General features: G+C 44.5%; 1 protein-coding gene across 5 annotated transcripts; it reads left to right on the forward strand.

Moving 5' to 3' along the window:
* Window positions 1-1346: 1346 nt before the first annotated feature.
* ACYP2 (acylphosphatase 2) lies at window positions 1347-97076 on the forward strand. 5 transcript variants are annotated; one of them, XR_012902986.2, is made up of 5 exons: window positions 1347-1592; window positions 4982-5010; window positions 7405-7514; window positions 90656-90794; window positions 96433-97076. XR_012902986.2 is itself a non-coding variant. In XM_075925479.2 (4 exons), the coding sequence occupies exons 1-4, from the start codon at window positions 1523-1525 to the stop codon at window positions 96545-96547; spliced, it is 324 nt and encodes a 107-aa protein (XP_075781594.1). In that variant the 5' UTR covers window positions 1347-1522; the 3' UTR covers window positions 96548-97076. The 5 variants fall into 5 exon arrangements, 3 of the variants coding, with proteins under 3 accessions (XP_075781594.1, XP_006122175.2, XP_089633641.1); XR_001368205.4 differs by having other exon boundaries at window positions 4982-4998; XM_075925479.2 differs by lacking the exon at window positions 90656-90794.
* The last annotated feature ends 35491 nt before the right edge of the window (window positions 97077-132567 follow it).

The following is a 132567-nucleotide window of genomic DNA, read 5'->3' on the forward strand; positions in this document are numbered from 1 at the left end:
AATATATCTGTAGAATGTTTTCTCATTACCCTTTGGCTACGTCTACATTGGCCCCTTCTCCGGAAGAGGCATGTTAATTTCCAACTTCAGAATAGGGAAATCCACGGGGGATTTAAATATCCCCCGCGGGATTTAAATAAACATGGCCGCCGCTTTTTTTCCAGCTTGGGGAAAAGCCAGAAAAAAGCGTCTAGACTGGCGCGATCCTCCGGAAAGTAGGAATAAGAGATCCTCCGGAAAAGGGCTTTATTCCGGAGGATCATGCCAGTCTAGACGCTTTTTTCCAGCTTTTCCCCAAGCCGGAAAAACAGCGGCAGCCATGTTTATTTAAATCCCCCACGGATTTCCCTATTCTGAAGTTGGAAATTAACATGCCTCTTCCGGAGAAGGGGCCAATGTAGATGTAGCCTTTATGTCTCTAGCTAGATTGAGCTAATTTTGTGTCTTTGCCTTTCTAATCTTGTCCCTACATCAGAGGTAGGGAACCTTTATTTCTGAAAAATAAGTAAGGGGCTCCAGACAAGTGAGAAACAAAATCCCACACCCCACCTCTTATCAGCATGGGTTCCCCAATGGTGGGGGGGAGCCCCGAGCCTTAGGGGCCAGATCCAAGCAAACTGGGGGCTGCATCCAGCCCCAGGGCCTTAAGTCCCCCCCTCCCCCGATAAACATACTTGCATTGCTTATATTCAATTCATCCTTTGTAATTTGACCTAATGATGCCTGTTTATTACTCTGATGTTGATAATTTTGTTCTACAATGAAATACCTTTCTAAAGTTACTTTCAATTTTAGCAACGGTCACAGAGTTGTTCCCTGATAACAAATGGAAAAGAAGCTGTCCTGCCTGTTTAGGGAGGAAAGGTCTGTGATCCATGAGATTCTATGAAGGCATCTCCACCCAGTGAAAAACAATTGCAGAGCCTGCCCCAACTCTGTTATTCATGGAGTAGTTTGAAGGAGTTTTTGCACCCCTCCCCCGCGCCCAACCCCACCCTTGCTTCCTGGGAGGCCAAGGGAGAGATTCCCTCCTAGGAGCCCGTTCCCAAATCCCCACACGCCGCCTGCCCCGACACTAGGCTTCGCAGGTGGGGAGAGTTCAGAGGAGGCGAGGGACTAATACTAAGCTCTGTCGGGACGCTCAGTGTAGGACGGTGCGTCCCTCTCCCGCGGGTCCCTGTGGGCGTTTCTCCTCGTTAGGGGCCCCTCGGACTGGTTGGGGGGGAGGGGCTCCGCATACCCGGGGAGCTCTGCCCTGCCTGAGGGTCTCAGGCGCCTCTGCCGCCCTGTCAGCTCCGCTCTCGGGGTCTCTCTCAAGGCGCGCGCGGGGGGGCGGGGGGGGGGGGGGAGAGAGACACGTTCCCGCGGCTCTCAGCGGCCTCAGCAGGGACAGGCTCAGCCTGGCAGGCGGCCGCTTTTGCAAGAAGCTTGAGCCCCGCGCGCTGCCGTCCGAGCCCCTCTCGCGGAGCCCTGGGGGAGGGTCGCGCAGCGCGCCCGCAGCAGAACCGAGCAGTCCCGCGCCATGTCCGGCCTCGTTAAGGTTTCCGGTGGCCTTAAGTCAGTGGACTACGAAGTGTTCGGCCGCGTGCAGGGTAAGGGCGCGGCGCCAGGGCCCTCAGGCTGGGTTAAACGCGGCGCGATTGAGCGCGCATGCGCGAAACTCCGAGTTGGCTTCTGGCGCGAGGCTGAGGCGAGCGAGCGGCCCGGCCCCGCCCTTTCCCTACGACTTACAGGAGTGGCCTCCTCTGGGCAGAGCGTGCTGCTAAAGCCTCCGCGCGCCTAAGTGGCTTGTACAGCCAGGGGCTGGTGAAGCCCCTGCTGGTGCCCGTCGGGCGGGCGGGTTGGATTCATTTCTCGGCTGCGACCCGGCCCCTCCCAGCCAGCTAGTTATTCCAGCCGTTTTTCTCCCCGTAGCTTTGCAGTGCGAGCGCTTGAGCGTCGCATTGGTGGCTGCAGAAGGAGTCGTCTCTGGGTGTGTCTAGACTACAGGGGTTTTCTGAAAAACGTGGCCTTTTTTCAAAGAAACTTCCCTTGTGTCTAGACTGCTGCTGTGTTCTTTCGAAAGTAAATCGAAAGAGCACGGCAGGTTTTTTGATCGCGGAAAACCACATTTTATGAGGCATAACACCTATTTTTACAAGTGCTCTTCTGAAAAAAGGCATTATTGGACATGAACTGCTTTTTTTTTTGAAAGAGCATCCAGACTGCCTGGGTGCTTTCTTTTGAAAAAGCGTCTCGTTTTTTCAAAAGTACTGGCTGTGGTCTAGATATACCCCTAGCACCAGCATCCAGGAGCCCAGGGTCGGCAACTGGGACCCTCAGGCATGGACTGGCATACAATGTACCATTAAAAACAGATTTACCAACACTTTCAGTGGTAAAGTTGGCCTTACACTGCATACTTGAGTGGATGGTGCAAAAGAACATTAAATGAGAATAAAAACATAAACTGAATGACAGAGACCCATAGTTCATAGTATATCTAGCTCAATAAGAGCCTGATGTTGGCAGGGGGCCATTAAACATTGCAGCAATTCAAATAAATAATTAAGTTATTTGCTAGTTTAATGACATGGTATCCAACACTAGCTATGTGTGTCTATTTGGCCAGTTGAGTGTGAATAGTTGGCTTGAAGAATGTGGCTGTTGGGCCAGTCAAGTGTGGCTTGTTCATGCTTCAGAACTGGTTGGGCACCACTGGTTTAATGCATGCTATAAGTCTTATGTATCTTTCATAATTTAGGGCTTAGTGTTACACCAAACTATCTCAGTTCAGACAGTGTTCTGTAGTTTTCAGCAATAAATGCATAGGTGGTTATATAGATATAGATATAGATAAAATATAATAAATTTAGCAACCTTAATTTTTGGTGGGATAGCTAAAAGCTTGACAATATGTTTATATAACATAGCATTTATTTTGTACTTGGAGACTGTTGACATTCTGTAAAGATACTATTTATGCAGGATTTTGGCTGAAGGTCTTATCTCCTTAGCAGATGATGTAGGAACTTCCCTAGTTTGTGAGTCTTGAGGGCAACAGTGGTGGCTTAGAGTGCAAGTCATGTCCCCTACTTGTTATTTTGAGCTTTCTGAACATTCCAATCTATTTCTTCAGTTAAATGGTAGGCAGAGTTCCCTGAAAGAAAATGCTAATTCAAGATGTCCATCATAAGATGGCTAATAAAAAAATAAAAGGGTGAAGGGCTTCTGGGATGCCTAGAGAAAAAATAAGTACATGATGCAAGAATCAAGGGGACTTGGCTTCTCTCTTACCTTCCTACGGTTGTCTTCAAGGATTAAAACTTGAAGCTGTAGAAGTGTTCTTTTACTGTATTGCTAAGAAGTTAAGGTTAGGGATAGAGAATCCTTGAAAAGAATATCTTCAGTGAAGCAGAATTACGGGTAAGACATTTTCTCTTTCATTATTTGTCCTAAGGAAGACCATCATAAGTAGCCATGAAAAACAAATTCATAGCCATGAAAAACAGATCACAAAGCATAAAAACTGGTCTTTTGTGTGCTTTTACCTTGTATGCTACAGATTTCATGGGGAAGACTAGTGTTTCTCAAATTGGGGGTCCTGAACCAAAAGGGAGAGTTGAAAGGTTATTTTAGAGGAGTTACAGTATTGCCGTCCATATTTCTATGCTGCCTTCAGAGCTGGATGGCTGGCGAGCAGTTGCTGTTGGCTAGTCATCCAACTCTGAAGCCATGCTATGCCAGCGGCAGCACAGAAATGAGGGTGGCAATATTAGAAATAAGGGTGGCAATACTAGAAAGCAGCATTTGTTGTCTAGGTGCCCAGCTCTGAAGTAGGGATGTGAGTATATAGTCGTTTAAACAATTAACCAATAAGTCTGGTTTTACTGGTTAATCCAAACACGATATGCCCACGCCCCTGGCTGCTTCTGTATCTGAGGTGGGAGAGGCAGGAGCCAGTGCCTGTGGCAAGCTGTCTTTTAAGCTGGCTCTCCACATGTGCCGGTTCCCACAGAGACACCTTCCCTCCCGAACGCCTGCTGCCTTCCAGCTCCACGGGAGCTAATAAGCACGGGGAGACATCTTAAAAGCCATCTCCTTGCAAGCACCAGATCCCGCTGAGCCACCTGTTTCCCCCCCCCCCCCCACTCTGCTGTCTCTTTATCAGAAGCAGCACTGGGTGGGGGTCAGGTGGGATGAGGGAGCAGCTTCTGTCTGTGGGGTGGTACAGAGGCAGCAGTGCGAGATGGCAGGTGGCTCCCCAGAAGTAGCTGGGAATGCACTAGCTGCCAGCCCTGCCCTCCCTGGGGGGTGGAGGAGGTGGAGAGGGAGCATTTTAGTGACCATGTGAACCCTAAACATGTTTGTGGCTATGTGATTACTAAAATAAACTACATCTAACATCCTTACTCTGAAGGTGGCACTTCAGAAACAGCACAAAAGTAAGGGTGGCTGTACAATACCATTCTATCTGCTGGTAACGGCTCTGCCATCAGAGCTAAGCTTCTAGCCAGCAACTGCTGCTTTTCAGCTACCCACTTCTGAAGGTAGTGCCGCCATCAGCAGCAGTGAAGAAGGGTATCTGTACTGCAACTCCCCCACCCCAATAAGCTTGCAACTCGTACATAACTCTTTTGGGGGTCAGGAACCTTAGAATTACGCACCATGACATTTCAGATTTAAATAGCTTGAATCATGAAATTTAGAATTTTTAAAATCCTATTACAGTGAAATTGATTAAAATGGACCATGAATTTGGTGGAGCTCTAATAATAAAATCAAAACAAATATGTACATATATATGAACCTGACTCCTAAGTAGCTATCCATATTTTAGAATTGTGATAAACATATATGACCATATATCTTAAAGTTTCGCAGAAAATTAGATGCAGCCTCTAATACTCAACTGAGTTTACAGACACACAAATTAGGTGAAGCTGTTAGCAATAGCATTAATTCTGTTAAATTAATCTGTCTTATCTTTTTTTTTTTTTAGGTGTCTGCTTCAGAATGGTAAGGCAGCATGTACGGGGCCAATTTTACATTTCAACAGTGTGGTATTTCCAGTGCTAAAAATATTGTAGGAGGCCTATATACAAAGGCATCCTGTTGGCATTTTCAGTTCTGAGCTGGACAGGGTTAAATATTTTGTGTTTTTTGTTGCTGTTTTTTAAATCATAGGTTCTTTTTATAGTAGATATATGATATAAACTAATCCTACTGTTAAAATAGTTTTTTTACAAAAATATTCATATTGATGTTATTCAGTTTGTTTGTATCACAGTAATACTTAGAGGCCTTGATCGGGATGGTGATTGTGTGTATGCACCCTGAATTTAAACATTTTAAGAGCCTGACAATATGTTGACTTTCAGAAAATGTCAGTTTTGAGCTATTGAAGCAATGGATGTTCCTTTATTTTTTCATGAAAATAAGTGTACCGTTTTAATTGTTCAGAAAATTAAAAAAATTAATCTATCATGGTTATGATTTTTTTCTGACAGATGATGTCTAGTAAACACACTGTGAAAGTTTGGTCTCTGCAGCTCAAAACTCATCAAAGCTTCTCCACCTGTTCTGAATTTGCAGCAGGAGCATTCCAATTAAAAAAAAAAATAAGCAGAAATTCAGAAAACGAGGAAACTTGTTTTACAGAGTGGAAATAGCTAGAATACTATATTTTCTGAAAATATTGACCTATGTTTAATATTAAAGATAAGGCTTTTTCAGTATATGATTATTCTTGTGAAACAGCTGAAAGTTGAAATGACTGAAGGACTTAGGATATATAACATGTTTTTAATTAGTGACATCATTCATTCCACCCACTCTGGTCTATCCAGCTACTTTGGGCTCTTGTGTTGAGTTGCCACTCTATGAGAGATATGGTCCATTGCTTTGTGTTAAGTATTGTTAACTTGGAAGTGTCAATCTGTGTAATTGAAAGTTGTGACATCATCCTGGGCCTGCTTTATATTTATTTAAGTGAAGAGAAGTGAATATTGAGTGTATTGTATGAGAAAACAAACAAGTCTGTGCCTCTCTCATATTTTGATGCCTTATCTACAAACAAATGTGACTGAATAGATAAATTTAAAATTCTCTTTATTACTTTTTAACAGATATGACAAAATATAATAAAACAATGTTGTTTAATTGTTAAGAAATTAGAAATTATTGTTGTTTAGAAATTGTTCTGATAGTGTCTAAGCAGGAACAGTTTTCCAGTGAACTTTTAACAGATAATTACTATTCATTAATAATAGCCTAGATCAGCCCAGTTGAGTGCATATGGAATAAGTCCCCAGAGGCTAATAGTAAAATCTGAGTGTGATATATGCAACTGGATAAAGATGATTGATTTAGAAAAGCAGCCATGTTAAAATACCTGTGACATATATATTTATGCAACTAATATATGAAGAAGTAGAAGACCATTTGTTGGCTAATAATGGTTGACATTTTCTTTCGGTGGAATAATTCTTTGCTGGATTTCTGAACGAGTCTGTACAGTTTTTGGGTTTAAAATATATCTTTATAACAAGGTATATGTTACCTAGATACGAGAGAGAGAAAATACAGCATGGCAAAACTTTAAAAAAGGAGATAAATTCAAGTGGCCGAAGCCAGCATAGGAAGTGAATAGATGACAAGCAATCACAATAATAATAATTTATTGTAAACAGAGCCATATTAACACCTCAAACAATTTACTAAACTTCAATCTTTATTGCTACTACAATTCCCTCTTCTTCTAGTGTTTTGCTCTCCTTCATTTACTTCTCAAGGAAACTTGCTAATTATTTTGACAGTTTGCTTGAAGATGAGGTGTCATGGCTCTTTTAAGGAAGTGTAGTAAATTCAAAAGTGCTTTAACAAAAGATGAAGTTTTTACAGCCCTTTGTTTTTGCTGCCAGTGTTATTTTTTGAAGTTGCAGCTATAAGGGTGATGTGAAAGACCCTTAACCTCTGCACAAGAAGATAACATATGTTGACAATTCTTACATGGAGATTGTAGATTTTATCCCTCCTCCTGCCAGGGAACCATCAATAGGTTCTGATATATCATGGGAAAACAAAACCAAAGAAGCTATATTGCTACTTCCTTTATTGCCAGTAGTGTAACTTGTAAGTAGAGCCAAGAGGTGATGTTATGATAAAACTGATAAGTACAGTGGAAAAATCTCACTGTCTTGTAGAAAAAATAGCTGCTTCTGCTGCAAGACCAGAACTGGCAGGAAAATCACGGTGTCTGAGTAGATGCATTAATATCTACAGATACTTTTTAGGAGTGTAGGTTTTAAGAAAGCTGTGGAAATGGAACTGGGGCTCTAAGACTGTTCATGCACAATATGTGTGCGTCATAACTGCTGGTACTGAATATACTGTGTGTATATTTTGTTTTATTTTCCAAATCAGTACACAGAAGATGAAGCTAGGAAAATGGGAATAGTTGGCTGGGTTAAAAATACCAGACAAGGGACTGTTACTGGCCAAATTCAGGGCCCAGAAGATAAAGTAAATGCAATGTAAGTATTTGTGTGTCAATGTGTGTTAGCTTCACTAACCTGTCAAATTTGTTAAAATGATTCTGAATAGAATGAAAAATTAGATTTAGAGATCAGTGTCTTACTGTAACAATCATAAATCAGGTTTGATAGAAACATACCGTCTTGACTCCTGAGCAATTGTTAGCCTTCTGTTGTGTGGGAGAACTGGGAAGAGGAACAAAAAGCAATATTGGAAAGGAGAACAAAAAAGAGACCGACATGGAAAAACACAAAATTAGCAGGAGGAAAATAACAAAATAAAAAATTAATTGGTTTAGAAAGAAGGAAATGGATAATGTAAAGAAAAGAACTCTAATTGTGCTGGGACATAGGATGAGGGAATATGATGGTGGTGATGGGGAAGAATATGTCAGCCCATCTGTTCATTGAAAGTAGGGGCTTCCCTTTCAAAAGTAAAAATGGCTCGGAATGCCTGCTGCAATGGAATAGTATTTTCCATTGGTCTTCTTTGAGTTAGTACCCTAAATGATATCATTTTTACCAAGATGTCTGCTTCCAGCACTACGCTCTGAGATTTTTTTAATTTAAAACTTTTAAAAAATTAAAACTATTCTTGGTGACAAGTGTTAAACCTGTCAGCTTTCATACTGCTTGGCTAAGTAAAATAGACTAATTTTTCCTCAGATTCTTAAATCATAGATTATCATGAACAGATTAGTAGATATCCTTACATGGAGGTTGCCTAATGCTTCTGAGTATAAAAGCTTCTCTGGTCTGCTTTTCAAGGGCTCTAGTGTCTTGATAAGTTATAGCATAATTTACAAATTTTGCAAAAAGGATAGACCTCATGTCAGAGAGGCACCTTTTGTTGTCCATTTGGAAATCCATTCAGAGCTGTTTGAATTATAAAATGTCAGAATTGTCATTTGCAATCTGTATTATATTCAGCGGAGATTGCAAGAGGCTTTCTTTTCTGCTAATATTTTTCAAGATACTGCATGTACTGGGCATGCTCTTGAATGTCTCTTTTTAGTATGGCACATATAACTGTAACTCAAGATGGGAATCAGACTAAATAGATCCTCCTTCCTGTCCTAATTGCCCTATCAAAATAAACATTGGGCTTGGGGCATTTGCACTTACGTGACCTTACACTTATATTTTCTAACTTGTTGGTAATTCAGTTCCTTCCCTTCATAATACTTGTTATCGAGCAAGGCCTCATACTAAACTGAGAAGCAATATGGCAGACAAATCTGATTTCACTATCCATACTGCCTCTTATTAAGAACCTCTCAAATGTATGTGCCTGATTATGCTGTAGGTAAAATGAGGCTACTCGTACATATATAACCATTGTTTCAGCATGTTGTGCATTCTCAAATGATTACAGCCTACTCTTGCTGCCAGTTATTGAAGTTACTTCTTTCACTGAAGTGACTGCTGATTATTCTGCAGTGCTGAAGGTCCAGAGATCAAACTCTGATGATACGTTGTGGGTGGATGAGTTACAGTTGCGTATAATAGAATTTGCTTACCTCACACAGTTCAGTGACACTCACATTTTAGTATTACAGCAGTGCTCACCACCTCCTACTGTGATTGGGTACCTATTGTGATAGGCAAAAACATAGCTTTCCTATCCAAAAGTGTTTACAATCAAAGAAAGACAGACAGACAGATGAAGTAGCTTGTATAGCAGATCAGAGACAAAATCCAGATCTTCTGAGTACTGCACCCAGTTCTCTTAAGTCACACTAATATCACTACTGTTCTGTGGAGATTTGGAGTGTTTTTACTTTTATAAACTTATCAAATGTGTGAGATGTGACAGAGGATACTGGTGTTGATTTAGAGACGGAGGACAAACCAAACCAAGTGAGGTATGTGTAGGAGATGACAGTTGCTTGATATAAAGGAAGTTGTGCTAGGCAAGGAGGATGATTTAACAAAAGGTACTGTCATGAATGGGAGAAAAAAAGACTGAAGGTGGTGTTCAGGAACTTGCACATTGTTGATGTTCCAAATTTTCTCAGCATGTTCTGGCATTTTAAACTGAAGAACAGTGATTGCTGCAGCCCAACGAAAAGATAGTTTCTGTGGCACAAACAACAAAAATCATCACTTCTGTCACATGTTCCCTTTGTTAAAGTTAAACATTAAAACATTTATTAAACAGAACAGCATTGCAATAACATTAATAGTACACTTGATATTATTAAGACACGACACTTACAGCACACCTTTCCATGCCTTGTACCTTATGCTCAGATTAACTCCAATTGGACTTGAAGTCCACATTGCAGACAATCAAATATGGGCCTGTAATAAGTTGTGCTCACCACTCTGGCACCTCCTGTTTGTTGTCTTGGGAATTATCTGAGTCCAGCCAGTTTTTACTCCCTCTTCAGGTGGTGTTTCACCCACCTTCACCTCCACTCTGGGACCTGTGTTCTCTCCAGGATCACAGAATCCTCTTCAGGACACATGCCTCACTCCAGTCTCCCTCTGTCCAGGAGCATAGCAGTTCACTCTCCAATCACTTGCCTTAGTGGCCAACTGCAGTCCTGTTTCTAGCCATATCCCTCAATGGTAAACTGTAACCCATGGCTACTCCCCCTCAGTGGTAAGTTGGGGCTTGGGGAAAGCCAGGCCTACATGCTAATCCAGGTCCCAGCCCACCCAGAGACCCTATAGCTGACAGCCATGTATTGCTCCTCTTTCAGCTGTGCCACCTCAATCCCTGGGCCACTTCCTGACAGCCCTACCACTTCATTTGTCCTTGTGTCAGGGCCTCAGTCTGGAAGCCATCTATCTGGAGCTTCCTCTCGCTCCTGCTAATCCTGCCCAGCATTGCTCTGTCCAGGGTGCTGGTAGTTCCTTTAGGGACCCAGTACTTCTTCCCTGGGCTCCCAAAAGAAAACTGACTCCTCTGTCTTGCAGCTCTCTTTATATATGGGCCTGCTATGCCCTGATTGGCTGCTTTTCTCAGTCATTCTCTGGTTGGTTGTCTACTGTGCAGCCTCTGTAAAGCTGCTTTTAATCTCTTTTTCTGCCAATGTGGGGCAGATACCCCATCACAGGGCCACTACATCTTAACAATAAAAAAGATTTCTTCCACTTTATAATCTGTGCAGGAACAGGATCAGCAGCCACAAACAAGAACCAGGACTGGACCTCTTCACTCAGGATCCACAAATCAGGAACAGTAACACGGACATTGACAGGAGCTAGAGAGCTGAACCAGGCAGTTTGTCTCCTCTTGATCCGAAGCAAAAGAGCAATACAAACACTAGCTGCCTCTAAAATGGATAGCACAGAGCAATGTGTGCTGAGTCCTTGTACACTTTTTCTTGTTACTACACAGACTATATGCTTGGTCCTGTAGAGTTTCCCATTCTTTCCAGATTACTAGGCAGATTTCTAACGATCACTGATATAAAGCTGACCAATCAATACACATCAAAAGGCGCTGAAACAGAGTATATACTAAGGACAAACAGAAGGCAAGAAGAAAGTGGCCCAATATGGAGGACAGATGAACTGCAGCCATACAACATGGCTAAGCCTGAAAACAAATGGCAAGAAGAGGCTACAGGAAGAAAAAAGGGACTAATTTAAATCCATTATGACCAAAGTTCATCTTGAAGCTAGAAACACTCTACAGGTGTCTTTAGATGTGGTAAACCTGGTGGCACAACCCACAGCTACTGCTGTGGTCATACTAAGCATACTGGTTCCAATCTTCTTGCTTGCCCCGAGAAATACAGTCCATGGTGGAGGTGCTTCCTTTTGATGGCTGGAAGCTTATTTGCCTTGAAGACAAATGAATTCTCCACATTTTGAAGAACTTCTAAGTAACTATCTCTACATTGGGACATACACACCTGCAACCACCAAGAAAACAAAAAACATATCCCTGTCAGCACTCCAGGTTCGCCCAATATGTCCAGCAACAGTATGAGACAAAGACCCCAGAGACATTGGCCACCTCCATCTCAATCATCTTATGCAAAACATCTTATGCAAAACTTGGTCAAGGGTCTGTGAGACACCCCCCCCCCATCTACCCGTGCTGACAACATTTGACTCCCTTCTATGTGGCGTGGGCTTCCATCACCACAGACAAATGGGCCCTATAAATAATACACACAGGCTACTTGGTGCCATTTACCTCCATCCCCCAACCTAACCTCCCTATCCTCCCTCTTATGAGCACAATCCTTCTTATGAGCATGTTCTGAGGCATGAAGTAAACCGCCTGCTGTATCTCAAAAACTCTGCTCTTGGATGTGTACCAAGGCTCCGACTGAAAGGACAGATCCAATGAGGATTCTAAGGAGATGCCAATATCTCTGAATCATTGTGTTTCTGAAGAACACATGCTGGTTGCTTAGGAAATTTATTTTTATACATTTGAATTCACCCACTGAAATATCAGGAATTTTTCTATGGCATAGTTTGCTGTTTGTTTGATGCAGATATGCAAAGTCCATTAAAGTTAGTTATGAAACAGTATCCACCCTACCAGTGAAAAGGAATTTTTCTTTACTTTTTTCCTTATCTCTCTCGCTATATATAAAAAAATTCATGTGGGACGTCAGCCCAACCCCCAAGTCCAGGCCATGATCTCCGACCCCCTCCTGGGGCTCAGATGCTCTGGGCCCCGCTGGCCCTACGTGGGCAGCAGCTTTAGCTATGGCAAGGCTCCCCTCCCCAGAAGCATGCCTGGGATTGTCCAGGGGCCAACAAAACAGGCCTGGGGCTCAGCCTTCCCTGACTCATGGGGAGCAAAGGATTAGGGTTAGGCCTCAGCGAGGGTGGAAGGGCTGGGACTGGGCTGAGGATGAGGGGAACTGGAGCTGGCATGGCCTGGGCTGGGGCTGGTGTGGCCAGGTGATTGGGGTGGGGGAAGAGTCGGGGCTGGTGGAGCATCAGCCTGGCCCACCCAGTGGCCGAGCAGAGAGCTGGGAATGAATACCCCCAGAGAGAGAGAGACTGGCGAGCATAGTGAGCAGGGGGTGAAGTTCCCCAGTTTTTTTTTATTACATTTTAAAACGATGACATACAAAACAGTAAAGTTCATGTAAAGAAACAATGTTGAGGCCTAGATGGCTAATGGTTGCTCCTGCATTATGGCTCTTCTCATGAATGTAACTGCTTGCAGGGTCAGGCCACTTAATAGAACTAAGTGAAAATAATTAACTGTTTTTGCTTAAAGTTTAATATCTGTGTAAAATCTTAGCAGGATTAGGGCTTTAGAACTCATTTCCTCTCTGTATTACACCCTGTGGGTGAAATCCTGGCCTTATTGAAATCAATGGTGAAATTCCCAGGATTTTGCCCTGCATATCTTCACTTAAATCTGTGGAAATTGCAGGATGTGAATGAGGGTAGAATTTTGCCTCCAAGTGTTGTTGTAGTTTGATAATCAGTGTTTGATTTCTGATAATTAACTTTTTTGTAAATTCTCAGAAGAAAAGGATTACATAATTTCTATATTGCAGGGTAGTCTTTAAAAATGTATGAATTTTAAACATTTATTTTAATTTAATTGGAAAATCTTGTGAACCATTTCCAGAGGGCAATATAGCAAAAAGTTTTATCATTGGATTAAATATTTTTGGAAATTATCCTAGAAAAAAATTGTATTTATTTGTATTGTTAGATAACAGTATTTTGAATGCTATAAAAGGCATCTCTGTTTAAGACTAGCATTTACTGTAGTTCTATGTACATTAGCAAGCCTTGTACATAAGACCCTACTAATGATACTTGGTGCTTTTATTTAATAACATCTATTTTTAAACTATAGGTGGAGCTCTTTGGTTTGTAGATGTGTATTTTTCAACTGTTCATGCCTTATTTGAAATAAGGCTATTTGTAGACTATTCTGTAGAATCCCTTCTTTGAGTTAGAGGCTTTTTTCCCCTACTGTATTTTATAGTCCTGCTCCCCTTGTTGTTACATGTCCATGTGCACAGCATATAATTAATCTTAGTACAAAAAACTTCATTTCAGTTTTCACCTGTCATTGAGCCTGTGAATCAAGAATAGTAGGGTCACTCTCAAAACCAAGTTACACCTATTGATGTTCATTACTGAGACACATTGTTATGGAGTTTAAAGATAGATTGAAGGGTTTCCTACCAATCCAAAATATATTATTTTAAACAATGCAATAAAATAACTATCATTCCATTTGCATAAAAGAGAACCATATAAACACAATATTTTTCTTTACAGTATCTTGTGATAGTATTCATATAATGAAGTTAAAGTCCTTAAAGACATTGTAGTTGTTGTCATAGCAACTTTCAGTGACAAAATAGGCATTCTTTTTTTAGTGAATTTTCAAGCTTAAACTATCTATAAACATTAGTCATTTGCAATTATTAACTTACAAAAAGGGTAAAGATTAGTATATGTGGATGGCTAAATTTAGAATTTATTAAAATTGTGATGCCTTGGTATAGCAGATTAAAGGAACTGACATGCACCTAAGAAACAATACCCGATGGAAATTTTTAAATAGCAATTATCATTGGTAACAGCAATGGTATTTAAATATTTTTCCTTCATTTTAGAGGAGAACATGTTGTGTTAAGTATAATATTCTCTGTCCTGGAAGTGGTGGATTTATTTTAATAGATAAAAATGTTGTAAACTGAATTCACAATTATTTTTAATAATTGAAGTTTTCAGTAAAAATACCAATAACTATTAAGTCTCAAAGGGTAGCCACGTTAGTCTGTAACTGAAAAAGCTTAAACAACGAATGGTCCTGCAGCACTTTAGAGACTAAGATACAACCGGATTTGTGCTAGTCCCACAGACAGAGACAAACACCTATGGGATCTATATCAGGCATTCTTAAAACTTAAATACCCACCCAGGGAAGTGAAAAAACAGATTGACAGAGCCGGACGAGTACCCAGGCATCAGCTTCTTCAATATAAGCCCAATAAACAAAATAACAGAACACCACTGGTCATCACCTACAGCCCCCAAATTACACCCCTCCAGTGCATCATTTACAATCCACAATTGCTCCTGGAAAATTAGCCTTTTCTCTCACAAGCCTTGGTGGAGAGGCCAATTCTTCCCTATAGACAGTCCCCTAACCTGAAACAAATTATTTCCAGAAACCATGCAACACACCTCCATCATACTCACACATGAACCGACTCCTGCAATCAGCTCCGGTGCCAACTCTGTCCACACACCTATTCAAGTGACATCATCACAGGATCTAAGCACATAAGCCACCACATCAGAGGCTCATACAACCACACATCCACTAATGTGATCTATGCCATCAAGTGCGAGCAATGTCCCTCTGCCATGTATATTGGCCAAACTAAACAGTCTCTACAGCAAAGAATTAATATACACAAATCAGACATTTGAAATGGTAACACACAAGAAACTTATTTGGAAACATTTTAACTTGCCTGGGCACTCATTAATGGATCTAAAGGTGACGATACTATTACAAAGCAATTTCAAAAACCAGCTGGAGAGAGAAGCTGCAGAACTTGCCTTCATTTACAAATTTGACACCTTCAGTCAAGGTCTGAGCAAAGACATGAAGTGAATAGGCTGCTACATTCAACACCCTCACGACATCAAAAGCTAAGTGCCGGGCACTTACAGCCCACTTTGTTAGCTTCATTTAGCAGGGACACTCTAATTGACAAGATTTTTTTTCCTTTTCTTTCCTCCCCATTCCCATTTTTCTGCTATTTATTTGTACCTCTGAACCCCTTTCTCCATTCTTCTGAAGAAGTGGGTTGTGCCCACAAAAGCTCATGATACCATCTACATTTTTGTTAGTTTTTAAGATGCTACAGGACCATTTGTTGTTTAAGTTTTTTCAGTGATTATTAAGAAGAGAGAGTAACAGATAAATACACGTATAAACAAGAAAAGAGCTACTTAAGTCAAATTTCAGTATGTGCTTTTACCAAGAGAGTTGACATTTTTTCCTTATAGCACCAAATATGAGAGAGAAGGAATCAGGAGAAGATAAGTATGTTAGTTTCCATTCTGTCTGTCTTTAGCTAAATATGAGTTAATCAACTTAGATGTCTGGTGTTTGGAGTTCAGGGAAGTATTGGAATGTTGACTGTATTCCATAGATGCAGTGCACAGATACCAGGTAACAAAGTGGAATTTATCTTTTTGTCATATAGAGTAAAAAACAGATTTTTTTTTATACCAACTTTGAAAAGTAGGTATGTTTTTAATGTATTAACATTTTGAATACATTTACAAATAATAGCCAGAGTAGTCTGAAATGGATTTGAGTGTTGATCGAAAGTCATTGGTTATGGTTGTTACAAAAGCACCATGCTTAAGCCATGAATGAGTTCCATTACCATGTGCAAAATATTGGGTAAATAGTTGAAATCTAATTTCCATATTTACATAATAAATTTCCTAAATAAGGCAATATCTCCCATATAAATTCAGAGTTGTATTTCTCATTTGTTTTAGTTGGAGTTGTAACATAAAGTGAATGGAAATTCCAATCTATGTGTTGAAATTTAGACATTTTTCTTAGTTTTTAGAAGGGCTATTTTTATCTTGAGCTCAATCTAAGAACAGATAGACAGATTATGGAAACACATCAGTTAAGTTTGCTATGGGACTTTAAAAGGAATTTGCGAGGGCAGGAAAGAGATTAATTTGTGTGAACAGGGAGGAATTATGAAGTAAGTATAACGTTGTATCTTACATATGAGGGCACATGGAAGAGGGCTCAGATGTGATTATTGAGAAGCTGACAAATGAGTGAATAAGGGTGGGAACGTAGCTAGAATAGAGCGGTGGTGGGCAACCTGCATCCCGACGGCCACATGGCCCATCAGGGTTCTGTGTGTGGCCTGCAATACATTTTATTTACTGTTGCATGCACACAGGGTTGCCAGATTCCACTGGTTTCCGTGTGTGTTTGATTTTTCCTAACGATGTTACTAAAGTGACATGCACGTAAAGCAAGGGCACGTGAAGTGAAGCGCATGCTGATTGGACACAAAATTGAATGTAAGAGTCTGCTCCTCCCTCTGCATCCAATCAAAGTGCTGCCATGGTTCAATTGGCACACACCGCACATTCTAAGTTCGCAGCCCACTCACTAGCCCATTGCTGGAATAAAGGGAGAATGGGAGGGAGGAATTTTGAGCTTGAGCAGGGAGGATAAATAGGATAATGTGATAGTGTCTGAGAAACTACTGGATTCAAAGAGGGAAGTGAGTGACACAATCAAAACAACAGGCAAGGAAGAGAATTTTAGTGGCTATATTTTGCGGAGACTGAAGAGGAGCAAATATGTGAGTCTAGGAAGTCAGAAAGGAAGGTTGTCACGAGTCTGCATCCATGTATCTGTTCCACATAGCTGCTTTATTTGCATAGGCCACCCGTGCCGCTTCTCAGTGCTCGCGCCACCCTTTGCACATGCGCTGTAGAGACCAAAAGGTGCAGCAAATTTGCCTTTGCCTGCAGTCCCTATATCGCCTGCTGGCGGCAGGGAGGGGGTTCCGGGCCCACCCACACTCCCGGACCCCGACCCAGGGCCCTAACAGGGAACCGTGCTCCCCATGGTAGCAGGCGGCAGCTTACCCCTAAACTCGCCTACTCGCGGGCTTTGCGACCACGCCCTGGGTCAGCATTCAACCCCGCCGCCGGAGACCCTCTCCGCAACCCCTCGGGTGAGTTTCCCCGCATCATCATCTCCTTCTGCCCTATTACCTGCTACCTCTGCCTTTTCTCCCCCCTTTCCCGGGTCCTTCCCCAAGCTTTTATCCTCCCCCTCTCTCTTCCGTCCAGCGGGTGACGTCATCCTCGCCGATTGCTCCGCCGACCTTTCCGCCCCTCCCTCCCCATCGTGCCGGTGACGTCACCCGTTGCGACTGGCAGGGCGCCTGGCCCCCACACTCTCCCTGCCTCTGCCCGCCGAGCTCCTGCGCTGCGCGTGCTGGCCCCCTCCCCATGATTGTTCGCCGGCGCTTGCGTTGCCGCTTCCGTAGTGGCGCAAGCGCATGCACCTCCGGCATCCCGACCCCCCCGTTGGTTGTAGTGACGGGGTTGCCTCACCCTATCACAAAGGTATTTTAGTAATAGCAAGGAACAGAATGATAGATTTGGTTCTGAGTATGGGAAGAAAAGGGTGGATTTTGAAGATGTCGAGGAAGAGAATCAGGATCTGGAAATAGCTGGATGTGTGGGCAAAGAAGAGGGAAGGAGTAAAAATAATTTTGCAACTGTGAGCTTGAATGACAAGGAAGACAGCAGTGGTATCAGCAGAATGGAATGAAGGAAATTATATTTTTGAAGGAAAAGGAAGGTGGAGGTTATATGCATGGTCTTTAAGCTTTCTTCTTTCTGGCCTACACACTTGTTTTATGCAGAAAATGTGGGTACAGAAATACCAGAACCTGGGTAAAAATGGGGAGGCACTATCATTAGAGCTGTAGCCCAGCTCCTTCTCTTCCTCTTGGGGCCCTGCCCCCTGGTGAGGCCAGAAGCCAGAGCCAGGCAGTGGTAAGAGCTACCCAGGGAGACCGGGCTGCTGTGGGGAGCTCCAGACCTTTCACCTGCCCTGAGCAGCGATCAGCGTGTCTGAGAGCAGCTCCCAGCTCATGTCCCCCACTCTTTGGGGCATGCCACTGTCAGTGGGATCCAGGGACAGAGGCTTTGGTTTGGCCTCCTGTGCTTTCCCTGGGGTGTGCAGGCAAGTTCTATAGGGAGTGCAAGCCTTGCTCCAACCTGAGAGAAATTGAGAAGCTCCGGGAAGGCCACAGACAACCAGGAGCCAGGCAGGAAGGGGTCTACTAGCACAGCTGTGGCTGTTACTAGCCCAACCTCAATGGCTGCTGCACATCACCCAGGTGCCTCAGTGCATATAGTTTTGAACCAGACAGTCCGGCATTTGAGCTTTCTGTCCAGGAAACAAATTGAGAAAATACCGGACATATAAATGTCTGGTATTTTCTAATTAAGTAAGTTTTATTATTATCATGAGTATCAGTACGTAATTGCGTACTGCCTGGCTGGTAGCCACGCTCACACAGTAGAGAGGACAGGGGTGGGGGGCAGGGCAGGATGGAATCCCCAGTTCCAGACTCGCCTGTGTGCCCCGCTGGGACCATGCGCGGGACAGGCAGCGGCCTGGCATCTGCATGCGCCCGGGCTAGCCCTGCTCCCCACTGGCCGGTTTCCCTCCCCCCCCCCCCGCTACCTCCAACCCCCTCCCGGCCAGCCCTGCTTCCTGCCATCCAGTTTCACCCCCGTCCCTGATCTCCCCGAGCCAGCCCCGAACCTCCTGAATCCCTCCTGGCCAGCCCGACTCCCTGCTGGATGGTTCACCCCGGCCAGCCCCGCTCCCCCGCATTTCTCTCCCGGCCAGCCCTGCTTCCCGCCAGTTGTTCTCCCTCCCCCCGCCCCCCGCCATATCCCCTGGCCAGCCCTGTTCCCCTCCCGGCTGCCCTCACACCCTCTGAGATCAAGTGTGTCCGGTATTTTTTTGAAATCATCTGGTAACCCTAAGTGAATATGCCCAGCTCCCACTACCAGGTTTCCCTGCTGCCAGGCTGCCCCATGGCAGGTCCCAGCTTTTTCTGGTTGCAGGCTGCCTCCACTGCTGGTCTTTGTGCCCAAGGCAGAAGCCATGTGTGGCACTGCTCTTCTGCCGCTTTTGGCTTGTGGCATTGCCCTCTGCCAAAAAAACTACGCCCGTGTTGCTTCTGCTCTGTGTCTGCCCAAGGCTACTTTGCCAATTTTGAAAAGTGCACAGGCATGATTCTCTGTAGTGCCCCCCAACCAGTTCTAATCCTTATCCTCTGGAGGGTCCAAATGTTCATTGTGCCTATGACAGCCAAGAATATTAATCCACCTCTGTTTTTACGCTGCATGGAAGGCCCAGCATTTTTCAGTTGAGGATCACAAAGCACCTTTACAGCAAACAGTCTATATCCGAGTTTTGTTCCAAGCTCTACAAGACTTTAGTGCAGTGGTCTTGGGCAAGTCATTGAGCCTTTGTGCCTCACTTTCCCCAGTTAAAATGGAGATAATGCTTATCTTACAGGGATGTTGCAAGATTTAATTCATTAATTTTGTAAAGTGATCTTCGCCTGAAAAATGCTGTAGAATTGTAAATTTTTTAATAGTAGTCACAAGCTGAACAAATAACATTTAGACCACCACATTTATATTTCAGAGCTAAAAACAACTTGTACTGGTAGGCTGAATCAGACTGTACTGTAAACAGTAGATAGTGCAGCTGTTCTTCTGAAAACTAGATTTAGAATATTTCTCAGCTAATTAGAAGGGGTGTAAATATTTTTTTCTTTAACCCAAATGGAACATTTTAAGATATTAATTTCGACTGTTGAGAACTCCCTTAAATTTTGTGAATGATGTATTTATATGAAGCTTTTGCTGAGTTAGTATCTTTGAGTGGCAGATCCTAACTCTTACTGAAAGCCATTTATGCCTTTGAAATGTCTTCTTCAGAGTTCATACCTTGCTGGGACCCAAAGTAATGCTCCATGATCATGTTTTCAAAACATTCTGTAACCAGGTTAAAGATGTTTTGTTAAGGATGTAGACCAGTTCAAGGCCCTTACTGCTGTTGCACCGTTTTCAGGACAAAGATTTTCTCTGAATATTTAGTGCAGCATATACACCCTTTGCATGAGTAGTAGTGAGCAACAATTCAGTTTAAAATGTGTTGTATAAAGGAGTGATTCTTAACTAAATTCCTAATATAATAGTTGGATGCTGACAGTAACTAGGTTTCTATCATTGGAAAAAGAATAAGTAGTCCTGTGACACCTTAGAGACTAACAAAAATATAGTATCGTGAGTTTCCATGGGCAAAATCCACTTCTTCAATGAGCTTGAGTGTGTTTTGCCCATAAAAGCTCATGATACTATATATATTTATGTTAGTCTCTCAAGTGCCACGGGACTACTCATTGTTTTTAAAGGTACAGAATAACATGGCTAGCCCTCTGAGAAAGTGGAAAAGGAGTAGACCTCAGAAGTGTATGTCGTCTCCCTGGGACACACTATATATCCTATTTTTTACCAAGCTGCAGAGGCATCAGAAGTACAAAGTACTACATAAAATGAGTAGCTTTTATTAATGTGAACATTCTAAATATATTTGTCTATTCAAATGCTCATTACTTGGTTATCTACATTACTGAGTTTCTTGATGAGAAACCTATTATACTGTGCAAGACATAGATATGAATTAGGAAAAGCACTCACTATATATCAGAACAAAAGATATGAAAATCCGGTCCACTGCCTGCATGTATCAATTTGCAAAGTTTTAAAAACATAACAATAAAAGTGATTAAGTTGTGCTGCTGTTACATATGCCTTCTTTCCTTGTTGCTTTTATGGTGTAAGCTTAGTGTTTTCTTTCTGAAGTCTGTAGGGTTTCTTTCCAAAGATGAAGATTTAGGGATTCTTTTATTTTAACATAACTGCTTGAAATTAGTCTAGAGCTGGAAACATAGGAAGATTGTGGTGGCAATGCTCAGTCATTATTTGGCGGTCAGCCTGGAAGACATGTCGGAATGAGAGTTTGGGGTCTCTGACTCATTGACAATGATACATGATATAGAAGAGAAAGGAAACAATGATTCTCACATTGAGGTTGGAGTTTCTAGCAGATCCTTGTCTCTGAAGGGCATAAGCAGGGATAGGCAATAATTTTTGACTCCAAGAATTTGTAAGTGGTCAAAGGCTGCACTCTTGGGTGGAGATTGGATGCAGAAGGGAGCTCAGGATAGAGGATTGGGGTGCAGGAGGGGATGTAGGGTCTGGGGGGAGTTTGGGTGAAGGAAGGGGTTGTGACCTGGAGCAGAGGACTGGGGTGGAGGAGGAGGTGCAGGGTGCAGAAGGGGGTATGAGTATGGGTGAAGGAGAGGATTCTGACCTGGAGAAGGAGTGTAGGGGGCAAGGGTAGGACGAGATATGGGTGCAAGGTTTGTGTTACATGGGGTAGTTGCTGGAGGGGAACAGAGGATTAGGGGGAAGGAGGGCTTGGGGGCCAAAGGTAGGCTCCGGCCAGGAGGTGCTTACTTAGGTGGCTCCCAGCCAGCAGCCAAGGAGGCCCCTTAGGCAGTCTCCCTGCCTGCTGTGTCCTGCATGCTGTTCAAAGTGGCCAGCTGCTTCACTGAGTACAGTGAGCCCCAGGAGTGGATATTTCATGCACTCCCTGCCCTGCAAACATGGCCCAGGCAGCTCCCATTGGCCAATTTCTGGACAATAGGAGCTGTGAAATTGTGCTGGGAATGAGACGAGCACACAAAGCCTCTCTTTCTTCCTCCTCCCTCCCCAGCTTGTGGCAGTGCTCAGAGAAGCACATGGTCAGAACAGCCAGCTACCAGGGCTGGTGGGCGGGGACTTCTTGCCCAAGACTCCTGCTGGGCTGCAGACCAGATCCAGTGGCTTGAGGAGCAGGATTCGGCCCATGCGCTGAATTTTGCCCACCTTAGCATAAAGTGTGAGAATTAGAATCATAGAATACTAGGACTGGAAGGGACCTCAAGAGGTCATCGAGTCCAGTCCCCTTCCTTCATGGCAGGACCAAATACTGTCTAGACCATCCCTGATAGACATTTATCTAACCTACTCTTAAATATCTCCACAGGTGGCGATTCCACAACCTCCCTGGGCAATTTATTCCAGTGTTTGACTACCCTGACAGTTAGGAACTTTTTCCTAATGTCCAACCTAAACGTCCCTTGTTGCAGTTTAAGCCCATTGCTTCTTGTTCTATCCCTAGAGGCCAAGATGAACAAGTTTTCTCCCTTCTCCTTATGACACCCTTTTAGATATCTGAAAACTGCTATCATGTCCCCCCCTCAGTCTTCCCTTTTCTAAACTAAACAAACCTAATTCCTTCAGCCTTCCCTCATAGGTCATGTTCTCTAGACCTTTAATCATTCTCGTTGCTCTTCTCTGAACCCTCTCCAATTTCTCCACATCTTTCTTGAAATGCAGTGCCGAGAACTGAACACAATTCTCCAATTGAGGCCTAACCAGCGCAGAGTAGAGCGGAAGGATGACTTCTCGTGTCTTGCTCATAACACACCTGTTAATGCATCCCAGAATCATCTTTGCTTTCTTTGCAACAGCATCACACTGCTGACTCATATTCAACTTGTGGTCCACTATAACCCCTAGATCCCTTTCTGCCGTACTCCTTCCCAGACAGTCGCTTCCCATTCTGTATGTATGAAACTGATTGCTCCTTCCTAAGTGGAGCACTTTGCATTTGTCTTTATTAAACTTCATCCTATTTACCTCAGACCATTTCTCCAATTTGTCCAGGTCATTTTGAATTATGTCCCTATCCTCCAGATTAGTCGCAACCCCTCCCAGCTTGGTATCATCTGCAAACTTAATAAGCGTGCTTTCTATACCAATATCTAAATCGTTGATACTCCAATATACAATGGGCTTAAACTGCAGCAAGGGAGGTTTAGGCTGGACATTAGGAAAAAGTTCCTAACTGCAAGGGGGGTCAAACTCTAGAGATATTTAAGAATAGGGGTATGTCTACACTACAAAGTTAATTCGAACTAACGAACGTTAGTTCGAATTAACTTTGATAGGCGCTACACTAGCACTCCACTAGTTCGAACTTAATTCGAACTAGCGGAGCGCTTAGTTTGAACTAGGTAAACCTCATTGCACGAGGACTAAGCCTAGTTCGAATTTACTAGTTCGCATTAAGGGGTGTGTAGCCCCTTAATTCGAACTAGTGGGAGGCTAGCCCTCCCCAGCTTTCCCTGGTGGCCACTCTGGCTAACACCAGGGAAACTCTATTGCCCCCCTCCCGGCCCTGGAGCCCTTAAAGGGGCACGGGCTGACTACGGTGCCCGTGCCAGGTGCAAGCCTGCCAGCACCCAGCCAGCAGACCCTGCACCTGGCACAGCTCGAGCCAGCCACCCGATGCCCCCCAGCCCTCCCCCTCTTCCCGGGACCAGGCTGGCGGCTCCCAGGAGCTTGCCCAGGACCGCAAGAGGCGGGCACCCGCCTGGTCTAGTGCAGACATCGTGGACCTCGTCCACAACCTCCGCACTAGGCACAGGAAAGCGGCCGTCTAGGGCAGGAGAGCTGCCAGCCTGGCCACCCAGGAGCAGGTTTGCATGAAAATCAAGGTGGTCCACTGAGACCCCTGACGCTGAGCCCTGAGCTTAGAATGGCCGTACTGGGTCAGACCAAAGGTCCATCTAGCCCAGTAGCCTCTCTGTCGACAGCGGCCAACACTAGGGACCCTGGAGGGGATGGACCAATACAATGACCAAGCCATTTGTCTCGTGCCATCCATCTCCAGCCTTCCACAAACAGAGGCCAGGGACACCATTTCTACCCCCTGGCTAATAGCACTCCATGGACCCAGCCTCCATGAATTTATCTAACTTCCCTTTAAACTCTGTTCTAGTTCTAGCCTTCACAGCCTCCTGCAGCAAGGAGTTCCACAGGTTGACTCTTTGCTTTGTGAAGAAGAACTTTCTGTTATTAGTTTGAAGCCTGCTACCCATTCCTTTCCTTTGGTGTCCTCTAGTCCTTCTATTATGGGAACTAATGAAGAACTTTTCTGTATCCACCCTCTCCACCCCACTCATGCTTTTATAGACCTCTATCATATCCCCCCTCCATCTCCTCTTTTCTAGGCTGAAAAGTCCCAGTCTCTTTAGCCTCTCTTCATATGGGACCTGTTCCAAACTCCTCATCATTGTAGTTGCCCTCCCCTCTCCCAGCCTCTCTCTTCCCCTCTCCCACCTCCTTTTCCCAGTCTCCCCCAGTTTTGTTCAATAAAGAGAGATTCTATTTTTTAACACAATTGTCCTTTATTTTGTACATCAGGAAGGGGGACTAGGGAGAGGTAAGTGGAAGGAGGTGAGGGAGGAATGGGGTACGAGCCCCCGATGGGGAGGACTGGGCTGGCTCTGCGGTCTTCTGGGGGTGGAACCTCTCCTGCAACCCCCCAATTGCTCCCTCTCCCCAGATGGCCTGCGGCAAGTGCAGCCGGTCTGATGGCCGAGTGCTGTGATGTGCCCAGTGTGGGCACTCCGGGTAATCCAAGCCAGGACTGCTTTGCAAGCGGGACACCCCTGAGAACTGTCTGTCCGGGGTGGGGGTCGGGTCTCTTTAAGCACAGCCCTCGGCTAGCCTGAGACAGCAGCTCCACGCTCTAAGTCCTCATCTGATGCCCTGCCGGCACTGCTTCTGGCCATCTTTAACCCCGGTTCAGGGTCCACTCTGTGTGGACATGCTAGTTTGAATTAGCAAAACGCTAATTCAAACTAGTTTTTTAGTCTGGATCCGTTAGTTCGAATTAGCTTAGTTCGAATTAACTAATTCGAACTAAGTTAGTTCGAATTAGCGCTGTAGTGTAGACATACCCTAGGTTAGATAAATGTCTATCAGGGATGGTCTAGACAGTACTGCGTCCTGCCATAAGGGCAGAGGACTGGACTCGATGATCTCTCAAGGTCCCTTCTAGTCCTATTCTATGATTCTGTGCTAGAGAGAGAATCAGTGTCAGTTTCCTGAGGCAACTATGTTTAGATGAGAATTTGATGGTAAAACGTCTTTAGCTGTATGCTTTAGAAGCTTTAGGCTTGGGGCTTTAGATGTAGGTGTGCCTAAGTAGTAGTGCTAACTGCAAGTTTTTACGTTGTAGACCCGCTGTGGGCAATAATTTTTGAAATGGGGCCACTTTGCGAATTACTGAAGTGGTTGGGGGCTGCCATGGAAGGGACAGGGCCTCGGACAGAAGAGGTTGGGCTAGGAGACTTTGAATGCTTCCCCACTTACAGACCCTGATTGATCTGGGGATGGGGAAGCATGTGAAGTCTTTGTCCCCTGCTCTGCCAGGGGCACCCTGCGCCCAGTGAGAACTGCCAGCTGTTTTGAACAGCTGGCGGTTCCCTCTAGGTGCTATGCACTCTTGGCGTTGTGAGGAGACTTCCCGTGCTCCCTCTTCCCCCAGAGCAATCGGGGTGCAACCCCTCTTCCCCCCCACCAAGAAAGGAAGAAAGAAAGGCAGAACACAGCAGCATCACGAATGGGGCTGAAGGGAGGCTTTCCTCATAGTTTGGGAGGCGTGTCGCCTCACTTCCTCTTGCCACCTCACTTCCTTATGCCACGCTTCCCAGCTGCTGGGAAGGTCCTGGGGGTGGGGGAGTAAACATAGTCTCTTTTTCCCCCTGGTGCTATGCATCCCTGGTAGGGGGTGGAAACTTCATGTGCTTCCCCCATCCCCTGGGCCAGTCAGGGCCTGAGGAAAGGGAATGCGCAAAGTCTCTCGCTCCTCTCCCCACCCTGCCAGGGACGCGCAGTTCCCTCCTGGCAAGGTGGGATGGGTAGTGAGAGACTTCGTACACTCCCCACACCCCAGGCTAATCAGGGCCTGGGGCAAGCAAGCGCACAAAGTCTCCTCTGCCCACTAGGGCACACGGTTCCCTCTGGTGCCATGTTCCCTGGTGAAAGGGAGAGGGAAGACTTTGCACACTTCCCCATCCCCAGATCTTGATTGGCCTGGGGACTGGGGAGCTGCAGGGCATTCGTGGGGCAGATCAACCCACTTGGTGGGTCAGATCTAGCCCACAGAGGGCTCTTTGCCCACCCGTGTTGTAGGCTCTTGTGTATGATATGTTCTTGTTTGACAGTGATATGCTCTTTTTTATAATCCATTGATGTTTCTTGCACATAAATGATAAACCTGATATTTTTATGTTCATAGCCCCTTTCTTGATATCTGTGGTTTTACATTTCATAGGACCAGTAATTAAGTAGAGATGGAACAAGCCTCTGATGACCACCTCTGAATTTTAAACAATTAAAGGAGATAGTCCCTAGAAGCTTTGTTCACCGCCCCCACCCCCACACACACCACTTTTTGACGAAACTGCATATTTGTCCATCTTGCTCTTGCCAACTAATCGAGTTAGCAAGAACAAATGGGACAAATGCCTCTTTTTGGAGCAAAAGTCGGAATGACTAGGACAAGAATTTAAAAACGGAGTGTCCCAAACAAATTGGAACATACGGTCACCCTATTGTAGACAGACTGGGTTGTTTTATATCTCCCCAATAACTCCACTCAGATCGAGAATTCTCATTGGTAGTTGCGGAGTTCAGAGATCCTGAAATATTAGGGAGGGAAATACCAATGCTTAGTACACACAATCCAATGTGTGTGTGTGTGTGGAGGGGGGGGGGAAAGGGTTATTTCATTATTTCAGCAGAGATCTGTAGTTGTCTAACAGCTGCAAGATGTAACATATTTCCTCTGCTCTTAAGAATGTTTGCTGGGTTGCTGGTTGGCATTCTGCACTCCTGAAAAGGAATATACGGTACAATGATTCTTACTGTTTGTAGATATTGTTTCCTGAATGAAAATAATTGTTCTTCTTAATTTGAGAGAATTTGCCTCCAAAAACTAACTTTGTTTTTAAAATTATATCAATGGCATCTTTTCTAGGATCTTAGAGCTGTTTTTGGTTATATATTTTATAGAACTTATTGGATGTTGCCAAATCATTGGATGTTTTTAAAACAACATGGCTTTAAAATGATGCAGTATGTTTCCATACTAAAGAGTTACAATAGGTTAAAATACCTAAATAGTCAGTATTTAGTTTAATTTAAAAAGCAAAAGGCAAGATGACTGCATAGATGCATTGGTCTATCTAGCAGGATGAAAATCATTGTTGGCCTTGTACAACTTTATGGATTTTTACTCTTCTGGAAATACGTTTCCATATATATAATGGAAATGTCACTGTCCCGAAATCTCTTAAAAACAAGCAAGCAAACAAAACCACAATACACTCAAAGAAATCTCGTTTGACAGCAGGAGTTTAATGAAGTTGGGGACCAGGATCTGCAATTCCTCTCTGCTAAGGAGCTATCTTTAAATAAAGCACTCCAAGTCTAATCCAATGCTCACTGAAGTCACTGGAAAGACATATAAGCTATGTCTACACTGCAGGCTTCTCGTGCAAGAACTGTTTTGCGCAAGATTTCTTGTGCAAGAGCGCGTGCACGCTGCCATGTGCTTTTGCACAAGAGTGTCCATGGCAGTGTGGATGCTGTCTTGCGCAAGAACACTCTGATGGCCATTTTAGCCATAGCCCCGTCCACACTGCCTTCTTGCACAAGAGCGCTTATTCCACATGGAGAGTGGAATAACTCTTGCGCAAGAAACCCTTTCTTCTGATGCTTTACTGTAAACTTGTGCAAGAACATGCGTGCAGTGTAGACGCTCTGCAAGTTCTTGCGCAAGAAAGGCCATTCTTGTGCAAGAAGCCTGCAGTGTAGATGTAGCCATAGGGTGGAACAAAGGGAGAAGAATAGGCCAATGACTCTGAATCCTTTACCTTGTTTCACCAACGAACAGTTACTTTAACACTGTCAGGCTGGAAATCATATATATTGTTTAAAATATATGTTCTTATTTATGCTACAAATATCACCTTAAGAATATTAAACCTGAAGGATTGTAAAAATCTTACTTGCTGTCCAATCTTTATCGTGTTTGTTTGCTTTTTTTCTTTAATTCAACTGCAATAATAGAAACAGATCAACTAGTTTCATTTATTTTCTTGGTTTCACTTTCTGCCTTTTTTCATGCATTAGCACCGTGCAGCAGGTGGAATTTGAATCATGACACCGAAACCAAACACAGGACTGTTTAGAGAGCAAATGAATAAACAGGGATATGATAGAGGTATATAAAATAATGAATGGTACAGGGAAAATAAACCAGGTGTTCTCAATTTACCTCAAATTACACTTTCTCATAATACAAAAATGTGGGAATAGTCAATTGGATTGAAAGACAATAGATTAGTTGATATTAAAAAATACTTTTTCACACATTTAATTAATCTGTGGCAATAACTGCCACTGGGTATTTTTGAAACCAAGTGTTTAACAAGATTAAAAACAATAATTAGACATTTATATGCATAAGAATATCATAGTTACTTAAGACAGGCTAACAATGTAGAAGAATTTTAACTATTTATGCTTGAAGTCATTGGCAAACCGCTATCTGCCTGATGGTAGGAAGAAATGTCTGTGGGGTGATTTTCTTTAGTATCTAGTCTTGGCCAAAGTCGTAGTGTACTGAATTAGAGGAACCTCTATTCTTAGGTAACAATGGCAATTTCTGTGTTAATAAATCTAAACAATTATTTTCACTGAAAGAAAGAGCATTTTCATATAATGTTTAGTTTTGTTCAGCTTTCAAAAATACAAAAGTTACATTTTGTGTGACAGCTTGTCCTGCTCTCCTTAACATACTTTTCAGTTTTTTCCATTTGGGCCCAGTCCTCAAAGTACTGAGCTGAGCCATTGTAGCTAAGGGTCCTTCACAGAGGTGACCCCTTCATATTGAATTGTGAGACATATTTCTAGGATTAATTTGTGATTACCATTTACCACCCAGTTAGCATTGCACAAATGGAAGTGCTTTCTCTGGCCTGCTGATGGGAGGACAAAGGAAGCAGTTGCTTCAGGGCCTGGTGATTCAAAAGGGCCTGGGACTCATAGTTACTGCTGCTGCGGCAACCAGCACCCTGGGACCTTTAAATTGCCACCCTGATGACTGGGGGGGCACATGCCATGCTCCAAGCAGCACGGAGTGCTCGTCGTTCTGGCTCTACCCCTTCCACCCCAGGGCCCTGCAACTTGCAGGAGCATGGAGCTGACCCTCACCCCTGCCCATTGGCCTGTCACCAGCAGGCCACCCATTGATGGTGCAGCTGCCATCTATGGTAACTCTGCAGTGTAGCTGTCTCCTGTGCTTGCTGCCCTCCGGGATGACTGTGAGTATAGCATCTCTCTGCTGAGACTCCTCCCTTTCCATGTTATGTAAAACAATTGAATTCCAGGCACATCATGTTTTCCTGGCACAAACAAACCCTGACCCTTGCTTTAAGTTAGGAGAAGAGGAAGCTGCAAACCAAATTGCTGCAAGACTCGCCCTTAAGGAGACACTAGTGAAAGGAATGTGATGGATGGTAACATTTTTCTGAACTTGGGGTAAATTGGCAGCAGGTTGGAATGTGAAGATGGTCAGTCAAATTAACTTCCTCTATGGGAATGAAACTCTTTATGCTGTTTTATCAACTGCCATGCATCCTCGCTTCCATCCTTACCCTACTGATATGGGAATAGAGATATTTTTTAATCACATCACTGAGGGAATCTCCACCAACCATGCCACTCCTTAATCAGACACAGTGATTGATCCTGAACGATGCTATTAAATTTCAGAAAGAACAAAACACAAGCCCACTGTTTCTTGTTGTTTGTCCCAGACAGGCATTCATGTGTTAAGTCTTATCATAAAACCTATTGTCTTAAGCTAGGATATGCTCAGCTTTTGAAAGAGCTCGATGCAAATAAGGTCCCAGAGAGTCTGTGCAACAAACTTGGCTGCTTTTCCAGATCTCTCTCTTTTAGTATGCCTTGTCATATTATCATATTATCCCAGAAAACCTCAGTAGTAATCTTCACATGTTGTGTGAGACCTACTAGCGGCAGCAAAGCTGATCAAATGCAGCTGTCCTAGTGATGAACTCTGCTAATTGAGTCATTACTCCAGTAATTGTTTCCAATAGCTTTAATAAACTGTTTCTCCCTGGCACCTAGGAAAAATGCTGCATATTGGCATGAGTGAAATGAGGAAAGATACTGCTCAATATTAAGAGCAAAGTAGTTAGCATGCTAAGCATGCCAGGAGTGCAAGATCATAAATCAAGAATCTCGGAAGTACTTTTACATTAGCCTACCTACTACTTCAGCACATTTTCCTTATTTAAAGTGTCTTTGTGATAATTAGCAGAATGTCACAGTGGAAGACTGGAACCTGCCTTTTAAGGATTGAAAAACGTATATTTTAAAAGAATAATACATAATCCTACTAAGTAATAAACACAGATTTCCTTGGCTGCTTATAAAGACAGAGGTTCAAATGAACTAAGGAATATAAAAAAGACTCAAATTCTACCTTGTCAGTAGCCTCTTGAAATATTTTTTTTTAAAATTCACTTGCCGTCTATATGTTTCTCCGAACGAGTTGATAGCAGGAAACATGAAGGAAACACATTGGAGAACAGTTATAAGTTTGTTATACTTCTAGCTTGATTAAGCTGCCTGAGGTAACTGCTGTAATTGAGGGAAGACCAGAATGCAGTCTCATTATTACAAAATGGGCTCTAGCAAATTAATAATTAAATTAGTTGGCTGTGTATCCTGCTCTTTAGGACACATAATTAATAAATGCTTTAGAGGAAAAAGGAAGGGAATTTAAAAGGGAAAAATGGTAATACAGAGAATATAAGAGAGAGATGCCTTTCTAAATTAGCTGAATGATAAAATCGTTTATTTAAAATTCCTTTAGAGGAATTTGATCCCTAGTATAAGTGGCCCTTGCAACTGTATCAAGAGAGTGACCCTAAAAGGATAGCTCCTCTGGCATAAGCTGATTGCTGGTTTAAACTGTTACTGACTGGAATCTGATCTTGCAAACCCGTTTTCTCTGGTTGTGGTTTTGCAGGAAAGGGCTGCTTTCCAATAATTTCCAAATTCCAATAGTGTATCCAAACATTCCTTAAATAAACTAGAAGTATTAGTGGAAAATCATTAATAATAAAATAATAAATTATATTCTATGACACAGGTTTTGCAAGTTGATCCATGCATGTGATCTCTTACCCAAGCACTACAACCCTAGTACGGCTTCAACACGCTCTGGGGCTACCTGCAAAGATCAATGTCTGGATACACATTTTTAAACACAGATGGTGAGTCTAGACTACATCCCTCTTTCAAAAGAGGGATGTAAGTTAGACACTTCAAAATTGCAAATTAAGATGGGATTTGAATTTCCCGTGCTTCATTTGCATAATTGTGTCATGGCGCTCTTTTGAAAAAGCGCTATTTCAAAAGTGAAACCGCAGTCTAGACGCAGTTCTTTCGAAAATAGAAGCCTTTTTCAAAAGATCCTGTAAACCTCAAAAAATGAGTGTTTTTCTCTCCATTTATGTACTCTACTTATTAAAACGCAAATGTAAATAAAGTTTGGAATTTTATTTAAAAGTATAATGGTGCTCACTTTGATTCTTAGAGACACAGAAGTCTTTTGTGTATTTCTATTTTCTCTGAAACAGGTTGCTAAGGAATATTTTGTGTAAATATCTGACTTTTAAATCCCTATTACAAATATTAACACTTGTGACAACAGTGTGATGTAGCTAAATATGTGTTATTTCCATTTCGTACATGTAGAAACTGAGACACAGACAGGTTCATTATTTAAACTGCTAATATCACACAGCATATCTGTGGCAGAGTTGGGACTGAAACAAGCAATGCCTGACTTCCAACCTCATGCTCTAATTACTAAACCACAACTCCTTCCATAGTTACTTTGTAGGGTTGTGACGATTAGTTAGACAGTGTTGGTAAAACACTCTGAAGATTAATTTCTTTAAAAGTCCTAAATATTATTACTAATATTCAAATATATTGATTAAGTTACCAGATGTGACAACATGTTTATTCATCCAAAGCTTTCAGTAATATATTTGTCCATCTAATAGGGTATGTCTACACTACCCCGCTAGTTCGAACTAGCGGGGTAATGTAGGCATACCACACTTGCAAATGAAGCCCGGGATTTGAATTTCCCGGGCTTCATTTGCATAAGCCGGGCGCCGCCATTTTTAAATCCCGGCTAGTTCGAACCCCGTGCCGCGCGGCTACACGCGGCACGGAGTAGCTAGTTCGGATTAGGCTTCCTAATCCGAACTAGCTGTACTCCTCATTCCACGAGGAGTACAGCTAGTTCGGATTAGAAGCCTAATCCGAACTAGCTACTCCATGCCGCATGTAGCCGCGCGGCACGGGGTTCGAACTAGCCCGGCTTATGCAAATGAAGCCCGGGAAATTCAAATCCCAGGCTTCATTTGCAAGTGCGGTATGCCTACATTACCCTCCTAGTTCGAATTAGGAGGGTAGTATAGACATACCCATAGTGATGTGGACTGTATAGGAATAAATTCTGAACTACAGCAATTTAGAATGAGACAAATAAGCAGTTAATAATTTCAGTGAGTTCTTGCAAACAGGGTTCACTCCGCAGGCATTTAGATCTCTTATGAAATGTGATACCAGATTTATTATCCTTTTTAAAGGGTCTTTGTGTAGAACCCAAACAGCAGACCGGATTTAGCTCTGTTATGCTGTTGTCTGTACATCAGATTTCTCACCATTGGAAACCCCTATATAAGTTACCAACATTTTAAAGAACAAAACTTTGATCTTTTCCTGGCGTTTTGAATGATGCCTCACACTCTCTCAGTTATCCTTTTGTCTGAATTTAGGTGCAGCTTTTCACCATGTTTATGTTAATGTAATAATTGTTAAAATAATATTCAGGTGCCTTTTCAGATGGAGTTTAGCTATTGGTTCCAGTCAAGTAAACACCAGAGGAGAATCTGGCCCTAAACAATGAATCTCACAGGTTTTGAAAAACTGAAAGTAAGTCACAGGCTTTGCTTCTTCCTCTGGTGATATGCAGTGGTGTATGTAAGTAAAGTTACACATTATCTACCACTTAAACATTTTCCAGCTATCAGGGATAAATACCATGTCTGCTGGACCCAGCTTGACATTATGAAGCAGGGCATACTCCTCCTATGGTAATCATGCTGCTATTGTCTTTCTCTGCCTCTCCCTGCCTGTAAATCACCATTCCATATGGGGTAGAAGGTATGGAAGAGTTAGCAATTTTAGAGTAAAGTCCTTCATAGAGTCCTTCATACTTTCTGTTCAAACCTAGTGTTTATTGGAATGGTGAGACATGCCATGTGGGATATTGTATGTAGGACAAACTTTCCCGTTCTTTATATTCATTCAGTGTGATGGACCATCTGTCCCAATTTTAAAAATCTCAGAAGACAAGAAATACCAACTTGCTGTGATTAATATGATCCAGTGTTTCACAGGCTGTGAGCAGTTGCACAGTCTATATTTGTTGCATCAGCAGTTTCCCTTGATAGACAGCCAGTTGGGAGTTATTACTGGCCAGAGGAACAGACTCAAAGGACAGAGTCAGGAAGGACAGAGAATTTATAGTGCTTTCAGTAATGCACTGCTGTCAATAAAATAGTTTAGCCATATTTGATAGGAAGCAAGTACTAATTTTAAACAGCTGCCTTTAGGTGGTAATAAGTTCTTTCATCTGCAGCTGGTAAGATACAATCCAGAATAGTCATATTCAGCAGGTCACAAGATTAGTTTGAGCAAATCCTTAAGTGAAATTTAGGAGCACTGAAATAAACATGAATAGAGGTGACAAAACCTAGCCTGGGGGTGGAACACACAGTCCTTTCCAAGTTCAGGTTAACGCTGGTCATTTGAAGCATAGTGGTTGGTATTCCCTACCCCCTGTCTCAGCCACTCTCTGCCTCTCAAAGTGAATCAACAGTGTAATATATCAGTGGCTTTTTGAACCAGTCTCAAGGTCACATCTAATGCATGAGTTCAAAATGGTAGAGCTATCCATTATCCATCTCCAGCCATAGTGAGGAGGCATTGGATACCCTGGTTCAGGTTTATGGAATAATATTTTAACACCCTCAGTTATAGGACAATAACAAGGTGTTGCTTTAACCGCATACTAAATGATCCTCTGAAGCTTTATTTCAGCTGCATTGACTTTTAAACTCTGCAACCAGTTGTAATCTTTGTTAAACCTTGCAACTTTGTAAGTTTTTCTAACTTTCATCCACTTTGTTTGTAACTTGCTCTAAACTGCATTCTCCCCTGAGATATGAATATGTGTGTGTGTGCGTGGAAACTATTGTGTGTTTGGGATTAGAAACTGCAAGGCTGAGCAGCTGGAGCCAAGTGATGAGTCATCAGACCAATCAAGGAGACATTGCTGCTCTTGAGACCTGGATCAGCTGCCAAGAAGAACGCCTTTGCAAATGCTCGCAGGACAGTCCAGAACAAACTGCGCAAAATGCAGGATGCTTGGTTAAGTGATCAGGCAGCTGAAATTCAGGGGCATGCTGACAGGAATGACCTGAAATGGTTCTATGCAGCCCTCAATACTCTCTATGGACCTCAGTCTCTCGGGAGCTCCCCCCTTATTAGTACAGATGGCACCACTCTGATTACAGAGAAGGCTCAGATCCTGCAGAGATGGGCTGAACATTTTGAAGATGTCCTCAACCGACCATCAGTTATCAACGACAAGGCAATTGAGAGGATTCCCCAGGTTGACATCAACGGCACCATGGATGATCCACCGGTAGTAGCCGAAGTTTCACAAGCTGTTAGCCAGCTATCTAGCAGCAAAGCTCCAGGGGCAGACGCTATACCTGCAGAGGTCTATAAAGCCGGCGGTCATGTACTCATAGAGAAGCTCACCGAGTTGTTCCAGTCTTTTTGGGAGCAAGGATCCATTCCTCAGGAACTCAAGGATGCATCCATTGTACATCTTTATAAGAGGAAGGGCAATCGACAGGTATGTGACAATCATCAGGGAATTTTGCTGCTTTCCATCGCAGGTAAAATTCTTGCAAGAGTGATGTTAAATCGTCTGGTCACTCATCTGGAGTGTGGCCTCCTGCCTGAGTCACAATGTGGTTTTCGTAAGGGCCGCGGGACTATTGACATGATCTTTGCCGCGCGCCAACTTCAGGAGAAGTGTCAGGAGCAGAATCGTGATCTCTACACAACCTTTGTTGACCTCACGAAAGCCTTCGACACTGTCAGCCGACAAGGTCTGTGGAGGATCATGTCAAAGTTTGGCTGCCCCCCCAAATTCATTCAGATGGTACGCCAGTTTCATGATGGCATGATGGCCAGAGTGCTAGACGGTGGAGAATCTTCTAAGGCATTCCCAGTCACCAATGGCGTCAAACAGGGCTGTGTACTTGCACCTACACTGTTCAGCATCATGTTTACTGCTATGCTGAATGATGCCTTCCAGGACAGTGTTGCCGGAATCAGCCTTAAGTACAGAGTGGACGGGAATCTTTTCAACCTGAGGAGACTTCAGACTATCACTAAAGTGAAAGAGACTGTTCTGAGAGACTTCTTGTTTGCCGATGATTGCGCCTTGTATGCTGGCTCTGAAGCAGAGATGCAAATTAGCGTGGACAAGTTCTGCACAGCTTGTGACAACTTTGGACTCATCATTAACAGCAGAAAGACCGAAGTCATGTATCAGCCTGTCCCTTATGCACCGTACACAGAACCCATAATCACAGTCACAGGGCGGATGCTACAGGCAGTGGACCAGTTTACCTACCTTGGCAGCACTCTTTCCCATGCAGCTAACATTGACATAGAAGTCACATGCAGAATAGCGAAGGCAAGTTGTGCTTTTGGTAGACTGCGTCCCACTGTATGGGAATGTCGAGGAATCAGCCAAGCAACAAAACTGAAGGTCTACAGAGCAGTGGTACTCACCACCCTCCTGTATGCCTGTGAAACATGGACTGTGTATTGGAGGCACGCAAGACATCTTAATCACTTCCACATGACTTGTCTTCACAGAATATTACGCATCAGATGGCAAGACAAAATACCAGACACTGAGGTTCTCTCTTGAGCAAGTTTACCGTCAGTCTACACTCTGCTGATGAGTGCTCAGACTAGATGGGCAGGTCATGTCATTCGTATGCCGGACGAACGTATACCTAAGCAGCTCCTCTTTGGGGAACTCTCTACTGATAAACGCCCGCGTGGTGGACAGAGGAAACGTTACAAAGACACACTCAAGGCCTCCCTGAAGTCGTTCAGAATTGATACAACCACCTGGGAATTGCTGGCACACAACCGCCCTGTCTGGCGCAGTCTCATCCACAAGGGATGCCAAGCTCTCGAAACAAGGCGCATCTCTGAAGCACAACACAAGCGCGTGCTGCGCAAGTCCAAGCTACCAGCGCAACGATTGCAATGCCTACGCATGTCTGCCTGACATGTTCCAGGACATTTGGTGCCCGAATTGGCCTGATAAGTCATCTTCGGACACACTGTATCCAATCTCAAAGCACTTAGTGGTGTTGAGGTCTTCATCGACCACGATGGACGAACAACAACGAGACCTGGATCCAGGGAAGTCTGGACATGCTTCCTGGTGATGAATGTGGATGAGTCACAGGAGTTGTACATGGGCAATAAAAGGAGAGAGCATGTGGCAGAAGCTCCTTTTTTCTGCAGCCAAAAGTTCTCTTTCTCTTCTGACCAGCTCCCCAGCCATGATCAGCAGGAAGACTGTCCAGGTGCAACATGACGTGGCTCCTTCTGCAACCCATATGCCTGTGTAAGGGTGTGAGTGACTGAGGGCAGGAATGAATGTGTGTGTGTGTGTGTGTGAGAGAGAGAGAGAGAGAGAGAGAGAGAGAGCTGGTTCCCCTTTAGTTTAAACCTTTAGTGGCAGCTCTAGCCTCTTTAGTTTAACAATCTAGTGCACATAGTGGAGTGTTAATTCTTCAATCAATAAATCTATGCTAGTGTAACCCTGGGTGGTCTCCAGTGGGAATTTTTTGGGTAACAATTTGGAAATAAAGCTCTACGCTGTGTCTACATTGGCACGATCTTGCGCCAAAGCGGCCACTTTTGCACAAAAACATGCTGCCTGTCTACACTGGCGGGGAGTTCTTGCGCAAGAACACTGACGTTCTAATGTGTGAAATCAGTGCTTCTTGTGCAAGAACTATGATGCTCCTGCTCAGGAATAAGCCATCTTGCACAACTATTCTTGCACAAGAGGCCAGTGTAGACAGGCAACATGAATTTCTTGCACAAGAAAGCCTGATGGTTAAAATGGCCATCAGAGCTTTCTTGCACAAGAGAGCGTCTACACTGGCATGGATGCTCTTGCGCAAAAGCACATCTCTTGCACAAAGGCACATGCCAGTGTAGATGCTCTTTTGCGCAAATACTTTAACGCAAGAACTCTTCTGTGAAGCTTGTTCACAGAGTGGTCCATTACACTGCAGAAAAGATCAGCCAAACAAGGCTCTCAAGAAGGTGTAGAACTCAAATGGGTACCATATATTCCGGCGTACAAGACGACCTCTGAAGTTAAAAAACATCCCCCAAAAATCGGGGGTCGTCTTGTACGCCGGATGCCCCGCCGCCGGAGCCCCTCCGCGGCTTTGAAAGCCTCGGGGGAAGCCGGCAGGGGGGCATCCCAGGCGCGCATGGGCTGCCCCCCCTCCGGAGCCCCTCCGCGCCGCCGCGGAGGGGCTCCGGGGGGGGGGCAGCCCATGCGCGCCTGGGATGCCCCGCCGCCGGCTTCCCCCGAGGCTTTCAAAGCCGCGGAGGGGCTCCGGCGGGCGGGCAGCCCATGCGCGCCTGGGATGCCCCCCCGCCGGCTTCCCCCGAGGCTTTCAAAGCCGCGGAGGGGCTCCGGCGGGGGGGGGGGGGGGGAGCCCAGGCGCTCCTGGCGCTCCTGGCGGCTTTGCTCCCGGTGCCTCTGGTCTGCTGGGGACCATCTCCAGCAGACCAGGGACACCGGGAGCAAAGGAGGCGGAGGGGCGCTGGGGTATAAGATGAAACCCTATCTTTTAATTAAAAAGATAGGGGGTCGTCTTATACGCCCAGTCGCCCTATACGCCGGAAAATACGGTAAATAGTCCTTCTTTCAGAAATACAGCATATTTAATTCAAATTGGCATTAGGAAAAAATGCAAAGGTATTAATCTTAAAAATTAAACAATTAAAAAGACATCACATGGATCATAAGCAGGCTGAGAGCTGTAACACGAGTGCACTTCAGTCAGCTTTTAAAAGAAATGCTAAGACTTTGAGAATTATTTCCTCTGAAAATTAATCACATCTAATTTAATTTCATCTCTGTGTGCATGAGTGCTCCCAAATATACAGGATTTCTTTATAAATCATTGTTCCTCAGATAGCAGTTTTAAAAGTTCCAGACTACATATAAAGTGGTAAATGGGAGTAGCAAGTGTTCAGCACCTTTTAAGATTTGGGTTAACTTTGCACTGATAATAAAATTCTTCATCCCAAATCCATGAGAAGAAATTGCAGTTCTGCTGAAAGACCCTGTCCAAATTATAGCTTAATATTTAGTGCAGATAAAACAAAGACAAAACTAACAGAAAATCCACAGTCCTTGAGGACTCTGAAAGTTTTAAGAGTAAAACTTCTGGAAGGTTTTGTCAGTTTTCTGATTATATTTGCTGTTTATTTTGCTAATTACTGGTGACTCATAAATTCAAGGTTTTTTAAATGTGGCAGACATTTGATGGTTTTTTGACAATGTTGATAATAGCCCTATTCATTCTAAGATATATACATCCTGGATACAAAGGTGTAAAATACACTGTTGAATTTCTTTTTAAAAAGACTATTCATAGAATTTTGCTCTTTTTTCCAGATTGTTGCTAAGAAATGGTCAAAGATATGAAGCTATTATAAGATCTGAAATTTAGTTACTTAAGTAGTATGATGCTATCAATAAAAATGGGAAAATAAGTATAATGAAGCTGTCTCTACATTGCTAAAAATAACTCAGAGAGTCATTAACTTATTACCCTTTATATCATTTTCTTTAATCCATAATCAGAAAATAGAGGAAAACAGCCAAATCCTCATTACTAGGCCTTAAATCAAGGTTAGTAATTCTTCAGATCAGAGTAGTCAGCACTAATCACAAATAATCTTTTATGTGCTTTACAGTTTAAGCCAAAAACATTGATCTTTTTCACTTCCCACTTTCTCAGGGGAAAAAAAAGCCACTGCTGCTGTTTTTTAAGCCCAGAGATTTATACCCATAGGCATACTCCTTTTTTTCAAAACCCTCTGATCAGGAATTTCTGATTCCACACTGGGGACAGAAATAAGGAGTTTGGGGCATGGGTGTTGGATCTGGAAGGGGGACCATGGCTAGTGTAGGGGATTGGCATGCAATAGGGGGTGTAGGGCGTGGGCTCCAAGAAGGAGTTTGGGTTTGGAAGGTGGCAGAAGGTTGGGGTATTGGAGGGAGTGATGACTCTGGTGGAGGACTGAGGCTCTGATGTAGGATAAAAGATGAGAGGTTTGATGCGCAGGAGGGAAGCTTTAGGCTGGGGATGAAGAGTTCCGAGTGTGGGAGGGGCAAGGGCTCTGGTTGGGTCTGTGGGTGAGGCTGGTGATGAGGGATTTGGAGTGTAGGTGGGGCTCAGGGTTGCTAAAAATGTTAAGCAACAGGATTATATACAGAACAGTCTCTATGGTGATGTAGAGGCTGGGGTGGAAGTGACGGCTTCTGGGATTTATCCATCACTCCTGGGGCCATTCACAGGCCAATCATACTGGCCCATGAGCCCCACCAGAGCATGAGACCCAGAGCTGTTGCCCACATTCACCATCCCCTAGGGATGCCTCTGATTGTCTGTTTTCATTCTTTGCTCCCAATGTAAGAAACAATTATTGTATTTAAATGTCATGCTCATTGCATCTTTTTATGTTTTTTGTGTTTTCCTTGAATATCAACAACAACCAACTCAGTGCCCATTACCATTGTCATGTTTTAGGAGTATAGAAGCTGGCAAAAGTAAATCTCTAGTTGTGGGAAGCATAGATATGCAGTTGTAATTATTAACAAATTACATTAAAATTTATCAAAATTCAGAAAAGCAGATCTGATATTTTAAATAAATTCTTAGAGAGTTTTCTAGGTGCTAGTAAATTTAGAGATTTCCAGATATGAGCTTTGGCCCCCACTGCAACCAGTTGTAAAGAAAATTCATAAGATTCTTATCATATGCATTGACAAGTGACCAAGTGCTCATGTGGGCTTAATTAAGAAAAATCAAAGTCTGACACACTTGAGTTCTCCCCCATAGTGTTACAAAGAGTACAGGATCTTTTGAAACGGGGCATTTCTGTTGAAAATGCCTCGTCTAAATGGCCAGGTTTTTTTCGAAAAACCCTGTTTTGAAAAAAAGCGGCGGCCACCTTTATGCAAATGAAGCACGGGATATTTAAATCCTGGCTTCATTTGCACTTTCGATAAGTCTAATTTACATCCCTCTGCCGACAGAGGAGTTTAGTTTAGACGTACCCAAAGATACACAACTCCAGCTATGTTAATTATGAGGCTGGAGGCGAAGTATCTTAAATAAAATTTTGGCACTGTGCATGCAACGGGAGGTCGACAGGAGCACACTCTCCCTTTGACTTCTCTTATTCCTTGTGAGGAGCAGGACTACCGGTGCTGACAGAGTGCCCTCTCAGTTCTAATTAGCATGTCTTCATTAGACCCGCTAAATCAAACCCCGGAAGATTGACTGCAGCAGCTTTGCTCTTCTATGTTGTGTAGACAAGCCCTTAGAGAGAGAGTCTGCAAAATATATCAGATTCTTTAAAAAAAAAAAAAAAAAGGAGGGGACACACACACACAAATACAGTTGATCTACAACTGCATAATTATTAAATCTAGTATCTTGAATTTTGTCTTAACAGATGTGAAAGGTTTCTTTTAAACATTTTTATTACATAAAAAGTACTAATTCAGTAAGCATAATAGTGTGGTGGCACATGTGAAGATATGTTGAACAACATAATGATATGTGGCAGAATCAGGCATAACATGGCAGAAATCTAGTAAAAGTTCTGAGAGGACTACTTGATGATAATGTATTAATTAGTTAGGATAGTTATGAATTTGGTGGAATCGTGAGCATGTGAACAGTTCTGTGCAGCTGGAATAAATTTGATTTCTATAGTTTTTATAGTTATGAAATCTCTAATATTTCACTAGCTACTTCCTAAATATCTGTTCCATATCCTGCTTATCAGACTAAATGGTTTGTGTCCAGATGGGATAGCCATTTGCCAGACTTAAGTAACATGTGGCATGTAAGACTCTGAATCAGGGGCAATGAGTAATATGGGCCCATGATGCCTGGGCTCCAGGAATATTCCTGGCCTGGGGGCTCTACTTCATTAAAGTTTGGGGCTTAGGTGCCATTACTGCCACAACTGGCAGTGCAGTAGGGATAGAACAGCTTCCTGCCCATTTGCCCTGTAGCCCTTAGGTTGGGCGTGTGTGTCTCCACTTGCTGTCCACACCCCAAGTGCTAATGCAGCCAATGGGAGCTGTGGTGTCAGTCCCTATGGGTAAAAGCACATGGAGATCCCCTGGCCCCTTCTGCCTAGGTGCTGCTGCCACAGGGGTTACCCCAGGAAAGTGTTGCACTCTCCAGCCCCAATCCTGCACCTCCTCCTCTGCCCTGCCCCAGACCAGAGCCTACACCCAGCATCCAAACTTTCTCGCACAGCCCGCACCCCTCTCCCATCCAAATCCCTCTCAGGGGCAGTGGAGGGACTTGCACCCCTTCTGGGCACCACCAAAATTTCTTCAAACTTACCACTCCTGCTTTGAATCATCTCTGCTGCATGGGGACTTATGTAAGAATTTTCTTGGCCATAATATTTAAGCTTTCTTGTAACCATTTCTAAAAATACATGGAGCTGAAACATGAAGAAATATGCTTCTTTATGTTTTAAAGGGCTATAATTTTAAACTAATGTTGTAATCATCTTGCTTTATTTGCTGTAGAATTTGTAGTTCTCTGTTTTCACACTAGATGTCAATCTACTTGCATATCTAGCAAGTAGTGTGTATATTTTTTTGCATTCTAGATTTTTCTTTCACCCAGTGGACTGTCTGCTATTTTCCCCTAATTTGGAAAGGGATTCAAATCATTATGCAGAGCAAGAGCTGAATCAGAGTTTCAAATACATAACTCTGTTGGCTAATATTGAATATGATATCACTTTTTGACTCAGAACTGCCAAATTTAATTATTTTCAATAAAGTTAGTTGCAGAATTTTGATTGAAAATTAAATTTCAGCACCAATGGAAATTAAATGTTGAAATTTCTAGTGAATTTATTTTTGCATTTTGACATGCTGTAATTTTCAATTTCATGTTGAAATCTATTTCTGATAACTTTTTCTTGCTAAGTGAACATAAAGAATACTATGCTGAGCAAAAAGGACAAATCTCTATGAACAGTTTCCTGTTGGCCTCAGAAAATCTTGAATTTTCAAGAACAAATTCTGGATTCTCATATAACATAGGACTAGCACTGCAGTCCATCTTCCAGTAGTGACCAGTAGAGCCCTGTGCAGATACAAAATTTGTACCCACATTTGCATCCACAAATGAGCCTGAGATACCCACTTTATATCCACGGGTATCCTCATCCACAGGTCTGAGTGTGGATATCTGCGGATTTGTGGGGTGTAGTGACTATTGCCAGTTGCTTCAGAGGAAATGAACAGAGAGGGCAATTATTGAGTGTTTCATCCCCTTATCCAGTCTCAGCTTCTGCAGTCAGAAGTCTAGGGACACCCAGATCACGGGGTTGTGGTCCTTTCCATCTTGGCTAATACCACTGATAGATTTATCATCCATGAAATTATCTAATTTTTCTTTGAACCCACTTATACTTTTGGTTCTTTGCAACATAATCTGGCAGCGAGTTCCACAGCTTGACTGTGCATTGTATAAAAGAAGTACTTTAGACCTGCTGCCTATTAATTTCATTTGTGACTTCTGGTTCTTGTGTTATGTGAAGTGGTAAATAACACTTCCTTATTCACAGCTCCAATTTTTTTTAATCTCTTCTCAGATAGAAGCTCTACCATAATCCTGACAATTCTTGTTACCCTTCTCTGTACTTTTTTCCAGTTCCTTTTTATCTTTTTTGAAATGTTGGGTGGTGTTTCAACAGCATGAAAGTCTGGTTAGCTGGTATCTTTATGATTATAGACGTGTTACCTCAGGTCTCTGTTCTGCCCGTCTGCTCCGTCCCTATGAGCAAATGGCCTGCTTACGGCATGGGCACAGCCGGCGATATAGAGAGAGTGAGAGCACAGCCATTACTGCATTAAGCAAACAGGAATGAACATGACAGGATATCTGGGTTGCAAAACATCAGAACAGTTACCATAGTGGGCTGCATATGCAGCCATCCACAAACCTGTACATTCAGGGGCGATGGGTGGGGCAAGAAGGCTCATATGCCTCCCAAACACCAGGATACAGAGAGGAGTCCTGTGGGGGAGTAGTCAAGTGGCCAGTGCCCTCCTTGTCCCCCTCCCCAGCAGTTGCCACTGTGCACATCTACAAAAAAGGGGTTTAGTATTTGTTATAAGACAGCAAAGCAATTCAAATCAATATAGTGCATTGGTCCTCCAACTTTGCAGGGTCATGGCCCCACTTATCCTTGTCCACACCTGCTCCACACCCCTGAACCTGGCACTGGGAGCAGGGCCATGGCTCAAGGGGGCAAATGCTAATGGGTAAGGAGGCCACAGCCGGGAATGGGGCAGGGGATGAGAGCATGACCAAGACTGGGGGAAAGGTGGGTGAGAGGAGCAGCAGCCAGGCTCATAGCCAGATGAAGCTCTGCACTTGGACCTGCCTCCAGCCCTGGGTCTGGAATGGAGCTGCAGCCAGTATCTGAGGCTGGGGGCTGGCATGGAGCTGAATGGAGCTGTGCTGAGGTTGGGGCAGGACCTGGCTCAGGGCTTGGAGCGAGAGACATTGCTGGAGGCGAGACAGGAGCAGCTCTGGAAATGGAGAGGAGCTTGGTGATGCTTTCCCCACCCCTCTGATGGCTAGATCAGGCCTCACCAGGCTCCCTAGATGCACCCCCACTTTGATGACCTCTAATATGGTGCCTTTTATTTCATCACAGGCAAATACCTACCAATAGCATTTTAAATTAGCAAAGTTTTACAGTGTTGTGCCCTAAAGTACACCAACAAAAGAGGTCCAAGATCTAATATATCTCATTGCTGGATGATGGTCAAATATCAAAGATATGCAATTTTATTATTTAAATAATATTTCTTGTGTTTTATTTTATCTGTGGGGTTTAAATTTCTACCTAGGTTATCTCTGTAGAATGTGTTATCTTACCCTAGCTGCCTCTTGGAATATCTTTATGTAATATCTTTACATGACTAGTTCAGGGACCAATAACTGTCAAAATGATGCCTTCTGATTACTTAACAGGTTTAAACTACAAAGCTGAACACTCAAAATACTCCTGAGGTATTGTTATAGTGGTGTTGTAAGTGCCCTGAACGACCTCACAGAGCTATAAAAGAAACCAGATGTAAATATAAAATGTTTGGAAAGAGAACTGAAACTTTCATCTTGATAGTTTAAAGCTAAAAAATAGTTGTTGTGGATTTTTAATTTTATTTTTGGTTTAGCAGCAATTCCTGGTACCTACAAATACAATCCAGAATGCCAACAGATTTAAACTCTTGCTCCTTTTCAGAAATGGGCTCCTTTAGGAACTCAGTCACTTATAATGCTAGCTCATCAGTGTTTCTGGAAATACTATCACATTGCCAGAGGTACCTGAACATTTCAGAAATGCTTCTGTTCACCGCCTAGCACAATCCGTCCTGCATACTTACTGCTCACAGTGTGTTGAAGGTTTATGTAATCTTCTGTTATGATAAGGTTTGGCTTTGAGCAGAGATTCCTGTTAAAACAATAAATAAAGAAATTGGGAGAAAAATCCTACCACTGTTGAATTCACTGGCAAAAATATGCATTGACTTCCGTGCGCCCAGAATTTTACCCATCTGATTAGTAAATGTGGGGAGAAGACCATGTAATTAAAAGTAGTTTCCATATCAAACATTTGTCATTTGATCCTTGGTTGTGAGATTCCTAACAAAACTGTATGCATTGCAAGGGATATAATTAAAAAATGAAAAACTTTAGCAATTTTGGGCCCAATGCTGCAAACACTCAGTAACATTTTATTAATATTATTAGACCTGTTGAGCTTCTTGAGTAACTTATATGCATGAGTATGTGGAAGACTAAGCTTATAGGCCCTGATTCATCAAATTAAGCATTTGCATAATTTTCTAAGCATGTTAGTGATCCCATTTGGTACATACTGTATACTAGATATGCACTGAGCTCTTTCTCATTCACTGCTTGCCTTACAAGAGATGCCTGGTAAGGTTTTAAAAAAGAAGTGATGATATTTATTGTATTAGGTGATAAATAATATGAATACTGTATTGTGTGATAAATAATGTGATTTTATACTTAAAAGGCTTGATCCAAATCTTTTGAGAGTCTTTCTGTTGACTTCAGTAGGCTTTGAATCTGGTCTAAAAACTGCATTGTAATACAGATGCAATAGGTGGTAAACTTAAGGTTACATATGCATTGGCATTTTCTAACTTTTGAGTGATTAATGGTACCTTTAATGTTCTCTCAAAATAGAATTCTTCATTTTTTTATAAAGAAATTCCACCTCTGTAACTATTTGACCAGCCACCCATAAAATGACTGGTTCTGTAGAAGAAGCTCCTGTACAGCTCTGTTTCATTCATTATTAAAGTTACTCTCTTTGGCACTCCACATCCCTTGATATTAGCCCTCCAGCTATGGAGTATACAGGCTCACAGGTGTTTCTTTTTGATTGACCAAAGGGAAATGAGTGGTCTTTGGTGATGCCTCTGCTGTTCTGTCACCTCTCTGCCAGAGAGTGATTGTAAAAATCATGTTGGCCACATTCCATAGATGCCTACCACAAAAATCTCTTTTGAACAAATGATTCATCTACTATATATTTGAGAGAGTTGGTCTGTCTATGTCTGTCTGCCTGACTATTTGTTCAAGAACTCCTCCTAAATGGTCAGAGCCAGGACCACCAAATTTGGTATGCAGCTTCCTCTTATCATAACTGTAAGCAAAGTCAGGGTTTGGTTGTGCCAGGAAAATGGAATATACCTGGAATGGGATTGCTTTTCTTAAAACCATACAGAAAAGAGAAAGAATCACAAGGCAGATAAGAGGAGCTTACTGGGAGTATCCCTCCATCCAGGATTGCTCTAGCCCCAAACAAGCACCCTTTAGGGAGGGTAAAAAAGGCTAAACCACATCCCACCCCCCCATCCACATGGGAACATTGCTGGCTGTTTTCTTCATCAGGGAGTGAGGGGAAAGTGCACTGTTTGCTGCATTCCTCATTCTGGCTGGGTAGTGCAGGGGGCAGATGACTCTGTACCTGCCCCATCTAGGGGACATGCTCCCTCCCCAGGCTGGGCCTGCTGGAACTGCAGTGGCCATGAAGAAGCACTTCTCACCTAGCCTCAAGCTGCTGTGATAAGAGATACTAAACCTGTCATTCCCAGGCCCACTCTAGAGCAATGATTTAAATGAACATGTACATTTTCATTGTATTTAAAACAAAATTACTTGAGTTAAGGGCCACTGGGTAAGTCTTCTAGTCTAAAATAAATTTGTCAAAAAAGACTAAATACTAGAAAATCCAAGTAGCAGATGTACATTTTTCCACTTTCAAAAACTAAAATTGTTTTACTCCATAGCAAACAGGCAGCACAGTGCAGTTCCATTATCACTTGAAAACATTGTCAGGAGTTAAGAATTTAATATTTGCAAGCAAACAGGTGCTTTTGAAATTCTCTGAGATGTCTCTTAATAACATGTAATTTCTCTGCACTTGGAATCCTTTAATTTACAAATTGCTTACAATGTTTAATATACCTTTTGAACTCTTTAAACATCAGAGTGCTGCTAGATATTTCTTCATCAAGAATTACATTTGTGGCTCCACACTCTTTAAAGCATATAACTTGGTGCTATGAACTTGGAACCGTCTCGAAATCAGTAGCTTTTGGAGCTACATGAATGCTAGGCTGCATTAACCATTAAGATAATAAGACTATAGCCCTGCTGGTCAGGCGGGGAGCGCAGCTGGAGCCAGGTGTAGGAGGGACCTTGCTCATGTATCTCTGCTGGAGCGCTCCTGACCAGCAGCGGCTGAATCAGGACCTGGGGCAGAGCAGCTGGGGTGCTGCCGGGTTGGTCCAGTAGTGCCCAGAGCGGGTGCTGCAGGACCAATCCGCAGCGCCCCAGCTGCTCTGCTCCAGGGTCCAAAACAAAAGCCTGGTCTGCTGGGGGGGGGGGGGGGGCACACTATCCGCGCCCCCCCCCCCAGCAGACCAGGGACACGGGGAGCAGAGCGGCAGCGGGGTGCCGCGCCTCTGAGGCTTTGCTCTGGCAAAGTCTCAGAGGCGCGGGACCCTTCCCCCCTGTGGCTGCGGCTTCAGTCCCGGTGCCTGTGGTCTGCTGGGAACCGTTCCCAGCAGACCACAGGCACCGGGTCTCAAGCGGCAGCAGCAGCGGTTGGACTGTTCCTTTGAAAAATCCTTAATGGTGCTTTTAAGATGTTTATTTTCAGTGAAGTCTTTTTGTTTAGGGGGAGCGGAGAACACAGCAAGAAACAGATGTTTTATTAACTCCTAGATATTCAAAATCAGAAAGGCTTTAGATTAAGTTTGTTTAATGTTTGTATAGTGATTTTGAGGCGCTAACATTGTACAGAAGTGCTAAATATGGTTGGGCAACCATCTAAAGATCTATGTAACTTCTACCAGTTACCTTTTTTTTCCCAAGAAAGCTTAAAATAAATATATGCAAACCATGGGGGCTGGTGTACCCAGAACACATGCTTAAAAAATCCTCATGTCAGAGCTGCTGATTGCACATTGTAGAATAGATCAAGTGTATTGCCTTAGCTTAGTCCTGCAGCTGCCATGTGTACAGGGGACTGGACGACTTCTGAAGGTCCCTTCCAGTCTTATGATTCTATTCTAATATTATAATTGTGGAAGAATTTGGTGACAGAATGGCTTGGTGTGGGAAATCACTGTAAATTAACTGCGCAAACTGAATATCATCCAACAAGTAATATCTGGGTTCAAAGTGTGAAAACAGTAATTCATTGTCTTCAGCCACTTCAGCACTGGGAGGCAGCTTTCAGAGCAACACAGCCTAAAACATAATGCCAACCAATGTCATTTTTCCACTGTTACTTCCTCTCCCTCAGTGGATTTTACACCTGAATGGTTTTCGTTTACATAATAGAAGCTGCTTGCCTCTGAGACTGCAATCAGAGCAAGACGGGGTATATAGTGTAAAATCCATAGGTTGGGGAAAATGCCTGCAGACTTGGCTTTGTACTGTGCCATGCAGTGAGCTGAGGGTATGTATGACAGGACAGAGATCATGCCTGATTTTTTGGTTTGTGAGGGCACTTCACAAAATTTTGGATGCTGTTCACATAATGAACAATAATAATAATACTAAAGGTGCCAGTTGAAGCTCCGTAGTTGAGTTCCACTTTAAAGTACAGATTAAACCTCTGTTATGTATGAAAAATATAATAATATATTCTTCCTAAATTTACAGCACTTCCTCTTCATGCATAGAATGAATTTTCTGAGCGTTTACAAGCAAATCCATTAATTAGTTGTTAAGTTAAAGTTATTTAAAAGTATATTTTTATGAAATGTAGTACCCATGCTGCTCTCTCATTAATCTAAAATTATTTTAATAACTGATTAAAACAGACTCTTTAAGCTTTCGGTGGCATTTTAATTCTTTTAAACCTTATGCACAGGTTGAAAAATGTAAGTGTGATGGGGTGGGCCAGGAGACCGGAGGCCTTGCCTCACCCCATCTCCGTGAGAGGAGCAGAAGAGAGGTCCTTCAGGCAGGATAAAATGGCTGTCTCCACGGCTCCCGATCAGGGCCCAGCAGACCAGTATAAAAGAAACTGCTGGGCTAGGGCCTGGCAGTTCCTCACAGGAGCTCCACTCAGGCAGTTCTATATACAGTACTGACTGGGAGAACAGTAGCACGACGGACAGCTCTGAGTGTAAGTTGAACTCTTGACCTGGGTGAGGCCCAGGTCCAGTGGCCAAAGACTGGCCACTAGCTGAATACAAGAACTGATAGCACTACGGACAGGGCTAGTGAGATCCTAGCCTCAGAACCTTGTGATGACCAGATATAGCAACACCTGGGGGACGTGACCCAGGGAGCTACAAAGTACCAAACAGCCAGGCAAATAACTTACCTGATGCCCCTCAGCCGCAGAGGGGTGCCCACAAATGGGTGGACCCAGTTACAGTAAGTTATAATCAAGCTAAGTTTTTACCTGATATATCCAAGTTTTACTGTATATAAACTACAGATAGAATCAGACCAGTAGCTCAGGTAATTAGGATCATTGGTCTTAATCTTTGAAATTACAATCACCAGCCTTTTTCTACAGTTTATTTGCATTCATTTATCCCATTCAATGTAATGAGCCAGTGTTATGAGGGAGACTGCATACATTTGTCAGAAGTTCTTACCAGTAGATTATTTGGTTTATGGCACTGTACTTTAAATATTCTGTGACTGCACATTAATTTGGACATCAGTGGCTGGAGGAAATCCAGGGTCACAGTGCCTCGGCATTGCTGTGAACTGAAGCAGCATTGCCCGGGAAGTTGAGGTGGGAGCATAGTTAAGGGGAGCCCTTAAAGTGCAGAGACATAAGCCTTTATATAGTGCCAATTTCTATTACACAACCCATTAAACCAATAAGTGAATTTCAGATTAAGAACCAAATTCACCAGTACATTCTGCATTCTTTAAACTGCTCTTTTGTACCAGCAAGTTAGCTTGTAAAAATCTGTTTACATCATTTAAGATTGATACAACATACCTTAAATCATTAGACATATATGACATTTTAATAACTATGAAAAAGCCAAGGAAATTCTTAAACAAAAAGTTATATTAAGATACAGATAAGGCCGAGGGTAAATATCAGTAATTTAAGAATAAGTATATTATAGGGATGTTGTAATTAAACCCAAGTCAATCATTATAAGCCCAGGAGATTAAGAGTTAATATTACATTTAAAAGAAATTCAAATAAGTTATGGAAAGGCACAAAAAAAATCCCCATTCCAAATCTATTGTGTCTTCAAAAATTAGTTTTATCTATCTTGGAACAACAGCAGTAGAAAGCCTTAATCATCTTATGGTTATAATATGGCCTCACTAGAGAGCAGAATTAAGGTTGTTTGTGTACCTTAAGTGTATATAATCACAGCATAATTGTAAAGTACTGACAATGAAATACAATTCTAAAATTCTGATTGTGAGAACACAGAAATGAGCAAACCTCAAAAGGCTTGAAATGGTCTGGTAGCACTTTATAGACTAACAAAACATGTAGATGGTATCATGAGCTTTCGTGGGCACTGCCCACTTCTTCAGATGACGAGTTATGAGTAGGGGATATGAAAAATTGAAATAAATAGGAGAAGGGAAAGGGGAGGGGGAAGAGAATGATGCTCTTTCTTTTGGTGGTTGTCAGCCGACGGTCAGGGCAGTGTGTGTGTGTATGTTTCCGAGAAAAGGTTTAACGTCCGTGTCTTTACTGCTAGGACCGGGGTCCCATCGCAGAGGGTGGCCAGCAGGCCAACAGACGCCCCGAGTTTATAGGAAGAGCTTATTACGCTTCAGATTTTAGCTGCTAGAATTTCATAATTCCTTCGCAGCGGGCAGCCTCGGGGAGACTGAGAAGCGCCCCAACTGAATTTTGCCACCTGGGTGTGACACAAATCCAAACGCCCAAGCTCTCCCTATATCTGTCCCTTTATGACCGGCTGAAGTTCTTTTAAATTGTGCTTGGTTCTGTTACAGTAACTGAAGGAGTCAGGTTAAAGCTTAAACAGTTACAGGTTTATTGAGGAAGCTTATAAATCATATGGTTACAATGGCTATTGCTCTATTTCTTAACTATTAGCAAAATATAGATCTTAAAAATGGTTACAAAGAAGATAAAGATAGAAAAATAGAAATAATGGTACCAAGTAACAGCTTACTCTTTCTATGTGTACACTTAAGACAGAGGACCACATCCAGGTACCATTTTTACCCCCTTCTGTGCCTCTCGACTCCAGCATGTCAGGCCAGGGCCGGTCCCTCAATTCCTAGGAAAGACGAAAATACGAGGTGGGCGTCCCCATAGAACCTCGGGAGGTCAAACACCTAACCTGACCAGCAGGTAGAGGGTAGAATGACACTCAAAGTGAGTGTGTGCTGGGCCCATCTTTTATAATCATGGGGTCACGTATTTCTCTTTCTTATCTGTCATGCCAATTGATGCTGGTCTGTCTGCTGTGAGACCAGTTCTTACAAGGAAGTTGTGAACTTAATTTACACTTGTAAGAGAGAATTGAGATGATTAAATTTTGAAGTACTGGACATTGTTTTCTCAGTGGGAAATTCCTCTTCCTGGGACTGTGTGTGTTCGAATCAACATAGGTGCCAGCCGCAGCCTCGAGGCCAGCTTATTGACTTAGCTGCTCTCTATCCACATATCTGTGTTTCAGCTTCTCAGGATCAGATGAGCCAGCATAGACTATGCTGATATTATTGCTCCTTTTCTGTCCTGTATGCTTCAGGAAGGCAAATAAGATGGATGATATGGAGGCAGGCTGTCTGGCCACAGTGGTTCAAGTCAGACAGGCATGCACAGATTATTTAAGTTATGTCTGAATCTCCAAACTTGCACAAGAAATCTCTTGGCTTTTTTTAAAAAGATTTTTGTCCATCTGAGATACTCCGGGGACAGCATTTTTTGCAATAGGTGAGCAGGATGGGGAATGTTGTAGTGTTCATCCTCACACAGCTGAGCACTCCAGTACCGAGAAGGAAGGAGGCCTAAGAGAAGGACAGCATTCCTCTTGCTTCTTCTTACTCAGAAGTATCAGTTTGGATACGATCTCTGTGAAATAGAGAGTAAAAAGCAAAGAGATGGTGAGGGAAGATGCTGATGAATGTCAGAGGGCCCCTATAACTTTGTTCCCTCTTTCTACAGTTTTGCTCTTTCTAGGTTTATCAGTCCCGTTTGTCCTTTCTTATTTATTTTCATTTCCCTGGCTACTCTTTGCCACATTTGATTCTGTTTTGAAACACTCCCTCATGTTCCCTTCTTTCTCTCTGCTCAGGATCCTTCTTCTGTCCTCTAGAATTCTGGACAAGCCTGGGGAAAAAGGGGCGGCTGATGCATTTTTATACCATAGTGGTTCCTGACTGCCAAAATTGTGTCCTTGGGTTCATTGGCACTTAATCTAAACTAGATCAGCCTTCATGCAGTTGTAAATTGTGTACTATATAGAATAGGGCCAAGACAGCTCTAAGATTAGTGAAAGGCCGCTTTTGTACACCTAGTTCTGACCTGTGCCAAATGTTTCTTGGATGCAGCTCAGTATGTAGGCCAGCATGTGCATCTGTTTACCCTACCAAGCTCCCATGAGCACAGCCATTATTTTCCACTTTAAATCTAGTGACTTTGTTCATTGTATATGGCTTTTATTAAGGCAAGATAATGATTCACACCTCGCAAATCCCGTGTGCTTATAGCAGAAGTAATTTGTGCTGAGATGGTGCATAGCATCCAGTGGTTGGGTTAGCTAGTTACGTATTTGTATGCATGAGTTCTACTCCCCTTGTCCCCCCAATTACCTTTCTCCACCATGCTTGTTTCTGAATCTGCATGTGAGATTTAAGACAAAATTAAGTTGGCTGTCTTCCACCAACCACCCTGCTGCTGCATGGCTTTGTCTACACATTTCTTATTTGGCAGTGCATGTACTACCACTGCCATCAATAACTCAATTCTTTATCTGGTAGAATTGCAAAACATGCTTTTTCTGATAAAAGTATGTGCTTTTGAATTCTGTGAGAGGAAAGAGAACCTGTGGTTCCCATATTCAATTAACAAGTAACATTGACTTTTTGGTACATGTTGGACATATTTGCTACAATTGGAGTCAAACAGAATCAGCCTTAGCATTTTTTGGGCTGTCTTCCCCTCCACAAACATAGATCTGCTCTGTACAGGTTAAGGATTAGCAACATGATAAACTGATGACTAAATTGGCTGCTTTACAATTTATGTTCAAAAGTTTCAGAGGGGTAGCTGAGTTAATCTGTAACAGGAAAAACTTAAACAACAAATAGACTAGTAGCACCTTAAAGACTAACAAAACATGTAGATGGTATCATGAGCTTTTGTGGACGCAACCCACTTCTTCAGATGACTGGAGTCAGTGTTAGAAGTCCAGATCCAAGAATAAATAAGGGAAGGAGGAGGGAAGAGGGAGAGGAAAAAGAGAAAAAAGGAGAAAGGAAAGAAAAAAGAGACCGTGAGTAGATGGTTCATCATATAGACCCACAGGAAAGAGACTTGAAGAATTTCACAGAGATTTCAATAACTTCTACCCCACCATCAGCCTCAGCCTGGATCAGTCTACACGAGAGATCCATTTCCTTGACACTACAGTACAATTAAATGAGGGACAAATTTCCACCATCCTATACCGGAAACCTGCTGACCGCTACACTTACCTTTATGCCTCTAGCTTCCATCCCAGACATATTTCCCAAGTCAAGCCCTAAGATACAACTAGATTTGCTCCAATCCCACAAACAGAGACAAACAACCACACGATCTATATAGAGCATTCATAAAACTGAAATACCCACCTGGAGAAGTGGGGAAAAAAACAGATCAACAAAGCCGAAAGAGTACCTAGACACGAACTACTTCAAGACAGGCCCGAAAGAGAAAACAACAGAATTCCACTTGTCATCACCTACAGTCCACACCTTAAACCCCTCCAATCTATTTTCAACAATCTACAACCTATCCTGGAAAATGACCCCTCACTTTGAGGCCTTAGGGGAAAGGCCAGTCCTTGCCTACAGACAACCCCCTCAAACATACTCTTTCCAGTAATCATCCAGGAACCCACCCCTGCAATCAGCCCCGGTGCCAACTCTGCCCACACTTCTACACTAGCGATTTCATCATTGGACCCAACCACATCAGCCACCAAACAGAGGCTTATTTAACTGCACATCCACTAATGTGATCTATGCCAGCAATGCCCCCCTGCCATGTATATTGGCCAAACTGGACAGTCTCTGTGAGAAATCCAAAAAGGCAATACACAAAATTATGTTGGAGAACACTTTAATCTGCCTGGACACTCATTAATGGCTCTCCAAGTCACCGTATTGTTTCAGGCCAATTCCACAAGCCAAATACACAAGGAAGGATTGCAACTTAACTTCATTTACAAGTTTAATTCTTATGCAAATGGTATAAATAGGGACATAGGCTAGTATACATGCTACCTTCCACAGCCTAATGACTTAACCAACCAATCAAACAATGGAGGTGCTAATTTTTCTTATCAGCCTCATGTAACTATTTGAACCAGCTACTCACTGTCTGTCTTTTTTTTCTTTCCCCCTCCTTTTTTCTTTTTCCTGTTCAGCCCCTCCCCCCTCCCTTATTTATTCTTGGATCTGGACTTCTAACACTCCAGTCATCTGAAGAAGTGGGTTGTGCCCTCGATACCATCTACATGTTTTGTTAGTCTTTAAGGTGCTACTAGTCTATTTGTTGTTTTTTAAGTTTCACAATCTATGTTAGTGGGGGAATCTTTAGGTTCCCCTCATCTTCCTGCTGCATTTTGGTCATTTAAAAAAATGTTCTACTGCTGCTGAAGCAAAGTAGTAGCTATTAATATTTAATTGAATTAGGCCCTGCCAAATCCCAGCTGTGATCATGTAATTTGCCTTTGTCTGGATTTAAAAGGGTGTTTCCTCCTCGTGTCCTTTTTTGGTTTCTTTGTCTAAGAAGTTAAATGCAAACCTTGCAACTCAAGTATGCCATAGATATTTTGCCAATAACATAGATATTTTAAAAATAGATACTTTTGTAATGAAATAAAGCTTTATAATTATGAAGTCCATAAATTAACACTTGAAAAGGACATTAGTTAAGTGAATTCTAACCCCACATAACTATTTTCTGTATGTGTTCCTTGAACTCCTCATCCTTGAAAGGTTTTACAGATGATACACTGCTAACAGGAGTCACTAGTATGGAAATGGGAACTTTCAGTGCTGGCTGGGGAGGCACAGAGCTGCTGCCCTCGTCCCACCCCTTCCACTAGAGATCCCACCCCTTCCAGGGGGCCTGGAGTCAAGCCTCCACCATTGCCCAGGACAAACTCTTCTCTTCACAGAGAGAAGATGTGTTTGTTAAAAATAAAATAAATTAACAAAAGGACATATGTGAAGTGATACCACATAGAAGGAATAAAGTTTGAAAAGATTACAAACAAAAGTAAAAATATACTTTCTCAAGCCTAAGACCTTACTTCACCAGCAGTCCTTGCTCAAGGTAGTTCCCTTACCAATCTGTCATTCCCAGAGACTTCAGTCCTTAGATAGAAGGATAACATTTCTGTTCTCCTGGGAAGTAGACATCATTTTGCATTCTCTGCTACTTGTTATCTTGATAGCTTTGTTTACCTTATATGTAAATTAACTTTAATTGTTTATTCTGAAGACCCAAGTGGTCAGAAAAAACAAAATACACATTCTTTTGTCTAAGACAAGCTGTGCTTATGCATTGCTTGCCAAGCACACGTTCAGATTATAATTCTAGTATATATTTGCAGGGCAGCCCTAAATTGCATCAGCTGGCTACATATTCATAACACCCCTGTACATACATCATACAAAAATATTAATGATCAATGAGTTTTCAGTTTTCCAATATCATCTTACAGACCACTTTCTGAATACAGATTGACAACATTGTGCTATGCATAATAAGTATGTCAGACCTGATGACACAGACTAGTGAACCACAAATGGGCCTCTGTCATACAGAGGAAAACAAATGTATGGGAGTAAACACCTTCAAGATAAAATGGAAATCTCTAAAAAAACTCATCCCTTCTCTGCTTTGCAAAAAGAAAAACGTAAGAGTTTAAGCAGTAATGGACTCAGGACAGAGTTAGAATATATCTGCATGAAGAGGCAACATTACATAAATAAATGAAGGGCTCTTCTTCCAGTAGGAATACAAAGGGAAATGCTGTAATCAGAGCAGAACACTAGTAAAGCACTTGCATTATAAACTCAATTTTAGAGGTTTATAACTTAATGTACTAGGTTTTAAGACAGAAAAGATTTATTTTTTAAATTAAATAAGATTTCTTTTTTGTAATTTTGGATTGGGGGAATGTTATGATCCCTTAACACAAAAATGGATTGAAATTTTTAAAGTTATAATATTTTTCAGGCAACATATTTGTAGTATGGATTACTCTTTTACTGTAGATGTGTTGCAAAACAAGGGAACAATAGAACTAAATTAAGAATGTCATGGCAACCAGTTTCAAATATCATTGCTTTTATTAGTTTATAATTCAGCTTTATTATTTTAAGATTGTTGTACAGTGCACATGGTTGGTTTTTTACAGTAGTGAAGGATCGTTGTCATCATCATCAACAACCATGGGCTCAACACCTGTTGGTGTCCAATGCCTCCCTTACTACTTTCTTCCATCTTTCCCTGTCCAGTGCGGAGTGGTTTAGTTTCTGTAGACTAGCTCTGCACCAATCTACTATATCATCTACCCTTTCACTGTGGGGTCTACCTCTCCTATTCGGACCCTCCATTATGACGAATACCAGGGTCTTAACTTTTCACTTGTTCATTCAGCAGATATGCCCAAAAACCTGTAACTTCCATTGTATAACCTTCTACAGTTAGTCATATATTTTATTTAATTTTAATGGAAGATGTGTAGCTAAATCCCCTGCTTTATATATCTGTGAATATAGTGCACAGTTGTATGCTGAAAAGTTAATAGCATTATGTAGGTATAGAATTATCCCTATTAACAGAATCTGTATTATTAAAACCTATTACCTAATGAACTGTCAGCACAAGTTCTTGTTGATGGGTCTATTGCCTATCGACTTCTGATTATCAGGCCTTCCAGATTTCCTGCAACATGTGGTATGGCCCACACAGTTCAAATACTTGAGTACACAATACTCTGTCGGTTGGTAAAAAAGGATGGTCATATGATAAGACAATGGACTATGACTCAAGATCTGGTTTCATTTGTTGGTGTCACATAAAAGTCATATGTGGGTCCTGCAGCTTAGCAGGCTGGGGATGGACGTTTCCATCCCTGCTGTACCCAGCTTAACATAGCCTGGGACCCTGCAAGTCCAAACAGCAGCTGGGTTTTATCAGCTTTAACCCATCCCTTGAGCTGGGAAACTACTCAGTGCTAAAAAAGTTTGGCCTCGGTCTCAGCTCAAAAGAGTGATAAGAATGGTGTTGAGCCAGGTACGTGCATATCCAGTAAACAACCGTAGTATAACTAGTGTAGGGAGTCCCATGCCCACTGAGTCTCACCAGGGACCTAGACCTCAAAGGGTGCCCTGGCTCCCCCTAGCTGGAGCCACGTCCACTGCAGCCAGGTGCAAGGTGACCGGAACGGGACTCCCCGCAGACTGAAAGGGGCGTAAGCATTTCCAGGTGCCTATTACTCTTTTATGCATTGCTCTGTCTATGCTTATTGGCGTATTACTTTGCAGTAGCTGTGTAACCATCTGGCAGTATTAAGCCTGTAATAGTAGTGATGTAGTGAGATTAATAAAAGCAGCTATCCCTAATCGACTCTGTCTTGAAGTGAATCCACAACCCTCTTGGGCCCTGCCCCTGTGAGTTGACAGTTGGCTTTGCCACAGACTTTCTGTGTGAGCTTAGCAAGTCACTTAATCACTGTGCCTTGTTTTCCCATCTGTAAATTGAGTTTAGTAGCCCCTGCTTTTTCTCACACTGTATCTGTCTGTCTTGTAAGACTTTCAGAGCAGTTACTGTTTTCTGTTGTCCATATGTATCATCTTACACAGTGGGGCTAATCTCAGTTGGGGTTTCTGTGTGTAGCAGTTTCCCAGCTGGGCTCCTGGGGCTCTTGCTGCAGGCTGGTGTTGGCACCTCTACACATGCAGCCAGGTAAGGAAGGCAGGTGGGAAAGGGTCCAGTGAAAGGGTCCAGCTGGGGGCATGCAGTAGGGGAGGTGGGCATAGAATCAGAATCAGAGAATACTAGAACTGGAAGGGACCTCAAGAGATTGTCAAATCCAGGCCCCTGCTCTCACTTCAGAACCAAGCACCGTCTATATTGTCCCTGACAGGTGTCTGTCTAACCTGCTCTTAAATATCTCCAGTGATGGAGATTCCACAACCTCCCCGCTGGGCTCCTGGTGTGTCTGTGCCTGTCCTGCTGCCCCTCTCTTGCTAGACTCCAGGTTGCACATCAGTGTTCCCTCTAAGCTGCATGGCAGTACAGTTTCACAGGTGATTAATTAGCCTGGCCAGGTCAGTCAGCTCCATGCATGAAGCCCTGAGCCTCTGACTGGGTGGGACTGGTTAATCACCTGTGAAACTGTGTTGTGGGGGGGGGTGTCTCTCACACTATTGCAGATTTCCCTGCAGCAGTGCTCCCACCCACAGCTTCCTTGTGGCAGAACAGCAAAAAGGAGAAGCAAGGCAGGGACCCATCCACCCGCAAGATAAGAATAACCTGTTAACAACTGGGACTTCTCAGTCCTCCCACCCCATGCCAGCCTCCTGCCCTGACTCCTGAACCCCTCACACACTCCAACCCCTTACCTCGACTGCTGCACCCCCTACACACCATCTTCTGCCCTGAGCCTCCCAGACTCCACCCTTATTTACATTTTTATGAGTTTTATCTTATCGCAACTTCCTCACCCCCTGCCCTGAGCTGCCGCCCCTACACACACACACAAAGGGGATGGGTTATAATAGGACAGTGCCTGTAAGAAATTTGTTACCTTCACCTCTGAACATAATATATCATTAGATGACCAGACAGCAAGTGTGAAAAATCAGGACAGGCGGTAGGAGGTAATAGGTGCCTACTTAAGGCAAAGCCCAAAACATCAGGATTGTCTCTCTAAAATCTGGACAGCTGGTCACCCTATAGATCGGTGGTTCTCAAAGGGTGATCCACACACCACTAGTCCGCCGACCAGTGCTGGCTTCTCACTGCAGCTGGGGGGAAATCCCAAGCCTTGCGGGCCAGATCGAGTTCTCAGGCGGAGCAAGCGGCTTCATGTACTGGGGTTCCTTCCCCCGCTCCAGCTAGGGGAACAGCAGTTCAGGGGATGTGCTGCCTGGAGGCTTTCCCTGCTGCTTCCATTGGCCAGAATTGTGACTGGTGGGAGCAGTGAGAGGCAGTAAGTGCATTCCCTCATCCCGCCTCCCCATGCCCAGACTACACACCCCCATGCCCTTCACACATCCTTCCTGCTGAGAGCCCACTCCCTTGCTCCTGCACCCTCTCTCCTGGCTAGACTCCCCACCCTCAGCCTGTTCCTGCATCCAGTGGGGCAGACAGCCACCATGGGCCCCAGGGCAAGGTGGGGGGACCACTCACCTTAGTGCCACCTGGACCATGGTACTGGGGCCCTCCCCAGCCTCAAAGCCAAGCAGAGTGGCTCTCTGGCCTTCCTTTGGCAGTTCGAAGGAGCTCAGGGCCCCTTTGAATGGCAAGCCTCAGGGCAATTGCCCACTTTGCCCCACTTATTGGTGGGTCTGCTTTCACCCTACTTCCTGCCCAGACCCTGCACCCCCCCCCCCCCTCTTCCACCCACTTTGTCATCATGGGTGATTGGCTGGTGGTCTGCATACAGGTTTGCATTGAGCAGGATAGGCCATGGGCCAAAAAGTTTGAGAACCACTGTTATAGAGCATAGCCTTCATGTCTGACCCTTCTGCCATTCAGGAGTGGAGGGTGCAAAGGACGCTTTAAGCCACTTTTGCACATCCTCTGCATTGGGACTGCTAAGATCTCTGGGCAGCTCTAAATTGCACAATCTAGCTACAGCTCTCTAGAGTCTATTACAACAGCCTGGGATTAACTGGCAGCAGCTAACATCTCCTCAGACTCACCCCCTATATCGGAAACTTGGCTTTGAGATGCTTTGCACCTGCTGTTTGGGTGCCAGGATTTAGCTATATGTCTATATGTATACTCCTGTGGATGACACTGATATATATATACACACACAAAATGTATCCATTTTAGTGGAGTCCAGCAGAGAGCTATGGCTAGGCCTAAATTAACAGTACTGAGATGAAAAGGTAAACTAGTATTGAAATGGTGGGGGTGTAGCTGGCATCACAACGAGGTCTAAATTAATTGTATTGGGGGGCAGGTGGGCAACCTGATTAACTGTGGTAGGAGCAGACTCTGAAGGGACTGCCCCTTCCCTCTCAAATCTTTTTATCTTTGCTGTGGCCGGACTGAGGCATGGGTGAGCCGGCTAGCTGCCCGGGGCGCCAACCGATGGGGGGCGCCTGATGGCAGCTGTAAGGGGTGTGTGGTGTCCCTTACAGCTGCCATCAGGCGCCGCACGCCCGGCTCCCGCAGTGCCGGCCCCGCGGCGCCGGCCAGCAGCGCCCTTTCCCCCACGGCCGCGGGGCCCTGCATGGCCCGGCATGAGCGCCAGCAGCACTGACCAGGCCAGGCTGGGCAGCGCATGCACCGTGCGCCCCGGGGGCAGGCCCCAAGTTGCGCGCCAGCTGCTGTGGCCAGTGTGCGCATGCACTGTGCGCCCCGGGGGCAGTGCCGCGCACCCGGGCTCAGGGCGCCAAAAGGGCTCAGGCCGGCCCTGGTCTCATAAGTATCTTAAGCAGGGATACTCTCTTGAAACCTCCAGCCCTGCTGATCCTGGTAGCATATCCTCCCCCGCTTCTTGTACTCAGTCTTAGAACTGGTATATTTTATTCAGACAGGGTGGAAACATCCTTAAAAACAGGTTGTATAATAAAAACACTATGATTATCTGTAAATTAATGCATGTTACCAAACAAGACAAGGATTTCATGCATTGTCACTCTCATTTCAATGACTTTCATTGAAGATTCAGAGGCGAGAGTCCTGAAGCTTCAGAAAAGGCCACAAAGCAGTCTGTAGGGGACAGGACTCTGGCCCATCACTGTGAGTCTCCCAAGTACACAGCCTAGTTATTTAAGGCATACATTGTACCTAGGCTTTGGTATATTTTCTGCAGCATGGCAAACTGGAATTTTGTGGCAGGTAAAGAAGGAAGGCAAATAGTTTACTCAGTAGAATATTTCTTGTTTTATTTATTTTGATATTCAAACTAATTCTTGCAGCCTCCAAACTTTTTGGTGGTAGGCAGTGCAACTAAAAGGTGCCTATACTTAAAGATGCACAGCATTTGTCATTACAGGAGCAAATTTACAGTTGCTTATACCTTTGCCAATCTGTAACTGCTTGAACTGAAATTTTCTGTTCCTCAATGTGATTTTTTTTTTAATTCCAGGGAAATTAGATAAGGTAAAAATATGTTGTGTTGTCTGTGTTAAAAAATCTGACAGCTGTTTCAATGGGAAGCTTTAGTACGTGTGTGTTTTGGATCAAGGACTTGGAATTTAGCAGCGAGGTCAGCCTGGGGTCAGGAAAAAAATCAGTTTGCACATGAGCACACTCCATCCGGTCACAGCTCCTACGTGCCAACTGGATAGTGCATGCACCAGAGATGCTATATTTCATGGCTACAGGCTCTCCTGCAGTTTTTTTTCCTCAGCAGTCAGGAGCTAGTGTGGCTCAGGCCTCAAGAGCAGAGCAGAGTATCTGTCCTTTCTGTGTTCTGAGTGGTCCCTGCGCAGGATCCAGGTTGCGTGTTAGAAGGAAGAAGTAAAGAAGAAGTTATTATACTACCTGTCCAGTGCATACACAACCTCCAATATTCCTTATTTCATCACTCTTATCAAAATTAACTGCACTGGAACACAACCATAAAAGTGTCCAACTGAGTGAAAAAAAATAAAGACATCATAAGCCCTAAAATGTACCATACAAAATGTGTAATAACAAAGGCTATGTCCAGACTACGTCCCTCTGTCAAAAGAGAGATGTAAATGAGCCCAATTGAAAGTGCAAATGAAGCGTGGATTTAAATATTCCATGCTTCATTTGCATATTCGCATCCGATTGCTGTTTCAAAAAAAGGGTATTTTGAAAGGGAAACCGCAGTCTAGACACTGTTCTTTCAAAAAAAAAAAACCCCTATTTCGAGAGAACCCATACTCCTGAAAAAATGAGGAGTATGGGTTCTTTCGAAAAAGGTTTTTTTTTCCTGAAAGAACTGCGTCTAGACTGCGGTTTCCCTTTCAAAATACCCTTTTTTCGAAACAGCGATCGGGTGCGAATATGCAAATGAAGTGCCGGATATTTAAATCCATGCTTCATTTGCATTTTCAATCAGGCTCATTTACATCCCTCTTTCAACAGAGAGATGTAGTCTAAATGTGCCCAAAGAAAGAGAATGAAGCATGGTGAAAACAAACTAAAAACATTCCATAGAGATACCTAAACCTTCAATGGAGAACTGACAGGAAAACTATCAAAAAGGAATAAACCATAAACTGGTTTTATTTTTCTTTTTTTTTAAAAGCATGTTCCCCTTTTGTTCTAAGGTCTCTGCCCATACAAACTTTCATAAAAAATAAGATTATTTTTACTGTATTTTTAAATATTTTTGGTTGGAAAAAGTAAATTGAACAATGAGAATTTACCTACATGTGTTATAAAATTCTCCATATAAAAATATGGCTTTTATAAAAATAATTTTGGCATGGGATGTTAACGTGACAGCACTGTATGAAAGCAAAAGAACAAAGTTCCTATCCTCCATATTATCATGGATAATAATCAGATTCACCATTAAGTGCAGTCCCTCATAGGTAGTAAAGGGCATGTTTTTTTTCTGATTTGGTGATTCTTAATACACAACTTAGAAGCAAGGAGAACTAAAAGAGAATTCATTGGTGGTGTCTTTTGGTTCTTACTTTTATTAAGAATATCTGTGTTAAAATAAAGTATGATTGACTGAAAAACAACAAAAATATTGTTAATACAGGATTTCTATACCTTCCACAGAAAATCATATAAATAAAATCTTTGGGTTATATTTTCCTTTCAGCATATAAATATTTGTGTAATTCCCAAAGGTATCAAGACAAAAATATTACTCTTTCACAATATTTGCTGGGATTTTAGTAAGGTATTTTAGTGTTGCCTTTTGTACAGAACAGTATTATTGACCAACTGACCTCAATCATAAATTTAGCAGCAGTATCCCTTTAGGAGTTTGTTCTCATTATCTGCTTATGACTAGAGGGACACTTATGAAAGGGAAAGCAGCACAGTGAACATTTAAAAGATACATTTTCTACATTTGCCCAGGAGATAGTAGGTTTTATTTTCACTTATTCATCCGTACACAGAGCCTGATGCTGACTGTGGAGCCATTTATTCAAAACAGTGTTTGATCAAATATCTGGAAAGTTGCTTATATACATACACAGTAATTAAGGGCAGTTTAAAACAAGCAATCAAAAATCTGAAATATAGGGAAGACTATAAATCAGAGGGACTTAACCTTGTGCTGTAGTGCGAATTACTCCCACATTTAAAAGTTTCAAAGGGGTAGCCGTGTTAGTCTGTAACTGAAAAAACTTAAAAAACAATGAGTCCTACAGCACTTAGGGTATGTCTACACTATGGCACTATTTCAGGATACTCCTGGTATCCCAAAATAGCTATTCCACATCTTGACAGCATGCCTGTTATTTCAAAATATCTTTCGAAATAACAGGTACGCTATTCCGGCGTCCCTGTAAACTTCGTTCCATGACAATTAAGGGACATTTCAGAATAGCGGTTTATTTTGAAATTTGGCGCTGTGTAGTCAGCACCAAATTATGAAATAAGTTATGTCGATATACACAAAATAAGCTACACAATTTGCGTAGCTCAAATTGCATAGCTTATTTTGAGCTAAGGGTACAGTATAGACATACCCCTGGAGACTAACAAAAAATGTACATGGTAACGTTAGCTTTCGTAGGAAGAAGTGGGTTGTGCCCACTGTGTTTGGTCATTTCGAAATAACATAGTCCACGTCTACACTACAAGCACTTATTTCAACATGTCAAAATAATATCGAACTGGAGGACTTCTTACTCTGACTCCTGTAACCCTCATTTTACAAGGAGTAAGGGAAGTCAGAGGAAGAGTGCTCTTTCTTGGACTTCCTCATGTGTAGACAGTGCCAAAAACCGAATTAAGTTATTTCAACTTAAGCTACACAAATGACATAGTTCAAGTTGCGTAACTTATTTTGGCTTTAGCCATGCTATGTAGATGCACATTTACAGATAAAAATCTAACCCATTTATGCCTAAGCATAAAATCATTAAAAAATATCATAATACATGTAATATGCTACCGCTTGTGGGTGTGTCTAAACTACATGGTTCTGTCGACGGAGCCATATAGATGAGTTTACTAGACATAGCAAAATGAAGCGGCGATTTAAATACATCAAAATGGACACCACACTGTGCCGATCAGCTGATTGTCAGCACAGCGCGGTAATCTAGATGGGGATCAGCTGACCCCAGAACCCTTTGTCGTCAGATCCTTTATGCCTTGTGAAACAATCATATTCAGTGAATCATAGCCTGTTCAATGATACCTTACATGAATTATTTTGCCTCAAGTATATCTCAGTTATGGTGTATTCATATAATAGGCATATTATCATAAAGAATATGGAATATTATGTCACAGCCAAGATTTGTGTAAAATGTGTGGGTATTGGTATTTAATTCAATAATAATTGTACTTTTAAAAAACTAAGGATTTACTACTGATTAGCTGTCTAAAACTAGAAACCTGTACAGTAAGAAAATATAGTTATGCATTGCATTTACTGTAGTTGTATTATCCATCATCACTGTAATACTTAAATTATACTTGGCAAGTTGCCAATGCTTGAGCAATTTTCCTTAAGAAACTAACAGTTTAATTATATCCATGAGCAAAGAGGAAAGCTGATTTCACCTGATTTTTACTGCTCATTTTAAATATTTGTCACTAAATAATATTTTACTGGACCTTCCTGGTCCAGTATCTGCAGGACCTAACTGGTCCCAGATGAAGGATTTTGCTGGACCATGGGAGGTCATTTCTGTCCCCCTGTTGCTGGCCCCCCTACCCTGCCGCTTCACTGGGCTTCCTGGCCCCCCCAACAGCTGAGTTGGGTTTGCGCACCAGGCTTCCCACCCTCCTTCCTCCCTGCCTACTTGGGGTGTGCACTGGGCCCTCTCCCTGCACTGCCGCATTGTGCCAGGTTCTCCCACCACCCTGCAGCACGCTGGGGTTCTCTCAACCTGGAACATCCATGGTCCTGCCAGACCACAGATGTTGCCAGACTAGGGAGTTCCAGTTTACAGAGGTGCAACCTGTAGAAGATTGGAGCATGTAGTGTTAGGACCTTCGTGTTAAACTCTAAAACAAAGTGGAAACCAACCAAACAAAATTATTTAGATTAGCAAAGCTTGGGAGAATTTCAGGTTCTCTTACCCAAAGTTTACACCCACTTTAAATGGGTATGTAATTCAAGCCAAGACACTTTGGAACAACATATTCAAATTCCAGTACAATGAACTGAGTCCTCTGCCCTAGTAACATGGCTTAATTGAATATCGTGCAATTTAATATGTGTGGGGGTTTTCTATTTTTTGAATAAAACCATAAAAACAGAGGCTGCCTGTGGACATTAGAGATTCCACAGTATTTCTGAGTATTTAAGAGTAGGCGTTTTCCAGGAGGGGGCTTAGTGCTGGGGTGGGCAGTTGGGTTATAATTGGAAGTGCAGGGTGTGGGCTCTGGGCTGGAGCAGAGGGCGGAGGTGTTTGTGGAGGGTGCAGTTCTAGTGAGGGAAGGGTGCTCAGGGCAGGGGCAGAGAACTAGGTGCAGATTCTGGCTTGGCAGCGCTTACCTCGGGTGGAACCCGGTCGGTGGTGCAGCAGGGCTATGGCAGGCTCCCTGCTTGCCCTGTCTCCATGCTATTCCTGGAAATGGCTAGCATGTCCCTGCAGCCCCTAGGGGTGGGAGACCAGGTGGCTCCGCACCAGTGCAAGATTAAGGCATAAATTTACTAAATTACATTTTAGGGCCTTGCAATATAAGGAGCCTCTAAAAAAAGAGAAAAACTGACTCCATTTCAAATTTTATCAAAGCCAGTTGATAAATAAAGGAGATCTGGGAAAAAGAAGATTCTCTCTAAAAACAGACATTTTCATTCAAATATGAGAAAAATGTATGCCTCCGTCTACACAAATACCCTTAAGCTCTCCTTAGCCTTCACTAACTGTTCCTCATTGACAGATGGGAGGCTGGGTGGGGGGGAGATAATTGTAAAAAATAAATGTAAAATTAGTGTTTCTACAAGTCAGCTATCAGTCTTCTAAGGCAGCGTTTTCTTGGACAGCTGATACGGGTAAAAGTCTAACTATGCCTACATATCTTATTAAATTAAATTAAACACATAAATAAATTAATAAATTAAATAATCTGACTGCTGAAAAAATCAGGAAAAATGTGAGAGCAACCCTGCCAAGTTCATTTTCACATGGGACATTTACGGCCGCATGGCTGAGGGGCTGGCAAAAAAAGGCCATCACCCCAGAACCTTGGACCGGGTGCAGGCCAAGGTAGAAGAACTAAGGCAGGGCTATGCCAGAGCCCGTGAGCACAGCTCCACCTCTGGGGAAGTGCCTCACCACTGCGCATACTTCCAGGAGCTGGACAGAATCCTGGGTGGTGGGGAGCCCCTCTCTGCACTGGTTCTAGTTCAGTCTGGGTTGCAGACACCGGTCCAGCAATGCCAGGAGGTGGCTGAGGACAACCTGGAGCAGCAGCTGCAGGAGGAAGAGGAGGAGGAGGACCCCAACCAGAGTCTGATCACCCTGACCCTGCAGCCAGTCTCCCAGACCCAGGAGATCTCTCAGTCATCCTCTAACGTTGGTCAGGGAACATCAGGTGAGTGCGGTCAGGGTCACACACACAGAACGGGGGAGGTGGGAGCACAGGGGATGCAGGCAAATCTTCACATGTCATGCTCTTCCTGGACAGTTTGCACCTCTCTGTGCGTGTGCAAGCATGTTCAGTCCCAGGGCACACATGGGCAGCTGCTCACAGCTGGGGGAGGGCCCCATACATGTCCGACCCCTGGGAGGGCTGTCCTCCCCCCACCAAGAACTGCGGGAAGCAGGCTGGTCACAAGGGCGCGCACATGACACCGCACAGGCCACCGCAAGTGTCTCACATAGCACTCGGGCATGTATGCACAAGCGACACAACAATCGCTCCCGCAGATGGTGCTGCGATGGGTAGGTGGTGGGTGGGGGCCCTGGGAGACCCAAGCTGCTCCAGGCCCCTGTCCTACATCTTGTGACCCACTGTGACTGGACACTTCCCTGGGCTGTATGGCCATGGTGAGGGTGTGGGGGCAGGGGCGGGAGGCGGGACGTAGCCCTAGCCAGCTTAGGGCCCATATGAGGACGGGGCTGCTGGCCAGGCCAGACGTGGGCTTGCAGTGAGAACATTGGCATCCCTTGTCCCAAGGACTTACTCACTTATCACAAGCAGGGACAGCGTGTGCATGCATAAAAGTGACCACTTCTCCCTCTTCTCCACAGCTGGACCTGTCGGATCAGACCAGCATGTGACACCCATGCCACCACCCACCTGGTCCCATGGAAGCCGCAGGCACTGGCAGGTCTACAATGACCTCATGCAGAGGCACGTTGAGGCCCTTGAACGGATGGAAGAGACCCTGGCAGAAAAGATGCGGGAAGAGGCTCGGTGGCATGACTGCTTGCTGGAGGAGCTCCTCCAGCAGCGGACAGCAATATGTGGGACTATCCGGGAGGCCATGGGTTTCCCAGGTGCTGCTCCTTTTGCTGCTCAACCTGCTCCAGCCCCCTCTGCCTTCCCTTCCTCCCCCTCACCCCCTGCCTTCCCTTCCTCCCCCACACCCTCTGCCCCCCTCCCCCTGCCTCCCCCTCACCCCTGCCATCGCAGACCCAGCTGCAGCCCCCCGACTGTCCCAGGCCCCACTCTACCCCAAGCATGTTTAGGGCCACGGACCCGAGGTGGCAGACTTTTGTGGGCCAAGCAACACCCTCAGCCCTAAACCTCCCTCCCTCCCTCCCTGTGCCAGATTTACATCCCCCCTCGTCCCCAGTTAAAAAGAGTGCTATTTTAACAAAGTTTATTTTTGAAAACATTTTGCACAGTTTTATTTTGTTACAAAAAGTTATTATTTGCACATTGTTTGATTGTTTTGGTGATAAACATAATGTTTTGGACATAAAACCTGGTGTGTGTGTGTTAACTGTCTGGAGACTGGTGCAGGGATGGGGTGTGGGAGAAAAGGTCTTAGGGGGGTGCCAGGCCACGGCCCCATTGGGGAAACCCTGGGGAGAGTCACTGGGCTCCTGCTGAGAATCTCTCATGCAGGCCTTCCCGTATGCAGACCCCCACCTGATGGGCTTTGCGGATGGCAGCTGTCCGGGGCTTTTCTGTTGATGTATGGGGCTGCTCGATGGGGTGGTACGTGGATTGGGATACGAGTTCGATCGAGCGCTCCTCCACAGTTCAGGAATCCTAGCCCAGCAAAACCGGCCATGAGGGTGTCCAGGTCTCGGAAGCAGACAATCCTGTTCAGCAGCTCTGAGTCGATGGCCCTCACCACTTGCAGAAATAGACACATACAAACACGCAGAATAGGAAGTTAGAGGGGTTGCCCAAGTCCTTGGGATGTGCCTTCTCTTTCTCTCCCCACCAAGACCCTAGGAGCCCCCCGCCAGGCTGCCCCTCCCAACATTAGGGCAGGGTGAGAATAGGAGCCCTCCCCCACTCCCACTTCATTATCCCCCCCCCCGCCCTTTTCCATTACACTTCCTCTACCCCACATGGACTGTCCCCCGAGAGGTTCTTACCTCCATCAACATGGCGTCAACAGTAGATCTCCCCATGCGAAACTGTAGGGCTGTATCTAGACTGGCCACTTTTTCCAAAAAAGCAGCCGCTTTTCTGGAAAAACTTACCAGCTGTCAACACTGGCTGCTTGAATTTCCGCAAAAGCACTGACGATCTCATGTAAGATTGTCAGTGTTCTTGCGGAAATACTATGCTGCTCCCGTTCAGGCAAAAGTCCTTTTGCGCAAAACTTTTGCGCAGAAGGGCCAGTGTAGACAGCCCAGATTTGTTTTCCACAAAAAAAGCCCCGATCGCGAAAATGGCAATTGGGGCTTTTTTGTGGAAAAGCGCGTCTAGATTGGCACGGACGCTTTTCCGCAAAAAGTGCTTTTGCGGAAAAGCATCCGTGCCAATCTAGACGCTCTTTTCCGAAAATGCTTTTAACGGAAAACTTTTCCGTTAAAAGCATTTCCGGAAAATCATGCAGTGTAGACGTAGCCTAGCTGTCGGGGATGCCCAGCTTCCAGAGGGCAATAGCCACCTTCTTCTCCAGGGGGATGGCGGAGCGCAGGTGGGTGTCCTGTCATTGCAAGGCAGGGGCGAGCCAGGTACACATTCCTGGAAGGTGGCCTTACACATTCTAAAGTTTCGGAGCCAAGCCTGGTCATCTCACTGCTCCATGATGAGCTGGTCCCACCAGTCTGAACTTGTCTCCAGCTTCCAAAATCACCTCTCTGGGAAGAAGTTCGGTGCCAAGAACAGTGTTGCTGCAGCCCGAACGAAGGGCTCAAGGCTGGGTTCTGAATCCAGACCTGGCATGAACATCATGAAGGTCTCATGGAATTGCAGCAGAACTTGAAGCATTACAGTGTGGGGCCATCGCCTGCCCAGGGGCAGCTCCGCCTCTATGGCAAAAAAAAAAAGGATTGTAAAGCACAAATACCAATCAAAAACAACACTGCTGTGGTGTCCCAGAAAGCAAGACACTCAAAACAAGCACTGCAGAAGCTTCACTGTTCCTCTAGGAGGTAGGTAAGCCTGCTGCAGGAGCAGAGGAACAGCAGTTCAGGGGGAGTCCCTTTAAGCATGTGTCTCTGCAAAGAGCATGCTGTAGGACCCGGAAATAAAGGCTGCAGAAGTGCTTCCAGGTGCCCTTTTTTCGACAGAGCGTCCAGGCAGTCTGGACGCTCTTTTTCGAAAAAGCGATCCGCTTAGTGCAATCTAGATGCTCTTTTTTGAAAAAGCCTCTTTTGAAAAAGGCATTTAGTCTAGATGTAGCCTTAGTCATATAGTGCTTTTGTTCCCATTTTTCTTTGTTTTCTTAAATATTAGTGTGTTCTTCTTATGATCTGTACATATATACAGTTGCGTATTTTAGTCCACATGCCACTTTCTGCTTCATGCGCTATCCATGTTTCACATAACTGAGTTTGTGACTTGGGTCGAGTGGGTGTTGAGGAAGATAAATCTGTGTTGGCTTCTCTGTCTGTTTTGGGAACCTTCATTGTATGTTTATAGTATGGCAAAAGAAAAATCCCAACAATTCATTGTATTGTAGTAAGAAATAAAAAAAATCTGTTAATATATTTTACAAAATTAATCAAATGCTTTTTATTTTATTCATATGAAAAGAAGGATAATTTTCCTTATTTGTGGCGTAAAAAAAAATCCTCTCATTTTCCTGTAAGAACACAGGCTATGTCTATACTGCATGCTTATTTCAAAATGAGGGGTATGTCTACACTACCCCGCTAGTTCAAACTAGTGGGGTAATGTAGGCATACCGCACTTGCAAATGAAACCCGGGATTTGAATTTCCCGGGTTTCATTTGCATAAGCGGGGAGCCGCCATTTTTAAAACCCCGCTGGTTCGAACCCCGTGAGCGCGGCTACACGGGGCTCGAACTAGGTAGTTCGGACTAGGATTCCTATTCCGAACTACCGGTACTACCTAGTTCGAGCCCCGTGTAGCCGCGCTGCACGGGGTTCGAACCAGCGGGGTTTTAAAAATGGCGGCTCCCCGCTTATGCAAATGAAGCCCGGGAAATTCAAATCCCAGGCTTCATTTGCAAGTGCGGTATGCCTACATTACCCTCCTAGTTCGATCTAGGAGGGTAGTGTAGACATACCCTAAGTTATTCTGAAATAGCTTATTTTGAAATAGCATGTCTACATTGCATGGAAGCCTCAAAATTAGTTTGAGACAGGCTTCTCTAATGTAGGCATGCTATGTTGATTTATTTCTCCCCAGTGCCTCCTGGGGCTCTAACTTAGAATGGCCCTCGTGAGGGGCTGTTTCGAAATAGCAGCAGTGGAGCATCTACACACGCCTTATTTCAAAATAGCTATTTTGCAAAAGGAGTTATTCCTCGTAGAATGAGGTTTACAGATTTCAGAATAAGCCGTCCATTATTTCAAAATTATTTTGAAATAACAGAATGGCTGTGTAGACGCTCACATTGTTATTTCAAAACAACATTAGTTATCTCAAAATAACGGTGCAGGGTAGGAGCACCCATAGACAAAATAGCACTAACTTTCACAGAAATATCCTGGTAAAATAATACTGCTTTAGTACCATTATTTGGTAATTCAGCATAAACTTCTATTAAAAAAAAACCAAATCAGGATATTGGAAAAAACCAATCCACATACAAGTTTCTAATGGTTTGCTTATTACCTGAGTGCTAGTCATATTATACAATTAATAATTTAGCTTTAAGCTTGAGGGTTATCAACATCCTACATACCCTATTGCCTCTTGTATTCTCTATTGCCATTTTGTAGCCCTATGTATTCTATGCATGTGGGCAGGCAGGGGGCTCAACACGTTGTCCCACCCCAAGCATCAGCTCTGCAGCTCCCATTGATTGGGAACCACAGCCAGTGGGTGCTATGGGGGCAGTGCCTGCAGACAGTTCTATGTGCTGCTCTGCCTGGCCACACCTCCACCTAGGAGCCAGAGAGGGGACATGCTGCTGCTTCCGGGAGCTGCTTGAAGTATGTGCTGCCTGGAGCTTGCACCCTGTCCCATTCCTGTGCCCCAATCCCCCTGCCCTAGCCCTGATCCCTCTCCTGCCCTCTGAACCCATCAATCCCAGACTGGAGCACTTTCCTGCACCCTAAACTCCTCATCCTCAGTCCCACCCCAGCACCGACTCTCCCAGCCAGAGCCCTCATCTCGCCCCTCATGCCCAAACCCTCTGCCCCAGCCCTGATTCCCCTCCCACCCTCTGAACCTCTTGGTTCCAGCTCAGAACATCCTCCTACACCCCAAACCTTTCCAGCCCCACTCCAGAGTCTGCCCCCCCAGTCAGAACTTTCAGAGTCCCCTACGTCCCAGCCCCCTGCCCCAGTCCAGAGCCCCTTCCCACACTCCATTCATCAGCCTGGAGCCCCCTGCTGTACCTCAAATTCCTCATCCTTAGCCCCAGTCCAGAGCCTGTATCCCCAGCTAGAGTCCTCTGCTCTCTCTCCCCGCTTTGCTCCCGACATCCCAATCCCCTGCCCTAGTGTGAGGAAGGAAGGTTGGGAGAGCAAATGACAGAGGGAGGAGAATGGAATGGGCAGAATCAGGGCTTCCAAGAAAGGGCAGGGTGGGGCAGGACTGTGGAGGAGGTGTGCGGTAGGGGTGGAGCAAGGGTGTTCAGTTTTGTGTGAGTAGAAATTTGGCAACCCTAACTTGACATAATTTAGGGACTCCAAATGTCATAATCTGGCCTTGCTTTGCATGTTACCTCTGCCACCCCCTCGCCTCCCATTGGCTGCATTTCCTAGCCAACAGGAACTGCAGAATCAGCTCTCTGGGTCGGGGTAGCACATAGAGATCCCCTACCACCCTCACCCATTACTAGGGGCCACAGGGACCTGCTGGCCACTTTCAAGAGCAGTGTGGGGACCAGGACAGGCAGGAAATATATACCTATCCCACATATGTCTGTGTACAGGGCACTCAGGTTTTTCTGGCTTGGCTCTTCTCCAGTTTTGGTTTCTTTTGTATCACAGCTGCAAACTAAGAAGAAAGCATCTTCTGTAGACAAGTGGTTCAGGAGACAGACTCAGTGTAATAATAAAACATTTATGTCACAGCACCCACCTGCTGTTAATGCTCTGTCATTTCATTTTTAAAGACGGAAGGAAACAGGGAATGACTCACAAGTGAGATATATCGGACTTTATTACAACAAAGATAAAAAAACCCTTTAAAAACACACAACAGTTATTAAATCGAAATATGCTGGCCAAAAATATTTGTAAAATACACTGTTATGCTCTGATAACCTCTTTAAACAGCTTGTAGATTTCAACTCATTTTATATTTAATTCTTTTCATAACAATTTTTCACCGGCAACAGTGGTGGACTTTGGCATAGGTAAACTCACAGCAATCTTGCTTCTCACACTAATGGATCATTTTTCCTGTGTGCCTGGTAATAATAATAATAGAAACTAGAGGCAATTCAAGATGATAGAAACCTGATTTCAGTGATGTGGGTCAGTGAGGAAGCTAGGGTATGTCTACACTACAAAGTTAATTCGAACTAACAGATGTTAGTTCGAATTAACTTTGATAGGCACTACACATAAAAACCGCTAGTTCGAACTTAATTCGAACTAGCGGAGCGCTTAATTCGAACTAGGTAAACCTCATTCTACGAGGACTAACGCCTAGTTCAAATTAAGTAGTTCGAATTAAGGGCTGTGTAGCCCCTTAATTCGAACTAGTGGGAGGCTAGCCCTCCCCAGCTTTTCCTGGTGGCCACTCTGGGCACCACCAGGGAAACTCTTTTGCCCCCCTCCCGGCCCCAGAGCCCTTAAAGGGGCACGGTCTGGCTACGGTGCCCGTGCCAGGTGCAAACCTGCCAGCACCCAGCTAGCAGACCCTGCACCTGGCACGGCACGAACCAGCCACCCGCTGCCACCCAGCCCTCCGCCTCTTCCCAGGACCAGGCTGGCGGCTCCCAGGAGCCTGCCCAGGGCCACAAGAGGCGGGCGCCCGCCTGGTCTAGTGCGGACATCGTGGACCTCATCCACAACTTCCGCACTAGGCACAGGAAAGTGGCCGTCTAGGGCAGGATAGCTGCCAGCCTGGCCACCCAGGAGCAGGTTTGCATGAAAATCAAGGTGGTCCAATAAGACCCCCGACCCTGAGCCCTGATCTTAGAACGGCTGTACTGGGTCAGACCAAAGGTCCATCTAGCCAAGTAGCCTGTCTGTTGACAGCGGCCAACACCAGTTACCCCAGAGGGGATGGACCGAAGACAATGACCAAGCCATTTGTCTCGTGCCATCCATCTCCAGCCTTCCAAAACAGAGGCCAGGGACACCATTTCTATCCCCTGGCTAATACCACTCCATGGACCCAGCCTCCATGAATTATCTGACTTCTCTTTAAACTCTGTTCTAGTTCTAGCCTTCACAGCCTCCTGCAGCAAGGAGTTCCACAGGTTAACTATTTGATTTGTGAAGAAGAACTTTCTGTTATTAGTTTGAAGCCTGCTACCCATTCATTTCATTTGGTGTCCTCTAGTCCTTCTATTATGGGAACTAATGAAGAACTTTTCTTTATGCACCCTCTCCACACCACTCATGCTTTTAGAGACCTCTATCATATCCCCCCCTCAGTCTCCTCTTTTCTAAGCTGAAAAGTCCCAGTCTCTTTAGCCTCTCTTCATATGGGACCTGTTCTAAACCCCTGATCATTTTAGTTGCCCTCCCCTATCCCACCCTCTCTCTTCCCCTCTCCCACCTCCTTTTCCCAGTCTCCCCAAGTTTTGTTCAATAAAGAGAGTTTCTATTTTTGAACACACGTGTCCTTTATTTTGTACATCAGGAAGGGGGGCTAGGGAGGGGTAAGTGGAAGGAGGTGAGGGAGGAATGGGGTACGAGCCCCCGATGGGGAGGACTGGGGTGGCTCTGCGGGCTCCTCAGGTGGAAGCTCTCCTGCAGTCCCCTGATTGACCCCCCCCAGATGACAGCCTGCGGCAAGTGCAGCCGGGCTGATGGCCAAGTGCTGTGATGTGCCGAGTGTGGGCATTCAGGGCACTCCAAGCCAGGACTGCTTTGCTGTCCCTCATCGAGTTAGACAAGCGAGCGGAGAACCCCTGAGAACTGTCTGTCCGGGGTGTGGGTCGGGTCCCTTTAAGCACAGCCCTCTGCTAGCCTGAGACAGCAGCTCCACGCTCTAAGTCCTAATCTGATGCCCTGCCGGCACTGCTTCCGGCCATCCTTAACCTCGGTTCAGGGTCCACTCAATGTGGACATGCTAGTTCGAATTAGCAAAACGCCAATTCGAACTAGTTTTTAGGTCTAGATGCACTAATTCAAATTAGCTTAGTTCGAATTAACTAATTCGAATTAAGTTAGTTTGAATTAGTGCTGTAGTGTAGACATACCCCTAGTGAGTAACCTGCATAGTTGGGAACAGAGCTGTAGATTCCATAGGATGGATCAAAGTGGCTACCCAGACCCCATACTTTTGGGGGCCCCTGGCAGCTGCCCTATTCTATGCATGGGAGAGACCTGGGGTAATCAGGGGGTCTGGCACAGGGCGATAGTAGCAGTCACCCTCCTGCACTTATGACACGGGTGGTGGGAGATGGAGTGGCCCACAAATGGCTTCACCCCACCACACTGCCCTCTCCCAGTCTACTGCATTCTGCTTCTCCATAATTCCCCCAGGCTGCGTTGCTCAATGGAGGGGTCAAGGGGGCAGAGTAGCAGTGGGGCTTGTGGAAGAGGTGGAGGAGAGTTGGGGCCTGCAGTGGGGAGTGTTTGTCCTGGGCCCAGCATCTGGGGCACTGCAAGAGGCTGCCTCAGGCCCTTCACCCCCTCCGCCCCGCCCCTTTGGGACAACGTGGTTGGAAGTCAGACCTCTGTGGGTCTTTCATTAGAGCTCTCAGTTGAAATGATTAAGGGTATGTTTAAACTATCAAGTTTCGTCAACAACGCTTATATCAACATCCCAAAGTTGACAAAACAAAAATGGCCAGAAAGGGGACAGATCATGTCCACATGGGGCACCATCACTGACAGCGTGAACAATGCATTGTGGGTATGTAACCCACAGTACAGTGTTGTGGGAAGACAGAGCTGATGCCTGTGAATCTTAGAGATTCCTTCCAAACTCTCCCACAGTCTCCCAGTTGCCAGAAGTGGCATCATGAGTAGCTCTGCGTGCTCATGAATGTCAAAGCAACACAACAGCTTGTCCACCTCACCTTGCAGCAGCAGTCTGCCTGCCACTGTGTTCCTAGTGCAGGGCAAAACAGGAGCACTCCAAATGATTTGCTCTTTGTTCCTCAAATGGAGCATCTCACTCAGCTGTCAGATACTTCCCAGAGCTTTGAAAGGGGAAAAGTGCAAGCCTGCAGGGCAGCAGAGATCAAAACACTGAGCATAGCCATCAGGGCAGGTATAGTGGGGTACTGGTGGAAACTAGTTCTGTTTACAAAACAAACAGCAATGCGTATACTGACTCTTTGTCACAATAAAGGGAGGAGAAAAGAAAAAAGGCTCTCATAGGGTGGAAGTTTTTTGTTGCTGAAACTGGACATTTTTCCCAACAAAAGTCACATTGCAGTGTGTACACTCTGACTGTTGGTGACAAAACCTTATAGTGTACTATAGACAAAGCCTAAGATATCCTCCACCAGAGTAGTTTGCATTCATGATTAGAAAAGTGCCTTTAGATGTGGTGAAGCAAAATGCAGGACAATGTAGCACTTTAAAGACTAACAAGATGGTTTATTAGATGATGAGCTTTCGTGGGCCAGACCCACTTCCTCAGATCAAATAGTGGAAGAAAATAGTCACAACCATATATACCAAAGGATACAATTTAAAAAAATGAACACATATGAAAAGGACAAATCACATTTCAGAACAGGAGGGGGATGCAGGGGGGGGGGAAGGAAGGAAGGTAAGTGTCTGTGAATTGATGATATTAGAGGTGGGGAGAGTGGGATGTTTGTGAGTTAATGGTATTAGAGGTGATAATTGGGGAAGCTATCTTGGTAATGGGTAAGATAGCTTGAGTGTTTGTTCATTCCTTTTTGGAGAGTGTCGAATTTTTACATGAATGACAGTTCAGAGGATTCCCTTTCAAGTGCAGATGTAAAAGGTCTTTGTAGCATAATGCAGGTGGTTGCCATTTTAACCAGAAAGGACACTCTCTCAATGACTTAACCACCTGCATTCTGCTACAAAGACCTTTTACATCTGCACTTGAAAGGGAATCCTCTGAACTGTCATTCATGTTAAAATTCGACACTCTCCAAAAAGGAATGAACAAACACTCAAGCTATCTTACCCATTACCAAGATAGCTTCCCCAATTATCACCTCTAATACCATTAACTCACACACATCCCACTCTCCCCACCTCTAATATCATCAATTCACAGACACTTACCTTCCTTTCCCCCCCCCCCTCCGCATCCCCTTCCTGTTCTGAAATGTGATTTGTCCTTTTCATATGTGTTCATTTTTTTAAATTGTATCCTTTGGTATATATGGTTGTGACTATTTTCTTCCACTATTTGATCTGAGGAAGTGGGTCTGGCCCACGAAAGCTCATCATCTAATAAACCATCTTGTTAGTCTTTAAAGTGCTACATTGTCCTGCATTTTGCTTCAGCTACCCCAGACTAAAACGGCTACATTTCTATCACTATTTTAGATGTGGTGAGATTGTCGTGAATATAATTGTTTGTTAAAGATTCCGCAGGTTTTTTTTCCTGAAAGCACTCTATGTATGTAATGATCAAGAGTGTGGGGTGTCCAGTCAGATGATTTCTGTTTCTTGTGACTGTAGGCGGGGGTGTGATAAATGCAGTCGGTGTCATCATTGTTGTAAAAGAATTCTTTGAGGCTTGAATCTCAATCCTTGATAGAAATCTAAGCAAATCCATACTAGTATGTATAGTAAACACCATGGGCTTAAATGCTCTTTCTTTGTCTAGAGCCACAATCAAAATTTATTTCAGTAGAGGTACTGGTATATGAGAAATGCAGTTTCTTCATTAAAGTCAGAAGAAGATAGGTATACTGTATTCTGCCTCAGTGTTGTAACTATTTAAGAAATATGATATAACTGAATATTAGTTCTGAAAATGCTAAAGCGTTTTTTATTATGCAAAATTCATTTAGGAGTTTGCTGTGGCTTTTTGCCAATGAAATCTACTGTGGTGTTTTTTATGTGTTTTTATGAAGAGCTATATTTTCTAATGGAGTATCAATTATTAAAATGTATTCTCTGCATCAGTTGCTTTAAAAGTGGTAAAGGTTGCAGGCTAAACATATAGATCCTACCAGCCAACATTTAATCAGATTAATTTAAATGGTAAATCATGTAATGCAAGTCAATCAATGGTACATGAAGAAGCCAAATTACAAGACATTAAATGTAAGGCTTATTAATTAGAAATATTTTGAAAGGGCAGTTTCCACAGATTATGTTTTCTTTACCACTTTGTTGTTGATATTCCGTTATAGCAAATTTTATGAGTCTGTTTATCTATATTGTAATCATGGTCATAATACCTAAGCACCACAATGTAGTTATCTTTTTCTTTAAAGACAACATGTAAAAACTCATGTGAATTAATCAGTTTGCCAAGTGATGAGAAAATAAATTAAAAGAATCAAAATATCCAGAGCCAGCATTTCAACATAAAATATCTTTGGCTAACTTTTTCTGCCAGCAAGAATTAGCATACATATGTTTTTTACTACAAAATGCCTCGGCATTTCTTTACATATGCATATCTCTGCATGTGCAAATTAAGTAGCTGGGCTACCTACTCAGTGCTTTCAAATGTGGACATCCACAGATAGTACAAGACAGAATTTGTGAGTACGTTTTTGCATGCACAAAATTGGAGGCTAGTTAGAAGTCAGCTGAAATTTTGGTCAGTGGAATATTCAAAGACAGTGGGATGCTCAGTTAAAGCATATGGAATCATTGCAAGATCTGTGAGTGCTAAAAGATCTTATTCAGTCTTGAATTTAAACTGATTCCTACATTCAAAGGGAAAAATCCAAGCTGCAAGTCCCGGTTTTATTCTTTGTAAGAAATTTACTGCCCTCAGCTGAAAAATAGCCAAGAAAGTAATTGACATGGCTGCAAACTTACCCCTGGGTCTCTACTATTCTTGTGTTTCATCTAGCCACATTTCACTTGTAATGAAAAGGGACTTTCAAAGAAAAAATATTAAGAATTCCTAGTGCTGGTTGTAGTTGCAGTGAGAAATGTTTTTCACTTCTTGTATCACAAAAGAATCTGTACTTTTCTATGGAAGTCAGACTTGTGGGATTGACATTGGGGATGTGCTAAGCATGCTAATGAGGGGGCCCGGTACTCCCCTTGCTGACTAATTCAAAAGGTTCATGCTGCTCGAAGAGTCAATGTCCCTGGCTGAGTCTCTTTCCCTAACAAGGAGGAACACACAGTCTTTGAAGCAGAAAAATTCCTGAAACATAGTGACTGTGAAGGGAAGAGAGTTTCTTTTCTTGATTGGGAAGACTGTCTGCATCAGTGGTGGGGTGGTAGCCGAAACCACTGCTTGTCAGGGACATGAGCCTCCCTGCCAAAGGTCCTCGGTCAGTGTTTGCTGGTCAGAGAGCCCCCATTACAACTTTGTTTAAACAAAAATTGAAAAGGTATCTGTGGTGAGGATCTATTTCCTTCTTTCCTTCCTCCATCTCCAGATGGGGCTTTGCATCAATCTTTAGTCCATTCATAAAATGGTGGTAATTCCCACTGGGCCTCATTGCACTAGCAATTCAGGGAAGAATCAGAAGAGAGAGCTGCAGTGAAGAAGATGGAGACAGCTCATTTACCGGGGTGAGGCACCACAAATGCATATTGTTTAGTTTTTTAATGTGTACTCCTTGGCCTCGTGTAGTTGATCAAATGCTCCTTTAGAAAGATTAGCTCCTTGTGCAGCTAGCAGCCTCCCTGGCCTGGAAGACAGTGACTAATTTCAGCTGGGTAAAGCCAAAAGGGACAAATCTTGCAGGCACACAAGCCTTCCAAATGCAGTATAAATTCCATGCACAAGGACAAACAATGTAACAGGAGAAATCCTCATGCTTGCTGCTGTTTGTATATGATACATAAAATGTTTGGAGAAGCATAAAGAGGGCCATAAAAGCCCTGAATCTGGTTGGGGAGAATTCTCCTTGTGTGGAAACAGCTGCAAAGTGTCCTCCTAAGCCATATGTGTCATGAGTGGTCTCAGCAGCCAGTGCTGAGGAAATTTTGGGCAGCACTGCAGCTCATAGGAGAGCCTCAGTCTTATCTGCATTCAACTTCAGCTTATTTGACTTCATCCAGGCCATCACCACCTCCTGACACCAGTTTAGATCAGTACCATCTTACTATATAGTTTAGAAATGTATGTCTGTCTTTCCATTTGTGAGTCCATTTGTTCAAGAACTCCCCTCAACTGGTAAGAGGTAGGAACACCAAATCTGGTATACAGCTTCCTCTTCTCATCATTTTTAGAGCAAAGTCAGGATTTGGTTATGCCAGGATAATGGGACGTGCTTGGAATTCAGTTGTTTCTCATAAAATGGAAAGGGAGGGGTCTGGTAGGAGGGACAGTAATACTGCAGAATGACCACAGGGGGCAGCAAGTGGTTGGAGGTGGGGACTAAGACAACCATAAGCCCATTGGGCCAGCAGGGGGAAGGGATGGACAAAGACACAGCTATCTACTGTATATTATAGAGAGTTTTTCTGCTTGTGTGTCTGTTTGTCCCGTACCTGGGGATATTCAGCCTTCCCCTGGCTGTTCTCGCTTCAGTTGCCACAGACAGGTGCTTCTTATCTGAACTCAAGGTGCTGTGGTGGGAGAGGGCTGGGATTTTCTTCTCTCCCCGGGGCACCCTGCCTACTAAATCCCTCATCCCCAGCCCCACCCCAATGGGCAATGATTTAAATGAAGAAAAACAACACTTATTTGAGTTAAGGACTCGAATAACACCAGGTAAATCTTCTAGTGATAAATGTTAACACAGGTCCTCATGCAGAGGACACCATTTGGACACCACACAATTAACTTTTTGCGATGCTGAAAATTGACTATTTATTCCTATTGTATGTAGTGTCGTCATAGCTATGTCAGTGCCAGAAAGACAAGATGAATGACATTTTTTATTGGACCAACTTCTGTTGGTGAGAGTTTCACACTTTTGAGGTCACAGAGCTCTTCTTAGGTCACTCTACCTTGAATGGTCCTTTACAATATGTCCTTACAACTTATGTTAAACAACGTGTTCCCACGTGCATTTTGCTGTGATGCTAGGAGACCTTTTCCCAGACCTGCCAAATTGCTCTGTGCGTCTCTAAAGCTTGTCTCATGCAGGAACAGAAGATGGTCAAATAAAAGATATTACCTCATCTACCTCATCTCTCTAATATTCATTCCTATTCCTTTTTTCAGTCTGCTGGCCAGTTCATAATCCAGGGGTAGGGAAACTTTTTTAGATCAGGGGCCACTTACCCACATTAAAATCAGTCGGGGGCCCCACACAAGTGAGAAGTTAAAAATAAAACCCTCACTGATGTGTCCCCCAACTGAGGAGGAGAAAGACACTCCCCACATTCTCCTCCCACTCCTGAGTTTAGGGGGGGGGGGCCTAATGGATTTTGTGGGGTACTACGGGGGCTGGAGTGCCAGTGTAGGCTTTCCAGTGCTGGAAGGGGGGGCCCTGAGCCTCGGGGGCCTGATCCAGGCAATCTGGGTGCTGCATCTGTCCCCTGGGGCTGAGGTTCCCCACCCCTTGTATAATCAATGGCAGAATTTGACCTCTTGCCCCATGACAGTAAGTTTATTAACAGATTTTTGTTGGGGACATTATCCAAGACTTTTGAAAGTCCAAATAAGTTATATCAACTAATTAATTATGATTAATTATTGGTGTTAATGTAGTATTGAGGCCTGTGATCATGGGCCAAGACTCCACTGTGCTAGGTGCAACACAGAACAAAACGAAGGCCCCTGCCTCAGTGAACTTACATCTAAATATGAGACAACAGATAAACCCAGCCAGATGGGATAGAAATAAGGAGACAATAATGCTCCTCCCACAATTTTGCCATAATATTCCTTTACAGAAGCTGTGCTGGCTTGTTCCTTATTGTTTTGCATTTACCTATGAGCTGTAAAATTCTGTTTTTAACTCTCTTTCAACAAGTCTATTGGAGGGGAAAGTAAGGTGTACATATTTGTGGCTGCTGGGACCAAACTTTCCTGTCTAGTTCATTTACTTTCTCAGTGCCATGTGATACTCATTTTAACCAGAATTCTCCATCTGAATCGGTGTCTAGTTGATGGTCCAGGATGGCCCTCCACATGAATGGTTTTGAAAATGGCTAAAATGGGGGATTTGCCTAACTTATTTTTTCTTGACTAAATTAGTCATAGGGATCTTAGTTATGTGATTGTTGGTGATAAATAATTGCACTCTTTGCACAAGCGCTGTAATATGCATAACTATGCACATGACATTTGGTTTAAACACACCTACTTTTTAATATGTTAGACATGTGGTAATCAGCCGGCATCTAGAAGCCAGAGCTTTCATTTCTTTTCCTGTGATTGGGATTAGTACAATAGTTAATGGCATAAGAATTCTTATTTGAATGCTTTACTACCTCTTAGAATTAATATGTTCAATGTGAAAAATAATTTTTAATCAGACTTCATGAAGTAACAATCTAACCTGTGACAAAGTCTGGCTGAGCAGCTGTAACCGAGTAACGGCAGGCCCTTTCCTTGCCCTAAAATGATAAAATCCCTTTTCCCTATAAGGTAAGCAAGGATTACCTCGAGTCAGCTAGAGACACTGAGTCCAATTAATGGTTGCCTGAGAGTTTTCAAAATGTACACTCCGACTTCTCCTCTAGTCGGGAGGTGGATAACCCCCCCACTCTGCCTAAGGCTCTGCTCCCACTCCACGCTTCCCCTTAGCCCCCGCACTGCCTCTTTACTGCTCCCCAAGTCACTCCATCCCCACTCCTCCCCCTCCCCCTCCCATCAGATGTTTAACAGGGGGGTGGGGAGGGAGTTGGTCAGTGGGGCCATTAGTGGGCAAGAGGTGTAGGGGGGTGGTAGGTGGGAATGGGGAGGGGAATTAGGCTGCTGGTGGATGCACAGCACCCACTTTTTCTGGTGGGTGCACAGCCCTAGAGCACTAATGAAGCGGAGCGGAGCAGAGACAAGCTGCTTCAGGGCTAGTGGCAGCAGGAGAAAGGCTGCCCTCAGCTGGATGGCTGCTCTCCCAATGCAGAGAAAGCTACCTAAGCTGACTGCCTGACTAGAGAAAGGACCGGCACTCCAGGACCAATAACTCAGGCTCTCTCTAGACTGCAAAGAAAAGTCGGAAAAAGATACACAAATTGCAAACCACAATCTTTTTTTCGGAAGAGTCTTTTCCCAAATTTGGCCTGTCTACATGGGGCCAAATTTTGGAAAAATCTCCTCTTTCAGAACATCCCTTATTCCTCATACAATGAGGAATACAGGGATGCCGAAAGAACACGTCCGCTTTTTCAGAAACTGTTCTGTAAAAGTGGACACATTCCTTGGATGCGGCAGAGCTTCTCCGGGATACCTCCAGGATCCCCCCCCGTAGAAAAATAAATACCATTCCAGGCTTCCTGCTCCAGAGAAGGAAAGCCAACCCCACCCCATTTTTTTTCTTTGAATCACCAAATGTGGTAGAAGGAGAAGTCACAGGAAACATCTTTCACCCAATAGCCCCAGAAGTGTACCCTTGTAGTAAAAGCGCATGAAATATTTATAGGGCCTGATTCTCGGTTATCTGGTGCCTTGTGTAGTCATTTAGACCAGTGCAACATGGGCGAACTGTAAAACATTACCATCCTCAGTGAACTCTTGTGGTAATGAGTTTCACAGATTAACAATGCAATTGTATAAAAACGTCACTTACATGCTGCCTAATTTTCTGCAAATGTTGCTTGCTTTTTTTAGAGCTCAGCGAGATCTGTGAAACAAGCCACACTTGAAATTTGGTGCTCAAGGTGTTTAAGTGGTGCAAAGCCTCTGACCAGAATGGATGTGGAAAATGCTTTTTTTCTGCTCAAGTATATAAAAAACAGGTCCACAAACTTTACAAAAATTACTTTAAGCCACAGAGCTCTGGAATGGGTATCAGAATAGAGGAAATTTTACTTAGGTTTAAAGTTCCTTCTAGCTTAGAATTTGCTTCTTTTCGGTTATGAATTAACAATCGATAGGGTCTCTCATTATGGGTCATGTGTCTAATGAAGCAGGTTTCCAAGGAATGTGCACGTAGTAGACTACATTTTCTACTTATGTGAATTGATGTGGCTCTGCTAAAACCAATAAAACTATGCTAATGTACACCAGTAGAACATTTGCTCAGTATTAGTAACACATACAGAATGCGGTGAGCATACAGAAGTCATTTTTCTCATAATATTATAAATAGATATGTGACCGCTAAAAAGATATGTATCATTTTGCTGTTTATTCAGTACTTTCAGGCTGTCACTTCTAATTTATACCCTTTCCATATCACAGACTCTGTTCATTTGCCCTTGTTGAAATTACTTTCAAAGTGTACCTCCAAGAAATTCCTCACTTGATAGTCTATACTAGGCCTGGGCAAAATAGGGCTCGCGGACTGGATACAGCCTGTGGATGCTGAGGGGGGCCCCAGGCAGGTTCCCCGCTTGCCTTGCCCCACCCACACACCACTCAGAAATGCAGCTGCAGGGCAGATTTTCTTTAAAAATTAGAGTCTGGAAGGGAGGAGGTAAAGTTTTAGGCGCTGCTCCCGCCCCCAGCACAATCCCATTGGCCAGTTTCTGGCCAATGGGAGCTGTGTGTTTCAATAACAGGCAGCCACGAAATGCGTGGAGCTCCAGAGCAGGGGCGGGGCAGGCTGTGCAGGGGCGGGGCAGGCAGCAGTGTTCTCTCTCAGCTGGGAGGCAGCACAACTTCACAGGTGATTAATCAGCCCGCCCAGTCAGAGGCTCAGGGCTTCCTGCATGCAGCTGACTGACTGTGCTGAGCTGATTAATCATCTGTAAAGCTGTTGCACAGTGGAGAGGGAACACTGGCAAGCAGAGACGCTGATTCAGGAATGGCTGCTGGCTGGCAAGTCTTCCTCCCTTCCCCAACCTTCTGCCCCCCACTACTGCCTCCTACTGCGCATACCCAAATCCTCTGCCCCACTCCTGTACCCATATTCCCTCCCAGATCTGGCACCCCAGTCCTCTGCCTCAGATCACAGTCCCCTCCTGCCCTAGCTCATAACCCACATCCTTGCACCCCCTTCTGTACCCCAATTTCCTGTCCTGGTCACAATCCAACCCTTTGCACCTGAGCCCAGTGCTCCAGGTCACAACTGCCTCCTTCACCCAAACTCCCTCCCTTACACCAGGCTCCCTTCCACACCCAACCTCTGTCCCAGACCCTGTACCTCCTTCATTAAGATCATAGAAGAGTATGGCCCTTGACCACTTTACAAATTCTTGGAGTGCTCCCCATCAAAATGATTGCCCACCTCTGGTCTATAGAGAGGTGCCAGCCACAACTGCAGCAGAATTGACTAAACTCCCAACTCTGTCTCCTGATGTCAGCATACATTTTTTTTATGCCCACCCAGTTCTTGGTCTCTCACCTGGGGCTTACAATTGGTCCTGGTTGTGGTAGTGTTTTTTTTATTTTCCTTTCAGTCACTAAAGTGACCTAGTCCCAGATTTGTGACTCTGCTTTGTAGCAGTGTCTGATGTGGTCTTCCTAATAGCATGTGTCAAAATTGTATTTCACCTCCAGGGAGCAATGCACTTTCTATCTCTCTCTGCTACTTTCCCCTCCCCTTTCCATATATAGACACACTATGAGGTGCAATATTCATGGAGAGACATATACACATACAGACTTGTATAATGACCTTTGGTCATGGCCTACCATTTTCTGTTAACAATTTTGGGGTGTTTTTTTTAACAATACAGCAAGCATGGTAATTTAAAATTACCCTGACCCACTTTCACTGATCGGATGCATCAGTTTCCATGGCAGCAGCAGTAGAGGGAACTTTAGTTTCAAAGGCTTTGCAGACAAATGCATTCTGCTTCAACAGGCTTCAGGTCGACAGTCGTGGAAATCAGTTTGAAGTTACTAGGCTCAGACTGTTTTGGAGATCTTTGAATCCTGTTCTGCATGCTGTCCTCCTCCTCTGAGCAATTCATAATTCTCCCTAAGCTTCTCTTGGGACCCCTCAACCTATCCAGGTTTCTCTAATGCCTTGCATTTCAGCGCCTGCTGCCCATGAGATGTCCTTGACGTCTTCACTCCCGCCTGCTACTTTCTTCACATCAACATTGGATCCTCTCAGCTTTGTCCCCAAACTTCTCTTTTGTTAGCAGACTCAATGCACTATGCCAAGGGAAGCATGAGGCAGAGGAGTGCCGTGAAGCATAGCTTTAGGAGCAATTTATGTGAGGCCTACAACTCATTCTCCCACTTTTAACTAAGGTTGCCAAGTATCTAATCACACAAACCCAAGCACACTTGCCCTTTCCTGCCCCTACCCCAGGACCCCACCTCAGTCACTCTGTCCTCTCCCCATCACTTGCTTTCCTTTACACTCACTCACTGGGGCAAAGGTTGTTGTGTGGGAGCGGATGCAAGCTCTGGGCTGGGGCTGAGAGGTTCAGAATATGGGAGAGGACATGGGGTGGGGGCAAGTTTGGGTGCAGGAAGGGGCTCTAGGCTAGGGCAGAGGGCTGAGGTATAGGAGGGTGTGCAGGTTATGGGAGGGGCTCAGGAGAAGGGCAGGGGGTAGGATGTATGAGGTGGATGTGGGCTCTGGGAGGGAAATTTGTGTGGGAGGGGTCAGGGCTACAGCAGTAGTATGTGCAGTGAGGGAGGGAATGAAGGGCAGGGCTCCAGCTGTGCGGTGCTTATGTCTGGAGGCTCCCAATCAGCAGCAGGCTCCCTCCTTGCCTTAGCCCCACACTGTGCCAGAAGCAGCCAGCGTGTCCCTGCGGCTCCTGCATAGGGGACATGTGGTTCTGTGCACTGCTTCTTCCTGCATACACCATCCTTACAGCTCTCATTGGCCGTAGTTCCCTGTTCCGCAGTCAGGGAGCCTGCCTTAGCCCCATTGTGCCATCGGACTTTTAGCAGCCAGAAATCTCTCAGATTGGCTGCAGTAGCCTCCAGGAGATTGAGCTTAATTCTGGGAGACTCCTGGTGAAACTGGGAGGGCTGGCAACCTCATTAAACCACCACTACTGCTGACCCAGCTGGCATGTGTGATTTGCACATCACCCGCCTCCTCTGCTCTGCTTTATATAAAACCTGAAGAATCTGTGGAGGAGGCAGAGGAAATAATGCATGTCAGCTGGCTCAGCAGCATCTCTGGTGTAGTAACAACTGAGACTCTAGCCATCTTGCTGCATTCAGCATAGATGATGACTAAAATCTGAAGATGTAAAGGCCCACGAAAAGCATAAATATAAATGAATGCCATGAAGGCAAGAATTGAATTTAAAAACCTGATCCTCTCTGATCTGATTTGAACTGTAGTATAGATGGGAGTCAACATCTCTAGCATGTTAACTTTATCAAAAGCTGTTATGCAGATATTTTTGTAATTGTTAACACCAAATTTATGTGAGGGTTTCATGACATCTTTTGGGCCTCGTTTATTGTGTGTGTGCACACGTGCATATAATATTCAGACTGAAAAAAAGGTAACCTTTTATAATGTTGCTGACTGTCCCTGTTTTATCATGAGAGTCCCCAAAATTTCTTTTAAACCCAAGTTCCAGGAGTCTACTGATGACATGAGAATCTTCACTTTTATTTAAGTGTGGAGAAAAGCCTGCAAGCATGAACCAACTGCATCCCGAAGACTCAGAAACCAGAAAGCAAAGAAAAAGAATCCCATATTATTTCATTTGTAAAATCTGATTATTTATAACCAGTCTCATGATTCTGGGGCCTAAGTCATGAATTTTGAAAGCTCGAAGTTGGCAATAGTGTTTTCTATTAAGACAACACAACACTATAGGAATACTTAAAATGTTTGAAAGGTTGGTTTACTATCTGTCACTTACAATATAACCTTCAAAATGCAATCTCATATATTCTATCCTTGCTAACTGAAAATAGAGTAAAGTCTAAATAGTTCTATGTTCCCTTTTTCAGATTGTATTTCTCATTCTATATAAAGTATGTATCCACCTCTTGTTACACTATTGTGTTAGCAAACATCACTTAGTTAACGTGGACAGAGGAAATCACATATTCCTAGGCAGCACTTTCTAAAGCCTAGAGTCCCCAACTCTTTGTGCTTAGGCCACCTTCAAAACATGACTCCATTTCATTTCACAGACTTTTAAATTAGTGCTTCAGTGGCCTAGGATCCTCCCTACAACCTCAGAATTAAAAAGAACTGGGCTGTTTTAAATAGTAAATGATCAAATGCTATCAAAATCAGTCAAGGTATGGAAATGCCTCTGTGCATGTTTTATCATGGGACAAATGCACTATGTATATATTTGGAATTTGACCTGCCCACAACCTCTCCCACACTTGATAGATTCATTTTCTATTTAATTGTAAGTGACCATGGGATTTCTGAAAGATTCTAGACTGCTAGCCTTGGAGAAGCCCTGGATCCCTGGAGGAAATATACCACATGCCTAAGTGCAGCATCTCCCCCCACCTCCCCGCCCCTTCTTTCCAGTCCTCCCCCCGATGGTGTTCATTGATCACTCAATGTTTAAAGTGCTTCCAAAAGCTTTGCTTTATTCTATATCTGGTTCCAATTGGCTATGCTTGACACTAAGAGCTTCACGCAATCCTGCCCAGACTCTGTGTCTGGGATGCTCAGCCCTTGCAGGCACAGTCCCCCATATCACAATTCTTGCCACTCCATCAGCATGCTTCAACCCATTTGTGGAGGGATCATATAAAAGCATCAGAGGGAAGTTCAACCTCCATTCTGTCTTCCTCCGTGTTTGCTAGTCTTGTTCTTTTTTTGTTATGTGGACCCCACCAACTCCTTTCACAAAGGCTACCATCAGTCCCTACTGATCTAGTCTGGACTTGAACTGGAGACCTAGCAATAAAAGGCTACATAACCCGTTACTTGGAGAAATTTCCTTTTGGATCAGCATTCTAGTTCAAACTGAATTCTAAACACACACTAACAACATAGATCAATTCCATTATATCATTGCAAATTATGGCCAGTGTTCCTTGTAATTTTTCCTACCCCCCAAACAGAATGAATATTATGTTCCCCAATATGGAGGTGATGTTGCATATCCCCTTCACATGGGTGCACACATCAAATTTCATGTGTTGGGGGCTATATTCCTTTTAACCTTTTCTATCCCTGTGCAGAATAATTTGTATGTGCACTGAGGCCTGTGCAAATGCACACTAGCAATAGAAACAAAAACCTAGCTGTGGTTCTGCTAATGAGCTAGGCAGCATATAAATCTCTCCAGAGCGGCTGCACAAGTGCCCAGCTTTCAGAGAACACTGGTTGTGGTGGGGTCTCAGGCCTGGGGAAGAGGGTTTGAGAGTAGGAGCATGAACTGAGCATCCCAGACAGAGTCTGGACAGGATTTTAAGAAGCAGTGGGGCAGGCTCTAGGGTGGGGGTGGGGTTGAGGGGCTCAGGGCTGGATCAGAAGGTTGGGATGTAGGGATTTGAGGGCTCTGGGTGGGGGTGTAGGCTCTGGGTGGGGGAAGGGATGATGGGCTCAGGACTGGGACAGGGTGCAGAGGTGTAAGGTGTGATGGGCTCTGGCTAGGGTGCAGGCTTTAGGCTGGAGCTGGATTGAAAAGTTTGGGGTGAAGGAGGGTACTCCAGTGCTACTGTGAGACTCCCCCAGCTCTCTCCCCTTGTGGGAGCACCTGGGCTGGGAGGGAAAGGCAAAACTCCCAGCTGTGGCAGTTCCTGCACTGGGGTTGCAGGATAGGTGCCCCTACCCTGACCCCAACAGGTTCTAGCTGGGGTTTGGCTTGAGCTGGAGAAGGGCCTCCCAGGCCTTAGCAGGGGTGTTTTTGGGCTTGGGTTGCTATGGCCATGAAAGGAGGACTTCAGGGCCAAGCCTCCCAGACTGCAGTTATATTCGGGCCGGGGGAGGGATGCCAGGTTCTGGCCATCTCTCCCCCAGCCACCATAGGCTAGAGGCCAGGCCTGGGCTAGGCTGTGTGTGGGGAGAGGGGGAGCAGCTCATCTCCCCACCTTGGGCAGGTGCCTTGAGCACCTGCGTGGTGCTTACTAGGTAGCTGTGTGGCTGCCTGGCCCTGTAGCTTACGGGGAACTTAGATCCTGTCTTAGTGCATCAACCACATGCCAGGGACAGATGTCTAAAGTTTAACTCTCTTCTCTATCTTGAAAAACTGTGTAGTGTTTGCAAACTTTGCACCTTCATTGTTCATCATAAGAACAGCCATACTGATCCAGAGCAGAGATCCATCTTCTAGCCCAAGATCCTGTCTTCCGACAACAGTCAATGGCAGGTGCCCCAGAGGGAATGAACAGAACAGGTAATCATTAAGTGATCCCTTCTCTGTCACCCATCCCAAGCTTCTGACAGAGGCTAGGGACACCATCCTTTCCCATCCTGGCTAATAGCCATACATAGACCATTCCTTGATGAATCTGTCTAGTTCTTGTTTGAACCCCGTTACAGTCTTGGCCTTCACAACATCCTCTGGCATCTCCAACGCCAGCTTATAATTAGCTCAGAATTAACTTATCCAGATGGATCATTTGAGGAGATGGCAACTGTCAGCTACTAGGACAGCATCATAGAGGAGTGCTGGAGGATGCTTGAAAGATGTGGACACTTGTGTAGCAGCAGTTGTTGCTGACATCTCTGGTGTCCAGTATTCTCTGAATTTTTTTACCGGGCAGGAGGTGAAAATACCGGACTGTCCGGGTGAATACTGGACACCTGGCAACCCTATGCTGAGCTATTTGACCCCCTCACAGTGTGCTGCTGTGAGAAGCTGCAGGCACAACCCTGATCCTACACTTCCACCAGCTTTAACACAGGCAGGGACACACACAGCAGAAGTTATATGCAGGTTCTCATCAGCCACTTAATAGAGTGGCTAAAGCCAAGCTATCCACTAGCTCCCCAGGCATGCGCCTTCCCTTCTCCCCCCCCCCCCCGAATATAAATCCAAAATTATACCATTTTGCGCTACACAGGCACTGTACAGCATGAGCTCATAGAATTCACCCAAGTAGGAATAATGGATCTTCCGGAAAAGGGCTTATTTTCCGCAAGATCCCGTCTAGTCTGGCGCTTTTCTCCGGCAAAACCCCAAGCCGGAAAAAAGCGGCAGCCATGTTCATGCAAATGCCACGGGGGATATTTAAATCCCCCGCAGAATTTGCAATTCCGAAGTGTCTCATTAGCATCCCTTTTACGGAAAAGGGTGCCAGTGTAGACACAGCCTTGGTGTTTCAAAGAGTCTTCCTGGGTGGGGAGTGAAGAGCAACAGATGTTGTCACTCCCTGCTTTATATAGCTTTAACATATTGTGGGAATCCTTTGTCCTAAACTCAGTTTGTGGAGAAACACTGAAAAACAAAATGGAGTCCAGACTCATGTGGCCTGATCACATGATCTTGTCAAGTTATAGCAGTTATTTCTTTTTGGAGCACTCTTAGAAAGGCTCACAACATAAGGAATAAGCTTCTCCTATTGTTTTCCCTTATGGCACATTACCCTGAATAGACCGTCTCAGACTAGTTATTTACACTGAAAGCATCTTGGCTAATGGGTGTTACCCAGGTGACTACATTTGAAATAGATACAAATGTAGTAAGAGCCAGGCTGCCTGGTGACTGGGTTTAGTACAGTTTAACTCTAGAGTCACAGCAGGGGTAGATTCTGGACCGAGTGTGAGCCGGGACCGAGCTGGGCTCCCTGTCCAAGTGGAACAGACTCTGTCCATGGTCAGCGTGAACAGCTGCAGACTGAGGCTGCTTTGCAGCAATAGCCCCTCTCTGCGGGTGTCCCAGCGGACAGGGTCTGCTGCCAGAGCAGCCTCTGTCTATAGCCAGCCCAGGCTACCGCGGACAAGGGCTGCTTTGCAGCGGCCTCCCTGCCTCAGAGGCAACAGCATTGGGGGGCAGTTGGCACCACGGAGACGGTGCTGGGGGGAATCGGCTTTTAAGCAGTCTCCCCCCAGCACTGGCTCTTGTTTCTCCCCTTGCTGCCTCTGATACAGAGGCAGCAAGCAGGCGGGGGGAAGCAAGTAGTCAACTGGATTAACCGATAAGTCTAGGTTTATCAGTTAGTGGACTGGTCGACTACTCACATACATCCTTAATTTGTACAGTGTATTGTAAAAACAGAAAACAGGAAAGGTTTGTTAAGTCATATATGGAACAAAGTAGTAACTAAAGGCCAGATTCTGCCACTCTTATTCACACTGAATAGTACCGTACTCCAGGAGTAGTTCTATTTAATTTCAATGTCATGTGAAGGAAAAACAATGTGTTTATGTAATTAAAGACTCTTCATAATGCACATGCATGCAAGGGCAGAATTAATGTTGCATAGAGAACCTAAATTCTGGCATTTCCTAACTTTTTAGTCCTTGACTTTGCAACTCATTAACATTCTGTTAATGTACTTTGTATGCTGTTTGATTTAAGGGTTCTCTGACACCTTCAAACATTCCAGGGTATAAGCTTTTCCTTGCTACTTTTTTTAAATTGTATATAGTGCCTAGCTGCTTGCAATGAGTACTCTACTTTGTAAACGCATCCCATTATAATGAGTGACATAATTAAAAGAGATTAAAACACAAGTGGTTCTGTAGCACATTAGAAACTAACAAAAATATAGATAGTATCATGAGCTTTTGTGGGCACAACCCACTTCTTCAGATGACAAATATGGAGCAAGAGGCAAAGAGGCTCAAATATAAAGCAAAAAAAGAGGAGAGAGAGGGAGGAGAGAAAAAAAACTTCAATTAAAGTGTCCATGCTAAATGAGGCTAATAGAGTGGGCAGTGAGTGTCTAATACTTAGCGTTTGATGTCCTTTGTGTGTTGAATATATTGGCCTGTCCAAGAGGACAGCAAAGTCCAAGAGATGTCTGTGTACAGTCCTTCGCTGAAATGTGTCAAATTTGCATATGAAGGCCAGTTCTGCAGTTTCTCTCTTTAGTTGCTTCCTGAAATTATTCTGCAAGAGAATGGCCATTTTTAGATCCACTAGTGAGTGTCTCGTCAGGTTAAAATGTTCCCCGACAGGTTTCTGTGTGTTACCATATCAAATATTTGTCAGAGAGACCTCCCGATTTGGCCAATATACATGGCAGAGGCATTGCTGGCAGTTGCTGACATATATCACAGTAGAGGATGTGCAGTTGTATAAACCTCTGATGTGGTGGCTTATGTGGTTAGGTCCTGTGATGATGTCATTTGTATAGATGTGTGCACAGAGGTAGCAATGGGGTTTATTGCAGAGGTAGGTTCCTGGGTGAGTATGTTTGAGGTGTACTGTGTTGTTGCTGGAAAGAATTTGCTTCAGATTAGGGGATTGTGTGTAGTCAAGGACAGGCCTGTCTCCCAAGGCCTGTGAAAGTGAGGGATTGTTTTCCAGGATAAAAAACAACTGTAGATTGTCATTGATGCTCTGGAGAGGTTTACATTGGGGGCTGTCAGTGATGACTAGCGGTGTTCTGTTATTTTCCTTGTTGGGCTTATCTTGAAGAAGCTGATGCCTGAGTACACGTCTGGCCCTGTCAATCTGTTTTTTCACTTCCCCATGTGGGTATTTAAGTTTTAAGAGTGTCTGATAGAGAACCTGTAGGTGTTTGTCTCTGTCTGTGGGATTGGAGCAAATCCTGAAAGCTCATGATACTATTTATATGTTTTTGTTAGTCTCCAAGCAGCTACAAGATCACTCATTTTTTATGCTCTTTTAAAAAAGTTAGGGTATGTCTACACAACAGTGTTATTTCGAAATATCTTATTTCTAAATAGTTATTTTGAAATAGCTTATTTCAAAATAACGCGTCTACACACAAGATGCATTTTGAAATAGCGTTTTGCTATTTCTAAATAGTGCGTCCACACTGAGTGGACTCTGAATTGCATTTAAGGCTGGCCGGAACCAGTTCCAGCAGGGCACCAGGTCAGGACTTACTGTGTGGGGTTGCTGCCTGAAGCTATCTGAGGTCTGTGCTTAAAGGACCCCCCAGACAGCCAGTTCTCAGGTTTCCCTGCTTGCTTGTCTACCTCGATGAGGGACAGCAAAGTATTTTGTTTCTGCGTGCTCTGGTTGCCCTCTCTCGGGACACCACAGCACTCTGCAGCATGGAGCCAGAGCTGCCCCTGGGCACCCTGGTGCTTCTTGGATGCATTGCTATGAGCCTGGCTGCACTTTCTGCAGGCTGCCATCCGGGAGGTCCATCAGGGGGCTGTCACTATTCAGGAAGCCCTGTGGGAGAGCTTCTACCCTGAGGAGCACTAAGAGCCTCCCTTGGGCTTGTGCCTCATTCCTTCCTCACATCCTTCCACTTACCCCTCCCTAGCCCCCGTTCCTGATGTAAAAATAAAATACACGTATTTTCATGAACACAAAGTCTCTTTATTTAACAAAACTGGTAGGGAGGGAATGAAACTCTGGTGAGACTGGGGAAAGGAGGCGGGAGAGGGAAGAACAGAGGGTGGGAGATGGGAGGGGGAAACCTGGGAGGAGGGAGCTGGAAGGGGGAAGCCAGGGGAAGAAGGGGGTGGGGAAGCTCAGGGCTCAGGGTTAGGGGTCTCGCCGAACCAACTTGATTGTCATGCAGACCTGCTCCTGGGTTCGCATGTGGCCTTTGGTGGCCAGGCTGGCAACTATCCTGCCGTAGACGGCCGCGTTCCTCCGTCTAGTGCGGAGATCATGGACGTTGGGGGCATCCCTCCCCCAACTTGAATAAGGTCCATGATTTCCACCCTGGACCAGGAAGGCGCCCACCTTCTCCGGGGCCTGGCAGGCTCCTGGGAGCTGGCAGACTGCTCCTGGGGAGCGGTGGAGGGCTAGCTGCCAGTGGCTTGCTGGTTCATGTTTTGGGGCCACTTGGTCACGGCAGTGACTGCTGGCTCTGGGCTGGCAGGTTTGGAGCTGGAACAGTCACTGTGGCCAGAGTCCTCCCCTTTAAGGGCTCCGGGGGGGAGGGAGAGGAGTGTTCTTGGGTAAGGCTGGAGTAGCCACCAGGGCACCCTGGGAAGGCTGGAGGCCCCCTATTTTGAAATAAGTGTCTACACAGCACTTATTTAGCAATAGCTATTTCAAATTTGGTGTTATTCCTTGTGGAATGAGGTTTACCAAATTTGAAATAAGCGCTCTGCTATTTCGATTTAATCTGGAAATAGTGGTTGGCTTGTGTAGACGCTAGGAAAGTTATTTCGAAATAACTTTGCTGTGTAGATATACCCTTACAGACTAACACTGCTGCTGTGTCCAGACTCAGGGTTTTTTTTGGGAAAAGTAGCCTTTTCCCGAAAAAACTTCCCCTGCGTCCATACTCAAGCCGCGTTCTTTCGAAATTATTTCGAAAGAACGCGGCTTTTCTTTCGATGGCGGTAAACCTCGTTTCACGAGGAAGAACGCCTTCTTTCGAAAGTTCCTCTTTCGAAAGAAGGCGTTCTTCAATGTAAATAGGGCTTCCTCGAAAGAGAGCATCCAGACTCGCTGGGTGCTCTCTTTCGAAAAAGCGGATTGCTCTTTCGAAAGATCCGCCTGCAGTCTAGACGCGATCTTTCGAAAGAGGCTTCTTTCGAAAGAGGCCTGCAGTCTAGACATAGCCTGCTACTCCTGAGATAATTTAAATAGGTGTAACTGAGTACTCATTTTAATAATGTACCTTTAAGGAGCCTACTTCAGCCAAAACTTTGTTCAGAATGCAGACTTAATTGTAAATTATGTGCTACAATGTATTTTTAAACACCGACCATTTTATTTACTATTTAAATAGTTTTATCTTTCTTTTAAAGAGAAAAGCAGAGGGAGATAACATATTTGGAAACCATTTTATTAGGACTAATTTCCTCATTGAAAAGCTGACCTTCAAAAGCTCCTTCTGTAGAAAACATGACAGAAGCACAAATATCCCAGACATCATTCATTTTAGTCTAACACACTTTTAATTTTATTTATTTGTTTTTTTCAGGAAGTCCTGGCTGAGTAAAGTTGGAAGTCCCAGTTCTCGCATAGACCGAACCACCTTTTCTAATGAGAAGGAGATCTCCAAGCTTGATTTCTCAGGATTTAACACTAGATACTAATGGAGGAAGAACTCTTTAAGCACAAAATTATAATGCTTCAGCTGCATAGTAATTTCTGTGCCTTCATAAAATAGCATAACACTTTTTTTGACATCTGCTTCATACTAAAGTATAAAAATAATTAACTTACATAATGTAGGCCTGTCAGTTCTGTATTCGAAATTTCACAATTATAAATGTCTTTACCAACAATGCCAATTTGTATATGATTTATTTTGAGAGAAGTATAAAAAAATCAATAACATATACAACTGTAAAATCAGCCAATACTAATGCACAATGAAATTTGTAAGATGTGACCATACAGAACTTAGTCTTTTTCCAGTAAAATATTTGATGTATATTTATTAAAAAGCAAACAAATAAAAATAACTTAAATTTCACTGTGATATAAATACTTTAAACAGGATCACAGCAACATTCAGTAGTATATCTTATGTGCTATGAATTATAATGTTCTCTTGTATTTGTAATAATTAGTTAATACTGCAGCAAGTATTCTAAAATAAATGTACTTTGCCTTATAAAACATATTCAGTTAAGTCTGATTAACACTTTCTATAATGGTGTCTAGATAGCTCAGGATATGAAATACAGACATATATAGTCTTTCATAGATCTTTTATCCAATCCCAGTCAAGATCACTATTGACTAAGTTATTTCTGATTTCTTTTTGGTGGCCTATACGATATGAGTTGGCTTTAGTCACATAGCAAGCGGCCAGTCATTTGCATAATAAAAATCACCATTAACTGGGATGATCACTTAAAACCTAACCCTACACATACCAATAGTCCCGCTCAAGTTAATGCTCATATGCTTAAAGTTAAGCATTTGGAGAAGTCTTTGCAGGACTGGGGCCTAATTCTCTCTCTCTCTCTCTCTCTCTCTCTCTCTCTTTTTTTTTTTTTATGTAAGTCAAAGAGACTAAGAAATACATCATTACAGAAGCTGAACTCTCCTCAATCCTAGATATGGTCTCTACAAATCAGCAGTAAGGCATACTGGTAGGCTTTGTGTGGAAACCTACACTGCCAGCTCCAGTGGCTAATTCACACATGTTCTAGAGATACACAGAGTCCTGATGGCATTGTTATGGCACCATCTCAAGAATTATATTCAATTTTTAATATCATAACAGCATACTTGAGATCATCTGTCATGTGCTCCACAAGATGTGTGTAGACATTTGTATGTCTGCTGACAACCAGATTTATTTTCACTTGGTCTGTTGTACGTGAGACTCTGAAGATTTCATTCTAGTGTTGCAAGAATTATTTATAGATTATTATGGTTCAAACTACACACAGCTTTTGTGATTATCCACAAGTACTCTTTGTTGAAGTCATCATGAATAGCTCTTGTTCAATTCAAACTGTAAATGGCAAAGACCAAAGTTTAATATCAGTTCAATAGCTGATACATCCTCTGTCTGATGAATATATCTTACATTTCCAAGGCCTAAAAGATTTATAACTCTTATGCCAAGGCCTATTACACTGATACACTGCATTTTCAGTTGGATTGCTTTATTATAGTGTTCAGGGGTGGAAGGGTTGCAGAAATTTTGGTGGTGCCCAGAACCCAAATCCCTTCCCCGTCCAAACTCCATCTCACCCCTCCCTCTCCAATCTAGGAGTTTGTTTAGTAGGCTTCCTGCTTCTGATGTACTTAAACTATTACTTTGAGTTTTTGGCTAGATGTTCTTCAAATTCCTTTTTGGCCTTCCTAATTATATTTTTACACTTCATTTGCCAGAGTTTATGCTCCTTTCTATTTTCCTCACTAGGATTTAACTTCCACTTTTTATAAAATGCCTTTTTATTTCTCATTGCTTCTTTCACTTGGTTAAGCGACAGTGGCACTCTTTTTTGGTTCTCTTACTGTGTTTTTTTAATTTGGGGTATACACTTAAGTTAAGAACATAAGACCAGCCATATTGGGTCAGACCAAAGGTCCATTTAGCCCAGTATCCTGTCTGCTGACAGTAGCCAATGCCAGATGCTCCAAAGGAAGGAATCACAACAAGTAATCCTCACGTGATCCTTTCCCTATCTCCCACTTCCAGAGAAACAGAGGCTAGGGACACCATTCTTACCCATCCTGGCTAATAGCCATTGATATTTGAACCTCTATTATGGTGTCTAAAAATTTTCCATGCAGCTTGCAGGGATTTCACTTTTGATACTATACCTTTACTTTCTGTTTAACTAACTTCCTCATTTTGTGTAATTCCCCTTTCTGAAATTAAATGCTATGGTGTTTGGGTGCTGTGGTGTTTTTCCCACCATAGGGACATTACATTTAATAATTCACTATTTCCAAGTGGTCCAGCTATATTCACCTCCTGGACCAGATTCTGTGCTACGCGTAGGACTAAATCAAGAATTGCCTATCGTTTTGTGGGTTCCGGAACCAACTGCTCCAAGAAGCAATAATATAAGATGTCAAGAAACCTTATCTCTGCATCCCATCCTGAGGTTACATGTACCCAGTGAATGCGGATAGTTGAAATCCCCCACTATTTGATTTTTTTTATGTTTATAGTCTTTCTCATCTCCCCTAGCATTTCACAGTCACTATCACCATCCTGGTCAGCTGGTCAGTAATATATCCCTACTGCTATATACATATTATTAGAGCATGGAATTACCGTCCATAGAGATTTGATGGTACAATTTGGTTCATTAAAGATTTTTACTTCATTTGATTCTATGCTTTTTTTTTCATAAATAGTGCCACTCTCCCACCAGTATAACCTGTTCTGTCCTTCCAATATATTTTGTACCCTGGTATGACTGTGTCCCATTGATTATTTTCATTATACCTTTTCTGTGATTCCTATTAGATCAGTGTCCTCCTTTAATATGAGGAACTCTAATTCACCCATATTATTACTTAGACATCTAGGATTTGTATACAAGCACTTAAAAACCTTAACACTTTTTAGCTATCTGCCATTACATGATGTGGTTCAAGGGGACTTCTTTCATTTGACTGTTTCTCATCAGATCCTACCTGTATTCTATCATTTTCAATTCTCTCCTCATTAGAGAATGTCTCTTAATAGATCCTTCCCTAAGAGATGTCTCTATCTGATCCATGTGCTTCTCTCCAGCACTACACATAAGTCTATCAAGACGTCTCAAGAAATCCACAACCCGTGCACCAGGCAGGCAAGTCACCATGCAGTTCTCCTGGTCATCACAAACCCAGCAGTCTATATTTCTAATGATCAGATCCCCCATTACTAACACACGTCTCTTCCTAATAACTAGAGTCCCTCCCCCACCCCCAGAGAGGTATCGTCAGTGTGAGAGGATACCACAGCATCATCTGGAAGGAAGATGGGATCACTTCCCTCTACTCCAGATAGATGTTCTCCTTTCTTAGATTGTCATCCTCCTCAACAGCGCAGAGGCTGTCTGCCGGGAGGTGGGACTGCTCTACTGTCTCCCAGAGAGTCTCATCTGTCTGCCTCTCTGCCTCCCTTAGTTCTTCCAGTTTAGCCATCTGGTCTCCAAAGCCTGTACATGGTCCCTGAGGGTCAGGACCTCCTTGCATCAAATGCACACATATGCTACCTGTCCATAGGGTAGGTAATTATACATGCTACACTGGGTGCAATAAACAGGATATCTCCACTCTGTTGATGGGCTTCTGCCTGCATTCTCTTTTTACTTCTAGGCTACGTCTACACTGAAGCCCTTATTGACAAACACCTATCAGGGATAGTCTAAATAATACTGCCTTGAATGTAGGGGACTACTCTAGAAAACTTCTAGAGGTCCCTTCTAGTCCTATGATTCTATGAGTAAGAGCCCATTCAGATAATTGGAAAAGTCTGGACAAGACACCTCCAGATTTTGGTGGATCTGAGTGCTGTTTAGTACGCCATGAAGCTAACAAAATATTTGCACAATCATTAAAACATTCAAATTAACAGCACTATGCAAAAAGTTTCCCTAATAAATAGTTCACAAGTCGCAGGTTCCCTGTCACTCTTCCTCACTCTGCCCTCTGGGAAAGGAGAAAGGCTACTGCTACTATAACAATTACAGACTACTGGATTACTTTCTGGAGTAATCTGTGCAGCCGAACTGATAGAAATGAGTCACACAAACCCTGCTATGCCACATTCAGTTAACCTACACCTTCAGGTATCTGCAGTGCTGTCATAGCCCCAGTGTCCATACGTAGCTCCTATGGATCTCTTAATTACCTAATCCTGAGTTGGCTGAATATTTCAGATGTCGTCCAAAACCTTCAGCTACATGGGGCTATATTGAGTGTATAATACCAGAGGAGTCTTGCCCTCTTTTAATCAGCGGGTTACTGAAAACAGCAGTGATTGTGAGAATCAAAGAAATCAGAGAAAGCAAGAACCCAGAAAAATCAACAATTGCTAACTGGTGAATCATATGCTGAAGGGAGGCCTATTATTATTTATGACTTGCATCAGCCTAGGATCATACTCAGTTAAAATTATAAATACTCTTTGTTACCAGTATGGCTGAGAAAGATGTTGTACCTGGCAACAGGAAATATGGCAAACATTTGGGGCAGATCCTCAGCTAATGTGAGTATAGGTCCATTAAAGTCAATAGAGCTACATGGGTTTACACCAGATGAATATCTGGGCCATCTAAATGTCCCTACCAAACAACGATTTTTCTAAAACATCTCTTCATTTACATGAATTATCATAAAGGATGGGCAGAGTTTAGGACACAAGAAGACACAAGGATTTCCCTCACCTTCATAGTCTATATTTGTCCATATTCTGAGTCATATATTCACACTTACATCCTGGCTACGTCTACACTGGCCAGTCTTGCACAAGAACATATACAAATGAGGCACGGCGATGAATATTGCCACGCCTAATTTGCATACTTAATGAGCCACCATTTTGCTCAAGGAGCTTTTGCACAAGAGCTGTTCTGCCTGAAAATAAGCAGCAGACCAGCTCTTGTGCAAGAGGGGGTTTTTGCGCAAGAAGGAGGAGTGTAAACTGCTCCTTCTTGCTCAAAAGGCCCTTGTGCAAAATGGTGGCTCATTAAGTATGCAAATGAGGCACGGTGATATTCATCACCACGCCTCATCTGCATATGTTCTTGCGCAAGACTGGCCAGTGTAGACATAGCTTTAGTGTTGTGGTTTATGATGCTCCTCATACGTTAGGGGTAGGAGGGTTAATCTGAGAGATGTTTATTTTACAATTTTGCAACAGTGTCCTTTAACACAGATGAGTGTGGTACAAAAAATTAGACAGGCAGATAGATTGGGGTAGGATTTGTCAAATGTGTTCATCATTAGCTTAACTCTCACTGCTCCCATTGACTTCAATAGAAATTGTATCTTTGACTTCAATGGGAGCAGTCAGACCACCAATGAGTGCATTTGAAAATCACACCTAACATGTATGTTGGAAACTGGATTTTAGGGACTTAATTAATTATTTTATAAATTTTATAAATTGTTCAGATACTGAAGAAATGGGCAGTGGTATAAAACACACATTAGATGAGATTACTTTAGATTAGACTAGACACATAGGCTTTGTCTTCACTGGCGTGATCTTGTGCCAAAGAGGCTGCTCTTGTGCAAAAACTTGCTGCCTGTCTACACAGGCCGTGTGTTCTTGCGCAAGTAAACTGACGTTCTACTGTGTAAAATCAGGGCTTCTTGTGCAAGAACTATGATGCTCCTGCTCAGGAATAAGCCCTCTTGCACAACTGTTCTTGCGCAAAAGGCCAGTATAGACAGGCAACATGAATTTCTTGTGCAAGAAAGCCTTATGGTTTAAATGACCATCAAAGCTTTCTTGCACAAGAGAGCATCTACACTGGGCATGGATGCTCTTGTGCAAAAGCACATGCCAGTGTAGACGCTCTCTTCTGGAAGAGTTTTTGCACAAGAACTCTTCCACAAAAGAGTTATTGCGCAAGAAGCTGCCCATGTAGACGTAGCCATAAAGTTCAAGAGCTTACACCAGTTTTCCTCATGGTTCCATTCACTCATATAAAACAATTATAAGGCTTCATTTTTAGAGCTTCTGAGCACCCAAAAACTCCATCACTGGCTATGACAGCTGTGGCTTCTCAGCAGCTCTGATAATCCAGAAGGCAGATAATGGCTGAATACTTATAACTTAGAAAAATCTCCCTGAAAACTGGTACTATTTAAAAGGCATTAGAATGGTTTTAAGTCTACCTCCATATTTACATTTACAGCAAACTTGAGATTCCTGCTAAATAGCCAAAACACACACACAAATTATATATATATATATATATATATATATATATATATATATATATACACACACACACATAATTACACAGAAAGAGAGAGAGAGAGATTTTTGTATGCACCATTTAGCTCTAGAAGTATTCTCATCACTAAAGTATAAATATATGAAAAGAGAAAGTAACATAGGGAAATGTTGTCCTCGACCTGTCATGTTAGCCATAGATGCAAAAATGGCACTATTAATACTTCCAATACTGAGAAGATGTTGATATACAGGATTAGAGACTAACACACACCATTAAGCTCTAGACTCAAAATAGGAAAGCATTTTAACAGATGGAAGATGGAATAATCTTCCATTATACTGCTTATTGTCAATCCTTACTGTGTACTGATATCAGAGATAATATGAATATTATGTGACACCTAATCAGTCTTCACTTATGTTACATAGAAAAGAATGATAATATTCACGGCCATACTTTGTCTTAGGTGACACAAATCTGTCACTTGTTATTTTCCTGATGTCCTTTGGAGTTGCCTTTCCCAGAATTCTTTATTATTAGAAAACTTCATGCATGTTTGCTGGTAGAATCTCTGCTAGACAGAAAGAAACAGATTAGCTTATTGATTAATACATAGCTGTATACTCCGACAAGCTGAAAAGTATTGTGGATACTGATCTGAGAGGGGCATTAACATGTACTGAAAGAGGAAACAGATCTAGAGGGGGCCATAATTTAAAAAACTACTGCATGCCGTACAGAACAACAAAATTGTATCTGGCATTAATATAGCACTGTACATATTCAAAACTCTACATAAACACTTTTAATCTTCAGCACACCCTTGTGGGCTAGATGTCTAACATTAGTGTAGACCAGCCCTAAATCTAAAGGGGAAAGTGGACTTAAAACATGCAACTCCTTAAAACAGCTACATTAATTACATAACTAGTTAGTGTATCTTAAATCACGTTTTCACATGGTCCACACAGCAGGAGGTTGATGGGAGCAAAAGCTCCCGTCAGCTTCCCTTACTCCTCCTGAGGAGCAGGACTACCAACATGGATGGAGGAGCCCTCTCTGTTTGAATTAGTGGTTGTGTCTAGACTACATCCCTCTTTCAACAGAGGGATGTAAATTAGGCACATCAGTATTGCAAATGAAGCTGGGATTTGAATTTCCCGCACTTCATTTGCATAATTGCATCATGGTGTGCTTTCAAAAAAGTGCTATTTCGAAATTGAAACCGCAGTCTAGACGCAGTTCTTTCGAAAACAGAAGCCTTTTTCAAAAGATCCTGTAAACTTCAACATCTTAAGGGTCTACTTCCACAATTAGGAAGATTGCTTCTACTACCTTGTTTCCAAAACAATAAACTACATACCAGCATTGAAATGCAGCTATCTCTGGAATGGAGCAAAACAGCCACTTGGTATGCCAGCCATGGAAAATCCCATTGTGCTTTTTTAAAGTGTATTTGCCCCAGTGTCCTTGGTGACAGTTTCCAATTCTCCTCGCACTAAACAACATTTACAAAGGAGAATGGAAAATGTTGTCTAAGGACACTTGGGCAAGTACCTACTCTTTAAAAAAGACAATGGAATCTTCCATGACTGATATCAGGTATCATTTTAAAGGCTCCTATGTGTAAACTATATGGTACGTGATTCATTTTCCACTGAAAGATGGAGGCCTTATTGACATTTCCATCTGTGTTTGGAGAGAAGAATTTGGTCATTTCTCCTAGATGCGTACCTTGCCACAATTACTGATGTCTCTTTGACACTGGATTAGATTCTTGCACTTGCTCAGAAGAAGGCCTGTCTGGGGAACAATTCCATTTTGTGACTACTTTTAAGTTTCTACATTTGTGTTTTGTTCCACACAGGAATGAACACAAAACTTTTTGAACATTTTTATGAAATAGAATTGTCTCAACATGTTCATTTTTGGATGGAAATTATCAGTTTTTTATTCCCCACCCATTTCCCCCCCTTGTCAGATGCAATCAGCTGTTCCACCCTGCACCTCAGAAACTGTCCAGTTGAAGGCTCTGCTGAAATCAGTGTCTCCACAAAATGTTTCAGCTTTGACAGAACAACATATTTTGACAAAAATATATGTAGTCAAAACGTTCCAACCAGAACGTGTGCTCAGAAGCTATAGCTTCTGTGGCTTGTAATGGCCTGAATGCTTAGTGGAGTTGATCACAGAGAGTATGTTACACCAGTGCTCAGTAAACTTCCTTATTGGTGTTCAGGGGTAATTTAAGCTGGTAGTATTAAGCTTTAAGTCAACTGCCTTTACATCTGTGACCACGACACATCGGTTGATATGCTCTTACTAATATTCCTAAGGCCATGTCTATACTACAGAGATAGTTTTATGTTAGTCAGCATCAAGCTTCTGATTTAAGCAAGTCGATCTTGAGTGCCCGCATTGCACTCATTGTGTCAGCAGAGCACATCTTCACTAGCAGGGCTTGCTTCGATGCAGAGCACTGCATTCTGGGTAATTGTCCCACAGTGTGCGTAGCTGAGTGGAATTGTGAGTTTTGGCTTGCATTGCCTTATGAGGTGAAAAAAAATTGATAATGGTGGCTATGGGAACATGGCGTTAGCCTCCCATTGTGCACTTCCCTCCCTCCCTTCCTCGCTCCCTCACTGAAATGAACAGGAAACAAACCAAGCATTTTTCAGGCGTTTTTTGTAATCTGGGTTACCCACACAGACACCATGGCATGATAAGGATGGACCCCACTCTGTTGTACACCGAGCATTACAAACACCTTGTGCCTCATCCTGTGGTATTTACACAGCTGATACCGGAGCCGCGGCATGGAACGATGTGAGGTTACTGCTGGAAGACATAGAGCGGAGCAATTCACACTTTCTGGTGACAGTTGCATCACCTTGACACAGCTGAGCACCATTTCTGGACATGGGAAACAAGCACTGACTGATGGGACTGCATCATTATGCATCATGGGATGATGAGCAGCAGCTTCAGAACTTTCAAAAGCCTAAGACTGTTCTCTAGGAACTGTGTGAAGAGCTTTCCCCAGCTTTGAAGTGCAGCAGTACTAAAATGAGAGCATCTCTAGAATGGAGAAGTGAGTAGCAATAGCTCGGTGGAAGCTTGCAATGCCAGACTGCTAGCATCCAGTAGGGCATCAGTCTGGAGAGGATAAATCTACGGTGGCATCTGTTGTGATACAAGTTTGCAGGGCCACTAACAGGAGTCTGCTAAGAAGGGCAGTGACTCTGGGCAACACAGTGGACCGTTTTGCCGTGATAGGATTCCCTAACTGTGGTGGGCACCAGCATGGGGAGAAGGGAGACATATAGGAAGCCACCACCCCTTCCCCTTTTTTCAGTGCTGCTTGCAATATCCTGTGATCCCTCCCAACCACAACCATGGCATGTTTGAGAACCCATTGTTATGTGACTCCAATTTCACCAAACTCGGGGAGTGGTTACTTGTTGAACTTGTTTGTGGTTTAAGAGCTAGCATTTGAAACTTCCCCCATTTCCCCTGGGTGGCCCTATGCGATATCACTCTCCTGAGGGTAAGAGAAGTGGCAAGGGAGTAGATGCTGCAAGTGTCTGGGTACAGACCTGGTCCTTACGATGAAAATGCTGTTGCTGCAATAATGCCAGCAGAGTTAAGACTGGACAGGCATGGGAAAGTGTCCAGCTGTGTTGAATGAAAGAAGGGAGTCCTCCCCAGAAACCCACAAAGGATTGCAGAGCACTTCTATGAGAGCTTCCTAGAGATCTCCATGGAGGATTCCCAGGCTACCCCCATGCACATAAGCAGTCTTTTTCGGAGAGCACTCTCTGCATAGCTGTAGTGGTCACCAACATCCACTACAGGCTCCCCATGAGCACCAGTTCTGCCAGCTCTATTAGAGGCAGCAGTGTGGGACGGAGAAGGGGGAGGCAGGATAGGCTGCCCAGGCTCACTGAGGACAAAGTCTGCTCCGTTTGATGCTAGCAGAGCCTCTGCCTGTGGGGAGCTTGGGCCTCCTGCAGACAGAGGCTGCTGCCGCCACATGCTGCTGCCTCTGTATCAAAGGCAACAGTGTGGGATGGCAGGCGGGAGCTGGTCTGTGCGGGGAGCTGGTTTTTAAATTGTATCAGAGGCAGCAGCGTGGGATGGCAGGGGGCTCCCCAGGAGTGCACTGGCTGCTGGCCCTGTCCCTGGGGAGTATTAAATAGTTGTCTAACGGCTAACATTTGATGCGATCAGACAATTATTCAATTACACAGGATCTAATATCCCTACTTTTTTTGTATCCTTTGGTATATATGGTTGTGACTGTTTTCTTCCATTATTTGATCTGAGGAAGTGGGTCTGGCCCACGAAAGCTCATCATCTAATAAACCATCTTGTTAGTCTTTAAAGTGCTACATTGTCCTGCATTTTGCTTCAGCTACCCCAGACTAACACGGCTACATCTCTACCACTACTCAAGACAGTATTTTTAAAATGAAATTATATAAACTGAAACTTTTTTCTCTTTTTGCTTGTGTGTTTTCCTTTGCTTTAATGGCCAGCTGTGCACACCTGTGGTGCACACTTAACCTGATTGCACTGCCAACTGTACACATGCCACAGAAATAGAGCATAATGGCAACCAGTAAGTGAAGAGCACAATTGCGATTGTTGCTGAGTAGTGGAGCTGCTAGAAAGGCTGGAAGCAGCAGCGCTTCTACAGGAGCTTGACTAACCTTTCTGTTTCCCCTTTCTAATGTTTCCTTCTGGTTACCGGGGAAAAGCGGATAAAATGTGTGTAACTAATCAACAGAAATAAGTGGTTTAGGGAACTGAGTGCACCATTGCTAGAGACTGAAGGCAGAAGGCTACGTTCTGCCCTGAGATCAATGGGGCTGCACAGATGTAAATGACAGCAGAAATTTCCTCAGTGTGTTTAACCTGAAGGTGTTTGTGCAGCTGTAATGCAACAAACATTAATTGGCCTTTGTGCCAAGCATTGAAATGCGTCGTATTTTATAACAATCTTAAATGTTCAAACCTCCTGGTCTCACTTTACACATGGTGGCCCAATCTTGCTAGCAGCCCTGGTACCCTCATAGCTTCCTGATGTCTTCAGATGTTTTGGCTGAAAGAAAGTGCAGTGACACTAAACGCTTCACTGGTCTTGTTCCACTACTAAAATATTCAAAAGCATAAGACACCAGACTTGTCCTGCAGCCCCTAATTAAGCAAAGTCAGGGGGGACTTTTGCCTAGGTCAGTGGTTCCCAACCTGCAGCTCAGTCAGCACACAGCTGTGGCCCATGTGGTAGCCTCAGGGCCATAAATAGGGCAGGGTAGGTGGGGCACCTGCCCCAGACATCAAGACAATCCCTAGTTATACATGAAATATGCAGGTAGGTAGGGTACCTGAAAATGTGCAGGCACCAAATTTTTGGGTGCTCCTAGGCAGCCCATGTGCTTATATGCCCCTGTGTCACCTCTGCTGCCTGGTTAGGGTTACCATATTTAAACTTTCAAAAAAGAGGACACTCCTGAGAGGTAGTGTATATAACACATTAGTACAACATGAGTTGATAGATACTGATGCAGATACATCCCCTCTCAGGAGCGTCCTCTTTTTTGAAAGTTCAAATATGGTACCCTATGCCTGGTTCCTCTCCAGCCCTTCCCTGGGGCTGCTCTCTCCTGCCGGCAGGGCGTCTCCCTTTCCCTTCCCTCTAAAGTGCTTCTCTTGGCCAGCAGCTAGCCACTAACTGAGGGCTTTGTCCTGCAGACTGGGAGTGGAGAGGAGACCTCTGCCTCTATGGCTCCACTCCCACTCCAGGAACGGTGCTGGCTCCAGCAGAAGCTGTGTGGGGAGGAGATGCCATGCCAGGGGAGGGGAAGCCACACGGGGGATGGGAGGAGATGTGGAGAGAAGCCACATGGTGGAAGAGGAGGAAAGCCCCAGGCTCTGAGCAGACGCCTCACAAGGGGACCAGCAGACTTGTGTGTGTGTAAAAAATGGGGTAGTGCAGGATCAGGCCCCGCAGCATTAGTAGGAGGCCAGGATGACCAGTGCCCTCGTATCCCACAGGTCAGCGGGTCCAGTGCCCCTATTACTAAAGCAGCAGCTGGTGAAGGAAAGGTGCATTGTTGAGCTACTTGCAGCCAAGGTAGGAGACCAGCAGGCACAGGAGGGTGGTGCAGTGAACAGGGGCAAGGAGATGCAGCTGGTGCATAGGAGACAGACTGGAGGTAGGAGGACACCCTGGATGAGTGGGGATTACATACTGGGACTCAATCCCTGGATGGGGGCAGTCTTTAGGCAGGTTGGATGCCGAAAGCAGTTGCTGGGGGCAGTCCCTAGGAGGCGCGTGGTGGAGGGGGCAGTTCCTAGGGTGCATCCTGCACTTGACAAGGCATCCTATCTATCCAGAGCAAATGTGTGCCAGCCCAGGGGGGTCTGGCTGCTGGGGGAACAATCCCGATGGAGTATTTTTATGCTGGCAGGTAAGTTTGGGAAGGGGTTGGATTCAAAGGGATAGCCCCTGGCTGGCAGCTGGGTGCTTGGGAGGGCTGGATTGGTGTGGAGGAGGCAGTCCCCAGCTTTGGATTTGCACCAGGCAGGGCTCTCCATCTGTGTTCCCTCTAAGCTGCAGGGCAGCACAGCTTCGCAGGTGATGAATCAGCTCCGCCCAGTCAGTCAAGTCCAGGCAGGAAGCCCTGAGCCTTTTACAGGGCGGGGCTGATTCATCACCTGTGAAGCTGTGCGGCCCTGCAGCTTAGAGGGAACACTGCTCTCTATCTTTGCAGGCAAGTGCTACACCCATGTTCTCTGTGTACTCTGCAAAGCCACATTGCCAGCAGCAGCATGGGAGGGAGGCTGGCAGAGGGGAAAGTAGGCAGGGTGTACTCTGGTGTGCAGTTCCACCAAGAGCTGTCTGAGCTATGACAAAAGCCAGCAGGGAGCTTTTTAAAGAGCTGGCAGAGACTTGGGTTGCAATAGGACAGTGCCCGTAAGAAATTGTAAGTTGCTTTCACTACCGGAGGCTGGCGATACACTATGCCTGTGGTCCCCAACACGGTGCCATGGCGCCCGCGGGGGCATTCGTGTGCGCCCGCCACGTGCTCTGTGCTGGCCTGGCCCCGGGCGCGTGGAGCTTGGGGGGAGGGGGCGCCGGCCCCGGGCGCGCGGCGCTTGGGGGGGGCGCCGGCGCCGACCTCGGCGCTTGGAGGAGGGGGGGCGCCGGCCCCGGGCACAGCTATGAGGGGGGCGCGCGGCTATGGGGGGCCCCGGCCGCTTGGAGGAGGGGGGGGGCGCCGGCCCCGGGCGCATGGAGCTTGGGGGGGAGGGGGCGCCGGCCCTAGGTGCTTGGAGGAGGGGGGGCGCCGGCCCCGGGCGCAGCTATGGGGGGAGGCGCGCGGCTATGGGGGGTCCCGCCCCCTGGCTCCCGGCCGGCAAACGGCCACGCCCCCTGGCGCCCGGCCACCACCACAGGTTGGGGACCACTGCACTATGCCATGCCACGCCACCACCCCAGTAAATTAATTCCTTTTAACAGTTAAATGTTTTGACTTATTTTGCTAACTTAAAATGCTCCTGGTGGACATTTGCCAGTGTTGAAATGAAAGGTACAATATTAATTTGAATCCTAGTGCTGTCTTAACAAATACTAAACCTTTTTTTTGGGTGGGGGTGCATCACAGGTAATATATGCAGGGTTTCCAGGCATCTGGCTGCTGGCGCAGCAGCTCCCTGCCTGCCCTGGCTCCACACAAAAGGAGTCACAGGGACCCTGTGTGCTACCTCCACCCTGAGCACTGATTCCACAGCACCCGTTGGCCAGGAATGGTGATGGTGCCTGCAGACACTGGCAGCATGCAGAGCCTCCTGGCTCCGCTGTGCCTAGAGATGGTGGGGACATGCTGGCTGCTTCTGGGAGCTGCTTGAGGTAAGCACCCCAAATCCAATCCTACACCTCAACTCTCTGACCCAGGTCAGAATCTCCTCCTACACCCTAAGGGTATGTCTACACTACAGCGCTAATTCGAACTAACTTAGTTCGAATTAGTTAATTCGAACTAAGCTAATTCGAATTACCACAGCTAGACTTAAAAACTAGTTTGAATTAGCGTTTTGCTAATTCGAACTAGCATGTCCACACAGAGTGGACCCTGAACAGAGGTTAAGGATGGCTGGAAGCAGTGCCGGCAGGGCATCAGATTAGGACTTAGAGCGTGGAGCTGCTGTCTCAGGCTAGCCGAGGGCTGTGCTTAAAGGGACCCGACCCCCACCCCGGACAGACAGTTCTCAGGGTTCCCCGCTTGCAAAGCAGTCCTGGCTTTGAGTGCCCTGAGTGCTCACACGCGGAACATCACAGCACTCGGCCATCACCCCAGTTGCACTTGCCACAGGCTGCCATCCGGGGGGAGGCGGCAATCGGGGGGCTGCAGGAGAACTTCCACCCTGAGAAGCCCGCAGAGCCAGCCCAGTCCTCCCCATCGGGGGCTCGTACCCCATTCCTCCCTCACCTCCTTCCACTTACCCTTCCCTAGCCCCCCTTCCTGATGTACAAAATAAAGGACATGTGTGTTCAAAAATAGAATCTCTCTTTACTGAACAAAACTGGGAGAGACTGGGAAAAAGAGGTGGGAGAGGGGAAGAGAGAGGCTGGGAGAGGGGAGGGCAACTAAAATGATCGGGGTTTTGAACAGGTCCCATATGAAGAGAGGCTAAAGAGACTGGGACTTTTCAGCTTAGAGAAGAGGAGACGGAGGGGGGATATGATAGAGGTCTATAAAAGCAAGAGTGGTGGGGAGAGGGTGCATAAAGAAAAGTTCTTCATTAGTTCCCATAATAGAAGGACTAGAGGACACCAAAGGAAAGGAATGGGTAGCAGGCTTCAAACTAGTAAAAGAAAGTTCTTCTTCACAAAGCAAAGAGTCAACCTTTGGAACTCCTTGCTGCAGGAGGCTGTGAAGGCTAGAACTAGAACAGAGTTTAAAGAGAAGTTAGATCAAGTCATGGAGGTTGGGTCCATGGAGTGGTATTAGCCAGGGGGTAGAAATGGTGTCCCTGCCCAAAGTTTGTGGAAGGCTGGAGATGGATGGCACGAGACAAATGGCCAGGGTCAGGGTAATGGTGTTCAGTTTTTTTCTGTAGGAAAGTGGGCAACTTTATGCACATATCTATGTGTATGTGGCCCATATAACATGCAGAAGGCTGTATATGTAGTCCACAATGGAAAATAGGATGAGCATGCAGTGGAACAAATCCTTTTCAGGCTCCAGTGCTGAAAGTGGCTCTATACTAATGGACTCCTGAAATCTTGACATTATTTAGTGAAGGAAGGTTGGAAGTGGGGCTTGTGAAGAAGTGCAGTACCCATTTCAGGGACATGCTGGCCCCTACAGCCAACACAGTTTGGGTGTAATCAAAGAAGCCTTGGTCACACCCTAAGCCTGGTGTATCTAGACAAAGAAGTAGAGTACGAGAAGGTGTTAGGGTATGTCTACACTACCACCCTAGTTCGAACTAGGGTGGTAGTGTAGACATACCCTTAGTGACTCTGTAAGGGTACGTCTACACTACAGCGCTAGTTCGAACTAACTTAGTTCGAATTAGTAAATTCGAACTAAGCTAGTTCGAACTAACGCATCTAGAACTAAAAACTAGTTCGAACTAGCGTTTTGCTAGTTCGAACTAGCAAGTCCACATTGAGTGGACTCTGAACAGGGCTTAAGGATGGCCGGAAGCAGTGCCGGCAGGGCATCAGAGGAGGACTTAGAGCGTGGAGATGCTGTCTCAGGCTAGCCGAGGGCTGCGCTTAAAGGGTCCCGACCCCCACCCCGGACACACAGTTCTAAGGGGTGCCCCGCTTGCAAAGAAGTTCTGGCTTGGAGTGCCCTGAGTGCTCACACTGGGCACATCACACCACTCGGCCATCAGCCCGGCTGCACTTGCCACAGGCTGCCATCTGGGGAGAGGGAGTAATTGGGGGGCTGCAGGAGAGCTTCCACCCCCAGAAGCCCGCAGAGCCAGCCCAGTCCTCCCCATCGGGGGCTCGTACCCCATTCCTCCCTCACCTCCTTCCACTTACCCTTCCCTAGCCCCCCTTCTTATTGATGTACAAAATAAAGATAACGTTTCTTCCAACATTGACTCTGTCTTTATTGAACAAAACTGGGGGAGACTGGGAAAAGGAGGTGGGAGAGGGGAAGAGAAAGGCTGGGAGAGGGGAGGGCAACTAACATGATCAGGGGTTGGGAACAGGTCCCAGATGAAGAAAGGCTACAGAGACTGGGACTGTTCAGCTTAGAAAAGAGGAGACGGAGGGGGGACAGGATAGAGGTCTCTAAAAGCAGGGGTTGGGTGGAGAGGGTGCATTCATAAAAGTTCTTCCTGAGTTCCCATAAAGAAGGACTAGAGGACACCAAAGGAAAGGAATGGGTAGCAGGCTTGAAACTAGTAAGAGAAAGTTGTTCTTCTTCAGAAAGCAAATAGTTAACCTGTGGAACTCCTTGCTGCAGGACGCTGTGAAGGCTACAACTAGAACAGAGTTTAAAGGGAAGTGAGATCAAGTCATGGAGGTTGGGTCCATGGAGTCCTATTAGCCAGAGGGTAGGAGTGGTGTCCCTGCCCAAAGTTTGTGGAAGGCTGGAGAGGGATGGCACGAGACAAATGGCTTGGTCACTGTCTTCGGTCCATCCCCTCCAGGGTCCCTAGGGTTGGCCGCTGTCGGCAGACAGGCTACTGGGCTAGATGGACCTTTGGTCTGACCCAGGACGGCCATTGTAAGCTCAGGGCTCAGTGTCGGGGGTCTCAGTGGACCCCCTTGATTTTCATGCACACCTGGTCCTGGGTGGCCAGGCTGGCAGCTCTCCTGCCCTAGACAGCCACTTTCCTGTGCCTAGTGCGGAGATCGTGGACGAGGTCCACGATGTCCGCACTAGCCCAGGAAGGTGCCCGCCTCTTGCGGTCCAGGGCAAGCTCCCGGGAGCCGCCAGCCTGGTCCCGGCAAGAGGGGGAGGGCTGGGGGGCATCGGGTGGGTGGCTCTGTGCCGTGCCAGGTGCAGGGTCTGCTAGCTGGGTGCTGGCAGGCTTGCACCTGGCACGGGCACCGTAGCCAGCCCGTGCCCCTTTAAGGGGTCCGGGGCCGGGAGGGGGGCATAGAGTTTCCCTGGTGTTGGCCAGAGTGGCCACCAGGGAAACCTGGGGAGGGCTAGCCTCCCACTAGTTCGAACTAAAGGGCTACACAGCCCTTAGTTCGAACTAGCTAGTTCGAACTAGGCGTTAGTCCTCGTAAAATGAGGTTTACCTAGTTCGAACTAAGCACTCCGCTAGTTCGATTCAAATTCGAACTAGCGGAGCGCTAGTGTAGCACCTATTAAAGTTAGTTCGAACTAACGTCCGTTAGTTCGAACTAACTTTGTAGTGTAGACATACCCTAGGATGCCTGGTCTGCTGGAATGGGACTAGCCTGAGAGTGTCCAGATATTTTTGTTTATTGCCTTTCATTCTAGGAGCTCTGAACCAGGGCCCTGAGGAAAGGGCCTTATGAATGCTAAGATTACTCTTCTCTGAGACCTGCTTACAAGAGACATCATTTTCTTTTGGCTTTGCCTTTCTATGCCTCGAATCAGACAATGCATGTTTTAAAGATGTCTTATTCTATTAGCTAAGAAACCTGCAAGCTCCAGTTTCTCTTTTTTCTTTGTTATATTCTTACCTGGCTGACTTCCTTTTCCTAAAATCATCATTTTCCTGAAGCAACTATTATCCCTAAAGAAAGGAGAGGAGTTTGCTAGTGTAGCTTCCTTTTCATCTGTCATGTTGCCTTGCAAGTTTACTTATTCAAAAGTTGTCAATCTAATCTCTCTCTCTCTCTCTCTCTCTCTCTCTCTCTCTCTCTCTCTCTCTCTCTAAAAAAGAAAAGTTCCTGTGGGATAGCAGAGTAACGTCATCATGTCACAGCATCCACAGGCTGGAGGTAGGCATAGGTGGGTAAAGCCCAGCCCCCAACCCCAGCTCCACACCTGAAGCACTGTTCCTGGAGCCAAACCCCACCCACTGCAACCAGGCCCTCTTTGGAAGCCACGTGGAGCGCCAGTGTGTGTCTTGCACATACCTAGGCTGTGGAGATTGGTCTTACATTTATGTAGGGTTACAATACGTCCGGTTTTTCCCGGACATGTCGTCCTTTTCACTTATTAAATCTCCATCGGGCTGGCTTTTTTAAATGGCTAAAAATGTTTGGGATTTTGCACTGCAAAGGAGATCAGGGAGGGGTGGGGCATGTACCTGTCACTCACATTGAACATTCAGAGCTGTGCGCACAGATGTTAACAGCCGCTCTGCGCACGCACCCCAGCACTTGGTGGGAAAAGTGCATGGCTGTGGTGGCAGCAGCTCGGGTAAGACCCAGGGCACGTCCGATGGATGTGTGTGTTGGGGGCGGGACTGGCTCCTCCCAAGGAGTCACCAGGTTACCCTCCACCCTGCTAGGTTATGTCCCTGGCTCTGGGGGAAGGGAAGGGCATTGGGTTAGAGCAGCGGGGCCTGGGGGGTCCTGGCTCTAAGGGAGGAGTGGGGCATCAGGTTAGAGTGGAGGGTCTGGGGGTGCCTGGCTCTGCAGGACAGAAAGGGCATTGGGTTAGAGCTGGGGGTGGCTGTTTCTGGGGGAGGGCAGGGGCACTGGGTTAGAGCAGGGAACTAGGTGTTAGAATTTCTGGCTTGTTTCCTTTCCTGGAAGTGGGCAGTGGGCCTGTTGGTTAGATTTGGGAGTTCCAGTCTCAGCTCTGTGAGGACTGTGGGAGCTGGTGCTTGGTGGAGCAGGCAGGGGAAAGGAAGGGATTCTGGGAAGCAGGATTCCTGGGTTCCTTTTCTAGCCATGTCACTTCTTCCCTCGGTGCCTTTAACTTCATGCCTAGGACGGGGCCCAGCCAGCAGCCTCCCTGGCCCCCCACTCTCTTCTCCTGGCTCCGCATCTCAGATCAGTGCAGCGGGGAAGCGGGAGCCTGGCATGCATCGTCCCCTCGCTCCCACCCCTGCTGGCTCTCATGGTGCAGCAGCAGCCCTGGCAGCAGCAAGGTGGCAGCCAGAGCCCCAAGTTTGGTGTGCACAGGGACGAGTTTGCCTGTTCCTGAGCCCAGCCTCCTGTGCGAGTGGATGAGCCACTGCTGCAGCGGCACTGGCAGGCACCAGGCGTCCTCTTTTTTGAAAGTTCAAATATGGTAACCCTAGTGAATGCATGCCTTATATTTCCATGGTGACTTTCTTGCTTTTACTATTGCCAGACATCCAGTGGTTCAATCAAGGGACAAGAATAGGGACACCTGGACTCTGTTCCAGCCTCTCCCTGATGTAGGTCCACATTCTGCAGAGGAAGCCATCATGTAAGTCAGGGGTGGCCAACCCGTTACAGACAAAGAGCCAAAATAGTGGTGGATACAGTGCAAAGAGTCAAGGGAAGAAATCTGTTGAGCCAAAAGAAACAAACAAAACCCAGCCGCCGCCCTTTTAAGAGCAGAGCAGGCATTGCCATTTTGTAGTCTGCACGGGACTTTCAGACAAACACACTACTCCTTTCAGAACCACGGGTGCGGGAGCCGCAATTTTTTCTTTGAAGAACTGCATGCGGCTCGCGAGCCACAGGGTGGCCCCTCCTGATGTAGATTTTACGCCTGAACACATTCCCATGTACTTCAGCAGAATGCCCAGTGTCCTTACAGATCCCTTTGCAGGTCTAGTGTGTGTCTGGGTGAGGCATTTTTCCTCTCTGCCTTGGCTTCCACATGTATAAAGTAGGGATAACAATGCTTATGTACTCTCATACACCACTTTGTGATTCTGTGAAAGACACAATATAAGTGTGTGAGCTATTATAATTAGCATCATGGCACTAGACAAGACAGGTTTGGCGTGACATTTGTAACTGAAAGCAGTAGATGCTCAGAAGGTTATTTGTATACCTGAAATCTACACTTATTTCCAGGTCATGATAATTTCATTCAACACCTTGACAATGCCATTACTGTCTTGAAAGAAGGGAGGCTGAAATTGGACCAAAAGCAGAGCCTTTTTATTATTTTAACCAAAACCTCAGTTTAATGAACATCAGGTAAGATGAATAATATATAATTACAAATAAATGTAAGTATCTTATCTGTGGAACTATAGATCTCTCTGCCTGAATCTCAGTTTAAAATGATAGAATAAGTGTCTTCCTTCTCACAGACATATTATTGACTGCTAGATTTTACTGCCTGCATAATGAATTTAAGTAATCAGCAATATAGTATTCAGGCTATGGCTTTACTGTATTAAATAGTGCCTAAAGTCCTATTCATCTTGCTATTTCACTCATTGTTTTGAGTACACATTACGATTTAGTCATCATTTTGTTTTGAAAGTGTCAGCAAACTTAGATAACTGCACAGGTTTTTTTCTCTTTGAGTTACACAGTGGCTCATTATTAGGTTTTAACTGTGTCAGCAGAATATTCAGTCTGCATATTTCTTAGCTAAGGCATGTACAGATATTTCTGATAGGTAAAATAAAGATGCTACAGTTATTATACCTTCTTAATCTAGAGATGTGCATGCAATACAAACACACTATTTTCCAAATAACTGACATAGTTAAACTATCTATTAGTGCGTAAGTTATATAGTTAAGCACCATTTTCCCTGAGAATGTTATGACTCTAGTTGTGTCTGAATTGGAGGAAAAAGCCACTACAAAATACTAGTGATAAACGATAGCACGTTACAGGGACCTAAGCCCTAAGTGTACACTGAGAGCAAAATGCCCAGAACACTGTATCTCTTATTAGTGTCTCTTTCTTTAATTTTATATGCTACTAGCAGACTTACCTGGCATTGCCTGGTCCTTCACAGCAGGGCTTTGGGGATATGGGAGGAGGTGCAGGAGGTTGGATGCCAGCGGCCTGGTCTCTGCCCCCCGTCCGGTGCTGTGAACAATTACTGGGAGGGGAGAAAGGGTTTGAGTTGAAGGGGGAGGCTGACAGGAAAGATGGCGGAGTCCCAGCCCTGCTGGCCACTCCCTTGGTGGTATGGCTGCCCCCAACAGCCACTTTGCAGGATTGCCCCCAGTGGCCACTCTCATATCACATCCCTTGGAACGGCAGCACCTCCATTTGCATATTATGGAAAACTATCCCTTTCCTTGGGCTTCCAGTTCTCCTGGCACAACCAAACCTTGGTCTTACTTTAAATTAGGAGAAGAAAAAGCTGCAGAACAAATTTGGTGGCCCTAATCTTTCCATTTATTCAATAACTCCTCCTAAATGGTCTCACAGACAGTTACACAGACAGACAGATGCACTTTAAAAGACAGATAGATACTGACCCCTACTTTAGCCATATTTCCAGCAGCTGATGGGAATATCTTCTCTGACTCAAGAATTTCCTGAAGATTGTTTTATTAAGGCCCTCTTCTCAAGCTAGCTCTCTTAACATATTTTCTTCCTGCTGCTCTCCGTTTCAATCTAGGGCCTAGTTTTGAATGATGTAGATCACTCAACTCCCACTGACATCAGGCAAAATTGTGAATGTCAGTACCTCAGAAAATTCTGTATCACCTCTCTTATTTCTCTATCCACACACACGCCCCTCACTGTGCATCACCTAACATTTTGTTTTGCTTTCTCCCCATGAACCTTTCCTATAAGTGCTTTTTTTTTCCAGGTACACAATCCCACAACTCTGTTCCCACTGCTGAAATAAACAGCCCCACAGCCTACATCTGCTGGCTGGTTAACACACTTTACAAAGATCGCACATTTTCACAAATTCATTTACAATAGGTTACATAATTGGCCCAAGTGGGCTTTGGTGATTAACTTGGTGCTGAGACAAATGTTACACATGACTGGAACCATATAGTGATAACTTCCTAGAATACAAGATAAAGACACTGCATGTCATTTTTTTTACTCAAATTTCTGTGACCAGTGTCTATTTAGTTATGAACGTCTTGCTTTCAGCAGTCATCTCAGTTCTTGGGGCAATAAAAACGCAGAGGAGTCCTTGTCCTGAACTTGCTTTTCCCTCTAAAGTAAATGGCAAAACTCCAATTAAATTGGAACATAGGAATTGCCTTCAGGGACTGTTCTGATTTTTGTATTGCAGCCTCTTTGCCGAGCTGTAACAAAGTCATGGCCTTGAAGGTCAGCTTCCCCTTGGAGGAGAAATCTTTTGCATGTATTTTGAATATATTCTTAGTACAGCCTGTTTGTTTTACATTACAGTCCTTGAACAGAGATGGTCAGATGCAGGCTCCAAGCAATTCCCTCTGGCTCTCAGGGAGCAAGTCTTCCTCAAGAACTTTAATTAGACAAACTAAAGCTATGTCTACACTACAGCCTCAGTTGCCAAAACTTACATTACTCAGGGGATGTGAATACTCCACCCTTCCCAACCAATATGTTACACTATATTGTGTGCACATTGCTATGTTGGTGGAAGAATTTCTCCTGCAGGTGCAGTTTCTGCCAGTGGCAGAGTTGACTTTTTTTTAAAGCTGATAACAGAACTCATTCCTGTCAGCATAGAGCATCTTCATCAGATGCACTGCAATGATGCAGCTATATCACTACTGTGTGTGTAGACGTACCTGTGGAAGAGAGTAAACTCCTGTAGGCTATGTCTACACTACAGGGATTTTGCACAAAAACTCGCGAAGCATCCACACCTCAAGTGCATTTTTGCGCAAGAAAATTTACAGTCGAATGGCAGAACAGAGGGCTTTTTGCAGTGCAGGTATACCTCTTTCTACGAACAACTCCTCCTTTTTGTGCAAGAGTTATTGCACAAAAAGGTGTGTGTGAACGCTCAACAGGGGTTTCTTGTGCAAAAAGAGCCTATCAGAAAAAGCACAGAATGGCCATCAGAACTTTCTTGCACAAGAGTGTCCATGCAGTGTGGACGCTTTCTTGCACAAAAGCACATTGCTTTTGCAATGCACTTTTGAGGCGTGAATGCGCTTTTGAGCAAGAAGTTTTTACGGAAGATCTCTTTCGCAAAAAGCTTCTTGCGCAAAAACCCTGTAGTGTAGACAAAGCCTTACTGACTACCAGAGCTGCCCTGAAGAAACAAGTATCCAAAAACCAACAACATACTCTTTAAGACTGAAAACTAGTTTGCAGCCATAGCAAATCAAGATCTTGGGGTTTAATTGTTTCCTGGCACAGGCATCAAAGTAACTCATCAGAATGAAATGAAAAACAGATCAAGTGATAAATAAATGCCCTCAAAGACATTAGTACCATAGTAGGAACACACCATCAGAAAAAACAATGTAATTAAAATAGAAATTTAAGCCTTGATTCAAAAGAACTGGAAGAATCAGTTGTCATGATAATAGGAAAGGAGTTCCAAAACCTGGTCCCGAGTGAACAAAAGAAAAAATACTGTGAAAGGGCCCATGGAATTTGGTGGAATTAACAAGGGGTGGGCTTTTCCAAATGTGATTAGCAGCCCAAGCTAGGAATTTTTAACGAGCCTAAGAGAGTTCAGTGCCCAAATACCTAACTCTGATATGTTCATTTAACCCCATGGACTCTCAAGGGAACTTGCATTCCTTAATCATTTAAGTGTTTCTAAAAATCTCATCTTTAATCTCTGTGCTTCAGTTTCATTACCTGCCCAAAATGGATTGATACTGTTTGTTTACATCATCCATGTACTCTGAAGCTTAATTTGTTTGTAAAGTTAATTGAGATCCCTAAAAGGAAACAATTAGGAAATGCAAAATTTCATCAAAACATGAACTAGAAAGCTGGATTTCTGACAAATTCAACATGAAAAACTTACAAGAGCTGGTAGTGCAACTGATAAGAGATATAAAAGGTAAATTATGATGCAGGATAAAATAACTTTAAGAGACTAGAAATTGGAGTTCAGAGTAAATTACTAAAGGAGCAAAAAAAATCAATTGTATGCATATTTAGACTCTGAAAGCTCTGATGCATCCAGCTAGATAGATAGAAGGGCAAATAGCCTCCAAGAAGGTCAACAAAAAAGAATGCATAAGTGATAGTCAAAAAGCATATGGCTTAATTAAAGCAGCAAACATAAAGAAATTAACCACAGATCCAGGATCTACAGCTATGTGATTAGTTACTTGGAATAAAGTCCTGTTAATAAAAAGCCAGGAGGAAGCAATTAAAAGAATTCAAACCAATGTTTAACAAAGACAGAAACAATCTTATGCTGTGTAGTGAAAAAATAAAATCTACAAACAAAACTAATGCAAATTGATGTCCTGATGTTCCTAAATTACATGGACTCTATTGTCATATCTATTATGCTTTAAGTCAGGATAACTATATATAAGTATAAAGACTTTTGATGCTAGAATAGAGGATTAATTTATATGTACATGATTGTAATACATAAATGGAGTTTATACCCTCTTTCTGCTTTGACTTTCATCTGCACTCTGCCCACTAATTCATCACTGCTGGAATCACTTCATATTTCAAAACATTTGAAACATTTTAGACAATTTGCAACTAAACATTTAATTCCACTCCAATGTGACATTTCAGGTTTTTTTGATTAGTCATAATTTTTCTACACCCTAACCCTGCACAGTTGGGCTTATGGTACTATGACAACCTGGAATTTCAAGTGGAGTGGTATGAAAAATAGCATGAGTAAACATTTTAAAACATTTCTAAAACTGCTTCCTTCAAAAATGTGGTTAAACCAAAATGCAGAATGGTGAAGTGGGAGGAGCTTATTGGCATTTGTTTCATTTGAGTGGTTTGCTGTAATGGGGTTATCCTAAACATAAGCCAATACATCCTTTATATCGAATATACAGGACTTAGCAGTTATACAACACTTTCTCCAGTAACCATTTTACAAAACAGGGTAAAATTATTATCCTCATTTTATAGATAAGAAACTGAGGCCAAGAGAATTCATTAACTGAGTCAGACACAGTTCTGGACACAGAAGGTAGGTGATCTGTCTCCTAATCCAGTGCACTACTCACTTAACACCTGCCCATATCCCCCCACACACTTCCTCTCTCACCACTGTTCTCCTAGCCCGTAGCTTATCAATAGATAGCTATGGTTGGTGAGCCCTCCTCCCCCTTCCCTTCACCTTTGCTGCAATTCAATGAAAAGTGTGTTCATAAGAACTAAGATAGCTCCCCCTCCATCTTGCTCCTTTCTCTTCTTTGTTCCTCTGTGATCCCCATCCTTAGTGAGACTGAGACATTTGAAGGAAAGTCAGCCAGTCACCCCTTTCTCTCTCACTCTAGTCTGGCTTACCTAGTGGCTCTTTTGACAAACTGTAATTCTTTGCGAAGCTGTCTCTGCAAAGCATTGGGAAAGCATTTATTTATTTAATAGAGGCCCCTTCCCACTAGCTTCCTCTGAAAGGGTGGATACAAGGAGGAGGTGGGCCCATGGCTATCTCTCCACCTTACACCTGCTAGAAGAGAGAACCAGGTGAATGGTGAGGAATAGGCTGCCTCACCCTAAAGGCGGGTGCAGAATATACTCTTCCAGTTTGCCTTGAAGCTCCAGAGAGGCAAAAAATCACCACTAGAGCTCCCAGTATGTGACGTAACTTCAGTTTCTTCTTCTGCCCCACGACACACGGCTGGAGATAAACTTCAGTTGAGCCCAAGACCAGCAATGCCCGAACTAGAAAGAAAAGCACTGGTAGTTTGCCACTAGAGACTTGTTTTGGATTCTGAGAGAGGATTTTACCTGGCAACACCACATCTTATATAAAAGGGCAGGCTGCACTTTGGCAGCATCTACTTTTCTTTCTACTGATACAATTTATATATGCCTGACTCAGTCAGCAGAATCCAACGAAACCATTCTGTGATAGTGTGATGCTGGCAGATACTGCATCAGCTCCTGCCAAGAGCCCAGACCACTGGCAAATACATAGACAGAAACCAGCCTGGCTGGTTAGCATTAATATTACATTTGTAAGAATGTGTAGAGGCCAGCAGTTATCAAACTATGGGTAGGGACCCCAAAGTGGGTTATAACCAGGGGGGTTAGAACAGTGTGTATGGGGGGGTGCTGAGAGCCACTGAACCAAACTGTACCCTCTGTATATAATGGAAATCACTTAAAGCCCAGGGGTGCTGCAACACCCCTCCCCCTGCACTCCTAGGGTATGTCTAGACTACATGGCTCCGTCAACGGAGCCATGTAGATTAGGTTTCTAGACATAGGAAAATGAAGCAGTGATTTAAATAATCGCCGCTTCATTTACATAAAAATGGCTGCCCCGCTGTGCCGATCAGCTGTTTGGCGGCACAGCGCGGTTGTTTGGACACTCCGCCGTCAACAAGGGAAGCCCTTGTCGACCGCCCCAGTAAACCTCATTACATGAGGCATAACGGGGCGGTCAACAAGGGCTTCCCTTGTTGACCGTGGAGTGTCCAGAGTACCATGCTGTGCTGCCAAACAACTGATCGGCACAGCGCGGCAGCCATTTTGATGTAAATGAAGCAGCGATTAAATTATTTAAATCCCCGCTTCATTTCCCTATGTCTAGGAACCTAATCTACATGGCTCTGTTGACGGAACCATGTAGTCTAGATATACCCCTATTTCCAGACCTATGGACTCAACCCCATTTTAATATGGTCACCAGGCTGCGTTTAGACTAGCTAGGCTCTGAGGCCAAAGCTAAAGCCCAAGCCTCACCAGTCTGGGCTGCAGCTGAAGCCCAAAGGCTTCTCAGCCATAGATAGTGAGGTTCAGATTACAGGCTTCCCACCTAAGTCTGAAGCCCTTAAGCTTCAGCTTAGCCCCCCACACCCTTTCCCAGCCCAAAGGCTAAGCCCCACTGCCCTGGTTCCCACTCCTGGGGTCATGCAGTAGTTTTTGTTGCCAGAAGTGTGCTGCGGTGCAATGAAATCTGAGAACCCCTAGTCTAGACCTTATGAATACTGTAGAATGCTGCATGTCTACATGGGTATGTCTACACTACCCCGCTAGTTCGAACTAGGAGGATAATATAGGCATACCGCACTTGCAAATGAAGCCCGGGATTTGAATTTCCCGGGCTTCATCTCCATAAGCGGGGAGCCGCCATTTTTAAAACCCCGCTGGTTCGAACCCCGTGCAGGGGCTACACGGGGCTCGAACTAGGTAGTTCGGACTAGGATTCCTATTCCGAACTACCGGTACACCTCGTCCCGCGGGATTTAAATAAACATGGCCACCGCTTTTTTTCCGGCTTGGGGAAAAGCCGGAAAAGAGCGTCTAGACTGGCGCGATCCTCCGGAATAAAGCCCTTTTCCGGAGGATCTCTTATTCCTACTGTCAGGTACTTTCAGGTAGGAATAAGAGATCCTCCGGAAAAGGGCTTTATTCCGGAGGATCGCGCCAGTCTAAACGCTCTTTTCCGGCTTTTCCCCATGTTTATTTAAATCCCTGGGGGATATTTAAATCCCCCACGGATTTCCCTATTCTGACTTGCCTGTTTTGCATGCCTCTTCCGGAGAAGGGGCCAGTCTAGACGTAGCCTTAGGGTATGTCTACACTGCCACCTTAGTACAAACTAGGGTGGTTAATGTAGTCATTCGAAGTTGCAAATGAAGCCCGGGATTTAAATATCCCAGGCTTCATTTGCATCTTGCCGGGCGCCGCCATTTTTAAATCCCCGTTAGTGCGGACTCCATGCCCGTGGCTACACACGACACGGAGTAGGTAGTTCGAATTAGGCTTTCTAATTCGAACTACCATTACACCTCGTTCCATTAGAAAGCCTAATTCGAACTACCTTCTTCGTGCCGCGTGTAGCCGCGGGCACGGAGTCCGCACTAACGGGGATTTAAAAATGGCGGTGCCCGGCAAGATGCAAATGAAGCCCAGGACATTTAAATCCCGGGCTTCATTTGCAACTTTGAATGACTACATTAACCACCCTAGTTCGAACTAAGGTGGTAGTGTAGACATACCCTTAGTTAGCTTATTACAGAATTGGCTACCAGCACTGTCTTTGGTTTGAAATATGAGTACAATCAGTGCTTTTTTTGTGATGGTACTGCCTGATACCCAGTACCAGCACTTCCAGTCAGAGCTCAACAACTTTTCCCCTAGAGTACCAATGAGTACTGGCACAATTTTTTTAATTTTTTTTTTACAAAAAAAGCACTGAGTACTGTACAATTGACCTGCGGTACATGACTGGTTCTTAAGGACTGGGATAACCTGAATATTGTTATGATTTTTGGTATAAAGCAGTGGTCCTCATGTTATCTGTGGCCCACTAGTGGTCCGTGGCCACCTTCCAAGTGGTTCACAGCCCCCTTCCACTCTCCCTCCCTTCCTCTTCCCACAGCAGGGAGCCCATGCTAGCACTCCAGCCTCGCACAGACACCACCCCTTGCCATGAGCTTGGAAAGCAAGCACTGGCTTCCCTCTGGGGGTAAGCCCTGAGCCTCCCTACTGGATCTGGCTCATTGGGAAGAAGCAGAGCCAGAAGTAGCGCTGCACATTGCCACTCCCTCTCCCCCAGCTGGGGGAACAGCTGTGAATGGATGTGCTGCCTGGAGGCTTCCCCCACTGCTCCCATTGGCTGGGGTTGTGGCCAATGGGAGCAGGGGGGAATGCCTGGGACACTATGCCTGGGAGGGGTACACGAAAGCAAGTAAGTGCCCCCCTCACACCGAGATCCTGCACTTTCACCCTGCTCCTGCAGTGCCCCCCACTGAGACCCTGCACTCCCATCCCACTTCTGCACCCGCCCCCTGGTCAGACACCCCACCCCCAGCCTGCTCCTGCACCTTTCCCCTGGTCAGACACCCTATACCAGCTGTGCTCCTGACCCCACCTTGCTCCAGCACCCTCCTTCCTGGCCACACACTACTCCTTTCCTTGCTCTTGCCCCCTCCCCTCTGGACAGACACCCTACTCCCAGCCTGCTCCTGCACCCTGCCTCCCACCCAGACCTCACATCTTCACCCCCTCCTGCATCCCATCTCCCACCCAGAGCCTGCACCCCCATCTCTATCCCACCCACTGGTCGCCCTGTCCCACACACTGAGCCCCTCATTTTTGTTCCTATCCCAGAGTCTATGGGAAATCCACAAAATCCAGTAATCCCAGAACCCCAGAAGAGTAAATCCAGCGCATGGGAAGCCCTGAACTTCAGTCCACCCTCCCCCTCCCCCTGTGGGGCTGCAGCACCAGAGGAGTGTCTCAGTTGGGGGCTACATCAGTGAGGGTTGGGAGGTTTTGGAGGGGTTTTTTGCTTTCACTTGTATGGTCCGCAACTGATTTTTCTGTGGGTCAATCGCTGTCAAGCGAAAAAAAGTTCCCCACCCCGCCATAAATAAAGAAAACATTGAAATCTTTTGTGTTGGACATAAATTAATAATGTTCTTTATTTAAAATGAAGTTTGATAAACTAACATAAGAAAGTTAAAGTGCTGCTTAATTTAATATTTCCTTTCCTATTGGTTAAATAAAACAATTCTCCTTAGCTGCAACACTAGCAAAATGGCTCAGGCGTAGTTGTTAATTATATAATGAGTTTCAATTAGCAACTGGTGGTCCACAGAAAGGTTTCTACTGATCCAGGTGGGCCATGGGCCAAAAAAATTAGAACCACTGGGCTGCGTCTAGACTGGCAAGTTTTTCCGCAAAAGCACCAGCTGTCTACACTGGCCACTTGAATTTCTGCAAGAACACTGACGATCTCATGTAAGATTGTCAGTGTTCTTGCGGAAATATGATGCTGCTCCCGTTCGGACAAAAGCCCTCTTGCGCAAATGCTTTTGCACAAGAGGGCCAGTGTAGACAACGCAGTACTGTTTTGCGCAAAAAAGCCCCGATCGTGAAAATGGCGATCGGGGCTTTCTTGTGCAAAACCGCATCTAGATTGGCACGGACGCTTTTCCGCAAAAAGTGCTTTTGTGGAAAAGCGTCCGTGCCAATCTAGATGCTCTTTTCCGCAAATGCTTTTAACGGAAAAAATTTCCGTTAAAAGCATTTGCGGAAAATCATGCCAGTGTAGACGTAGCCCTGGTGTAAAGTGATGATCTATCACTTAGCTCTTCTTGCCTGGTATGCTCAAGGAACTCTTACTGTTATAGTGCTTTAGGAGTTTACACCTGTTCCTGGTTTGATCTAATCTAACTGTAGACCACACAACCAGTTTGGTGTTTCTGCCCTGCTTTTTGACCTACACTGAAGTTGACACTCACGATTGTGAGCCACTCCAGACAGTGTGTGTGTGTGGGATTAAAGAGCTCTAATAGAGCTGGAAGGGCATAACAAGTGGGGTTCCTCACGGGTCTATTTTGGGACCATTACTGTTCAATACTTTCATCAATTATTTAGATATTGGCATAGAGAGTGAGCTTATTAAGTTTGCAGATGATACCAAGCTGGGAGGGGTTGCAACTGCTTTGGAGGATAGGGTTAAAATTCAAAATGATCTGGACAAACTGGAGAAATAGTTTGAGATAAATAGGATGAAGTTTAATAAGGACAAATGCAAAGTTCTCCACTTAGGAAGGAACAATCAGTTTCACACTCAAGCTACATCTAGACAGCAGCACTATTTCGGGATACCAGAAGTATCCCAAAATAGCTATTCCACATCTTTAAATGCACCCGTGATTTTGAAATATATTTTGAAATAATGGATGTGCTATTCTGGCATCCCTGTAGCCCTTGTTCCATGAGGGCTAAGGGACTTGTTGGAATAACATTTTATTTTGAGATTTGGCACTTTGTAGGCAGTGCGAAATTTTGAAATAAGCAGTTTCAAAATACACTTGAAATAAGCTATGGAATTTGTGTCGTGCAAATTCTGTAGCTTATTTTGAGATAAGGGTGCAGTGTAGATGCACCCTTACAGAATGGGAAGCAACTGTCTAGAAAGGTATACTGCAGAAAGACATCTAGGGATCATAGTGGACCATCAGCTAGATATGAGTCAGCAATGTGACACTGTTGCAAAAAAAGCAAACATGATTCTGCGATGCGCTAACAGGAGTGTTGTGAGCAAGACACACGAAGTCATTCTTCCACTTTACTCTGTACTTATTAGGCCTCAACTGGAGTATTGTATCTAGGTCTGGGCACCATATTTCAAGAAAGATGTGGAGAAACTGGAGAAGGTCCAGAGAAGAACAACAAAAATGATTAAAGGTCTAGAAAACTTGACCTGTGAGGGAAGACTGAAAGAATTGGACTTGTTTAGTTTAGAAAAGAGAAGACTGAGAAGGGACATAATAGCAGCTTTCAAGTATCTGAAAGGGTGTTACAGGGAGGAGGGGAAAAAATTGTTCTCCTTGGCATCTGATGACAGGACAAGAAACATTGGGCTTAAATTGCAGCAAGGGAGGTTTAGGTTGGACATTAGGAAAAACTTCCTAACTATCAAGGGGTATGTCTACACTACCCCCCTAGTTCGAACTAGGGGAGTAGTGTAGACATACCCAAGGTGGTTAAACACTGGAATAAATTACCTAGGGAGGTTGTAGAATCTCCATCACTGGAGATAATTAAGAGCAGGTTGGATAGACATCTGTCAGGCATGATAGATGATGCTTGGACCTGCCATGAGGGCAGGGGACTGAACTTGATGACCTCGAGGTCCCTTCTTAATCTAGGAGTCTATGATTCTATGCTTCTATGAAATCAGATGGAGATCTCAGACACTCACAGCTTATTATACATAATGCAAATGTGGGTAATTATGACATATGATTCCAAAAGAAAGAATTTTCAGCGCTGTCAAGTTCCTTTCAGCTCTTTGGCAGTTCTCTCCCCTCCCCACTTAAGGTTTAGCAACTCAACTGCCTATGCCAAGGCACTTCTCTTCCTACCAGCTTTCTTTCTAGTCTCTTGAGTGTGAGGTCAGCCAGAGTTTTACAGTCTACAAAATCCCAGAAGCCCTTGAAGCTCTCTTCCTTTCCTTCTGGGACTTGCCTCTGAATTTTATTTCAAGCTTCACAGCTGATGAGAATGCAGCTTGTTTTATAATGCTGCTCTAAGCACAGCTTCTGTGTTTTTCTAGTTTATTTTGGCTGTTCCCCTCCTTCCTCTCTTCTGGTGGCTCAGCTGTAGGTGGTAGCAACAGTGGATGGCTTTGGAATTTCTCTAAAATATAGTCAGGGGTTCCCTGCAGAGGTCCTGCTTTTATTGCTACAATCGTGGACAAAGCTAGTGACCATCTTAAGCAGACTAAGCTTAGGGCCCCTTGCAGCTCACGGGGGGCTCTATTAACTTTTTATTGTATGTGGAGAGAAATATTCTTGCTTAAGGTTAGCAATGGGCTAGCACTGCTACTGATTCAGTGGCTATTTGGGGGTGAAGTGTGTTCTCTGACAATGTAAGGCTATAGGGGATTCTCTTAACCAGGCATATAGAAAAGAGGAAGTGGCTGTCTAGTAAAGAACTGATATAAACATGTGTTGTAATGTATAAGTTGGAGGTGGAGATACGGTTAACTTCACTGATCTTAAAGTGTGGCTCTCTTTCATGTAAAAAGTTCTTTCCTGCATACCAGTGATGCTGGAACAATTTTTAGGGTGTGGGTGCTATGCTGCACCCCCTCCCCTCCCGCCTTACCTTGTCTGCCCCCCTCACCACCTCAGGCTGGGGGCAGCTCCAAAGCCCCAGGTGCAGGTCCAACATTTTGGGCCCTGGGGCCTGCAATGGAGCCATTACCCTGGGTGGCAGAGGAGCCTGGGCAGTCAGGACCTTGGGGCCAACAGTGGAGCCTGTAGCAACTACTGGGATTACCAGAGACAGCAAGCTGGTGGTCAGGATCTCCTGGAGCTAGCGGCCAGGACCCTAGTGAATGGGACTGCAGGGTGGGGCACAAAATCTGTGGGGTACTGCAGCACCTCACCTTCACCGCCTTCCCCTTCCCATGCCTGTATAGGAGTATTTAAAACATTCTTTATTTACATTTTTTTTGCTTTAGCTGGTTGCTGCCTGAAAATGCTGGGATGTAATAAGGATGTGAAGAAGCAGGTAATTGACTAATCATGTAGTTGAGATAATTTGTATTGACTACATGATTAGTTAATAAGGGAAGTGGGGCCCAGGAGCTACCCCCACTGCAGCTCTGCAGTTTAAATGTAGTATGTAGCCCGGCTCCTACTACATGTAAACTGCAGAGCCGCAGTAGGGTTAGGTCCCAGACCAAGTGCAAGCTGAAACTAAACAGTCCCAGCTCGCACCAGGTCCGGGACCTACTCCAACTGTGGCTTTGACTTTAAATGTAATAAGAGCCAGGCGGTTTTCCACATTTAAAAGGCAGAGGTGCAGCGGTCCTGAGCAGTCCCAGCTCGTACCAGCTCCAGGACTGCTGAGCAATACAAAGGCAGCAAAGGGAGGGGAGCGAGTAGTTGGGTAAGCCTAGGCTATTGGGTAGTGGACTACTTGACAAGTCACTTACATCCCTAGGATGTAACAACCCTTATTGTACCGCTTCTTCCTCCCATTTTCAGTTGCATGGAGCACATTCTCATTCTCCCAGGATGAGATCTTGTGGAGAAAGTGCTATCTAGGGTGAACTATATGGGACAAGTAATGAATCTTTTAAACACTAAATTATAAGGTAAGGGATGACATGGCCATCACTGTAACAGTGCATCTGCCACAACTATAATTATGTAAATATAAGGGGTAGTTCTGAGTAATAACAGTTTGCAAGTGATGAGTTGAGCAAGCACGGTTTGCAGTGACACCCAAGGAAGTGTCAACCTTTCCAGCTATTTGAAACTAGTGAAGCTAATGTCTCTTTATTGACTAGAGGTAGTTTACTTCTTTACAGAAGTCTTTGTGTAAAAGTTTATTTGTGATTTTTTATTTTTAGGCAGATAATGTTTTTAATTGATCAAATCGTTCCTCTTACTGTAAAAAACATTTAACAAACTTTTTTAAAAAATCCTATACACACATAGAAGTGAAAAATGAAGCATTTGAATTGATTTATCAGATTAAACTGGTTTAAGGACATAGGAGGTTGGTTGAGGAGGTCTGTAGTGTACTTTTCTTGAATTAAATTAACTTGATCTGTTTCTTAAACCACTTTGTGATAATTAAATGCATAACAAAACCTATTACCTAATTTAGTTTCAAGGAGATTTCTACATTTAAAATAATAACAATCTTTCCCTAAAATCCAATTATTTTTAAAGGATTTATAGTAAACAATTGGAAAACATGGTGTCCCACTTCATTATTATCATCCTTTCTCCTTTGGCAGCAATCTCTGCAGAATGTGTAACCAGAATGTCCATAACTTGTCATAAAACAACTGTAAAAAGTTCTTAATTTTAACTCCTAGCTAATAACCAACAATTGAAATAATTGTCTCTTCTCCCTAGATCAACTTTTAGAAGTCATATAGTGTGCAGATTTACAATTACCAGAATTTACATTTTTAATTTTCAGAGAGGAAGGCAGACAACTTTCAAAATCTTAAAATGACAAATACAGAAACGACTGTATTCTAAATGAAAAACAAATAAACGTGATCAAATGAGTGCATTTAGCAATGTACTGGAAACTAGGGATGTAATAGTGTAGCTGATTAACTGATAAGTAAATGCTTATAGGTTAATGCTATAGACTACATACATTTTCCTCCTCCCCCCCCCCCCCACAAGTAAACTTTTTAGTAGGCTGGTCAACAGTGTGGCTCAATTTTGGTGTAAACCAGGTCTGGGACCTACTCCCTCTGTAGCTCTGCATTTAAAGTGTATTAGGAGCCTGGTGGGCAAGCAGCCTAGCTCAGTTCCAGTTAGTACTGGGTCTGGGAACTCAGAAAGCCTCCCCCCCAAGGAGCTGCTGCCACCCCACACTGCTGTCTCTTTATCAGAGGCAGCAGCACAGGGCGACAAACAGCAGGTCTGCAAGCGGAGCTGGTTTTTAAACTGGCTTCTCTCACAAACTAGTTCCCGCTGCCGGTGTATAGTCAAAAAGTGCAACTTCTCAGTTTAGTCACAAATTCTGAGAAGTTAGTGTTTCAGTCGCTGCTCGGGCCCTGCCCCCCTGGGGATTATAGAATAGTCAACTAACAGATAAGAATTTATGAGGTTACCCGATTATTCAATTAACTGATATTTAACATCCCTACTGGAAACCTCTTTCTTCAGATCTGAACTTTGGTCAAAGGATATGAGCCTCCTTAATGTTGCAATCCTATGAGGAAGGGGCTCTATGTTGAAGAGTCTTTTGGGGTGTTGTTGCTGCGATAAAAGGACAGATGATTCAGAAGGCAGGAGCTGTGTTGTTGTCACCCACGGCCATAGGCAATTGAAGGGCTGTTTACAGAGCAGGGGATCTCAAACTCGGTTTATCTTAGGCCCAGGGCCAGTCATCAAATCCTCCTAGCGGGCCAGCAGCCACCCGCCTTTGGTAGTGGCCAGAGGGCAGGGGGGGTCTCTACGTGTTCCCCATCCCCGTCTCCCGCCCCGCCTGCAGCACCACATGCTCCCCGGCACACGTGTTCCCCCGGCGCACCCTTCCCCACGCCTGCCACCCCAGGTGATTTAAAATGCCCTGTCCCAACCCCACTGGAGGCGCTGACTCCGCCGCGGCATGTGCCTGTGGCGCCGGGGAGGTGTGTACAGCGCTGTCCCGTTCCTGGGGTGGCCGCGCGGAGCCCTGCACGGAGGGAAGCAGCGCGCTCCAGCCCGCTGTGCTCCTGGCCTGGGAGATGGCGGTGGACAGGAGCAGGCTGCGGTGCGACCCCGCTTTCCCGCAGCTCCACGGCCCCCCTAGTCCCCGGCGT

Source organism: Pelodiscus sinensis, chromosome 3, assembly GCF_052426305.1.
Source record: "Pelodiscus sinensis isolate ZL-2025 chromosome 3, ASM5242630v1, whole genome shotgun sequence".
In the NCBI taxonomy this organism is placed as follows: Eukaryota; Metazoa; Chordata; order Testudines; family Trionychidae; genus Pelodiscus; species Pelodiscus sinensis.

Excerpts from the sequence above, each read along its gene's own strand:
- ACYP2 (XM_089777515.1), top strand. The coding sequence starts at position 1,523 with ATGTCCGGCCTCGTTAAGGTTTCCGGTGGCCTTAAGTCAGTGGACTAC. Across the intron at positions 84,348-96,432 it reads CTCAAGTATATAAAAAACAG|GAAGTCCTGGCTGAGTAAAG; the intron begins GTCCACAAACTT and ends TGTTTTTTTCAG.